Source organism: Pistacia vera, unplaced genomic scaffold (assembly GCF_008641045.1).
Source record: "Pistacia vera cultivar Batoury unplaced genomic scaffold, PisVer_v2 Contig710, whole genome shotgun sequence".
In the NCBI taxonomy this organism is placed as follows: Eukaryota; Viridiplantae; Streptophyta; class Magnoliopsida; order Sapindales; family Anacardiaceae; genus Pistacia; species Pistacia vera.
This window is the reverse complement of record NW_022196569.1, coordinates 240,768-384,946: the sequence shown is the minus strand read 5'-3', so window position 1 is coordinate 384,946 and position 144,179 is coordinate 240,768. Positions and strand designations below refer to the sequence as shown.

The 144,179-nt window shown below is 36.8% G+C and overlaps 4 protein-coding genes and 2 non-coding genes across 6 annotated transcripts; 3 read left to right on the top strand and 3 right to left on the bottom strand.

Moving 5' to 3' along the window:
- Positions 1-14,926: 14,926 nt before the first annotated feature.
- Positions 14,927-15,034, bottom strand: LOC116114498. The gene has a single exon (XR_004125560.1). It is a non-coding gene; the product is annotated as a small nucleolar RNA R71 (small nucleolar RNA).
- An 18,494-nt stretch (positions 15,035-33,528) lies between these two features.
- LOC116114492 (probable RNA-dependent RNA polymerase 5) lies at positions 33,529-44,326 on the top strand. The gene is made up of 14 exons (XM_031400637.1): positions 33,529-33,936; positions 34,033-34,204; positions 34,275-34,415; positions 34,641-34,710; positions 35,318-35,483; positions 35,616-35,814; positions 35,895-35,982; positions 36,119-36,259; positions 36,682-36,756; positions 36,875-36,946; positions 38,436-38,542; positions 42,886-43,034; positions 43,338-43,560; positions 44,068-44,326. Exons 1-14 carry the CDS (start codon positions 33,612-33,614, stop codon positions 44,324-44,326), a joined length of 2,187 nt encoding a protein of 728 aa, XP_031256497.1. The 5' UTR covers positions 33,529-33,611.
- Positions 44,327-74,069: 29,743 nt separating this feature from the next.
- On the bottom strand, positions 74,070-74,447 carry LOC116114491. Its single transcript, XM_031400636.1, has one exon. It carries the CDS (start codon positions 74,445-74,447, stop codon positions 74,070-74,072), a length of 378 nt encoding a protein of 125 aa, XP_031256496.1.
- A 15,419-nt stretch (positions 74,448-89,866) lies between these two features.
- On the bottom strand, positions 89,867-91,503 carry LOC116114490. The gene is made up of 4 exons (XM_031400635.1): positions 91,305-91,503; positions 90,680-90,876; positions 90,317-90,505; positions 89,867-90,235 (listed from the first exon to the last, which is right to left on the bottom strand). The coding sequence occupies exons 1-4, from the start codon at positions 91,501-91,503 to the stop codon at positions 89,867-89,869; spliced, it is 954 nt and encodes a 317-aa protein (XP_031256495.1).
- A 58-nt stretch (positions 91,504-91,561) lies between these two features.
- On the top strand, positions 91,562-91,668 carry LOC116114499. Its single transcript, XR_004125561.1, has one exon. It is a non-coding gene; the product is annotated as a small nucleolar RNA R71 (small nucleolar RNA).
- Positions 91,669-132,422: 40,754 nt separating this feature from the next.
- Positions 132,423-142,917, top strand: LOC116114497 (chloride channel protein CLC-c-like). The gene is given in 10 exon segments (XM_031400645.1): positions 132,423-132,541; positions 134,229-134,429; positions 134,540-134,717; positions 134,971-135,232; positions 135,411-135,681; positions 136,095-136,483; positions 136,486-136,795; positions 142,249-142,541; positions 142,544-142,668; positions 142,828-142,917. Coding segments are annotated over 10 exon segments (2,223 nt in total). The 5' UTR covers positions 132,423-132,437.
- Positions 142,918-144,179: the final 1,262 nt, after the last annotated feature.

Below are 144,179 nucleotides of genomic sequence, written 5' to 3'. Positions count from 1 at the left end.
CCAACGGTGAGCATTTGAAGGACTAGCACCATTGTCATGGTGAAAGCCATGGGGAAATAAACCAGTCCAAGCCTTTCTTGACGATGTTGACGATGTCTTAAGAACATTGTTATTTGAAGAATTGGCACCCTCGCTAAACCGTCTGCCAGTGGATGATATATTTAGATCGGGAAAGAAAAAGGAACAAGTAAGAAGAGTTAGAACCCAGTGGATTTAGAAGAAGAAAAGAAAAGTGAAGGATAAACAACCAAACCGAGAAAATGCTTGCATTTATAGGGGAAAGAATGTTACAATGTCGCTTCGATATCGTCAAAATGACTATAGCCCTTGACGCTTCGGGAAGTGGAATGGTAAATCAAGTCGTGTCTCATTAAATGCAATGCCAAAAAGTTGTCGAATACTTGAAAAACTGAAGGTAGACAAAAAGATTGCAAAAAAGGGACAAGACCTGATGAGACAACATCAATCGGATTAGACCGCACAAAACTTAGTTTCCAAGGTATGTAGTTTTCCAAGCTCGCATAGACCTTAGAAAACTAGGGGTAGATGTTGTGTGATAAAAATCCCCAACTCAGAATAAGACGAGAACCCTGGGGCACACGTTAGCATGAAGTGATAATCAAGCTTGGGAAGTAGAAAGTTCAGTAAAAAACACGAGCATCCAACCCAAGCATGAGCATAACGTGTGAAAGGATGGGACCCACCACAAAAAAATATCTCCCCCAAATAGACAGATCATCTCACCACATATACTCTGCATGCAATGACTAACAACCCGTGGTAGGACACAATCTACACGTGTTCTCCATGCACCTCAGCCAATAGGAGACCTACATAGATACATATTGGCATAGGGGACACCATAATGAATTATGGCATAGGAACATGTGAGCCTCTTATTGTCGCATGATACCAACATCATGGCTGATATACTAATCATCATAGCATTTGATGCGTGTTTCCTACAACATGCAATATGTAGCAAGTATACTAGTCGCACAAGTAATATAATGATGAGTGAGTATCGTTCCCACGAGGATTGTTGCTAAGCACTACGTTTTCTACCGTTCTCAAGTTGAAGTAATCGAATTATTTTTGGATTAAAGGGAGCAATTAAAACTATGATTAAAACAAAATTTTACTAAAATAAACTTAAACTATGAAAGCAAGATTTAAACAAGATAAAATCAATTCAAACAAAGGGGTAGGGTTTTGACTTCATTCGGACTTTATGGGTTAAACCTAAAGAATTAAGTTAAAATCATATTCACATGCATTGATTGTTAATCGAACTCTCTAAAGTGTCAAACATACCTTCTCAGTCTATGTTTTCCTACTCTTCCTTATTAACCTTCCGCACCCAACAAATTGAAAGTTAATAATTCTAAGCTCATTAAGCACAATAATCCTAAAATGATTTCATTGGTTCTTGAATCTATCTCTAGCACCCAATACTACAACGGTGACTACCCATGAAGCCTAACATGATTCATTTCTCAATCTCATCATGTTCATCACATAAAACCAGTAAATGCAAAGTAAACACACAATCAAAGCAAAATCATATGAAAAGAAAATAATCAATAACTTAACCTATAAAAATCCAAACTACAATTAAAACCCTAACCCAAAATGGGTTAGTTCATGGCTAAATCAACAACACAAATGAAAGAAACGAAAATACTAAAGTTCAACATAATGAAAATAAAAGAAAATATAAGAAATCTCCCCAAAATGACAAATCTCCTGGTTCGAAATCAAATCTTTACCCTTGTTCAATCTCAAAGATTTCTCAAAATGAAAGTAAGGAAATGTAAAAAGCTGCTCTAACCCTATTCGAAGACTCCTCTAAAAAGGCTAAGTGTTTTCCTTTATATCTCGCCCCAAATTCCTCAGAAAAAACATGCAAAAGTTAAATTGTGCGTTTTACAAAACTAGAAATTACAACCGTCGCCGCGGTGAAGAAGAAATCTCGCGGCGGCAAAGAAAGAAGCAGACTTGGTGGTGACTGGCGCACTTCGCTACGGCGAAGAACAACCTTCGCCGTGGCGAAGCTTCCTGACAATTTCTGAATTTACAGAATTGCTCCTTTGCTTGCATCTTCGCTTGATTCTTCGATCTTCAGTGCTTTCCCTTGGGAACAAGCTTCATAGTGCTTTACCCTGCTTCAGAACTCTCCCAACTTCTGACATCCGCTTACTTCCGAGTCCAGAATTTCCAATTCTGTCTTAATTAGCTCAAAATGTCCATTTTAACCTGAAACATGAAATGTAAAGAATTAAGCAACAATTCAGGTCAAAATGAACTAGAAAGTACCTGAAATCCGACTAAAAAGTCTAATAAAAACGGTATAATCCACGGATTATCATACGCCCCAACAAAGATATGCTCGTCCTCGGCATAAGGTACAAACTCACGAAACAAAAAAAACAAACAAACGACAAAAAAAAAAAAAAAAAAACACGAAACACAGACACAACAAAACTGAAAGGTGAAAGAACACAAACACGACCAAACTTAACTGTGAATTGCCTAGAAATTGTACAAGTCTCAAAAGTTGTTGAAAATTTATATCAGAAAATGTTCAACACTCCAAGAAGTTATAAGCTACATTGACTGTCTTCCTCTATCGGTCCACCAGTAGGTGATCCCCACTTCAATCCACATTCCAGCTTCCCGGATTATTTTATGCAGAAATGTAAAGTTATCAAATGGTGGACAGACTCCAAGCCTAAATATCAAACTACTTTCCACTAATGAGGACTAGACAAAGATAAATCAAAAGGTCTTTAAAAGCTTGTAACGTTAGGCTCGGTAGTGGGTTCCAAAAAGGATAGGAAAAATACAAAGTAAGAGAACTCGGTTTTCCTCATGCAAACACTCAAGTCAAATCGAACTCCACTTCTTTTCAACCACCAATCAACGTGTCCACTAATTTACACCCTCAAATGCATTGTCTTCTTATTCTGATACCATAAATGCGCGGGTCTAAGGTGTACATGGCGTTGTTAAACCAGAGGTCGCCAAGTACTGCTAGGCAGTTTTTAAGGCAGTTACTGGTTTCCACCGTAACCCTTAAACTTGCAAAAGAAATTAAATTTTTTTTTTCGATAGAATTTATACAATCGAGACACATCCATTGAACTGAGGTGAACTACCTCTTTTATTTTTATTGCCCTTCTTAAAACCCCAAACTATTCTTTTAGTCAATTCGTACAACTCTTCCCTTTCTTTGTGTTTGCATTAGGATCGAATTCTCCTAAGGGTACGCCAGAGTGTTTAGGGTACAAGATCTGACAATTTTTGGTTAGCCAAGAAAAATGAAGCAATATGATTCATACGGCTCAAACGGGTGACTAAGGACAATTTCATTCTGGTCGGCTAGAAAGGCTCAAACGTTCCAAAAAGAATGCCTAAATCATCTCCTCAACCATGTCTAATCCTAGAATTTCGCCTCAAGCACTTCTCAACTAGGTTCTAGAGTCCACCAACATTATCAAACTTTACCTAAGTACATAAAATGAATCTAAGCATGCCGAAAAAATGAACATGGTGGTTGAACTACTCAACAAACCTCAATCAAAATTCAGTCAATAAACCTACACTTGAAGCAATGCTTAACATTTCTCAACAATAAAAATGCAAAAATCCAATTCTCATCATTGATTTCTACAATTCATCATCGGCAAAAACAATCAAATTAAAGAAAAATAACGAAAGTTCAAAAATTTCAAAAATTCCTAATTTTCCTACCCCCAAACAAAAGATGATATTGTCCCCAATGTCCCATTATGCATCACTTAGGAATGGAAAATCAAAAATAACAAAGGTACGAGAAAGTTCCCTGGTTAATCCGTGAAGTGTCGCTCCACATTGCACACCCGGTCCTTGACTTTTTCATCATCCAAAATCTGTCAAAACAATTAAAGCTATGGTGTCCATTGTGTTAGCAAAAATTCACAAACTAAATTGAAAATATTACATCCTAATCTCGTCCTCACAACAACTACAAATTAAAAATGAAACAACTAAAACAACTACACAAATCCAAAACAAAAATTAGAACTGAGTTTAATGTTTGAAATGAAAAAACCAATTCAACTAAACAAATGAAAATAAAGAGAACAACATAGGTGTTCCGGTGCTCATTCTTTGCCTCCCTCGTCTTCCTCTTCTTCCTCTTCTTCTGCTTCTAATTCGGAGCCCATCCACTCATCTGAATCCCAGTCGGCCCATTGGAATCCTGAAGTGTCAACGTTGAGCTTGCTAAAGCTACTCTTCTGCATCTCATACATCATGTGGGTCTGCTCAACCAACCAATCCTGACAATTTGCCATTCGTTTCATCAAACCCATCATCTGCTGCATCATCTCCTTCTGTGTAGCTGTGGAGCTGGAGGATGTGACAAGGCCTTGTGTGGTTCTCTGCCGTTTTGTCCCTACTCTTGGTTGCTTAGCTGTTGGATGTTCAAGATGCTTTTGATAATAATCTGAGCTGAGAGTTGGGGCAGCATGTAAACGTTGCTCATCATCAGACACCGTGACCCCAGCTTGAATGCACAAAGCTGTAATGAGATGTGGGAAAGCGTAACTTGTTCGCCCTGGTTTTGAGGCATGCTGAATACTGTTCCATATAATATCTCCCACGTCAATACTCTTTCCTGTGGCAATAAAATAAAGCAATACTGCCTTTTCTTTAGTTACAGTGTTGTAGTGCGTTTCCGGCATGATCTTTGCACTAACAGAATACTGTCACAGTCGAGCTATCGGTGTCAAATCAGTTCCCTTGAGGGTTTTCTTTTGTTTCTTCGACACCGCCCAAGTTGCACCCCGTTTTGCAATGACCGGGAGGATGATATTATCCTCATAACTTGACGTCCTAAACCTTGCGTAATCATCCTGGAAAATCCTAGGCAGTTTATAAAACTCATTGATCTCCTTTTCCAAAAACGGCACATCAACCCCTCTCACAAATACTGTACCCTCTTTACAAACTGGGAGATTGGCATAAAACTCCCTCACTAGCGGCTCTACAGCCGGTTGTGCAGAAGTACTCATAAACACTTCCCACTTTCTCCCTCGACTCCAGTCCAAGGCCTGACTCGCGGTCAACCCATGCTCAGGATCAAAACGCTCAAGATCAAAACCCTTATCCTTTCTTTTGATAGCCTCTTCATATCTTTTCTGGGCCTCCTCACTCACGAAGCAGTCATCCACTTTTTTTCCTTTTCCCTTGCCCTTATATTGATGCTTGGCTTTGACCGGCATTTTCTCCACAATTTAAGTTCAACTCAACCAACAATTCAAACCTAAGTGTTCTACACAATCAATTCAATCTTGCAAAAAGAACAACATTTCCAAAAATTCGCACTTCAACCCCCAAACTACAATTTTTTCAAATTCAACCAAAACACTTCAAAACTCAAAACCCATACTCCTCAATATCACCACACGCACAAACAACCTTTCCTCAAACAAATTCGAACTCACAAGCACCACAAATTTCACAACTCAACACAACCAATTTTTTTTTCAAATCTACAAATTAAAACTCGAAATTGTACGATAAAAAGTTCAGGGAACTTGAGATCTTACCAATATGAAGGAATATTCGACACCAATTCGACCAGAATCAACCTAGATTGGAAAGCCCCAAATTTCTTGACCTAAAAATTTTGTGAAATTTTCGCGAAATTTGTTGTTGAAATGAGTTGTTTTGGTGTTTAGGAGGGTTAAGGAGTAAGAAAATTGGTTGGGAAAACACTGGGAATGCAATGGATTGAAGTTTGAAAATTTTTCTCTCAAGTGGATATGAAGAGTCGCGTGAAGAATGAAAAGAAAAAGTGGGTATTTATAGAAAAGACTCGTCGCCGCGGCGAAGAACAAGCTTCGGCCGCTTCAATCAAGAACCCTAAAAAAAAAAACCCAGGTTTCGCCGCGGCGAAGAGAAATTCTTCGCCGGGACGAAAACCTCTAGAGGCTACACGCTCTCTTTTCAGCTTACTTCGCTCCGGCGAAGAATAATCTTCGCCGCGGTGAAATACCTTAGCCAAATTTCGTCCCACCCGATTCGCCGCGGCAAAGACAATTCCTTTGCCGGGGTGAAAAACTCCAGGAGTTGCACACTTTTTTCCGGTTGCTTCACCGTGGCGAAGAAGTGGCAAAGTCTGGAGCATTTTCTGTCATTTTCTTTGCTGAAAACTTCACCTGAAACACCCAAAAACACAAACATTAAAAAGAATCAAAAACATTCAACACACTGAAATAAAAATAGAAGAACAAAAATTTAAAACACTTGGGTTGCCTCCCAAGAAGTGCTTGTTTATAGTCAGTAAGCTTGACTCTCTTAATTTTTCACGTCAGTCCGGACTATCCAAGTACATCACATCCCAGAACATTCCATTGTGCTCGAGCTTCTTTTGTAGATTATCTTTTTCACACAGTGGTCTTGTTGAGAGTTTCACCACCCATTTCCATCCCTTGGTCATTACTTTGGTGGTTCGACTCTTCTCATCGACTGTTTTTCGTTTTCTTGACTTTCCCTCACCCTCTTTGAGTTGAGAGATCCTTTCCTTGTAAAAACACAATCTCGACTGTGGCTTATCTCAGAATTTTGTGCCACCCCTTTTGTTATGGTCCTCACTCTCGAACTGATTCGATTTGACAATGTAGCTCTTAATTTCCACTCTAGGATTGTCCAGTAGGAAGGTTTCACTCTTTGCCTAGTCCATCATATCGATTTTCAAACACGACTCTTGTTTAGGTGGAGCTCTCACTGATTCAAGGACATTAAACGTTATTTCTTTATCTTGCATCCTCATGATCAACTTCCCTTCTTGAACGTCGATTAAAGCTCTTCCGGTCGCCAAAAATGGTCATCCCAGGATAAAAGGAATCTCTTTGTCTTCATCCATATCCAACACAAAGAAATCCGCAGGAAAAATAAACTTGTCCACCTTAACCAACACATCCTCCACAATGCCCCTAGGATGCTTTATTGATCGATCTGCAAGTTGCAACCTTATGGTTGTCGGCTTAACTTCACCAATTCCTAGTTTCCTGAAAACAGAAAAAGGCATAAGGTTAATGCTAGCACCTAGGTCATATAAAACTCGATCAAAGGTGATATTTCCTATAGTGCAAGGAATCGTAAAACTCCCTGGATCTTTGAGCTTCGGGGGTAACTTCTTTTAGAGAATGGCACTGCACTCCTCTGTAAGCATCACCGTTTCCTCATCTTCTAGCTTCCTTTTGTTCGATAGGATTTCCTTAAGGAACTTCACATAGCTCAGCATCTACTGCAATGCATCTGCAAAAGGAATGTTAATATGCAGTTTCTTAAAAACATCAAGGAATTTAATAAACTGCTTATCCTGATTTTCTTTTCTGAGTCTTTGAGGAAAAGGCACGGGTGGTGTGTGATGCACCAACTCTGGTGGTATCTCGGGGAAGGGCAATTTCTCTTTCTTTTTCTTTTTCCCTCTTCTTTCTTCTGTTCATCTTTCCTTGGGCTGGGTGGTTTCTCTTCAGCAATGATTTCTTCATCAGATTCTTCATTTTGCTTTGATGAAGTTTCCTCTTTCCTTGATTTTTTCACCTCTTCTAAAACTCCCCCACTTCTCAACAAAATTGCATTTACTTGCTCACGTGGGTTAGTGACTGTATTGCTTGGTAAGAAACCCTGTGGTCTCTTATTTAGCTTCTCGGCCAATTGGCCCATCTGTACCTCAAGATTTCGAATGGACGCCCCTTGATTTCTAAAATTCGTCCTCGTCTCATTCATAAATCTCGTGGTCTCTTGCATGAATTTCCCAAACATGTCCTCCAACTTTGTTACTCTTGGGTCTCCTGGTTGATTATTCACCCCTGGTTGGTTATTCGGCAAAGTCCTTTGGTTCCATTGATTATTTTGCTGTTTCTGATTGCCCCAAGCCAGATTTGGATGATTTCTCCACCCTGGATTGTATGTGTTGGAGTACGGGTTGTTTGGTTGTGTCTGATTTCCTGCCAAGTAGTTCACTTGCTTCGATGAGATGACAAAGCAAATGTGTTCCCCCCTTGACACTCGCTGCTCACATGGTTCCCTACACAAAAATCACAAGTTAGTTGAGGTGCTTGAATAGAGTTTACCTACATACTTCCCAACTGTTTCTGAAGTGTCGTGAGTTGTGCTGAGATGGCTGTGAAAGCATCAACTTCATGAAGACCTGGGGATTTTCTTGGTGTTACTCTCTCATTTGGTCTTTGATAGTTGTTGCTTGCCAATACCTCAAGCAACTCATAAGCTTCCTCTGGTGTCTTGTTCTGCAAGGCTCCTCCTGATGCTGCATCCACCATGGTTTGCACATTACCTATCAGTCCATTATAGAATGTTTGGACTTGAAGCCAAACTGGCAACCCGTGGTATGGACATTTCCTTATTAACTCCTTGTACCTCTCCCAATGACTCGGACTCATCTTGTAGAAATGATGTGATATCATTTCTGAGTTTTGCTGATTTAGCTAGAAGGAAGAACTTGGTAAGGAACTTCTGTGCTAGATCATTCCAAGTTGTGATAGTTCCCGGTGGTAGTGCCATTAACCACCCTTTTGCTTTATCCCCCAATGAGAATGGGAATAACCTCAGTCTAATGGCGTTATCTGATACTCCGTTCGATTTGAAGGTGTCACAAATTTCCAAGAAATTTGCAATATGCTGATTCGGATCTTCCTTCAAATCACCATTAAACCTTACCGACTGCTGGATCATCTGAATGATTGCTGGCTTTATCTCAAAGTTGTTGGCTTGCATCGTAGGCCTAGTAATACTCGACCCACTGCCATTAACCGTGGGAACTAAGAATTCCCTTAGTGTCCTGTTTTCTAGTTATGCCATTTCAACAACTATCTCTTCTGTTTCAACCACTAAATCCTCTCTTTCTCTTTCTCTTCTCTCTCTGTTAAGTCATCTGGCGGTTCTCTCAATCTCAAGATCAACAGGAACCACTGGCTGACGTCTCGCTCTTCGCATAAACTGCACAGAATCAACAAAGGAAAGTGAGATCACAAACCAACTGAAAATTTAAAACAAAAATTAAAACTTCAATCTAGCTAACTATAGAAAAACTCAATGTTAACTTAAAACTCAATCCCCGGCAACGGCGCCAAAAACTTGATGTGTGTTTCCTACAACATGCAATATGTAGCAAGTACACTAGTCACACAAGTAATATAATGATGAGTGAGTATCGTTCCCACGAGGATTGTTGCTAAGCACTACATTTTCTACAGTTCTCAAGTTGAAGCAATCGAATTCTTTTTGGATTAAAGGGAGCAATTAAAACTATGATTAAAACAAAATTTTACTAAAATAAACTTAAACTATGAAAGCAAGATTTAAACGGGATAAAATCAATTCAAACAAACGGGTAGGGTTTTGACTTCATTCGGACTTTATCGGTTAAACCTAAAGAATTAAGTTAAAATCATATTCACATGCATTGATTGTAAATCGAACTCTCTAAAGTGTCAAACATACCTTCTCAGACTATGTTTTCCTACTCTTCCCTATTAACCTTCCGCACCCAACAAATTGAAAGTTAATAATTCTAAGCTCATTAAGCACAATAATCCTAAAATGATTTCATTGGTTCTTGAATCTATCTCTAGCAACCAATACTACAATGGTGAATACCAAAGAAGCCTAACATGATTCATTTCTCAATCTCATCATGTTCATCACATAAAACCAGTAAATGCAAAGTAAACACACAATCAAAGCAAAATCATATGAAAAGAAAATAATCAATAACTTAACCCATAAAAATCCAAACTACAATCAAAACCCTAACCCAAAATGGGTTAGTTCATGGCTAAATCAACAACACAAATGAAAGAAATGAAAATACTAAAGTTCAACATAATGAAAATAAAAGAAAAGATAAGAAATCTCCCCAAAATGATGAATCTCTTGGTTCGAAATCAAATCTTTACCCTTGTTCAAACTCAAAGATTTCTCAAAATGAAACTAAGGAAATGAACACGCAAAAGTTAAACTGTGCGTTTTACAAAACTGGAAATTATAACAGTCGCCGCGGCGAAGAAGAAATCTATCGGCGGCGAAGAAAGAAGCAGACTTGGTGCGTGACTGGCGCACTTCGCTGCGGTGAAAAACAACCTTCGCCGCGGCAAAGCTTCCTGACAATTTCTGAATTTACAGAATTGCCCCTTTGCTTGCATCTTCGCTTGATTCTTCGATCTTCGGTGCTCTCCCTTGGGAACAAGCTTCATAGTGATTTACCTTGCTTCAGAACTCTCCCAACTTCTGACATCTGCTTACTTCCGAGTCCAGAATTTCCAATTCTATCTTAATTAGCTCAAAATGTCCATTTTAACCTGAAACATGAAATGTAAAGAATTAAGCAACAATTCAGGTTAAAATGAACTAGAAAGTACCTGAAATCCGAATAAAAAGTCTAATAAAAACTGTATAATCCAGGATTATCAACATTCACATTCCCTCTCTCTATATAAAAGCCATCACGACCAAGAGAGAGGGGGAGAGAAAGACTTATAGATACACACACATGGACACACACGAAAAAGAGAGAGGAATTCGAAAGCCTTTCTCTCTGATCCCAAGGTCTCCGATCGTCTAGTAGGTCGAGATATGTTTTTTGACCACCGAAAAACCCATCTTATTGTATCCCTAAACACAAATAGTTAAGTAACATAACAGTGGATGTAAGCCTTGTTATCTTTCCGACCGAACCACTTTAAAAACATCAGAACTTCTTTCCAACTCCCCTATCGTCAACTGGGAGGCATACCATCGCCTTTACCATTCATCGCTCACGAAACAGGTGCCATACTCTGGTTCCTAGGAACCACCACCCATCCTACTCGATTCTCCCAAGAGTTGATGAGTCGTGAAATGATATATATATTTCGTGATTTTATGGGTAGATTGTAAGGAATTCAAGATGTTAATGGATTGTTTTTACGCAAGTTTCTTTATATGATTCTATTTTCAAGAATCATGGGTATGTGTATGAGTTTCAGGTTTTTAGGTGGAAAAGTGATGATTATATGCTCACATGATGGTTGGAGGCTTTATACGTGGTAAAGAGAGAGACCGGATCATCAAGTAGAAGAGAGAAGGTGAAATTACCGGAGGATGCCGCAGCATGGATTTTCTGTGCCAAGGAGTGAAAAGCTGATTTGGGCAGAATTTTGTGCCATGACGAGACAAGGTTTTAAGGTTTGTGGGAGAAGTCGGCACCAGAAATCACACCACAACATGGATCGTGAGAAAAAGAAAAACTAACCTTCTCCAGCTCCGATTTGAACTTGTACTGTTCTAAAAACACCCCTAGCAAAGGAAAAGTATAAATAAGACATTGTAATTTATTTTATTATTATTCTCTTTGACCTAAATTGAGTGCCACTTGGTAGCAAGAAAAAGAAGGATACTCTTCCTAGGGTTTCGGATTATTCATTCTTTTGGGGGAATTGAGGTTGACTTTCTTTATGTCAATGTGTAGTTAAATTCTTCTCTAGGGTTCCAATGTAACCTAATTGGAAGGCTCTGTGTTAAACATATGTTATTGTTATCAATTTAATGGAAATCTTGATTCATTCATATTATTAATTTAATCTTTAATTTTCATTATTGTGTGATGACACTTAGTGTGAATTATTAGGTTGTATGAGTTGAGATTAGACATATATTATGTTTTAGTTTTGAAAAAATCATGTGAACGAATGATTAGTACTCCATGCATACGCCCTGATAGAGTATTAGTAGATTCGTGATTTCTTGAATAATTAGTGTATTGCATACGCCTTGACAGATGCGCCTTTGTTCTTGATTTCAAGTATTCTTGTGTTTAATGGGTTTTTAATCCATAGGCTAGACTATATGCCCTAGCTAGTCTTGTGTTAAAAATACTAGGTTAATCCTGAAAGCCTTACGGTAATACCTTGACTTAGTGAGTGCGAACCTTAGAGAGTGAATTGATAAACAATAGATAGATGATTGACATAGAGCTTGATAGTTATGGTGAAATTGGAGTCCTAGGGTTTGGTCAAGTGGGTTTTAGATAATTTTATAGTTGATTAATTTTAGTTCTAATCAGTTGTTGCTTTTCAAGTGATTTTCTTTAATTCTTTTATTATTAATTCTAGTTATTAGTTTCAATTGAAGCATAGTTATTAGGATTAGTAAATTGCTTACAAATCTCTGTGGGATCGACCCTTGCTTTTGCACACTAGACGACGATAGCGATTTGTGAACTTGTGAGGAATTATAATTTGTTCATCAAGTTTTTGGTGCCATTGCTGGGGATTTGTTTTAAGTTATTTAGCTTTCTTGATAACGTGTGCTTTAATTATTTTTATTTAATTTAATTTGTATGATTTTTATTTGGGTTATTTTTTTCTTTTGTTTTTGTTTTCGTTGGTGTATTTGTTTTTGAATGCAAGGTCATTGATCATTGGATAAAGAATTAGTTCCTTACGTGGATAGAATGGATTTGATCGGTAGAAACAGGAAGGAACCAGACTTCCTAAAAATTCATTGTAATAACTGCTTTCTACTAGTATACTTTAGAACATATACAATAAAAACATACATAATTAGTATATGAAAATAGTTGGGCCCAAATTTTTCTTTACTTACAAAACATAATTCTTTTCATATATAAAAATAACGAATACAAAAACTTAGTGACAGTGGACATTAATGCCAATCCTCCCCGCTTGTCGATGTCCTTCCGACTACTGCTCACCTATTTCCTGCAAAAATATAGAAAAACAATGGGGTGAGCATAAAAATGCTCAGTAAGTAAATCCCTTAACTCTTCTCCTTCTTAGGTTCTTTCTTTACTTAATTCCCTCTCTTTTCTTTCTCTGTTTCTAACTCTCACTGTTCTTTTCTTTCTACTACTCTCTGTTCTTTCTTTCTTATTATTTCTATTCTTCCTAACCATGATGAAATTCATGGCAATATGCATGAATAAAATGCATATGCAATAATGCATAAAATGCTTTTTCTTTCTTATTTCTATTTCTTTTCTTTTATTTTTCTTTCTATTCTTTTCTTTTCTTTCTTGTTTTTCTTTTCTTGGCTTGTTCAAGCCGTCTCATTCTTTCTTATTCTTATTCTTTCTTTTCTTATTCTTTGTCGATCGGACTCAGTTGATGTATGGATTTGGAACCTTGGCCGTGTGAGTGAGTACAGTCCTCATCTACATGCACTCTTACGGACCGTACAACTTCTTCTTTCTTCTTAGGCCACTCAATTAAGGTGGCGTGCATGTAGGAATTCTTCTTGTACAACCCTCATCCACATACACTCTTACGGGCCGTACAATTCTTCTTCTTCTTATGCCACTCAATTAAGGTGGCGTGTATGTGGGAATTTCTTCTTAACACTCATGGTTCCCCATCACAACAACCTATTCTTTTCTCTTCTTTAACACTCTTTAATTCTTTAATGCTTATTCTTCCTTTCTCTTTATTCTTAGAGTGTTTTATTCTTTCTTTCTTTATTCTTTATTCTTCATTCTTTTTTAAGTTTCTACACATACACAATTATATGCATATGGATGGCTCATGCTTAAAATTTCTTACTTACATTTACTTATGAAATATGCAATGTTGCATAAAATTAAGGTTTCTACCCAACTCATACTTCACTTAGGCATTTTATCAAACAATAATTGTGCATGAACAAACCCTAATTTACTTATCATTCTATTGGTTTCATAAACCACCCAAATTGAGAGAAAAACTCTCTTATAGCATCACCATACCTACACGGCACAAACACTCCCAAAAGATTTCTCCAATTCTTCCAATTTCAACCCATCATCAAACCATCACATACATTCCTCATATTCAAATATATCCAACAACAAACATAAATAATCATCAATCTCATCTCAATTTCTCAATAATCATAACATATACATATTTAAAGGAAATCTATACTCACTTGATTTTCTTAAACTTTAACTTGAGTTGGATTTTGAGTGGAATTTACTTACCTTAAGCTTGAATAGTCTCTCCTAAGCTCTCTACTCTTGTTGGATTCAAATCTTCTCTTAACCCTTTTGACGCCTAGAATCAAAACCCTATGAAAATCTACTCAAAAGCCCTCAAATTCCTTGGAGAAGTGAATGAAAATTTGAGAGAAAATGGAGGAGGAAAGTGGCAGTGGAATGAAGGAAATAAGGGTTACAAACCCTTATCATCTTAGTTTATAAACATGCTTTCCCATTTTGCCCTTACACTTTTTTAGAAATTCCATCCTTATACCTTAGTCAATTACCATAATGCCCTTATTTTTATTGTATTCTCTATGAAATTCTAGCTCTTTTCACTCCCCACAATTTTAACTAATTTTGAGTAAAAAGACTATTTTACCCTTAATACAAGTTTAAGGCATTTTCTTCATATTCTCTTAAAATAATTCTAACAAAAATTAACTAAGGGCTATAAAACATAATTTAAATCATGCACCTCCATGTTGGGTGTTACATTCATTAGATTCAAATTCATCAGATTCAAGGTCAGAACCAAAGATAATGGTTGAATTACCTCGTCCTATGAAGGAGTATGCACGTCCTACCATAGGAATGTCACCATCTTGCATAGTGTTGAATAATGCAGCAAGGAATTACAAGCTGAAGAACATTTACTTTTAGATGTTACCTTCATTCCTTAGCATAGCCACTAAGTGGGTTTATTTGTGATTTTTATTCTACTGTTCAAACTTTTCCTTTGCAGAGTTTAATAGAAACCAATTATGGATGTGTTGTTTTCCTTACACCTTGAAGGATGCGGCTAAAACATGGTTCATGTCATTAACTCCCGCTTCACTTACCACCTAAGATGCAGTTTATAACAAGTTCATTGGTAAATTCTATTCTCATGCCAAAACTACAGAATTTAGAGGTAAGATTGCTACTTTCTCACAAATGGAAGGTGAGTCATTCCATGAAGCTTGGGAACGTTTTAAATTGTTTTTAGTTTAGTGTCCACATCATAGATATCCTTTAGAGTTATTGAACCAATTTTTCTATGATGGACTAACACAGGCTTGTCAAGCCATGGTTGATAATGCTGCAGGTGGTGCTATGGGAGAAAAGGTTGCACAAGAGACAAATGAGTTATATGAGATGCTTGGAGCCAACTTGTAGCAGAAAAGTGTTAGAGGAAAATCAAGAGGGATGTATGAAGTAATGTACTAACATTGAGTTGGTGATGTAGGTTTCAGAGTTAGCAAAGCAGATGAAAACTATGTGCAATATGATGATGGGACAAGGACAAAGTATTTCCAAAGAGGTATGTGCTATTTGTGGTAATTTTGGTCATGCAACTAACTCTTGTCCTTCTAATGGCAATTTTTCAGAGTATTCAGAGCAAGCTAATATGATGAACTCTTACAACCCGAGGCCTAAGTATGATTCATTTTCAAATACTTACAACCCAGGTTAGAAGAGTCATCCTAATTTTTTACGGAATAACAATCATCAGCAGTCTGACTCAAATGATCAATCAAGGATATCTTCACTAGAAGAGACATTGAATAACTTCATCCAAGTGTCTCAATAGAGCCAAAAAAAATTTAGACAAAGGTTTCAGCAGCAAGAGGTGTCCATTAGAAGGCTAGAGGTTCATATAGGATAGATAGCAGAGGTAGTACAGGCCATGTTCCTAGGAAATTACCAAGCCAACCTGAGCAAACGAAAGCAGTCACAGTGCTCCAAAGTGGTAAGATAATTCACAAGGAAATTAATTTTGAATCTAATAATCGTTTAATTGATCATATAGGGGAAGATAAAGTGAATGAGAAGAAATCACATGTGTCCTTTCAGAATGAGGAGATCAGCCCCATCGTTGCTCTACAAAAGTCTTATATTCCACCTATTCCTTTTCCGAGCCGATTGAAGAAAAGCAAATGGGATAAGTCTTTTTATGATATTTTATCTAAAGTTAATGTGAATTTACCCTTGCTTGATGTGATAAGGAATATGCCAGCTTATGCAAAGTTCTTGAAGGATTTGATTACTCACAAGCGTAAGTTTGAACCTAATGAAAAAGTAATGGTTCCTGAAAAGGTAACTGTTGTGCTTCTAAGGAATTTGCCATCCAAATTGAAAGATCCAGGTAGCTTTATCATCAAATTTATCGTGGGTGATAAAAAGGAAGAACGAACAATGCTAGATTTGGGGGTAAGCATTAATCTCATGCCTTACTCCATTTATCTGCGATTAGGGTTAGGGAAATTAAAGCCAACAACAATGTCTCTACAATTGGCTGACAATTCAGTTAAATATCCAAGAGGTATTGTAGAGAATGTCTTAATTAAAGTTGATAAACTATAATTCCTATTGATTTTGTAGTCTTAGGTATGGAGAAGCCATCAACTCATGATAGAGATTTGCCTATTTTGCTCGGCCACCCATTTATGGCTACAACTATGGCAGTGATTGATGTTTAGAATGGCAAGCTCGCTATGATGGTTTTGGAGGAAACAGTGGAGTTTTTAGTTTTCAATTCCTTGGCGTTTCCCTTACATTCCAATGATTGAGCCTGATGAATCACACATTCCATCTAGCCTAGACGTTAAATAAAGTGCTTCTTGGGAGGCAACCCAATTTTTTTACTTTGAAATTTATGTTAATTTCATTTATGGTTTTATTTTCTTTAGTTTTTGATAAGAGCTTGAAAGTATATATTTTTTTAGTGATTTAATTGGATTATTTGTGGAAAAATGTGTCTAAATTGTGGAATTTGAATTAATTATTTCATAAATACCTTTTACGGGATCACATATGCATTTTGCGTATTTTCAGGTTCAAACTGATATTTGAAGGAAAAAGAATGATGTCGATGGAATTCGTGACAAGTGGAACAAATGGTGCAAGAATCGGAGTTGAAATGACAAAGTTGTGATGCGTCAAAGATACAACGTAAAATCTGGAAATCTTTTAAGATGATCATGCTTCGATGTTTCGATCATAACATGAGCTGTAGAAATCAGAATTTGACAATTCTTATGGGGTTGGAAAGCTTGTTCAGAGAACTACAAAGTTTATGTTGATGACTTTACCAAATTCTGGAGATCACAGACTCATGGGACAGAAAGAACGATCACCACAGCGATGGTTCATGGGCCTGTTTGGGTTATTGCATTCTCCTAGTCCGAATCTGAATGGGTTAAGCATTTGATTACTTCCTAAGTAACCTCCAAAACCCTAGCACTATAAATAAAGGTCTTTAAATAGTTTTAGGGGATTAGAGAAGGAGAAAGGACGGCTACTATTTTGGAGATCGAAATTCTTGTAGTTCTCGTTCGCCAATTAGAGAAGTTTTTATATTTTTCTTTCTTGAACTCATGTTATTGAATACAATGGTTGTTCTTATTACTGCAATTATGACTAAATCCCTTTCCTAGGGCTAAAGATGTAGCCCAATTTATGAATATGTGTTGACTTTATTGTTGTTAATTCTTATTGAGCATTAATTCTAAGTTTTATTATTGTGTGTAATGCTTTCAATTTTTAAGGATCCGAGGGTTGAATGATATCATGGGTTGGGTTGAGATTGTAACGCCCCACTTGAGGTATGTAGCTAATGTTTCTTATTTTGCTCTTATTTGAGTTGATTTATTATTAATATTGTTTGGTTGGCCCTTAGTTGAATGGAGGTATTGGTTTGGTTGAGTGTTTGCCCTGGAAATTATGAGGAATTGGCAAAATTTTTAGGTTACAAGCTTCGCTGGGGTGAAGAAGAAGCTTCGCCGCGGCAAAGAGGTGTTTTAAGCCCACTGTGAGCTGCTGGAGTGTTTCGCCGTGGCGACAGAATTGTCTTCGCCGCAGCGACGGGTCGGCTGAAAAATTTATGGAAGTTTTAGATATTTTCTTCCCTAAGGGAAATTTGACCATTCTACCCCTAATTAGTAGGAAAAGTGGGGAGTAAAATGTAAGAAAATTTCATGGAGAATATGTTGGTATGGGGGTGTGATTGTAATGAATCAAAGGATATAGATGGAATTTCCAAGGAAGAGGAAGGGCAAAATGGGAATGCTTGCCCATAAGTTGAGTTAAAAAGATTTAAGTCATTGCAAACCTTTCATTCTTCTTCTCCACCGCCATTCTCCTTTCCTACTTCCTCTCAATTCCTCTTTCATTAGTTCAAGGATTTTTAGAGGGCTTTTTGGAGTGATTGGGGTAGAAAATCAATCTAAGGCATCCTAAGGTAAAGATTCTTGCTTTGGATGTGAGGTTTTGTATATATTTGTATATTAAAGTTGTATGGTTTTATTGTTTAAAGGGTAGAGAAAAGTCAAGCAAGCAATAGGAAAAGAAAGTACTAGTGAGAGTTCTCCATTACAAGGTAAGTAAATCCCCACCCAAGTTGAGGTTTGAGAACTTTCTTGAGTAGAGATTTAATAGCAATTATGTATGCATGTTATGTGCATGTTATATGCTATGAAATTGAGATTATTTATCCATGTTGTGATTGAATACACTTCATTTAAGAGAAGTGTTGATATGTGATGAGAAGATGTAGTTGAGATGAAGTTTGGAAGGTTTTGAGTAAACCTTTTTAGAAGTGTTATTCCTTGCAGGAATTATAGCTATGTGAGGGAGTTTTCTCCCATTTGGGATGGTTAGAGAAAGAAATAGAGCTATTGTTATAGTAAAGTCTTTATATGCACTTGAGTTGTTTGATGAAATGCCTAAGAGAGGTTTGAGTATGAGTAATAAGCCTAAATTCTTGCAATATTGCATGTTGGCATCTCATAAGTGCATTAGTGGAGATGAACCATCCATATGCATTAATTGTGCATTGAGGAGTGACTTAAGAAAGAGTAGAAAACTTCGTGAATGAACTACTTTAAGAGTAGAGAGAATGAGAAGTGCTAGAGTAGAGTTAATGAGAAGAGCACTAAAAACGGGTAGGTGCTTTGTGATCTCTACCCGGTAGGTATGAGAATGGATAGGTGCTTTGTGATCTCCACCCGATAGGTATGAGAACGCGTTGGTGCTTTGTGATCACCACCTGATAGTAGAAACAGTAAGGGTTAGTGCTTTGTGATCTCCACCCGAAAATCACAAAGAGTGGGTTGGTGCTATGTGAACTCCACCCGGCCGTGCCTCCGGTAAGATGAGGCCGTGATATATAGCGGAAGTTAAGAAAGAAAGCTGTGTGAAAGAGAAACAGAAACAGAAATAGTGTAAGGAAAGAATTAAGAGAAATAGTTATGGGGATAGACAAGTAGAGGACTTACTTACTGAGCATTATTTTGTGCTCACCCCGTTATTTTCCTTTGTAGTTGTAGGATCTAGGTGATGTTGCAGTCGGTTGGGCGTCGGCTAGCGAGGAGCAATAGCCACACTGTCCCCTGTTTTGAATGGCATTTTGTAAATGATACTCTTTTGTACAAAGAATGTATATGCATAATACAAGAAAATTTTTGGGCCCATTTAATTTTATTATTATACATATATTTTATTAGTATACAGCAGTTATTACAGAGATCGAGAGATGAGACCTGATTTGTCTAAGGTAATAAAACAATAGATTGAGCAAACACTAGAGATAGGTTACTGCGATCTATGAGGCTCTGGTAAATTCCATAGAACTTAATGATCTCTTAGCTCCTAAATCCAACTTAGAGATATTTTGGGTTGTTGCTTAACGGTTAATTCGCTAATTGTTCGAGAGAAAGTTAGTGGAATATCAGGGAGTTTGGCCTTTAGCATAAGCTTAATTAGGTTAGCAATAATTGTCAATGCATAGGATTAAATTGGTGTGAAATCTATGCCCTAGGTTTAGTCATATTGATTTGTTTACCAAAGTATTAATAAAATTCTGCCTTCGTTTAGTTTTTAGTTTGTTTTCTTTTTCATCAAATTCATTCTTAAAATTCTGTTTCATCAAATAGCAACAAAATAGACTAGTTTGGTACTTGGTAGGTAGTTCTCTCGGGATTCGACACTCGTTTACTCGAGCTTTATTACTTGCGCGATTTCATACACTTGCGAATAGCCTGTCAGTTTTTCAAGTGTTTTCAGTGTTTTCATTGTTTTGTTTTAGGTTATTTTGTTGTATTTTATGGTTTGGTTGTTTTGTAGGAAAAAAGCTTCATGTCACGGCGCAACATATTTATGCCACGGCGGAGCAAGAAAAGACATAATGCAATTTGGGCAGCAACTTGATGCCGCATCATGATGCAAATGGCGCTACGGTGCCACACAGGTTTTGATGATGTCTCTAAAAGGCGGGTAACTTTCTCTTTCCTTTTCTGTTTTTCCATTCTAATTGTTACATTGAGGACAATGTAGGTTTTAAGTTGGGGTTCCTTTTTCCTGAATTTTCTTAATTGAAATTTTTTTTTAATTTTTTTTAAGATTTGGTGTGTTTTTATGTTATTTTTAATTGAGTGTGTTTCAACTTTTCTGAATTAATTTATATGTCAATGATAATAACATGATTGCTATGACATGGGCATTTAGAACAAGTCAAATTTTACTTTAGTTTAGGAATAATTCTGATTGTTGGTTTTGCCTAAGTTGAGACCCTCGAGAATGTGGTTTGTTTGGTTGGTTAGTTCTAGCTTTTAGGGATGTTTTGTGTGTGATTTTCCTATGACATTTTTGAGATCCCTAAATTCTAGAACCTATTTGATGACCATTTGAGGCGAAATCCTTGACGACACATGACTGAAGAAATGACTTAGGCCACCTTTGTACCATTTGTGCCTTTCAAGCCAACCCTACATTTTATTATCTCTTGTCACCCTTTTGTGCCGATATTGAATTTATCCCACAGTAACATACCTTTTTAACCCTTAAACACACTACTCTACCCATGATTTTTAAGAGGATTTAATCTAAATTTATGCAAAGTGAGAGTGTTTGTGTGTGGCTTTGAGTGTGTTCTCAAAATTTTGAAGGGTATTCAAAAGAATGGGTTGGGGGTTGTGGTGTATTGTGAATATCAAGGTAACAAGGGGAATGATTGTAATATCCATGCTTCCTAACTATAAATTCAAAAAAAAAAAAAAATTGAATGAATCAAGGAAGTATGGAAAGTGTGTAAATGCAAATGTTGTTGGGAAGAGAGACATAACAAAGGCTTGGGAATATTAGAGAGAATGTGATATGCTTTGAGCGATGTTGTTGCAAATAAGTAAGATAAATCCTCTTATTTCGTTTGATTCCTTTCCATTCTTTCATAACCCAATACCTTAGCCTAAACATTACAAGCTCAATAAAGTCCTAATGATCTAAAGTTGTGTGATGGTTCTACATTAGTGGAGAGTGGTTTGAAAAGCAGGCCTATGGAGTTTGTAGATACATAATTTTATTCATATTTCATAATTATTGGGATCAATTTTTTGTCTATGGATGTTGCATATGGAATTATTTCTGGTGTTAGGATTGACGGAATTGTGGATTGATGGATGTTAGAGAGTTGAGAAAGAATGTGAGATTGATGTTTGGGATGTTCCTAGATTTGAGATGATGTTTGATTATTCTCTATGTTGTGTGTGTATGCGATTTCTGAGACACTTATATGAATTAGTTTGGAAACTTTTGTTTTGTTTTAATTTTATGTGTGAATGTTTGTGTGTTAGTTAGGATTTGTAGGATGTTTGTGGGTAACATCGCTATAAACCCTCACGAGACTATAACTCATCCACTAGGGGGACCTAGGGGTTTAAAGGCTTATTGCATATGCTAAATGAAATCGTGTCAACCTACGAAAGTGGCTTAGTTTAAAGTCATCATAATAGGTTTGAGTTATTGTCGATCGCTTAGATTGCTAGAGACTAGCAAAACACTGGTTGGAGGTTGTGATGAATGGTGAAATGATATATATATTTTGTGATTTTATAGGTAGATTGTAAGGAATTCATGACGTTAATGAATTATTTTTACGCAAGTTTCTTTATATATTTATATTTTCAAGAATCATGGGAATGTGTATGAGTTTCGGGTTTTTAGGTGGAAAAGTGATGATTAGATGCTCACACAATGGTTGGAGGCTTTGCATGTGCTAAAGAGAGAGATCAAATCGTCAAGCAGAAGAGAGATGGTGAAATTACTGGATGGCGTCGCGATGCGAAAAGTTGATTTGGGCATAATGTTTGTGTCGCGGCGTGACAAGGTTTTAAGATTTGTGGGAGAAGTCGGCGCTGCGACATGGATCGTGAGAAAAAGAAAAATCTAACTTTCTCCAACTCTTATTTAAACTATACTATTCCAAAAACACCCCTAGGAAAGGAAAAGTATAAATAAGACATTGTAATTTATTTTTTTATTATTCTGTTTTACCTAAATTGACTTGGTAGCAAGAAAGAGGTGGAGACTCTTCCTAGGGTTTTGGATTATTCATCCTTTTGGGGGAATTGAGGTTTGCTTTCTTTATGTTAGTGTGTGGCTAAATTCTTCTCTAGGGATCCAATGTAGCCTAATTGGAAGGCTCTGTGTTAAACATATGTTATTGTTATCAATTTAATGGAAATCTTGATTCATTCATGTTATTAATTTAATCTTTAATTTTCATTATTGTGTGACGACAGTTAGTGTGAATTATTAGGTTGTATGTGTTAAGATTAGACATATATTATGTTTTAGTTTTGAAAAATTCATGTGAATGAATTATTAGTACTTTGTGCATACGCCCTGACAGAGTATTAGTAGGTTCATGATTTCTTGAATAATTAGTGTCTGTGCATACTCCCTGACAGATGCGCCTTTGTTCTTGATTTCTAGTATTCCTGTGTTTAGGTTTTTAATTCGTAGGCTACACTATACGCCCTAGCTAGTCTTGTATTAAAAATACTAGGTTAATCCTAAAAAGCCTTATGGTAATACCTTGACTTAGTGAGTACGAACCCTAGAGAGTGAATTGATAAACAATAGATAGATGGCAGAGTTATGGTGAAATTGGAGCCCCAGGTTTTGGTCAAGTGGGTTTTAGATAAATTTATAGTTGGATTAATTTTAGTTCTAATCAGTTGTTGCTTTTCAAGTGATTTTCTTTAATTCTTTAATTATTAATTCTAGTTATTATTTTTAATTGAAGCATAGTTATTAGGATTAGTAAATTACTTACAAATCTCTGTAGGATCGACCTTTGCTTTTCCACACTAGACTATGATAGCGATTCGTGCACTTGCGAGGAATTAGAATTTGTTCATCAGGAGTCAATCGAGTATCTTAGGTTGGTGAGTTTCTTCGTCCTAACGCTCTAGCCGGTGCGGAAAATCGCATCAACACAAACCTCAGTCGATATGCATAATTTAAATCAATTCATTGTCCATATAATATACCTTGTAAAAAAAATATAGTATTTAAAATAATAGTATTTTTTTAAAGAAACCTTGGTGGGGTGAGAGAAATTTATTATTATGAGAACAAAGATAAATTATGTTTTAAGTAAGTTTATATAGATAACTAATTATGGTATGGTTTTCTGTAGAAAATATTGTTGTCAAAACAAAGAAGCATTTATGATTCTTTAAGTTATGTGATTCCCTCAAATTCTATAAAACTACTAAAATTTAATTAAAATGGTTAAAAAAGAAATAATTTTTTTCCTATAATAAGCAATTTCCCTAAATAATTAATGCTATAATAAATTTTAGCTATATTTCCAACAAAGTATTTTAGATATTTACTATGTCAACTAGTATTTAAGTAAAACAATTGAGGACTTTGTGTGAGAGAGAAGCACTATTTAAATTCTTAGAAATAAAAAGATAGAGATAAAAAAATATTTTTAGAGGTTAAAAAATTGAGGCATAATGATCTTCAAAATGGCAACACTATTGATATTTCTATGTGTTTCTTTAAGTCTTTCAAAAGAGATGAAAGCTCTTAACAATCCTCCTGTTAAAACCATTCAGGTAAGTACAGTGATTAATTCTTAGAATAAATATGCAAAATAATTGAATTTATTTATGTTCAATTATAAAGCATTTATTTAGAGAAATATTAATTGTGGATTTCCATTTTTTTTAATTTTCTTAAAAGCAATTTTGAGTAGATTTTTTTTTCTATTAAATATTTTTTAAGTAGTACTTTTGTGGAAAAAGAATGACAACATTTCTGATCATATTATTTTAAATTACTTTGAGTAAATATATTTTTATAATATATTTTAACAGTTTCAAGGGAAATACTTTTCTGTACTAGAAATTTATTACTAAAAATTTCATTCATTTTTTTGTTTTGAATTAATCAATTTTCAAAGCTCGAGGGAGGTGACATTGTGGATTCCATATTTGCGTAGACTTTTATAAACAGCCTGCATTCGACCATCCTTTGCTCAAAGATCACACGATCCAGGTAATATTATATTACATTTCTCTTGCAATATTACTCATTATTCATTCTTCTTCTTTTTTGTGATGTAAATGTAAATATAATGTCACATGAATATTAATCTTATTATTTATTCCTCAAGAATATTGATTAAAATTGAGAAAGATGCTTTAGTATCAAGAGTTTTATACCCACTCATAGAATAACCTTTAATCTATAGCATCCACATATGGAATAACATTTAATATACAATACCTAAACATGGTACAAATTATTATAAAAAGGTGAACCTCCACCATTTACCTAGTGGTGGAGGTAACCTTGCGTCGGTTAAAGTGGGGGGTGTGTTGGTTATAAATATACCCCCATCCCTTTCATTCTTAAATCATCCAAGATTATAGAATGCACCTCTCACAACTCTCACTTCTCTCACTTTCATCTCTTTTATTTTATTTTCTCCACTTTATCCTTCTTGAATTATTATTGAATAGCACCACTAAATTATAAAACGTTATCAGAACGACCAACTTATCAAATGTAATGGTGCACGCCTACTGAAAGTACGCATTTTCAATCCTATAAATGTTATTTAATCTCTGTTTCCACCTTTATGGCTGGATTCATTCATTATCATTAAATTCCATGTATTTTCAATCCTATATGTGTTCCTTAATCTCTGTTTTTGCCTTTATGGTTGGATTTATTCATTATTATTAAATTCCGCCTCCATGGTTGGATTTACTTATTACTATTAAATTCCGCCTCTACAGTCGGATTTATTTACTACTGTTAAATTCCGCCTCTACGCTTGGATCTGCTTATTACTGTTAAATTTTGCCTCTATAGTTGGATTTATTTATTACTGTTAAATTCCGCCTCCATGGTCGGATTTATTTATTATTGTTAAATTCCGCCTCCATGGTCGGATTTACTTATTACTATTAAATTCCACCTCTATTGTTGGATTTACTTATTATTATTAAATTCTGCTTCCATGGTCAGATTTACTTATTACTGTTAAATTCCCCCTCCATGGTCAGATTTATTTAGTACTGTTAAATTCCGCCTCCATGTTGGGATTTACTTGTTACTGTTAAATTCCGCCTCCATGGTCGGATTTATTTATTACTGTTAAAATCCGCCTCTATGGTTGATCTATTTATTACTGTTAAACTCTGCCTTTATGGTCGGATTTATTTATTATTGCTAAATACCACCTTCATGGACAAATCTATTTATAATTGTCATTTTATTTATCGATTCTTTACAATTATCATTTTATATTTCATTTGTTAGTTTTGGATGCCTGGATGCATCCCATGACATGCATCCAGAAGATGCAAAACTAATTACATTACTCTTATTAATGAATAGTTCTAGAAAATGTCAAACCTTGAGAAGCTCCAGTATGAGGCCCTGAGACTAGATGGAAAAAAACTATGATGAATGGGCCCTAGACACTACTCTCCATCTGGAATCTATGAAACTAGGTGAAGTCATTAAGGAAGGAAACATGATGTCCCTATAGGACAAATCAAAGGCTACTATTTTCCTTCGGCATCATATCCAAGAAGGGCTGTGGGCTGAGTATAAGGATATAAAAGATCCACTCCAATTGTGAACTAATTTGAACGAGAGATTTGTGTAAGTAAATCGGTGGGTAAACGCAGCCGAAAAAAAAAAATTTCCCATCGATTACTCTGAATAACCCAAGATCAGGGTTTGATGTGTATATATTTTACGTGCTTAAATTGAAAAGAACAAATATAACAATAATCCAGATAAGGATTAGAAATCATACGCATGTTTGGAGGCTCCTTTAAATGTCTTTGAACGTGATTTCGCTACCGATCCAAGAGTAGAATCGAACTCACGTTGTCCACGCAAAGACAGTACAACAGAGACCAAAGATTGATTTTGCTAGAATCAATCCTTGGCTTTAAGGATTCAAGGTTTGGAAGAAACATCAAAGAAAATGAAGAGAGAAAATTTTTCTCTCTCAAATCTAAGTCCCACGGCCAAGAATGAAAAATTCTTATAAAACCTAACTTTTGCTTTCTTTATATAATAAAGCAAAATATCAATTCCACCCCCAAAGTTTAGCAACCCGTAAACTTAGGTGGAATCGCATATAGGTCCCTGTTTAATTATTTAGTTAAATATTAATATTAACTTTAATAATTAAACTTGTAATTTTGCTAAATTATTCTAATAATAAAATTGGACACAGGCTACAACCTCAATAAATTTAATTACACAGCAAAATTACCAATATGCCCTTTTATCCAAAAGACGAATATACCCTTCCATAGTTAACCATCCTTAAACTGTCTTCTCAGTGCGTGACCCATAGGCTCCTCATCATACCGGCAATGAGTAGTATCACGATTGACACCAATCAATCGTCTCACTACACACAGACCAAAATTGACCCCTAGCAAGGCATCATGGCCACTTGATGTATTCTGATTCAGCGAAATAGCTACATGTCAATGATATGGTTACCATGCAATCAAATCATTTCATCATATGTTATCCCATCGAGACTGAGGTATAGAAATAATGTCAACCTCAGTTATCCTCGATATATTTGTATTTAGTTACTAGACCAATGATCATAATAAATTAGATTGAGCAACAACTCAATCCCACTGTGATCACAGATTCACTGTCATTGTCATTAATTGAATTGAGCTGTGAGATAACTTCTCTTATACTCGGGAGTGATGAATCCTCTATCGATCCACAATAGTTTTGATATACTCTTCGATGCAGCCAATCACTATTGTATTGATAGCTTTAAATAGAACTACGTTAGGCTAGTGTCAAACTACACCAATCGGTGCACAAGGCGCTCCGGTGATCTCAAGTCTAAGGATCACATGCACCACCATTTGTTAGAGGATTTGTTCTATAGACATTAGGGTTACCATCCATATGGAATCCTCTTGTGGGTCAGTCTAGTGAACTTGCCTACAGAGGCACCGATGTGTTGCACCAGATTGTTGGCAAACAACCTTGACAAGTGAGATCAGTCACTACCTTTCGACAGGGTTGTTCAACACTATGATAGCCTTACCGTATCATCTGTGTCCTTGGTCAAAATAATAATAGGGCTATGGACATTTCTAGAATGGCCACCATATGTGATCATAGGGTTCTCACTATCAAGATTTGAAACATTTGATACCCTAGTCATGGTTCTACCATCCTAATGACATATATCAATACATACAACTATGATTTATATGATATAGTAGATAATGCCTTCTATTAATTAATAAACATTATTACAAAGAGTTAATTCCACAATAATTGATTGGCTCTAGGGCACCTACTCCAACAATTTGAACATAACAAATCTGTAATACTCCCAATGGCTCAGTATGATTAGACTCATTTACATCTACAAGACTATAAATCTGTCAGTGAATATAATTCTACTTTATTTTGGATTGTCTATAAATTAAGAACATGTGGAGAGAAAATAACTAAAGAAAATATGTTCGAAAAAACATTCTCCATTTTCAACCCCTCCAATATGCTCCTATAGCAACAATATAGGGAGCGTAACTTTAAGAAATATTATGAATTAATTTCTTGTTTACGTGTGGTTGAGCAAAAAATTGAACTATTTCTAAGAAACCATCAAACTCGCCCCACTGGTTCCCAACCGTTCCCCAAAGTGAACGCAATGACTATCTGTAGTAATCGCAGGAATGGGCGAGGTCCAGGTCAAGCTCAAGGTCATGGGCGAAATAACTATCAACTTAGAGGTGGTCATAACAAGAAATTTCAATCAGAGCACCTGAAGTGGAAAATGAAAGAAGCCACCCACAAAACAAGAATAATGAAAACAAGGGCTATAGATGTGGAGGAAAGGGCCATTGGTCACGTACCTGTCGTAAGCCCAAGCACTTAGTGGAATTGTATCAAACATCGATTAAGAAAAAAAGATAGAGACAAATCTAACTAATGCTCCTGAGTCAAACCATATTGATAACTCTGATCCAACTGGCCTTAATGTCTCCGATTTCTTTGGAGATGCCGATATGGAAGATTAGAGTAGTTATGAAAATGCCTATGATTTATAGGATTTCTGTAACTTTTGTCATGTTTTTGAACTATGTATTTTTGATGAATATTTTTGTCATGTTTATGCCTCCTTAAGTTATGTAAACATCCTCACTAATGTAAAATTTTTTTTTCTTTAAAGGATGAACTTCAAAAATGAAACATCGATATCCAATAATAATAGAGACATTTGTATAGTAGATAATGCAACGACACACACCATCATTTGGGATAGAAAATATTTTTCAGATTTGACATTTACTGAAGCTAAGGTAAATACCATATCAAGGTCGGTAAACATAATTGAGGGCTATGGAAGAGCAACACTTTTGTTACCAAGTGGAACTAAATTAAATATCCATGATGCTTTATATTCTAGCAAATCTAGAAGAGATTTGCTTAGTTTCATAGATATACGACTCAATGGATACCACATTAAAACTTTAAGTGAAAAGGATGGAGAGTTTCTATGCATCACTACTAGTCTTTCATGCCAGAAGCATGTATTGAAGAAACTCTCCACTTTCTCATCAGGATTATATTACACATTCTTGAAGAATGTTGAAGTCTATGCAGTTATGAATTAGAAGTTCACTGATCCTTAAATTTTTAAGATTTGGCACGATCGTCTTGGTCACCCAGGATCCACTATGATGCGTAGAATCATAGAAAACTCACATGGTCACCCATTAAAGAACTTGAAGATTCTATCACCTAATGGGAGTGCTTGTATTGCTTGCTCACAAGGCAAATTGGCACTCAAGCCATCCATCACTAAAGTTGGTCTAGAAGCCCCATCATTTTTACAAAGAATTCATGGGGACATATGTGGACCTATTCATCCACCAAGTGGACCTTTCCACTGCTTTATGGTACTGATTGACGCATCGACATGATGGTCACATGTTTGTCTACTATCAACCTATAATGTTGCCTTTGCTAGATTGTTGGCACAAATTATCAGATTACGAGCACACTTTCTGGATTACCCAATTGAAGCAATATGTTTGGACAATGCTGGTGAGTTTACCTTAAAGACATTAATTTGGTGACTATTGTATAGGAATGGGAATTGATGTTGAGCACCCAATACCACATGTACATACCTAGAATGGTATGGCAAAGTCATTTGTAAAACGTATCCAATTAATTGCAAGAACTTTGCTATTACATACGCAATTACCGACTTCTACCTAGGCTCATGTTGTTTTACATGTTGCGGCATTAATTCGCCTAGCTAAGACCCACTGCATATCATCAATACTATCCAATACAGCTTGTATTTGGACACCAGCTTAATATATCCAATTTAAGAACTTTTGGCCGTGCTGTGCAAGTTTTAATTGCACCCCCTCAATGCACCAAAATGGGACCCCAACGTTGTTTGGGAATATGACTCACCATCCATCATCAGATATCTTGAGTCTTTGACGGGTGATCTATTTGCTGCACGTTTTGCAGATTGCCATTTTGATGAGACAATATTTCCTCCTTTAGGGGGAAAGGTAAAGCCTCCAAAAGTAAGGCCTGAAATTTCTTGGAGAGTAAATTCTATGTCTCATTTAGATCCTCGCACATCTCAATCTGAAATTGAAGTGCAACGAATAACTCTTTTACAAAATATTGCCAACCAAATGCTTGATGCATTTACAGATACAGTAAAGACAGATTGATGTTACCAATGAACAATCCATACGGGCATCGATCGATTCATCATTTATACACCAAAGCATTGTAGGCCGGTTAGAGCCAAGGATATTATTCCTAGGAAACGAAAGGCATAAAATCAAATAGGTGCCAATATTGACAATACTGGAACAATTGACAATTCCACACCTTTTAAACCAACTCTAGAAAAGTTAACAGTCCCTGAATGGACATAAACCCCTGAAGAGGAACAAATCCCTGAAGGAATGCAAGAACATAGAATGAAGAAATTTCTATAAACTATGCTCGTAGTAAAGAAATGTGGAATTGTGAAACAACTATTATCGATAACATATGCTCATACGCAACAGCTACTGAAATTATGAATGATGAGTTTGAGCCATGTTCTGTTGATGAATGTTGACAAAGACATGATTGGACAAAATGGGAAGAGGCAATTCAAGCAGAATTAACATTCCTAGCAAAACGTAATGTTTTTGGACCTCTAGTCAAAACGCCTAAAAATGTGAAACCTGTAGGATACAAGTGGGTATTCATAGGGAAACGATATGAGAAAAATGAGATTGGTAGGTATAAGGCCAGACTAGTGGCTCAAGGTTTCCTACAAAGACCCGGAATTTGATGAGACATATTCACCAGTGATGGATGCTATCACATTTTGATAATTGATTAGTTTATCAGTCTTAGACGGACTCGAGATGTGTCTCATGGATGTTGTCACTGTGTATTTGTATGGTACATTGGATACTGATATCTATATGAAAATCCCTGAAGGATTCAAGGTACTAGAAGCAAATAAAAGGAACATGGATTCAATAAAATTGCAAAGGTCGTTATATGGGTTGAAACAATCAGGACGAATTTGGTATAATCGTCTCAATGAATATCTGATTAAGGAAGGATACATCAATGATCCTGTATGCCCGTGTGTCTTTATGAAAAGGTTAAAATTAAGATTTGCAATTGTGGCAGTATATGTCGATGACATGAACTTAATAGAGATTCCTGAAGAGGCCATAAAAGCTGCTGAGTACTTAAAAAGAGAATTTGAAATGAAGGATCTAGGGAAAACAAAGTATTGTCTCGACCTGCAGATCGAGCATTGTTCAGATGGAATTTTGCTCCATCAATCAAATTATACTACAAAGATCCTTAAGCGATTTAATATGGATAAATCTCACCCCTTAAGTACCCCAATGGTAGTTCGGTCTCTTGATCCTAAAAAGGATCCATTTTATCCTAAAGAAGACGACAAAAAGATACTTGGTCCTAAAGTACCATATCTAAACGCAATAGGTGCATTATTTATTTGGCACAATGTACGAGACTAGACATAGCATTTGCAGTGAATGTGTTGGCAAGATTTAGCTTTGTACCAACTCGCCGACATTGGAATGAGATCAAACATGTTTTTCGTTACCTTAGTGGAACAAAAGACTGGGGATTATTTTATCCAAGGAAGTCTGATAATGATCTTAAATTAGTTGGCTATATAGATGTCGAGTACCTTTCTGATCCCCGCTTGTAGACGAGATATGTTTTCACTTATAATGATACTGCAATATCATGGTGCTCAACAAAACAAGCATTGGTTGCCACTTCCTCCAACCACTATGAGATTCTTACACTTCACGAAGCCAGCCGAGAATGCATATGGTTAAGATCTGTCATCCATCATATTAAAAGTACATGCAAATTGCCATGTATCTCAAATACTCCCACAATTATAAATGAAGACAATGCAGCATGTATTGTTCAAGTCAGGGGAGGATATATCAAAGGAGACAAAACCAAACATATTTCACCAAAGTTCATTTACACATATGAACTCTAGAAAAATCAAGAGATTGATGTCAAACAAATACGCTCCAATGATAATCTTGTAGATTTATTCACTAAAGCCTTACCGACATCAACCTTTGAAAAGCTAGTCTATAACATCGGTATGCGAAGGCTCAATAAGTTACTAAATTAATTCTACCATTATGAGGGGGAGCATTAATCAAGAGGAGCATTGATTAGGGGGAGTTTTTAAAAAAAGTTTATTGAACTGTTTATTGTACTGGATATATGTGCACTGTACTCTTTTTTCCTTGATCAGGTTTTGTCCCACTGGGTTTTCCTAACAAGGTTTTTAATGAGGCAGTATGAAGCATGTCCAACTTCATTGTAGAGTTGTATTTCTTTACTTAGGTTTTTTTTTATTTCCCCACTGGGTTTTTCTTGAGTAAGGTTAAATACAATTATTTGTGATGTCCAAAGGGGAGTATTATAAAAAGGTGAACCTCCACCATTTTGGAGGTAACCTTGAGTCGGTTAAAGAGGGGGGGGGGGGGGGGGGGGGGGGGGGGGGGGGGGGGGGGGGGGGGGGGGGGGGGGGTGGGGTGGAGGTGTTGTTTATAAATACCCCCATCCCTTTCATCCTTAAATCATCCAAGTTATAGAAAGCACCTCTCACTTCTCTCACTTTCATCCCTTTTATCTTATTTTCTCCACTTTATCCTTCCTGAATTATTACTGAATAGCACCACTAAATTATAACACAAACTTTAATATATACATATATATGGTACTCTAAATAAATATCTTTTGTTACCATAGATACTCAATGTATATAGTAAACCCCCGAACAAATTTATACAGAAATTTATAACTCAACATCTTTTATTACCATAGATACTCAATGTATAAATTCAGTTTTTAACTTTGGCCACCCCAAGTTCTGAGCTTAACAACCTTGTAAATGTAACTTGTTACTTTTATGGGATCCCTCTATTCATTGAAGATTACTTTTTTGCCTCCCAGAATAAATTTTCTAGCTCCGCCCCTACATATACTTCTTCCATTAGATGTCATCACAATTGTAGACTCGTAGTGACCCAATATGTGAGCAGGGTTAAAGTTAATCCCGAGGCTTCTTGTATAACTCTAAGAGATTCAACCAATTATTGAACTAATTAATAACTACACGTAGAATAATTAACCTTTAATTTAATATATAATATTATATCTATGTATATACAAAAATTTTCTTGTTAGGACTGTCCTAATATAATTATATCATGATTGTGCTTGAATACCATTGGATCTATCTCATTAGACTGAAATGATATGTTACAAATAAAGATACAATGGCATATATATATATATATATAATTAATTAATTAACTAATTAATTTAATATCATTTATTTGTGTGGATGCCACCACAATCTTATGTAACAAGAAGGATAAAAGAGCTAGAAAGCGCAAGGTCTTCAGTCCAAGCTTGCCCAATTGGAACAGTTCCTANCTTTACTCTATAGGATGCATTTTATGAGACCCAGTTTTATAATTAACCATACGGATTCGGCTTTTAAATACCATTTTTAAAACAATTACACGTGTCAAACTAGAGTGCGCCAACGGAGTCTTCCTCTTGAGCTTCCTTCATCACTCACCAGTCACCACTCACCACAGTTTTAAATAGCGGGAAACCATATTCAGTTGCATTGCAAATTTGAAAAAACTTTGGAGTGACATTCTAGTGTTCTACTTTGAAAATGAGCGATTCGAATGCACAAGTTCCTGTTCCGCATTCTGTAGAGCAGTTGATACACGAAATCTGTACGAACCAGAAAAAACAGCCACCTGATGCCGAAGCAAGACACGCACTCGCTTCTCTCGGCGAAGAAGAAGCTCTCAATGTTCTCCGTACAATCGCCGGCCAGACAATTCGTTATTCGTTTAGTGGCTTCATAAAGTACTTGATCAACCAACGCCACAACAACACAAACGGTTCCCCCCAGAAACGCCTCTGTCTTTCTCCCTCACACTCTCAAAATCGGAGCCCCGTCAGTGTCGTCCGTTTCATGAATCGTTCTCAAGGTTCTCAGCTACTTTCCTTTTTATTTTTTTATTTTTGTCCAATTTGTTATTTTAAGTAGTTGGATTTTGATTTTGAGTGTTTAATAATTTTTTTAGGCCCAAATGATGGTGTGAGTCACCCTCCAGTTCCGGAGCCCCCAAGAGGCTCCCCTTTGAGTTCGAGTACGAGTTCACGCATCGAAGGTAACCGAGCATTGATTCCTCAGTACGTTGCGTTGGGAGAATTGGAGTTCAGGAAGGCTTTTCTTATTTTAAGTTACATCGGGAAGTAAGTTACTGCTCTTGGTTTTCAAATCTTTACCTGCTTTCTTTTTTTCATTATTGTTTTATTTTAACAGGAAAAAATTGGAAGACGCAATGACTGCTGATAAAATTCTGGAGCTGAAAGATTTATCAATGGTCAGATTTGAGTTGGAGCTTTGGAAAGCTTTCGGAAATGATATGGACCAGAAAGACCGACTGCCCATATCATATTCTTGGTAATGCCTTACCTTCTCTCTCTCTCTCTCTCTCTCTCTTATATAATTATTATCTACAGAATGTTAATAAAATCTGCTTTGTTCTTCGAATTGCGGGATAGGAAATTGAGTTGTTTGATTTGTTGAGATATAAATGGCTTTCCATCAATTTTTGTTTCTTGGATATGGGTGCTCCCTTCTTTGCATCAAATGCATGGCTGATTAGCTTGTTGTATTCTTATGCAGTGTCTGGGATTCTGGAAAAACACACATCTATCATTGTCATGTATCCCCTGATGGCAGTTATACTTTCAAGGTTCGTTTGTCCTATTGATCATATCCATGCATATTTGTCGTTATGACACTAACTGTGACTACTTCTATGAGAATGGAAGTGTTTTTGAATATAAAAACAGAGAACTTGAATTTCTGGTCTACTGGTTTGCTAAGTCTACTTAGGTTACTGCTCAATATTGAGGCACACAATATTAAGCTGAATCTAGATCACGGGTTGTGATATCTGTGCTATGTTTATGAGACATAATTCTAGAATTCTAAAAGACCGTTTATATGTGCTATATCAATATAATTGGAATTTTTTGAATTGCAAGTCTCATACTGCAGTTCAGCTTCCTTGATTTCAGTTCATTCTGGGGCTTATTGCTGGCCTAGTTTTTATTTATGTACTTATTCTTATCTTGCAGAAGATGGACCTGTATTAATTCTCTGAACTCCACACATCGCCTCAGTGACTAATATTAATAATCATCTCTCATATAATTTTCGTTAGATCCTCAGATTTACTGCTCATATTATTATTTATCAACAGAATCCTATTTAACATCTTTCAATTCTTTTTTAAAGAAAACTGAAGATTAGATATATCATTTTTTTTTTTTTTTAAATAAAAATAATAATTTCAGGGCCCTTATCTAAATCAAACAAAAACTCACTTACAAAGAGAACTGGGAGATGACAACGTTCTCATGGTCAAGTTCGAAGAAGACAGTTCTACTAGCCATTATGATGTATACAGAAAGATTGGAAGAGAAGGGATCCTTGTTGGTCTGCGTCGCTACCGGTTTTTTGGTGAGTCTTGTCATTGCGCTAATGTTTGTGCTGTTATTTTCACTTTTACTATAAATAATTGTGAAATTGTTTAGTGAGTGGTAAAAATCATTGAATAATTTTTTTTTCTATGTCAATATGGTTACTGATCAGTGTTTAAAGATGGAGGAAAAGAAGAAAAGAAGAAGGACCCAACATCATCAACTGTCAAGTGTTATTTTGTGCGCTTGGAATCTGATGCAACCATTGACAATGGTCAACGTTATATTTTATCTGGAAAAACAGTCTGTGAAGCTAGAGCCTTATTTATGCACGTTCACACTGTTTCAAATATGGCAAACTATATGTCACGGTAATACGTAAGCCTTTTAGGACCCAATATAAGTGTGTTCTCTAGATAATAGAATTTAATTTTCTCTGTTGAGATTTCAGGCTTTCTCTAATTTTGTCCAAGACTATGAAGTTGGAGTTGGATTTTTCGAAAGTAAATGTTGAGACAATTGAAGATATACCTTGCTATGTATGATCTGTAGTTTAATTCTCTATTCATATATATTGCCTGCCTTCAATAAACTTGGAAGACAATAGACTAAGTATAGGTCTATTTGTTTGCTCACACAACTTTTTCTTTTTCTTTTTCTTAAACCCATTTGCAGGATCAAGATGACAATCCTGTCTATAAAGATGGGAAGCTTCTTATACATACAGATGGAACTGGTTTTATATCAGAGGACTTGGCTCTGAAATGCCCAAATAATATCTTTAAAGGGAAGTGCAAAAATGATGACAGCATTGAGGTTTGTAATTTGGAGCTTGATCTGCAATGAATTAGGTACCTGATTACTCATAGAAGATTTTGCAATGAATGTAAAATATCAACCCGAATATAAGTTTTACGAGCATTTATGTTTGAAATGCTTTTGTTATATTTAGAATTATCAGCCATTTTTCTGCTAATTTATATATCTATATAATTTTGTCGATAAACTTGTAAGTCAGGCCTTGATGTTGATTTCTTTGTGTACTGATGCAATTTCTGCTGATTGAGAAATTAGAACTAATACTTTAGATAGCCGGTGCAATAGCCCAGCAAGTATATATTGCCACAATGACCATGTGCCAACTGAATTTAACTTATAGGTGGCACTTTTATATGTTTCTGTTAATCTTATGCATGCAAGACTTGTCTATTGATTTGCAGTATTTTCAATGTCATTAGAGATTTGCTAATGGGAAAGAATTTGAAGGGAAGTTTTGTGAGGGGGATCAGCAAGAATCTCACAGTGGGGTACCAGTACGTGTATCACTTATTTTATTTTTTTAAAAAAAAAAAAGACTAGTTATATAATTTATTTCCAATGTTCACTGTAGAACTTAGAATATGTTATTTTTTCTCTTTTCCTTGTTTCTAGCCTTTGCTAATGCAGGTCCGTCTCTTCCACAAAGGTCGTGCTGTCAAAGGAACTCTGCTGGTGAACAAGAAGGTATAAATGTGCCATTTTGCTTTTCTAGAAGAAGAATATTAGTGCTTTAATTCCATTTTTTGTATTGATAATTGTTTGAGGGATTGAGTTTAGTTCCTATATAATTTTCTAATACATACATGCTCTTCGGGTTTAGCTCAAGTAGTAAGAATATATGGGAATGGACTAGGTCTTGATCTTATGTGTTACTAAGTGAAGAATAAGTAAATAATTAACAAAATCTTACACTTATTGTATAAACTAACAAGCAATATATTAGAATCAGTTTTTTGGCCCTGTTAGTGATGTAGATTAAGTTAGTTGAAAGCTGGTAATGGAAAAGCTCATATGAACTTCTCATTGAAACTCTTATATCTTTGTTTATTTTTATTGTTCTTTGATAGAGCCCCTTCCAATATTCAACCAAACAATGAAACAGTAACAACTCCACAACCAAGAAACAAGAAAAGATGATGGAATTCTCTATTGATATTCAGCAACACAGATAACAATGGCAACAAAAGTAACCCAAAAGGAACGACACAACAATCAAAAGAACAACAAGACTCAAAACAAGAAAAATATTGCTAGACTTCGAGGGCTAGCTCCTCCCCCTTTTTTTTCCTATTTTCTTCTCTGTGTAAAACCAGTCTTGCTCTCTCTCTCTCTTTTTATCCTCCAGCTCTCTCTCCATAACTAAATTCCTTTGCTGTCCCAACCAACAATTGCTGCCTGTCCCAACCTAAAACCATCCTTAACATACTACTAATATTGGAAACTTCCTGCCAGCTTCCTTTCTATCCACTACTTGCTATCCTACACCCGCATCATCCTGGTCTCATCATTCTTCCTTAAAGATAAATGTTCAAAGTTATAATTGAGCTAAACTCAATTAAAACAAACTTGCTTTTGAGGGCGCCTTTGATGAAAACAGTCCGAAGTGATGAAATTAGACTTAAATCCATCGATCTACAGGCCTGTACAATTTGTGGACCTTAGCATTTGTATCTTTTTTAGCAAAAATGTCTTTCCTGAAATGGATTGTACATCTAGGGTATTTCTACTGGATTTAAATGTTTTAATTTGGGTTAAGAATTAAAACCGAAAGTAAAACATGACCCTTGTGTAGTTAAAATGTCAATTCATGATTAAGAAAGGTATGAATCACAGGTTTATGATGTTAATTATCATATTGAAGTTTTTTGATAGACTGATCACTATCTACAATGTATTTGGTCATCCAAAATCATATGTGGATTGTATTTTCATTTTGTGATTGGGGATCTTCAAATATTTGGTGTTTTTGAAGGGTTCATATGACCTTTAATAAACTATTCTCATTACTTCCAGATAAAAGTTTGTAACATTTGTTTTGATAAGCAAGATTTTGCTTTTATTGAATATCCTATCATCAGCTATGAATGATTGAGCTCTTAGTTATGACTAGAGTTTTTTTCATTGTTGTACTACTTTGACGAAATTATGCTGTTATCATTTCTGAATTTTGCAGCTTCCTTCTCAAACTATTCAGATCAGACCTTCAATGATTAAAGTTGAGGCAGATCCAAATCTGTCTGGTACTCAGACAAGCAATTCATTGGAAATAGTCAATACAAGGTACTCTTCATTCTACTTTTATTTCATATTATTTTCATTTTGTATGTATCACTACTGCCATGTGAAGAGAATTATGGAATTCTTAATTCTTATTAAACATGACTAAATACAAAGAATTTATACAGTAATGAATTGTTATTCAAGGAAGTTAATCCCCATACATCATGAAACAATTAACAACTAATTAACAACTAATTGATTATAATTAATCCCTATGATTACTGCTATCCCTATAATTATTTCTAAATACAAGAATCCTGGGATTTCAATTAAATCTGAATTTCCAACACTCCCCCTCAAGCTGGGAAGTAGATATTTTCCATCCCTAGCTTGCTTATAATCCTTTGAAATGCGGAACTTGTCAATTCTTTAGTTAAAACGTCTGCTAATTGACCCTCTGTAGAAATGTAGGGAGTGCAAATTAATCCACTTTCAAGCTTTTCCTTTATGAAATGTCTGTCAACTTCCACATATTTAGTTTTGTCATGCTAAACTGGGTTATGAGCTATGTTTATTGCAGACTTATTGTCACAATAAAGCTTTATTGGGTTCTTCCATTTAATCAAGTCCTCTAGGATAATCTTGAGCCATAACAACTCACAAATACCTTTTGCCATCGAACGAAATTCTGCCTCAGCACTAGATCTTGCTACCACCGGTTGTTTCTGACTCCTCCAGGTTACCAAATTTCCACCAAGAAAGGTACACAACCCAGATGTTTGATCTTCTGTCAATAACAAAGCCAACATAATCAGCATTTGTGTAGGCTTCTAGTTCCATATTTGTGCTTTTTCTGAAGAGAATCCCTTTTCCTAGATTGCTTTTCAAATATTGCAATATTCGGTATACTGCATGGAGATGGACATCTATAGGGTTTTGCATGAACTGACTTACCACACTCACCGCATATGCAATGTCAGGCCGTGTGTGTGACAAGTAGATTAACCTCCCAACAAGTCGTTGGTACATGCCTTTGTCAGCTGGTTTTCCTTCCATAGACTCTACTAGTCTATGATTTGGCTCAATAGGCGTGTCTGATGGTCTACAACCGAGTTTACCTGTTTCTTCTAGCAAATCAAGAACTTATTTCTACTATGAAATAAAGATTCCTTCCTTGGACCAAGCTACTTCTATTCCTAAGAAATAATTTAACTTCCCAAGGTCCTTGATTTCAAATTCTTTTGCTAAATATTTCTGAAGAGCTTCCTTTTCATTTGGATCATTTCTAGTCACTATAATATCATCCACATAAACTATCAACGCAATGACTCTCCCTGAAGCAGAATGCTTGATAAACAATGTATGATCACCCTGACTCTGTTTGTACTTCATATTTAACATTGCTTTAGTGAATCTTCCGAACCATGCCCGAGGAGATTTTTTGAGCCCATACAATGCCTTTTTCAATCTACACACTCTGTTTTTGCCTAGATTTATGTCAAAGCCAAGCAGAACTTCCATATAAATTTTCTCCTCAAGATCTCCATGTAAAAAGGCATTTTTCACATCGAACTGCAGTAAAGTCCAATCATAATTTGCTGCAAGAGATAACAACACCCTTATTGTATTCATCTTCGCCACTGGTGCAAATGTCTCCTGATAATCCACTCCATAGGTTTGTGTATACCCCTTGGCTACTAGTCTCGCTTTATACCTCTCAATGGATCCATCCGACTTATATTTCACTGTGAAGACCCATTTGCATCCTACTGGTCTCTTACTAGTTGTTAATTCCACTAGTTCGCATGTTTTGTTCTTCTCCAAGGCCTCCATTTCTACTCTCATTGCATGCTTCCATTCCTTTTTACCAAGTGCCTCAGATAAGGTTTGTGGGGTGGCTATAGTGTTTAGATGAGTAAGGAAGTTTTTATGTGGGGCTGATAACTTTTTAAAGGACACAGTTTGGGATAAAGGGTGCTCTGTGCACTTTCTAACACCTTTTCTTGTGGCTATGGGTAGATCCAAATCAAGAACAGTAGGTGATACTCTAGTAGAAGGACTTACCTCATTCCCAAGTGACAATTTGGTTTCTTGAACTTGCACAGGATTGATCACGGGCTTTATTCTTCTTGAGTAAACCTATACTGGCTGTGTGAGTGTAGGGTTTGATGGTTCTATAGAAGGATTAGGAAATGATTCAATAGACGACTCAATAGGCTCGACTTTAGAAATGGGTGCAGATATGTGTTCAGTTTCAGTTTCAGGATTGTGTTCAATTAGCATGGGAGATGTTTTGACTAACATGGATGGTTCTCTCAAAAACAAATCCTTATCTTCCATAGATGATGTCTCCCCCTGAATATAAGGATTAGAAAAATAACTTTCTGGTTCAGCAAATGTGACATCAGCAGACACATAAGTTTTTCTAGTGGTAGGATTGAAGCATTTGTATCCTTTCTGAGTAGAGGAATATCCTTTAAAGACACACTTGATAGATATAGGATCAACCTTGTTCCGACCATGAGAGTGAACATGAACAAAGCACACATTCGAAAACTTTAAGGGCTAACTTAGTGGACATATTGAAATTTGGAAAATACTGAGATAACACTTCCATTGGACTTTTAAAGTCAAGGACCTAGGACGGGATACAATTTATTAGATGGGGCAGTGGGTAGCTTCTCCCCAAAAAGTTTTTGGAACATTCTTTTGAAACAAAAGAGCACGGACAGAGGCTAAAAGATGACCATTTTTTCTTTCGGCAACTCCATTTTGTTGGGGTGTGTCCACACACGAAAATTCATGAATAATTCCCTCTTTTTGAAGATATGGAGATAAAGTTTGATTGAAATAGTCTCTAGCATTATTTGTTCTCAACCTCTTAATTCCAACATTGAATTGAGTTTTGACCACTTTATGAAAAATAGGAAAGATGGTGCTCACATCAGATTTTTGTTTTAGCAAGTAAACCCATGAAACTCGAGTGCAATCATCAATGAACGAGACAAACCAACGAGCCTCGGAGATGTTGGGAACTCAATATGGACCTCAAATATCACTGTAGATTAAAGAAAAAGGAACCGTAGTTCTTTTATTACTCAAAGGAAAGGAGACACGTTGATGTTTAGCAAATTCACAAACATCACTGTAAAACTCGTTTACATTAACATTCTTAAACAAGGATGGAAACATAACACAAAGAATACTAAAGGAAGAGTGTCTAAGTCTAAGATGATGAAGCTAGATTTGGTCATTATTGGAATGAGGGTTGTTGGACAAGAAAGGGAAAGGTGGTCTATTCCCATCGTTCGCTTGGCTGTTAGGTAACTCTAGATAATAAAGACCTTGTCTCACCTTAGCATGTCCAATCATCCTCTTCGTAACTTGGTCCTAAAATGTATCAGAAATAAGAGAAAACACCACACTGCAGTTTAAATCTTTTGTAAGTTGATGAATAGACACAAAATTTGTAGATAACTTAGGTACATGTAGTACATTTTTAAGAGTCATGGATGGACTCAGAATAATGTCTCCTTGGCCAGCAACAGTGGCCAGAGATCCATCAGCGATAGATACTTTTTAGTTGCTAGGACAGGGATGGTATGTGAGAAATTTTTGTAAGCAGATTGAATAGTAGGTAGCTCTCTTGTTGTTTGATTAAGAGTCACTGCTTCAGACTGGGAGGTAATGGTTTTCTCGGTTGTGGAAGACATATTTTAGCAATGAAGGCTAAACAGAAAAAGAATAAGAAAAATATAGGATACAAGCAGGGCACAAAGGATCTTGGCAATGAATGCCTGTAGGATGAGATTTCTAATCCCAGAAAAGAGCCTAAAGCTTTGATACTATGAAGAGAACTATGAAATTCTTAATTTTTATTAAACATGACTAAATACAAAGAATTTATACAGTAATGAATTGTTATTCTAGGAAGTTAATCCCCTGAAATCATGAAACAATTAACTACTAATATTGATTATAATTACTCCCTATGATTATTGTTATCCCTATAATTATTGCTAAATACAAGAATCTTGGGATTTCAATTAAATCTGAATTTTCAACACCATGATATATATGTTTTTCAGAAAAGCATACAATCGTTGAGCCTGTTTTCCAATGAAAATCATAAAATTCAATTGCCATAATTGGTTTTAAAGCAAAGTTTCAATTGTTGGTTTGAATTGATAACTTAGACAGAAGTAGTCTGAATCTGGTTCATTTAAATGTGAAGTATAAACATTGGATAAAGTTTGCCTACACTGGTGTTACTAATTTGGGTTTTCAAGCATGATTATGAAAGGCTTAATGCAGCCTAATGTACATATTGTGAGGAAGTCAGATGTCCTGCTGGTTTTCCTATGTTTTTGGTTAAGATTTGTAACTTACCTTTCATATTCCAGCAAGCAACCAGGAAAGCCGTCTCTATCTAGGCATTTAATTGCATTGCTTAACTATGGAGGGGTCCCAGAAAGCTTTTTTGTGGATATAGTGAGAAATGCTTTGGAAGATGCGCACAGTGTCTTCTCCAATAAACGGAATGCCTTAAAAGGTAGTTTTCCCATAAGCAATGCCACTGTTTGTTTGCAATAACTCTTTTTGCCCTGGCAGTTTCTTTCTTTTAGATCATATATGTAATTATTGACCATATTTTTTTTTTCTTATTTTGGCATCTTCTTAAGGGTTGTTTAGCATTCTGTTATAAAAAAAATTTCCCTGCCACAATCTTTCTAGACATTGAGGCACATGTCGATTCTTTTTGTCCCATTAACTCCTTTCTGCTGTGTCCTTAGCTTTTCCTAATTCCTTTCACTCCTTCAAGTGGACTTTTTAAGCTGTTTTTCTACGAATGCAGTTTCCCTAAACTATGGAGGGATGGATGAATTCATTGTGGCGAGAATGATTTTATCTGGGATTTGTCTTGATGAACCATATTTGAAGTATCGTCTGTCTATACTTCTGAAGGAGGAAAAAAAGGGTCTTCAAGGTGGAAAGCTTCCTGTAACTGAAAGTTATTACTTAATGGGGACAGTCGACCCTACTGGAATCCTGAAGAGTGATGAAGTTTGCATCATACTGTACGTATGTTCATGGCACACTTCTGTTTGACTCAAAGCCTGCCATTTCGTTATATGGACTGCTTAGGGCATTCTTTGATGCAATTATAATTGTTACTGTCTAAACTAGAGTTCCTTAGACCTTATATTGGATCTTTACTATATTTGTTATGTTTTATCTGCTATTTTTAGTTGTTTTAGGCTGTCTTTGGGAGTCAGAAGTTACTTGCAGTCCCTTGTTTCAATTGATTTGTCTTAAAAGGATGGAAGGGAAGAGGAGGGGCTGTTCTGTAAATGCCCCTCACACTTTTTTGTGCACATATCAGAATAATTGGTGTCCGCATACAGACAGTTCCAATAGTTGATAGATTTTATGTGTTTCCTTATAGTTCACATCTTTTTTTTTTTTTCTCTTCCCCAAGATTTATCCATGTTTTATCTTGACCTAGGCAAGTAAAGAAAGTTTGTGATGTTTTGATTAGATTGCATCAAGTCGCAAGTGCTCATTTAAGTTTGTCTGTAATATAGGAATGATGGCCAAGTTTCTTGGGAGAAGGTTTTAGTTTATCGCAATCCTGGTTTACATTTTGGAGATATCCATGTCTTGAAGGCTAAACACGTGAAAGAATTGGATGACATTGTTGGAAATGCTAAGTATGCTATATTCTTTCCTTGCAAAGGTCCACGGTCTGTGGCAGATGAGATAGCAGGGGGGGATTTTGATGGTGATATGTTTTTCGTTTCAAGGAATCCTGAGGTGAGCCTTATTTCACTTTGTTCTTTATGATATGCATATTTTATTATTGAATTATTATGTGCATATTTTATTTTAGTTAAGTTCTTTATCTGTTGAATTTCTTTTGTTTACATGATGCTGCCCCTCCATTTTAAAATTGCTGCTCTTGTATCCAAGGATAAACCTCATCAGTGCCTTCATAATGTTCTGAGGTGTCGAGTACTCGGGGAAATATTACTTAAACATTAAACCACCTTTCAGCTCTACTTGAAGTAGTAGATTTTCCTTCGTAAATCTCTACTTAATTAATTTGGAGATTTCTACCATGCTCATTGATCCTCATTGCACTATCAAACATTCTAGAGTGATTTTAGACCTATGTTAAGATCCCATATTGAAAGAAAAAATAGTGGGCATGCGGTTTATAAGGAGTCGGACACCCTCCCTTGGCAAGTTGGTTTTCCAAGGAGAGTTGTACCCAAAGCCTACAAAAGGACCATTGCCCAGCTCAATTCCTATCAAAGGTCCACTGCTTAGCTCAATTCCTATCAACCTCTTACTTCCTGCGTTTGTTTTATTCACTTCTTCCATATCATTTGTTCATGCTAGTTAGGGGTGAGCAGTTCTGGGTATTCATTGAAATTGCTAGGAACCGGAACCAGAAATACAGGTTCAGGTTCCTTTCCCGGGTACCCTATAAAATTAAATGACCCTCTATCAATTTAAAAAAATGAAAAATACACCCCTAGAATTTCACAGAATTAACACATACACCCTCAGTTCCTAAATTGGTTCGCAGTAGGGTACCCGAATGTAGGTTTTGGTTCTGGTCCCCGGTTCTAGCACTTCAGGAACTAGAACCAGACTTGGGAATTCTCAATTCCAATTTTCTAGAACTGAAGCCTACTTTGTGAGGGTCGGTTCCGATTCCTACCTGGAACCGGTGGTTTGGGTACCTGCCGAATCCAGGTCTAAGTTTTACCCATGCTCACCCATTGCTGGTTTTGTGTAGCACCAATTATCACATTGTCTAAATGTCAAGGGCAGTTTAGGAAATTGAAATTTTACATGATCTTCAAACAGGTGAAATTTAATAGCTTTACATTGAACATCATTGTTAGCCATAGACATCGTGGATTAGTGCCTTATGATATCCTTTTCTTCTTCTCCCCTTACAATTGCAGTTTAATTAGCATTAACATGTCCAATAGTCTAACTGTCATCATGTCAGGGAGTGTTGATCCAATGGCTAAAAATAGTATTGGGNGGTACTTTAGCCATATATGTATCATATTCTTTGTTCTTCTGAGCACTTTCAGAAACTTCTTGACGGGTGGGGCATTTAGTTCACTATCGTTGAAAGTTTTCTTTCCAAAACTAATGAGCATGTTATTTTCATTTTAGTTTTATAATTATGCCATGAAGTTTTGGCCTATGACACTAGTGTATATTTTGAGTGGTCGTCAAAATGATGATTCTCTCTCTCTCTTAAAGAAATGGTATTTTTAATTGTCTTTAAGTCTTGAATGAAAAGTTTTAATTTAATGGTTTGAAGCTTGGATTTGCATTGCATCATGTTTCACTTTTGAGTAGTATAAACAGCTGTTTGCTGCTGTAAACACAGTAGTCTGTATGATTATCAGACAAATTAGGTGATTGTCTTCGTCTCTATTACTCAAAAGGCTGCTCCTCTATTTTTTACTTTTTTGATGCAGTCATATGGGGTTAATTGATGGGATTTATTCGATTGAAATCCGTAGGGATGTGACACTGTTTTTATTACACCAACAGCTCGGACAATAGATATTGCTCACGCTTGGTTCATGGTAATCTCTTTCATCATGTTTCTCCGATAAAGCTTTCTGAAGAGAATTATGGAATTCTTAATTCTTATTAAACATGACTAAATACAAAGAATTTATACAGTAATGAATTGTTATTCTAGGAAGTTAATCCCCAGAAATCATGAAACAATTAACTACTAATTTACAGCTAATTGATTATAATTACTCCCTATATTACTGCTATCCCTATAATTATTGCTAAATACAAGAATCCTGGGATTTCAATTAAATTTGAATTTCCAACACTCCCCCTCAAAGTGGGGAGTAGATATTTTCCATCCCTAGCTTGCTTATAATCCTTTGAAATGCGGAACTTGTCAATCCTTTAGTTAAAACGTCTGCTAATTGACCCTCTGTAGAAATGTAGGAAGTGCAAATTAATCCGCTCTCAAGCTTTTCCTTTATGAAATGTTTGTCAACTTCCACATGTTTAGTTCTGTCATGCTGAACTGGGTTATGAGCTATGTTTATTGCAGACTTATTGTCACAATAAAGCTTTATTGGGTTCTTCCATTTAATCTTCAAGTCCTCTAGGATAATCTTGAGCCATAACAACTCAAAAATACCTTGTGCCATCGAACGAAATTCTGCCTCTGCACTAGATCTTGCTACCACCAGTTGTTTCTCACTCCTCTAGGTTACCAAATTTCCACCAAGAAAGGTACAAAACCCAAATGTTGATCGTCAGTAACAGAGCCAGCATAATCAGCATCTGTGTAGGCTTCTAGTTCCATATTTGTGCTTTTTCTAAAGAGAATCCCTTTTCCTGGACTACTTTTCAAATATTGCAATATTCGGTATACTGCATGGAGATGGACATCCATAGGGTTTTGCATAAACTGACTTACAACACTCACGGCATATGCAATGTCAGGCCGTGTGTGTGACAGGTAGATTAACCTCCCAACAAGTCGTTGGTACACGCCTTTGTCAGCTGGTTTTCCTTCCATAGACTCTCCTAGTCTATGATTTGGCTCAATAGGCGTGTCTGATGGTCTACAACCGAGTTTACCTGTTTCTTCTAGCAAATCAAGAACATATTTTTGCTGTGAAATAAAGATTCCTTCCTTGGACCGAGCAACTTTTATTCCTAAGAAGTACTTTAACTTCCCAAGGTCCTTAATTTCGAATTCTTTTGCTAAATATTTCTGAAGAGCTTCCTTTTCATTTGGATCATTTCCAGTCACTATAATATCATCCACATAAACCATCAACGCAGTGACTCCCCCTGAAGCAGAATGCTTGATAAACAATGTATGATCACCCTGACTCTGTTTGTACTTCATATTTAACATTGCTTTAGTGAACCTTCCGAACCATGCCTGAGGAGATTGTTTGAGCCCATACAATGCCTTTTTCAATCTACACACTCTATTTATGCCAAAGCCAGGCGGAACTTCCATATTGTATATTTCCTCCTCAAGATCTCCATGTAAAAAGGCATTTTTCACATCGAACTGTTGTAAAGTCCAATCATAATTTGCTGCAAGAGATAATAACACCCTTATTGTTTTCATTTTCGCCATTGGTGCAAATGTCTCCTGATAATCCACTTCATAGGTTTGTGTATACCCCTTGGCTACTAGTCTCGCTTTATACCTCTCATTGGATCCAACCGACTTATATTTCACTGTGAAGACCCATTTGCATCCTACCGGTCTCTTACCAGTTGGTAATTCCACTAGTTCCCATGTTTTGTTCTTCTCCAAGGCCTCCATTTCTACTCTCATTGCATGCTTCCATTCCTCTTTGCCAAGTGCCTCAGATAAGGTTTGTGGGCTGGCTATAGTGTTTAGATGAGTAAGGAAGCTTTTATGTGGGGCTGATAATTTTTTAAAGGACACAAACTGTGATAAAGGGTGTTCTGTGCACTTTCTAACATCCTTTCTTGTGGCTATGGGCAGATCCAAATCAAGAACAGTAGGTGATGCTCTAGTAGAAGGACTTACCTCATTCCCAAGTGACGATTCGGTTTCTTGAACTTGCACAGGATTGATCACAGGCTTTATTCTTCTTGAGTAAACCTGTACTGGCTGTGTGAGTGTAGGATTTGATGGTTCTTTAGAAGGATTAGGAGATGATTCGATAGATGACTCAATAGGCTCGACTTCAGAAATGGTTGCAGATATGTGTTCAATTTCAGTTTCAGGATTGGGTTCAATTTGCATGGGAAATGTTTTGACTAACATGGATGGTCCCTCAAAAACAAATCCTTATCTTCCATAGATGATGTCTCCCCGTGAAGATAAGGATTAGAAAAATAATTTTCTGGTTCAGCAAATGTGATATCAGTAGACACATAAGTTTTTCTAGTGGTAGGATTGAAGCATTTGTATCCTTTCTGAGTAGGGGAATATCCTATAAAGACACACTTGACAGCTCTAGGATCAAGCTTGTTTTGACCATGAGAGTGAACATGAACAAAACAAACACATCCGGAAACTTTAGGGGCTAACTTAGTTGACATATTGAAATCTGGAAAATACTGAGATAACACTTCCATTGGACTTTTAAAGTCAAGGACCCAAGATGGGATACGATTTATTAGATGAGCTGCATTGAGGGCAGCTTCTCCCCAAAAAGTTTTTGGAACATTCTTTCGAAACAAAAGAGCACGAACAGAGGCTAAAAGATGACCATTTTTTCTTTCGGCAACCCCATTTTGTTGGGGTGTGTCCACATATAAAGATTCGTGAATAATTCCCTCTTTTTGAAGATATGGAGATAAAGTTTGATTAAAATAGTCTCTAGCATTATCTGTTCTCAACCTCTTAATTCCAACATTGAATTGAGTTTTGACCATTTTATGAAAAATAGGAAAGATGGTGCTCACATCAGATTTTTGTTTTAGCAAATAAACCCATGAACCCGAGTGCAATCATCAATGAACGAGACAAACCAACGAGCCCGGGAGATGTTGGGAACTCGAGATGGATCCCAAATATCACTGTGGATTAAGGAAAAAGGAACCGTAGTTCTTTTATTACTCAAAGGAAAGGAGACACGTCGATGTTTAGCAAATTCACAAACATCACAGTAAAACTCATTTACATTAACATTCTTAAACAAGGATGGAAACATAACACGAAGAATACTAAAGGAAGGGTGTCCAAGTCTAAGATGATGAAGCCAAATTTGGTCATTATTGGAATGAGGGTTGCTGGACAAGAAAGAGAAAGGTGGTCCATTCCTATCGTTCACTTGGCTATTGGGTAACTCAAGATAATAAAGACCTTGTTTCACCTTAGCATGTCCAATCATCCTCTTTGTAACTTGGTCCTGAAATGTACAAGAGATAAGAGAAAACACCACATTGCAGTTTAAATCTGTTATAAGTTGGTGAATAGACACAAGATTTGTAGATAACTTAGGTACATGTAGTACATTATTAAGAGTTATGGATGGACTTAGAATAATGTCTCCCTGGCCAGCAACAGTGGCCAGAGATCCATCAGCGATAGATACTTTTCGGTTGCTAGGACAGGGATGGTATGTGAGAAATATGTGTGAAAAATGGGTCATATGGTCGGTTGCCACGGAGTCAATAACCAAGGATTTTGAAAAATCTGAACTAGAGGCACTTAAAGCATATAAGGAATAAAGTTTACCTGAATTTGCTAGGGAACAGTTACCTGTAGACTTTTCTAATGAATCAAGGAGTGACCTCAGCCTTCCAATGTCTTCTTTGTTAAATTCATGCTGCTCTTCACCACTGGAATCATGTGACCTGTCCTCTCTAGATTGAGTCATATTCGCTTGGCTTCGCTGTGTTCCTCCTCTAGGACCTTTATTCTACTGAGAACTTTGTGGTTTTCCATGAAGTTTCCAACATTGCTCTTTGGTATAGCGAGGCTTTTTGCAGTAGTTACACCATAGGTTATCCTTGTTTGAGGACCGAGACTCTATTCTGTGAATTTCTGAATTTGCAATATTGTAGGCAGATGTCTTTTCAGTATTAAACTTCAGGTTCTGATCGTTGGATTTTCCCAACATTGGTGATCCTTCAACTGGTTGAGAGTAAAGCATAACTCCCCTTCGACTTTCTTCAACATTGATGATAGAGATGGTCTCATTCAATGAAGGTAAATCTTCTTTTCCTAATCCCTGAACTCTCACCTGATCAAACTCAACATTTAAACCAGCGAGGAAATTATAAATTCGATCCTTTTCAATGAAATTCTTTAACGCAGCTGCATCGTCGCTGCACCTCATCTCAATGCACCGATAATGATCCATCTCTTGCCGTAGATTCTTCAAGAGATTGGCATACTCCGTGACTGAGCGATCTCCCTGTTTGATGCTAGAAATTTTAGTTTTAATCTCATAAGATGAATGTCCTTGCCAGAGACGATTATGCAATCTCAAATAAACCTGCAGAAGGGTTGAATTCCATAATTATGGTAAAATTGCTTAATTTTCCAAGTATAAAGAGTCTAATTGTCTAAGAGCATATTTTTTCATTTTGCTAGCAAATGATATGCTTAGGAGACTTAACCATAGTCCCATACAGATTTACCCATATTCCAGCTTGCCTTTAAACTGTAGAGCATCTGTATGGGACCGTTGCATACTAATTTTTGAAGGGCCTCGCATATGTGGATTTTGCCGATGATGCACACCTTGCTACAGCTGTAGGAAAGAACAAAAAAATGTTTCTTGGGAAGAAGATAAGCATTGTAAGATCAAATCTGAAGCAAAAGAGAAAGGATTCTGCTGGTCATGGGGCCTCTGGAGAACATGGTAGGCTAAGTGGAATTATCTTTTATCTTTGTTATTACTTGTGTGTGTTTGTTTGTGTGCAATGCAGTCTATAGACGTTTGCATGTTTGTGTTTTCCACTTCTACCTTTTATTTTCTTACTCCTTTAGGTTAAATGGCAGCACAAAGTAGTAGTCAGACTTTCAGGGGGTCTAGAGTGCCACACTCTACTGCTAATAAACATAGTGATAGCATTCAGCTGAAGGGGAGGAACACTTTTGCAATGCCAAGGAATGTCAGGCCACTTGGTGTCCCCTCGACAAATCCAAAAGCTGGGGAAGTGGAAGATGAGAAGCCGAAGTCCAATAATGAGTTCAGAGAAATGATCTTTAAGAAGTGAGGTTTGTTCCTGGGGTTACATGTTACATGTTAACTAGAATAGCACAGTGATTGACAAACTTCTCTCTTATAAAAAACGTAAGGTTTTGCCTTAATATGTTTCTATAAACACAGTTATGAAAAAAGATACCTGTTTGAGGACGAAAAATATATGTGCTATTGAGATCAATCTATATTAGTACCCTTCTTGTAAATTTTCCTCCAGATATGTCAAAGTTTATACCTATTTTATTCAAAAGGGTAAAGTTCTAATATGTTTCCTATGGAACATATATTTCATCCAATTTGTGATGAGGATAGCCTCAATACCTTACCCCAAGATTCAGAGAAATTTTAGCCAATTAGATGGGAATCAAGTTCCTTTTTATGTGACAAATGACCAATGGTGTCGGATCCAACAAGATGATGAAAACTATTATGGGTTCGTGGTCTATTCTTGGTCTAAAATAACATTGAATACTCACAGTGCAACTGTTAGGTTCTTTACTTTTCTGTACCTATTGATTCTATTCTAGCGGAGAGTCCATTTTACTATTTGTCATAGATGAAAATCCTAATGTAGAAAGATGGACCACTAGAGCACTATTGAGTTTGTGTACTGAAACAGCAATGGCCTTGCATCTCATGCTTGTGGAAAATGTGAAAAAATGTCTTTGGTCTCGAAAATGTCTGAGGAAGAATATGAAAAATATCATTTGTATGCTCACCCGATTAAATTTTCCGCACACATATTTTCATTTTTATTGTCTGTTTTGAATGAGTATCCATATCTCATATGATTATGTTTGTTTCACTTAGACTCTTCATGATTCTATTGGTTGATTTCATAAAATTTCTCGTAGAATCGAGAATGAGGTTTTCGCTTTGTAGATGTTAGATCATGAATTAGTACCAATCTTCGAAAAAGATCTAATTGTTTCACTTTCTATTTTCAAAATGGAATATTTACATAATCCCCATGAATAGGATTAAACGTTGTCCCATGGTATTTGTATAATATTCCTTCTTAATTTTAAACGAGTACTTGAGAGGGTTTAAGTGATCTATGAATTATGTTTCATTTTTTGTTTCTTTTATGTACTAAGTGCGAGATTCCCCCTGACGACCATTATTAACTTGTTCCCCCATGGGCTCTTTGCCATGTCGCCTCCTAGAATTAGCTTGTCTTCTAACTTCACGCCCATGAGTCTCATATTTGGAATTTGCTAACCCCTTTCTCATATTTGGAAGGGGTATTTATAAAAGTTTACACCAAAGGAAGTAGAGAGAAATCCAGGATTGCCATCAGACTTAGTAAGCGATTTTGTGATTTTAGTGATTGCGCGCTGGGTCGCGCAGATATTGATTCGTTCTTATCTCTCCCAAGATGTTCGAGATAAGGCTTATCGCTTAGTCTATTGAACATCTATATTGAACGGTCGTGACGAGGTTATGTTGAGTCAAACTTCAAGATTCCATGACCTTGAGATCATGTCGATCTACTGATTTTCGGGCTACCGATTTCGAGCTTACGACAAAAATTACACACAATAGATATTTAAGTAGAGGTCATGATTTGAATCTCTCATGTATTACATCCTGCTATATTTGGGTTGGTCTTTCTGTCTGAATTTGGGCTTGGTTTATTTAACACGTGAAGATGCCTCTTACAGAGCTTAATACATTTTTCAGCTTAAGCTTTTAGGTCAAGTTGTTTATCAACAAAATTATTGTTGAAATTTCGTTATAATTTCAATTTCTTGTGGTCTTTCTTGCTTTTAATATAAGTAATAGTTTATGCATGCTTAAAGTTAAATGTTTTGCATTTAAATAATATTTTTATAAAGGAGATTAAATTAATAGTAATCATTTTGATTAATCATTATTGAAGTTACAAAAGTAGTTGTGTTCTCGATTGATGTAAGAAAATTTTAATCAATAAGCAAACACTGATTATAAATGTTTAACATTAAAATTCATGGATTCCTTTGAAATTAACTTGGCTTTTATGAGCATCGTGATTAAACATTACTAAAATTATCTTATAAAATTTGTGGTTCATAGGATTAAGATGGAAAATTTAATCAATAAACAATAAACGAATGTTAAATAAATACATAATGATCCATCCACTATCATTGAATAAGAGAAATTAATTGAAAGAATTAGCATGTCAAAAAATTGAGAGAAAAGTTCAAGATTCTGTCTCATATTTCATTAATTCTCTCGCAGAATATGATGCGTTCAAAAATTAGAATAGAAAAGTCTTATAGCTATAAAAATTTTCTCTCTTCTAATTGATTCCATCTATTATTGGAAATATAGTCTCTAATGAACTTCAAATCCGACTTTGTTGTCTCGTGACGCACCTCTAATAATAGTCTCTAATAAACAACATAAAAACTAATCTTATAAATGAAGAAGTTTTAACTAGAAAGGGATATGGACCTAATGTTGTTTGCTACAATACTTTAATCAGACGGTATTGCAAGAATAAAGAAGTCAACGAAGTTCTTAGTCTTTATCAAGAGAAAATTTTAGAAGGAATTAGGCCTAATGTGATTATAAATAACAATTTGTTAACTTGCCTTTTTCTTAAAGCTAATGTAAAAGATGCATAGAAATTGGTTGGTGAGATGCAACTTAATGGTTTTACCTTATTCTTGGACACATAGCATTTTCATTGATGGACTTTGCAAGAATGATGTGTTTCGGAAGAAGTGGAAATGTTTCATACTTTAGTAAATATTAAGTTTGCAGTTGACCTTGAAAGCTTGAATTCCCTCTTTGATGGATTATGTAAAACAGGGATATCCGAAAGTGCTCGGTAGCTATTTTAGAAATTTCTCTCATTGAAAGCCTAGTGCCTCAGAAATTTTGTAACTGTTTTTAGAATTTAGTTTTGATGGATTCCATTGTTTCCAAATTTTACAAGCAATTGGGGTCATAATATAGATTACAATGTTATAAGAAGCACATTTATAACAGAAGCTCTTTACTGAGATATGTGTATGTGCGACTGTCTAATCACTTGATATGTGTTGATCATATATGTTAATGTATAGTGCACGTTGTGGATAAGGTAATGTAGAACATTACAATAGTATCATTAAGTGTTAAGGACATCAAGTCAACTCCTTTGTGCTTCACTATAGTTATGGAAATTCAATTAAGACTTTTCAAATAAAAAAATTTCCCTCGTTATTAATAAACTATTAGTCCGCTAGAAAATATATTTATAAAATTAATAAATATTTATTAAATTGCCTTGATTCTATTATTTTAACCCTTATAATTTAACAGTAGAGATTTTTACTATTTTATGAATTTGATTATTTTTATTATATTAAACCTCAAGACTGTCAATATAATTCTATTGTATAATACAAAACTAGTAATTATATTAAACTATACGTACTATTATTTCAGTAATATAGATATTTCAGCAATATAATTAACGTAATAATCTTATTAACATGATAATAAAACATTATTCATGTAACTTCTAAAAAGTAAAAAACAATATCCCTTGAATTTTTATTATATCACATTCGATTATGTGAAATATTGATTTTGGCATATTTAAAAGTTTGAAGAACAAATAGAAAAAAAAAATTTATATATCATTATAAATTAAATGCAAAGTTCAATAACATGATTTATTTAAATCTTATAATTTTATTAAAAAAGGTAAAATTGAATACTTATATAAATTGGTTTGTTTGATCAACTAGATAATTTTGGATTTAGTAGAAAACCACTTCAAATCGAAAAACACCTAAATGTGGATTTACATTTTTAACCTTGAAGTGAAAAATTTTTGAAATCATAAAGGTGGTTTGAATAGGAAAGATCGATACTTGACATAAGTTTACAATTTTGAAAACCTTAAAGGTTGTTTGTGAAATTTGTCAAAACATTTCTCTTTAATACATTTGCCTTTTGCAATGACCTTACTTCGGAAAAAACGACCCACAAAAACACTCTTCATACATGGCTTTAAGATTCAGATCCCCATTTCGTTCGTACTCAATCTCTCAAAACCCATCTTCGAAAGTTAATGTTTTATTTTTGTTAGCTCACTTACACAACCTCACATCTTCAAGCTCCAAAAATGAAGTTTCGTATTCTTTTAAAAAACCCCTTGAACGATCCTCGCTTGCTAAATTCCTCGAAGAAAATTGTCGATCAGGTAGCCTTACTCTGAATGAAGNATTATAAAGAGAAGGATAAGGCTTTTCAGTTTTCAGTAACTAAAAGAAGAAACTATAGCCCAAGTGATTATGTGTTCAAGTGTGAGTGAAAGTCTGAAAGAGAGAGAGAGAAAAGAAAGACATATACTTTACCAGTATAAAGAAAAGTTAAATGGTACAAAACAATGGAAAGGTGAAACAGAGAAAAACTGATGGGGTTTAAAATGATTGAAGTGTCACAAAACACAAAATCTCCATGGCAGAGAAAAAAGCAAGCTTGTGGTTGTGGTTGTGGTTGCTATAGTTAGAGTTAAAAAGAGAGAAGAAATAAACCAAAAACAAAAACACAAAGCATTGAAGATCAGAGATGAGATGAGAGTGAGAGATCAGAGATGTGAGAGATCAGAGATGAGATGAGATTGAGAGAGTGAGAAGCGTGAGTGCGTGATTGCTGTGTGAAAAAATTAGGGATTCAAAAAAATTCATTATTGCAAATACGGGTGCCCACGGGTTCACCCATATAAACCCTGTGTTTTTGGGTCGGGTACGGGTACAGGTCTAAAAAACGAGTTTAATAAATTAGACCCGTACCCTATATTTTTTACCCGGGTACGGTCCAACCCGCGGGTCCGGACCTGTTTTGCCAGGTCTAATACTTAGACATAAGTTTACAATTTTGAAAACCTTAAAGGTTGTTTGTGAAATTTGTCAAAACATTTCTCTTTAATACATTTGCCTTTTGCAATGAACTTCAGAAAAAACGACCCACAAAAACACTCTTCATACATAGCTTTGAGATTCAGATCCCCATTTCGTTCGTCTTCAATCTCTCAAAACCCATCTACGAAAGTTAATGTTTTATTTTTGTTAGCTCACTTACACAACCTCACATCTTCAAGCTCCAAAAATGAAGTTTCGTATTCTTTTAAAAAACCCCTTGAACGATCCTCGCTTGCTAAATTCCTCAAAGAAAATTGTCGATCAGGTAGCTTTACTCTGAATGAAGCATTGTACTTTTTTTATTACATGATTAATTCGAAACCCCTTTCGCCAATTTCATCATTCACTACTTTGTTTAGTGCACTAGCTAAGAAGAAGCATTATTATGAAGTGATTTCGCTATATAAGCTGTTGAATTCAACTGGGTTGTCTCCAGATTTTATATCTTTGAATATTTTGATCAATTGCTTCTGTAATATTGAAAGGGTTTCTGATGGTTATGCGGTTTTTGGGGCGATTTTGAAGTTGGGTTTTAGCCCAAATACCGGGACATTTAATTGTTTGATTAAAGGTCTGTGTTCCTATGGGCCGGTTGCCGTCGAGTCAATAACCCAGGATTTTTTGAAAAATCTAACTAGAGGCACTTAAAGCAATAAGGAATAAAGTTTACCTAATTGTAGGGAACAGTTACTTAGACTTTCTAATGAATCAAGGAGTGACCTCCCTTCCAATGTCTTTTTGTTAAATTCATGCTGCTCTTCACCACTGGAATCATGTGACTGTCCTCTCTAGATTGAGTCATATTCGCTTGGCTTCGTTGTTCCTCCTCTAGGACCTTTATTCTACTGAGAACTTTGTGGTTTCCATGAAGTTTCCAACATTGCTCTTTGGTATGCGAGGCTTTTTGCAGTAGTTACACATAGGTTATCCTTGTTGAGGACCAGACTCTTTCTGTGAATTTCTGAATTTGCATATTGTAGGCAGATGTCTTTAGTATTAAACTTAGGTTCTGATCTTGGATTTTCCCAACTTGGTGATCCTTAACTGGTTGAGAGTAAAGCATAACTCCCCTTCCTTTCTTCACATTGTGATAGAGATGGTCTCATTCAATAGGAAATCTTCTTTTCCTAACCCTAACTCTCACCTGATCAAACTCAACATTTAAACCGGAGAATTATCATTCTTTTTCAATGAAATTCTTTAACGCAGCGCATCGTCGCTGCACCTATCTCAATGCACCGATAATGATCCATCTCTTGCGTATATTCTTCAAGAGATTGGCATACTCCGTGACTGAGCGATCTCCCTGTTTGATGCTAGAAATTTTAGTTTTAATCTCTAAGATGAATGTCCTTGCCAGAGACGATTATGCAATCTCAAATAAACCTGCAGAAGGGTTGAATTCCATAATTATGGTAAAATTGCTTAATTTCCAAGTATAAAGAGTCTAATGTCTAGAGCATATTTTTTCATTTTGCTAGCAAATGATATGCTTAGGAGACTTAACCATAGTCCCATACAGATTACCCATATTCCAGCTTGCCTTTAAACTGTAGAGCATCTGTATGGGACCGTTGCATACTAATTTTGAAGGGCCTCGCATATGTGGATTTTGCCGATGATGCACACCTTCTACAGCTGTAGGAAAGACAAAAAATGTTTCTTGGAAGAAGAAGAACATTGTAAGATCAAATCTGAAGCAAAAGAGAAGGATTCTGCTGGTCATGGGCCTCTGGAGAACATGGTAGGCTAAGTGGAATTATCTTTTATCTTTGTTATTACTTGTGTGGTTTGTTTGTGTGCAATGCAGTCTATAGACGTTTGCATGTTTGTGTTTTCCACTTCTACCTTTTATTTTCTTACTCCTTTAGGTTAAATGGCAGCACAAAGTAGTAGTCAGACTTTCAGGGGTCTAGAGTGCCACACTCTACTCTAATAAACATAGTGATAGCATTCAGCTGAAGGGGGGAACACTTTTGCAATGCCAAGGAATGTCAGCCACTTGGTGTCCCCTCGACAAATCCAAAGCTGGGGAAGTGGAAGATGAGAAGCCGAAGTCCAATAATGAGTTCAGAGAAATGATCTTTAAGAAGTGAGGTTTTTCCTGGGGTTACATGTTACATGTTAACTAGAATAGCACATGATTGACAACTTCTCTCTTAAAAAAACGTAAGGTTTTGCCTTAATATGTTTCTATAAACACAGTTTGAAAAAAGATACCTGTTTGAGGACGAAAAATATATGTGCTATGAGATCAATCTATATAGTACCCTTCTTGTAAATTTCCTCCAGATATGTCAAAGTTTATACCTATTTTATTCAAAAGGGTAAAGTTCTATATGTTTCCTATGGAACATATTTCATCCAATTTGTGATGAGGATAGCCTCAATACCTTACCCCAAGATTCAGAGAAATTTTAGCCAATTAGATGGAATCGTTCCTTTTTATGTGACAAATGACCAATGGTGTCGGATCCAACAAGATGATGAAAACTATTATGGGTTCGTGGTCTATTCTTGGTCTAAAATAACATTGAATACTCACAGTGCAACGTTAGGTTCTTTACTTTTCTGTACCTATTGATTCTATTCTAGCGGAGAGTCCATTTTACTATTTGTCATAGATGAAATCCTAATGTAGAAAGATGGACCACTAGAGCACTATTGAGTTTGTGTACTGACAGCAATGGCCTTGCATCTATGCTTGTGGAAAATGTGAAAAAATGTCTTGGTCTCGAAAATGTCTGAGGAAGAATATGAAAATATCATTTGTATGCTCACCCGATTAAATTTTCCGCACACATATTTTCATTTTATTGTCTGTTTTGAATGAGTATCCATATCTCATATGATTTTTGTTTCACTTAGACTCTTCATGATCTATGGTTGATTTCATAAAATTTCTCGTAGAATCGAGAATGAGGTTTTCGCTTTGTAGAGTTAGATCAATTAGTACCAATCTTCGAAAAGATCTAATTGTTTCACTTTCTTTCAAATGGAATTTTACATAATCCCCATGAATAGGATTAAACGTTGTCCCATGTATTTGTATAATATTCCTTCTAATTTTAAACGAGTACTTGGAGGGTTTAAGTGATCTATGAATTATGTTTCATTTTTGTTTCTTTTATGTACTAAGTGCGAGATTCCCCTGACGACCATTATTACTTGTTCCCCATGGGCTCTTTGCCATGTCGCCTCCTAGAATTAGCTTGTCTTCTAACTTCACGCCCATGAGTTCTCATATTTGGAATTTGCTAACCCTTTCCATATTTGGAAGGGGTATTTATAAAAGTTTACACCAAAGGAAGTAGAGAAAATCCAGGATTGCCATCAGACTTAGTACGATTTTGTGATTTTGTGATTGCGCGCTGGGTCGCGCAGATATTGATTCGTTTTATCTCTCCCAAGTGTTCGAGATAAGGCTTATCGCTTAGTCTATTGAACACTATATTGACGGATCGTGACGAGGTTATGTTGAGTCAAACTTCAAGATTCCATACCTTGAGATCATGTCGATCTACTGATTTTCGGGCTACCATTTCGAGCTTACGACAAAAATTACACACAATATATTTAAGTAGAGGTCATGATTTGAATCTCTCATGTATTACATCCTGCTATATTTGGGTTGGTCTTTCTGTCTGAATTTGGGCTTGGTTTATTTAACACGTGAAGATGCCCTTACAGAGCTTAATACATTTTTCAGCTTAAGCTTTTAGGTCAAGTTGTTTATCAACAAAATTATTGTTGAAATTTCGTTATAATTTCAATTTCTTGTGGTCTTTCTTGCTTTTAATATAGTAATAGTTTATGCATGCTTAAAGTTAAATGTTTTGCATTTAATAATTTTTATAAGGAGATTAAATTAATAGTAATCATTTTGATTAATCATTATTGAAGTTACAAAAGTAGTTGTGTTCTCGATTGATGTAAGAAAATTTTAATCAATAAGCAAACACTGATTATAAATGTTTAACATTAAATTCATGGATTCCTTTGAAATTAACTTGGCTTTATGAGCATCGTGATTAAACATTATAAAATTATCTTATAAAATTTGTGGTTCATAGGATTAAGATGAAATTTATCAATAACAATAAACTGTTAAATAATACATAATGATCCATCCACTATCATTGAATAGAGAAATTAAGAGAATTAGATGTCAAAAATTGAGAGAAAAGTTCAAGATTCTGTCTCATATTCATTAATTCTCCTGCAGAATATGATGCGTTCAAATTAGAATAGAAAGTCTTATAGCTATAAAAATTTTTCTCTTCTAATTGATTCCATCTATTATTGGAAATATAGTCTCTAATGAACTTCAAATCCGACTTTGTTGTCTCGTGACGCACCTCTAATAATAGTCTCTAATAAACAACATAAAAACTAATCTTATAAATGAAGAAGTTTTAACTAGAAAGGGATATGGACCTAATGTTGTTTGCTACAATACTTTAATCAGACGGTATTGCAAGAATAAAGAAGTCAACGAAGTTCTTAGTCTTTTCAAGAGAAAATTTTAGAAGGAATTAGGCCTAATGTGATTATAAATAACATTTGTTAACTTGCCTTTTTTTAAGCTAATGTAAAAATGCATAGAAATTGGTTGTGAGATGCAACTTAATGGTTTTACTTATTCTTGGACACATAGCATTTTCATTGATGGACTTTGCAAGAATGATGTGTTTCGGAAGAAGTGGAAATGTTTCATACTTAGTAAATATTAAGTTTGCAGTTGACCTTGAAAGCTTGAATTCCTCTTTGATGGATTATGTAAAACAGGGATATCCGAAAGTGCTCGGTAGCTATTTTAGAAATTTCTCTCATTGAAAGCCAGTGCCTCAGAAATTTTGTAACTGTTTTTAGATTTAGTTTTGATGGATTCCATTGTTTCCAAATTTTACAAGCAATTGGGGTCATAATAAGATTACAATGTTATAAGAAGCACTTATAACAGAAGCTCTTACTGAGTATGTGTAGGTGCGCTGTCTACTCACTATCACTATAATATCATCCACATAAACTATCAATGCAATGACTTCCCCTGAAGCAGAATGCTTGATAAACAATGTATGATCACCCTGACTCTGTTTGTACTTCATATTTAACATTGCTTTAGTGAATCTTCCAAACCATGCCCGAGGAGATTGTTTGAGCCCATACAATGCCTTTTTTTCAATCTACACACTGTTTTTTCCTAGATTTATGCCAAAGCCAAGCGAAACTTCCATATAAATTTCCTCCTCAAGATCTCCATGTAAAAAGGCATTTTTCACATCGAACTGTTGTAAAGTCCAATCATAATTTGCTGCAAGAGATAACAACACCCTTATTGTATTCATCTTCGCCACTCGTGCAAATGTCTCTTGATAATCCACTCCATAGGTTTGTGTATACCCCTTGGCTACTCGTCTCACTTTATACCTCTCAATGGATCCATCCGACTTATATTTCACTGTGAAGACCCATTTGTATCCTACCGATCTCTTACCAGTTGGTAATTCCACTAGTTCCCATGTTTTATTCTTTTCCAAGTTCTCTATTTCTACTCTCATTGCATGCTTCCATTCCTCTTTACCAAGTGCCTCAGATAAGGATTGTGGGTGGCTATAGTGTTTATATGAGTAAGGAAGCTTTTATGTGGGGCTGATAATTTTTTAAAGGACACAAACTGGAATAAAGGGTATTATGTGCACTTTCTAACACCCTTTCTTGTGGCTATGGGCAGATCCAAATCAAGAACAGTAGGTGATACTCTAGTAGAAGGACTTACCTCATTCCTAAGTGATGATTCGGTTTCTTGAACTTGCACAGGATTGATCACGGGCTTTATTCTTCTTGAGTAAACCTGTACTGGTTGTGTGACTGTAGGGTTTGATGGTTCTGTAGAAGGATTAGGAGATGATTCAATAGATGACTCAATAAGATCAACTTCAGAAATGGGTGCAAATATGTGTTCAGTTATAGTTTCAGGATTGGGTTCAATTTGTATGGGAGATGTTTCAAGATTAGGTTTAATTTGCATGGGAGATGTTTTGACTAACATGGATGGTTCTCTAAAAAACAAATCCTTATCTTCCATAGATGAGGTCTCCCCTTGAAGATAAGGATTAGAAAAATAACTTTCTGGTTTAGCAGATGTGACATTAGCAGACACATAAGTTTTTCTAGTGGTAGGACTGAAGCATTTGTATCCTTTCTAAGTAGGGGAATATTCTATAAAGACACACTTGACAACTCTAGGATCAAGCTTGTTCCAACCATGAGAGTGAACATGAACAAAACAGACACATCCGAAAACTTCCGAAACTTAGTTGACATATTGAAATCTGGAAAATACTGAGATAACACTTCCATTGGACTTTTAAAGTCAAGGACTCGGGATGGGATACGATTTATTAGATGAGCTGCAGTAAAGGCAGCTTCTCCCTAAAAAGTTTTTGCAACATTCTTTTGAAACAAAAGAGAATGAACAGAGGCTAAAAGATGACCATTTTTTCTTTTGGCAACCCCATTTTGTTGGGGTGTGTCCACAGATGAAGATTCATGAATAATTCCCTTTTTTTGAAGATATGGAGATAAAGTTTGATTGAAATAGTCTCTAGCATTATCTGTTCTCAACCACTTAATTCCAACATTGAATTGAGTTTTGACCATTTTATGAAAAATAGGAAAGATTGTGCTCACATCATATTTTTGTTTTAGCAAATAAACCCATGAAACTCGAGTGCAATCATCAATAAACATGACAAACCAACGAGCCTGGGAGATGTTGGGAACTCGAGATGGACCCCAAATATCACTGTGGATTAAGGAAAAAGGAATCGTAGTTCTTTTATTACTCGAAGGAAAGGAGACATGTCGATGTTTAGCAAATTCACAAACATAACAGTAAAACTCGTTTACATTAACATTCTTAAACAAGGATGGAAACATAACACGAAGAATACTAAAGGAAGGGTGTCCAAGTCTAAGATGATGAAGCTAGATTTGGTCATTATTGGAATGAGGGTTGTTGGATAAGAAAGAGAAAGGTGGTTTATTCCCATCGTTCACTTGGCTGTTGGGTAACTTAAGATAATAAAGACCTTCTCTCTCCTTAGCATGTCCAATCACCCTCTTCGTAACTTGGTCCTGAAATGTACAAGAAATAAGAGAAAACACCACACTGTAGTGTAAATCTTTTATAAGTTGATGAATAGACACAGGATTTGTAGATAACTTAGGTACATGTAGTACATTTTTAAGAGTTATGTATGGACTTATAATAATGTCTCCCTGGCCAGGAAACAGTGGCCAGAGATCCATTAGCAATAGATACTTTTCGGTTGCTAGGATAGGGATGGTATGTGAGAAATTTGTGTGAAGAATGGGTCATATGGTCGGTTGCTCCGGAGTCAATAACCAAGGAATTTGAAAAATCTAAACTAGAGGCACTTAAAGCATACAAGGAATAAAGTTTACCTAAATTTGTTAGTGAACAGGTACTTGTAGACTTTTCTAATGAATCAAGTAGTGACCTCAGCCTTACAATGTCTTATTTGTTAAATTCATGCTGCTCTTCACCACTAGAATCATGTGACTTGTCCTCTCTAGATTGAGTCATATTCTCCTGGCTTCATTGTGTTCCTCCTCTAGGACCTTTATTCCATTGAGAACTTTATGGGTTTCCATAAAGTTTCCAACATTGCTCTTTGGTATGGCGAGGCTTTTTGCAGTAGTTACACTAGAGGTTATCCCTGTTTGAGGACCGAGACTCTGTTCTGCCAATTTCTGAATTTGCAGTATTGTAGGCAGATGTCTTTTTAGTATTAAACTTTAGGTTCTGATCATTGGATTTTCCCACCATTGCTGATCCTTTAACTGGTTGAGAGTAAAGCATAACTCCCCTTCAACTTTTTTCAGCATTGATGATAGAGATGGTCTCATTCAATGAAGGCAAATCTTCTTTTCCTAATACCTAAACTCTCACCTGATCAAACTCAACATTTAAACCAGTGAGGAAATCATAAATTCGATTCTTTTCAATGAAATTCTTTAATGCAGCAGCATCGTCGCTGCACCTTATCTCAATGCACCGATAATGATCCATCTCTTGCTATAGATTCTTCAAGAGATTTCAAGAGATTGGCATACTCCGTGACTGAGCGATCTCCCTGTTTGATGCCAGAAATTTTAGTTTTAATCTCATAGATTTGAGCACAATCTCTTACCTTAGAATAAGTTTCTTTTGCCATTTCCCATATTTCTTTAGACGTTAGCAGATACATAAACGTATAACTGATTTTTGGCAGCATGGAATTCCATAGCCAAGACATGACCATGGAGTCCTCTTCATCCCAAGCGTCAAATTTAGGATCTGCCTTCTTGGGTCTAGTACCAAGGAGATGACTCAATTTTCTCTTCCCTTTTAGAAAGGTCCTCACCACTTGAGACCACTTCCTATGATTTTTTCCATTCAATTTGTAAGCAGATTGAATAGTAGGTAGCTCTCCTATTGTTTGATTAAGAGTCACTGCTTCAGACTGGGAGGTAGTGGTTTTCTCGGATGTGGAAGACATATTAATGAAGGCTAAACAGAAAAAGAATAAGAAAAATACAAGATACAAGCAGGGCACAAAGGATCTTGGCAATGAAGGCCTGTAGGATGAGATTTCTAATCCCAAAAAAGAGCCTAAAGCTTTGATACCATGAAGAGAATAATGGAATTCTTAATCCTTATTAAACATGACTAAATACAAAGAATTTATACAGTAATGAATTGTTATTCTAGGAAGTTAATCCTTAGAAATCATGAAACAATTAACTACTAATTTACAGCTAATTGATTATAATTACTCCCTATGATTACTGCTATCCCTATAATTATTGCTAAATATAAGAATCCTGGGATTTCAATTAAACCTGAATTTCCAACATTAATAGTTCAAAGTCTATTAAGCTAAATGGAATCCTATAAAGATTTCAAAGATCGCTAAAACTATCTCCAACGTTTGCTTAATCTACGGTGTTTACTCTAAGAAGCTAACACATGAATCACTTCTTAGTCTCATCATGCTCAACATTCAATTGAATAAAAAAAAAAAAAAACAACATCCAATTGCTATAAGTACAAGAATAAACACATAATCCAAACAATGGAACTCAAAAACAACACAAATTTATAGTCTAAACCATTGTAATCCAAGTTACATCAAAACCCTAACCCAAAAGTGAGTTAGTTCATGCTCAAAATAAAGAAAAACATCACATAAATTTAAAATGTCGAGTTCAACATATTAGAAATTGAAAGAGAATGAATTCTTCCCTAATTTGGCGACCCAAATTCTTCAAATCTCCTTCTCCTCTTCCCCTTACCTAAAAATGTCGACCCCCCCTTCAAAAATGAACTAAGTCTCTCTTAAATAGTCAGCCAAAACCCTTGGAACTAATACAATACAAGTAAAACACAACGTTTTACAAAAACAGATTTTTGCAGTTTTTGCCGCGGCGAAGAAAATTCTCGCCATGACATCAATTTGAATTTTGCTGAAGAGAGAACCTTGGCGCGGCGAACTCTTGCTGATCTTTGCTGAAATTACGGAACTACCCTCTGCTTGCTTCTTTGCTTGAGTCTTCGATCTTCGTGATCTCCAATAGGAACAAACTTCACAGTGCTTCCAATCAGCATCAGAATTCCCCCGATCCCTGAATTTCGCTTGATTCCAGGTCTAGAAACTCATTTTTGCTCGATTTTCCTCAAACTATACGTTTTGGCCTAAAACGTAAAATATACAAATTTAAGTAGTAATTCAGGCGCAAAACATAATAAGAAGTATCTAAAATCCTACAAAAAGCATAAAGAAAATAGTATAATCTTAGGATTATCAAATACCCCCAAACTTAAGGTATGCTCGTCCTCAAGCATCAGGCACAAAATGAGACTAAAGAAGAACAACAGAGAAAAATATTGAAAAAGCAAAGGAAAATTAAAATCAAACACAAAAGAAATGCCTAGAATTGATTGCAAATGCAAGTCTAAAAAATTGTTGATACATTATTACAAGAAAATGCTTTTGATTGACTATATTTCTCTATCGGTCCCCTAAGTAGGTAATCCCCACTTCAATCCACCTTCCAACATCTCGGATTATTTTATGCAGAAATGTGAAGTTTATCAAAGGGTGGTAGACTCCATAAGCCTAAGTATCGAACTACTCTCCACTAATGAGGACTAGACATCACTAAGGATCAAAAGGTCTTTGTTGGCTTGTAACGTTAGGCTTGGGTGAGTGGCTCGAAAGAAGGGATTGGAAAAACAAAGCAAGAGAACTCGGCTTTCCTCATGTAAACACAAAGAGCAACATCGACAAAACCCATTCTTTCTCATTTTCCAACCAACTTCTACAATCTTTTTCACAACCCCCAAACTTATGCATTTCTTATTTTTGTGCTATAAATGCATAAGGAAATCTAAGAACTTTAAATACCACTATATACAGAGTTAAGGGTTTTTTTTTTTTTTTTTCAAAAACAATTGGGGTTGTTTGCCCCCTTTTTATTGCCCTTTCTTACAACCCCTAAACTTGAACTTTTTAATCCATCACTTCTTCACATGCCTCTCAACTCTTTTATGTTATACACGAGGTCTAAAGTTCCCCTAAAGGGGATGGTAAAGTGTTTAGGGTGAAAGGTTTAAACATTTTTGGTTGTATGTAATAACTGCTTTATACTACTGTATTCACAAAACACATACAATAAACTAAAGGTACATTAATAAAAATAGTTGGGCCCAAAAGTTTTCTTTCATTTAATATACATAGTCTTTACATAAATTTAGTATCATGTACAAAAGTTCTCAAAAGTGTGGTGGACAGTGTAACTACTCTCCCTCGGCCGCTGACATCCAAACAAAAGCATACTCACCTGGAACCTACAAAAACATAGAAACAACGGGGTGAGCACAACTAATGCTCAGTAAGTAAATCCTCTACTTGTCTATCCCCATAACACTTTCTCTTAATTCTTTCCTTACACTATTATTTCCTCATCTCTGTTCTCTTTCTCTTTCTGTTTCTCATATTCTTTGCTATACACCCTCTAGTGTATGTCACGACCTCATCTTACCGTAGGCACGGCCGGGAACTCAACCCACTTTTTGTGACTTTACTCTTTTTCTCTTTCTGTTTTTTCTATACCTTTGTTTCTCATTCTTACTCATTGGAATGTCACGGCCTCATCTAACCGGAGGCACAGCTGGGTGCTACCACTCTACGTAACTTCTGCTCCTTTTTCTACCGATCGGATTTAGTCATGCATGGATTTGGAACCCTTGGCCATGTGAGTGTACATTCTTTCTCTATATCTCTTAAATGTCATGGCCCTTTCTTACCGAGGACACGGCTGGAATCTCATGTTCCACTGTACGTGATGATACGACCCCATCTGACTGGAGGTATGATTGGGGATCACAAAGCACCCACTCTCGTGACTCTACTCACCACTCACGGGTTCCCCATCGCACAACTTAATCTATTCTCTTCTTTAGCTCTTAGAGTAGCTTGTGCACAAGATCTCTACTCTTTCTCTAGCTACTCATCATAATGTATCTTAACTCTTAGAGTAATTCTCTACTCATTCTCAATTCTTTCTCAAGTTCTTCTCAATACACAATTAATGCATAGGGATGGTTCATGCTCATTAATGCACTTAGGAAATGCCAATATGAAATGTTGCAATAATTAAGGTTCATAACTCATCCTCATGCTTCTCTTAGGCATTTCATCAAACTACTCATGTGCATATCAAACTCTTCTCTACTTACAACTCTATTTCTCTTTTTAACCATCCAAAATTGGAAGTAAACTCCCTTCCATGGGCATAATCCCGTCCATAGAAAAACACTCCCAAAATATATACTCAATCTCATCTAACTTCATCTCAACTCATCACACATCCACACTTCTTATAAAGGAAAAGTATCCAACAAACTCAACATGAATACTTCTCTCAATTTAATTTCTCAACAAGTAGACATATATCTCTACTCAATTTCTCACTAACATATATATAACATGCATACCTCATTTCTACTAACTCTCTACTCAAGAGAATTCTCAAATCTCAACTAGGGTTGGGATTTACTTACCTTGTGATGAAGAACTCTCACTAGTATTTTCTTTTCCTTTGCTTCCTTGACTTTTCTGTACCCTTTAAACAATAAAACCATACAACTTTAATATACAAATATACACAAAACCTCACATCCAAAGCAAGAATCCTTACCTTAGGATGACTTAGCTTGATTTTCTACTCCAATCACTCCAAAAAGCCTTTTAAAAATCCTTGAACTAATGAAAAAGGAATTGAGAGGAAGTAGGAAAGGAGAATGTTGGAGAAGAAGATGAATGAATGGGTTTCTAAAGTTAAACCCTTATCATCTCATATTTTCTCCATTCTTTCCCATTTTACCCTTACTCTTTCTTAAGAATTTCACTTTTGCCCTTTTAATTCTTTACAAATGCACCCCCATTTAAACTATTCTCCATGCAATTTCCTTGCATTTCACTCCATACTTTTCCTGCTAATTAGGGGTAGAATGGTCATTGTGCCCCAAAGGAAGAATTCTCTAGAAACTTTATACAACTTTTTGTTAGGCTCGTCGCCACGGAGAAGACTATTTCTTCGCCCCGGCGAAACTTCACAGAACCTACACCGTGGGTTGCAGGACCTCATCGCTGCGGCAACGATTCTTCTTCGCCCTAGCGAAGATTGTAACCCCAAAATTTCACCAAGTCTCTACAATTTCAGGGCAACCACTCAACCAAACCAAAGCATCCATTCAATCAAGGGCCAACCAAACCATATTAACAATATTCCAAGTCAAACAAGAGTAAAGTAAGAGACATTAGCAACGTACCTCGAGTAGGGCGTTAAATTGTACAAGAAGAATAAGGCAATTAAATCAATAGGCTCAAACAGGTGACTAGGTTGGCTACCAACGTTATAAGACTTCACCTAACCACATAAAATGAATCTAAGCATGCCAAAAGAATGAAAATGGTGGTTGAACCATTCAACAAACCTCAAGCTAAATCAAGTCAACAAACCTAACTTGAAGCAATGCTTCGCATTTTCTGTAAATAATATCCCGACAATCAACATCTCATCACGAACTTATGCAAATCGTCTAGTTAAAACGCAAATAAAAACTACAAACAAAAACTTAAGACAAAAACACACAAAAGCTAAAATAAACTCACACAAAAACTCAAACAAAACAAAAATTTCAAATTTTTCTCTACCCCCAAACAAAAATTGATATTGTCCTCAATGTCAACCAATAATGAACATGAGAGTAGAAAAACCAGCTTAAGGTGTGAGATACTCCCTTGATTGTTCCATGAAGATCGAAGTGAGCGCAATTCTGGACATCCCTTCATCATTTTTCTTCATCAACGAGATCTGTCAAAACACATAAACTCAAGGGTCCAAAATATGTTAGAAAATCTCACAGCTTATGGAAAAATTACATTTCAATCTCAAACCTTAGCAAACTAAACCTAAAACCTACAAATGCACAAACAAAAATAAACGAAAAAACAAGAAAATATTGAGTTCCATTTTACAAAAGAAAATAAAACAAAATAAAACAAGGTAAAATGTGTGTCAAGCTTCACTCATCATCTTCTTCTCCCTCGTCGTCGTCGTCATCATCTTCATTGTAATAACTGCTTTATACTACTGTATTCACAAAAACACATACAATAAAATAAAGGTACATTAATAAAAATAATTGGGCCCAAAAGTTTTCTTTCATTTAATATACATAATCTTTACATAAACTTAGCATTATATACAAAAGTTCTCAAAAATGTGGTGGACAATATAACTACTCTCCCTCGCCCGCTGACGTCCATCCGACTGCGTACTCATCTGGAACCTGCAAACAACATAGAAACAACGGGGTGAGCACAACTAAAGCTCAGTAAGTAAATCCTCTACTTGTCTATCCTCGTAACACTTTCTTTTAATTCTTTCCTTACACTATTCTTTTCTCATTTCTGTTTTCTTTCTGTTTCTGTTTCTGTTTCTCGTATTCTTTACTATACACCCTCTGGTGTATGTCACGGCCTCATCTTACCAGAGGCACGGCCAGGGACTCAACCCGCTTTTCGTGACCTTACTATTTTCTCTTTCTGTTCTTTTTATTTCTGTTCTTTCTCATTCTTACTCATTAAAATGTCATGGCCTCATCTGACCAGAGGCAGGGCTGGGCGCTACCACTCTACGTGACTTCTGCTCATTTCTCTATCGATCGGATTTAGTCATGCATAGATTCGGAACCGTTGGCCATGTGAGTGTACATACTTTCTCTCTATCTCTCAAATGTCATGACCCCTTCTTACTGGAGGCACGGCTGGAACCTCATGTTGCACTCTGCGTGACAGTCATGGCCTCATCTGACCGGAGGCACGGCTGGGGATCACAAAGCACCCACTCCCATGACTTCATCACTCACAAGTTCCCCATCGCACAACTTACTCTATTCTCTTCTTTAACTCTTGTGCACAAGATCTATACTCTTTCTCTAGCTACTCATCATAATGTAACTTAACTCTTAGAGTAATTCTCTACTCTTTCTCAACTTTTTCTCAAGTTCTTTCTCAATGCACCCTTAATGAATATGGATGGTTTATGCTCATTAATGCACTTAAGAAATGCCAATATGCAATGTTGCAATAATTAAGGTTCATGACTCACTCTCATGCTTCTCTTAGGCATTTCATCAAACAACTCATGTGCATATCAGACTTGTACTCTAATTATAACTCTATTTCTCTCTTTAACCATCCAAAATTGGAAGTAAACGCCCTTCCATGGGCATAATCCCTTCTATAGAAGAACACTCCCAAAATATACTAATTCTCATCTAACTTCATATTAACTCATCACACATCCACACTTCTTATAAAGGGAAAGTATTCAACAAACTCAACATGAATACTTCTCTCAATTTAATTTCTCAACAAGTAGACATATATCTCTACTTAATTTCTTAAATACATACATAAAACATGCATACATCATTTCTACTAAATCTCTACTCAAAAGAATCTCAACTTGGGTTGGGATTTACTTACCTTGTGATAAAGACTCTCACTAGTATTTCCTTTCCTTTGTTTGCTTGACTTTTCTCTACCCTTTAAACAATAAAACCATCCAACTTTAATATACAAAAAATACACAAAACCTTACATCCAAAGCAAGAATCCTTACCTTAGGATAACTTAGCTTGAGTTTCTACTCCAATCACTCCAAAAAAAAACTCTTTCAAAAACCTTGAACTAATGAAAGAGGAATTGAGAGGAAGTAGGAAAGGAGAATGGTGCTGGAGAAGAAGATGAATGAATGGGTTTCTAAAGTTAAACCCTTATTATCTCATAATTGCAACCCCCAATCAAACTATTCTCTATGTAATTTCTTTGCATTTCACTCCCCACTTTTCTTGCTAACTAGGGGTAGAATGGTAATTGTGCTCCAAAGGCAGAATTCTAGAAACTTCATTAAACTTTTTGTTCGGCTCGTCGCTGCGGCGAAGACTATTTCTTCGCCCCAGCGAAACTTCACAGAACCTACACCGTGGTTGCAGGGTCTCATCGTCGCGGCGACAATTCTTCTTCGCCCTGGCGAAGACAGTGACCCCAAAATTCCACCAAGTCTTTACAATTTCAGGGCAACCAAACCATATTAACAATATTCTAAGTCAAACAAGGGAAAAGTAAGGGACATTAGCTACGTACCTCGAGTGGGGCATTACATTCATCCATGGCATCATCAGGAATTTCATCTTCCTTTTCTTACCAATCTTGCCATTGGAAGTTGGATACATCAATGCCCAGACTGGTGCAGCACTGGTACTACATCTTGTACATCATTCGGGTTTGATCTGCCATCCAATCTTGGCATCTTTCCGTTATGTTCATCTTTTTTAGGATTTGTTACAACATCTCATTTATTATGGGTGATGGAGCAGGTGATGGAGCAGTGGTTGTGGGTCTTGGTCTTTTCGAGCTTGAACTGGCTCCTCCAATGGTAGGTCTATCTTTGAGCCTTTGGTAATAGGCTTGGTCGAGGATTAGGACAGGATGATGAAGTGGTTCATCGTTTGCCTTTTGAACTCAAACTCTCATACAAATCTCCATGACGAGATGCGGGAAGGCATAGCTAGCTCTTACTGGTTTGGTCGTTTGCCTTATATTCTCCATTATAATTTTGCCCACATCCATCTTCTTTCCAGTCGCAATGGCATAAAGTAAAATGGCTCTCTCTGCGTCCATTGAACTATAGTTGTCTCTGGAATCAACCTCGCACAAATGAAGTATTGCCAAATTCTAGCCATGGCCATCAAGTTAGTCCCTTTTAACTTTCTCCTTCCCTTCTTAGAGATCTCCCAAGAGGTACCTAGCTTTGCTATTACCCTAATTATCTCCTCAAAATCAATGTCCTTAGCCTTGAACTCCAGGCAATCATCATGGTTGATTGGACTAATCTCATAAAATTCATTGATGATCTTGGCACTAAATGGAACCTTGACACCCCTCACATACATGTGCCTGGGATCACACTCAGGGAAGTTTGCGTAAAACTCTCGTACAATGGGCTCTACGGCTTAATGTTTAGGTTCTTGTAGAAAGGGTATCCAATCTATTCCTTTGATCCAATCATCTGCAAAGGCACTAGTCATCCCTCTCTCGGCAATAAAACCCTTGTCCTTTCTCTGAATGGCTACTTCATAACGTTGTTCAGCCTTAGCGTTTACAAACCTATTACCTACTTGCTTGCTCTTACACTTTGGAGCAGATTTGAGTGGCATTTTCTCTCAATATAATTTGCTACAATCTACCACTAGAATTCAACTCCCAAATCCAACACTAATGCACACTTCTCACAACCTAGTAATCAAGTCTTCAACTCACCCTTAACCATTCGAAATTCACACTCAAACCCCAAAATCACCAAACTTCTAAATGCATTCAAACAACTTCAATATTACAAACCCAACTTCCTCAACACAAATCAATTCAAAATCAACAATTCTCAAATCAAAACCACTCCACAATTCGCAACAAAATCCACAACTCAAGCAATTCAATCAATTTCTCAAACCTAAAGCATTAAAAATCGAAATTGATCTAATTCAAGGCTAGATAACAAGAAATCTTACCTCGCCCACCAGAGATTCACCTTAAATTTCATCAATTTCTGCCCAAATTGCAAGATCCCCAAATTTTGGAAAACCTAGGGTTTCCAAAATTTCTTCAATATTTTGCAAAATCCTTGAAAAAGTAAGGTGATTGGGTGTTTATGGGAGCGATGGAGTGGAGTAGTGTGAGAAATTTAACTAGAAAATATTAGGATTTGAAGATGGAAACTTTTGGTTCTTGGAGGTTTTTTGAATTCTTGTGAAAAATGGGAGAGATAAGTCGAGTTTATATAGAAAACGTTTTTCGCCGCAACGAAATTCTGGCATTCCCTCTTTGGCAAAATTCTTCTCTTGCTGCAGCAAAGTCTAGAAATTTTTTTCATAAGGATCACAAAGCGTACAATGCTGCAGCAAAAATCATTCCTTGCCATGGCGAAATTCTGGATAATTTTTCATAAGGATCACAAAACGTACAATGCCACGGTGAAAATCATTCCTTGCAGCAGCGAAATTTGAAATTTCAATATCACGCATTTGGTAGTGTGGTTATTGCCGCAGCGAAATTTCCTCGTTGTGGCAAATTCTGGAAAATTTTTGCTTCATGCCAAATTTCAATCTTTCACCTGAAACACAAAAAGAAAAATAAATTTAGCTATTCCCTAAGTCAAATATTACATAAACAAATGTAAAACAACTAAAAATGAAAACGCTTGGGTTGCCTCCCTAGAAGCGCTTGTTTATAGTTAGAAACTCGACTTTCTCTTGGGATCTCATTCTGGGATGTCGAGTTTGATGGGCAATGACTTGCAACTCAGTGCTCCATCAATGTATGACTTCAATCGTTGCCCATTCACCTTAAATGTACCCTTTTCCTCATGAGAGATCTCAACAGCTCCATATGGGTAGACTTCTGTAACCATGAAGGGTCTGGACCATCTAGACTTAAGTTTTCTGGGAAAAAGCCTAAGACTAGAATTGTACAATAGTACTTTTTGACCCACTTCAAATTTTTTCTTCGTTATGTTCTTGTCGTGCCACATCTTGGTTTTTTCTTTGTATATCTGAGCATTTTCATAAGCATCATGATGAAACTCATCAAGTTCATTCAATTGAAGCATTCTTTCTTCCCCAGCAGATTGTAAATCCATGTTTAGCTACTTGACTACCTAATATGCCCTATGCTCTAGCTCTATCGGCAAGTGACATGCCTTGCCATACACCAGACGGAACTAAGACATGCCAATTGGAGTCTTAAATGCAGTTCGGTATGCCTATAATGCATCATCTAACTTTCGTGACCAATCCTTCCTGGATGCATTAACCGTCTTTTCTATAATCTTTTTCAGTTCCCTGTTTGAAAGTTCCACTTGCCCGCTAGTCTAAGGATGGTATGGTGTAGCAACCCTATGTGTCACTCCATATTTTCCCAAGAGAGCTTCAAATTGCCTGTTGCAAAATGGGTTCCTCCATCACTAATGATTGCCCATGGTACTCCAAATCTTGAGAAAATATTTTTCCTCACAAAGTTCACCACCACTTTGGCATTTTTGGAGGGTAATGCAACTGCTTCCACCCATTTCAAAACATAGTCAACAGCCATCAAGATATACAAATTCCCATATGAATTCGGGAAAGGGTCCATGAAGTCAATCCCCCACACGTCGAAAAGTTCAATAACCAAGAAGTTTCTCAATGGCATCTCATCTGTAATACCCAAGATGTCAAAGGTATGTTCCTAACTCAAAATAGTCCTTTAAATGTTTATTTTATGTTAAAAAGCATAAAATCTAACTAAGGGCACAATAGTCAATTCATTTGGAACGGTGTGAATCAATTATCCATAAAGAGGCTTAGGGGCAAAATGGTTATTTTGCCTATGGATAAGCATTGAAAAAGTCAAGGACGAGTAGGCTTTATTGCATTTAATGGCATTAATTAAGTAATAATTATGTCTAGTGTGAAATGACCAAAATGCCCTTATATGAAGAATTAAGGACTTATGAGTTATACAATTAAAATAATTGGGCCAATTGCATAATTTTGGAAAATAAATGAAATATTTTCCTATAAATGAGATGAAATTCGTTCAAGCCAAAGGAGAGAGCCTTTCTTCAACATTTCTTCCATTTTCTCTCAAATCTTCCATGAAACAAGCTTTCTTTCTCTAGGTTTTCAAGGAGTTTTGCATAATTTTTCAAGGAGAACAAGATAGGAGCCTTGGATCTTCAATTTGAAGGGTTTAAGGTAAGGATTAAAAACTTTAGTTTTGATGTAATTTGAAGATTTGAGGTAGATGTTGAGGTATAATGTTATATATGTAGGATTAAGGTGTAAAAGAAGTCAAAGGCAAAGGATTTGTTGGAGGAAGTCTTTAAAAAGGTAAGGAAGAACCTCCCATGACTTTAGGGTTTATGCTAGGGTTTGTAGATTTTTATGAAACCTTAAATTAAGGCTTTAAGGCATAGAATTAGTTGATGGCAAGTGTAGTTGAACTCATTTATTCTACTTATTGCCTTGAATTCATTATACATGAAGTTATTGCTCTTTATGTTTTATGAGTTGTTATGTTTGATTGAAGAAAATGAAGTGTGGATACTGATTGTGGCAAAAATTGTAGTATTGGAGGCCACATGGTGTTGAATGGTTGCTATTAGAAGTGTTGATGTGTTGTTTGCATTAGCTTACAATGTTATAGCAATAATGGATGATTATGGAAATGAGATTTTACACTTCCTTTAAGATGTTAAAGACTATTAAGGGGAGGTTTATTTGATCCACAAGTTAACCTATTGGTTAATGTCAATAGGAATTGATGTGGCATAGTTAATATGAAAATTCGGATTTAATGGGCTTAGGGGTTTTGGTAACCCTGCTTCTGTATTTCGACCATAACTTGAGTTATAAAAATCGAAATGAGATGATTCTTGAAGCATTAGAAAGCTAAGACACAGACCTATAACTTTTATGTTTATGCCAAGAGCCAATTCGTTTGAGAAAAGGATGGAAAATGGCCTGAAGCATAAACTGGTTATTAAAGTTTAAGATTTAACATAATCAATTCTTATGATTATGAATTGATTATTAATGTATTATTGTAAGTATGCCATGTACTAATGTTTACCCATTAGTTAGATGATCTTTGAAAGATATACATGGTCATGATGTCAATGCATGATTAATGTTATGAAATGGCATGAAGATGCAATGTAATACATGTTTTAAGATGATGTATGTGAGCAAGAGGTAATGTAAATGGGTTGATAATCCATAGATGAATTAAAAGTATTAAGCTCACCAAAATATGTATTTACATGCCATAAGATGTTAGAGATGCAAATAGACATGATAGAGATGCATATAGACACGATGGAAAACGCGTAAGCATATCCTCGTATACCGGTTGAGGAAAGATGAATATATGCTTTAGATGCTAAATAACGCGTAAGCACGCCTCCCGATGATATGAGCTCTAGATGAAATTTGAGGCTAGATGATATGAAGTGCTTAAGATGCTAAGAAAGGTCCGATCGGCTAGACGTTAAATGTTTCATATGCATTTAGTTGCATTACATGAGTTATGATGTTATTTACATCATGAGATGATTTATACTCATGTTAGATGATTTTAGATGTTATGTCATGATATGTGATGTGTGTGTACACATTGATGTTTATATAGCCATGGGATAAAATGATGAAAAGCATATGAATTAGTAATAAAAGGGGAAGTATCCCTAGATGTAAAAGATAAGTGATGTGTTAACAGATAAGTTTAAATAAAGATCAAATAGTACATTTAGAATGAAACGGATCATTCCTTACTGAGCGATTAGCGCTCACCCTTTCATTGTTGATTGCTTTGCAGGTAGACTAGAAGCGAGGGATGCTAGAGACAGCGGGACTACACGTGAGGGGAGATGATTTATTATCATCTCGATGTTTTTATCTTGATGTAAATATGTAAATGATAAATATTTGTGAAATACATTTGGAAGCTTCCACCCTATAAATATGTTTTGATTGTGTAATTTCTTAAAGTTTGTAAATTATAAGTTTAGATCCTGCGTGATATTTTATATGCATGTTTTGGATATTATTATTATTATCCTTATACAGATTTTTTCTAAATACAACTCGTTCTCCAGACATGTATCCTTGGGATTCTCATTGAGGGATATTCAGAGGATACCTGACTAAAGCGGGGTTTTACATCATCCCTCCTTGAAATATTTCCACTTCGTTGACATTAGTCACATTCCTGAATTAACCAAAAAGCGTCGTTGAACAGAGTTGGCCAATAAAATCCAGATTGAAGGACTTTAGTTGTTGTTCTAGTTCCTCCAAAGTGACCACCGACTTCATTATCATGGCAATGCCTTAAAATACTCTCCATTTCTTTTTTTTGGGACACACCTCCATATCATCTTATCTACACACATGTTTATACAAAAACGGTTCTTCCCAAAAGTAGAATTTCAAGTCAGAGAAAAATTTCTTCTTTTGCTGGAAAGTCATGCCATTTGGAAGCACTCTTGATGATAAGTAATTTGTAATATCCACATACCAAGGTGTTTCTTCAACTCTTATCAATTTTTCATCTGGGAATGTCTCCTTGATTTGAGTTTTCTCTTCACTTCCCTATGTTGGTTGTTCAATCCTTGATAGATGATCTACTACAACATTTTCTAACCTTTTTTTGTCTCGGATTTCCAAATCAAACTCTTGGAGTTGTAGGATCCATCTTAGGTTTTGCTTCTTGCTTTGCCAATTGATGCTTAAACGCTGAATGGTCAATGTAGACAATCACCTTAGCACCTAGCAAATAAGACCAAAATTTGTCAAATGCATAAATAACGGCTAAAAGCTCTTTTTCAGTAGTGGTGTAATTCAACTGTGCATCAGTTAGTGTCTTGCTAGCATACTGAATTACATGCAAAACCTTGTTCTTTCTTTGTCCTAAAACCACTTCTAATGCAAAATCACTAGCATCACACATCAATTCAAATGGGAGTTCCCAATTGGGAACTACAATAATGGGTGCAGACACTAATAATTTCTTAAGAGTTTGAAAAGCATGCATGCATTCATCATCGAAATCAAAAGATGCATCTTTAATCAACAAATTGCAAAGGGGTTTAGAGATTTTGGAGAAATCATTTATGAATCTTCTATAGAACCCTGCATATCCTAGGAAACTCTGGACCACCTTGACATTTGTAAGTGGTGGCAGCTTCTCAATCATTTCTGTTTTGGCTCGATCCACTTCAATGCCTTTCCTTGAAATTTAGTGACTGAGCACTATGCCTTCTTGAACCATGAAGTGACACTTCTCCCAGTTGAGCACCAGATTTGTATCTTGACATCACTGCAAAACAAGCGAAAGGTTAGAAAGGCAATTATCAAAAGAAGAACCGAAAATAGATAAGTCATCCATGAAGACTTCTATGAACCGCTCCACCATGCCATTAAATATCGACATCGTGCATCGCTAAAATGTGGCTAGTGCATTACACAACCCAAAAGGCATCCTTCTATAAGCCAAGGTACCAGAAGGACAGGTGAATGTTGTCTTCTCTTGATCTTCATGAGCAATAGGGATCTGATTATATCTTGAATAACCATCCAAGAAACAATAATAAAAATGCCCCGCTAGCCTTTCCAACATTTGATCAACGAATGGAAGTGAAAAATGATTCTTTCTTGTTGCTTCATTCAACTTCCTATAGTCGATGCACACCCTCCAACCCGTGACTATCCTAGTCGGTATCAATTCATTGCTTTCATTCTTCATTACCATGATACCTCTTTTCTTTGGAACCGCTAGCATCGGGCTCACCCAAGGGCTATTTGAAATAGGGTAGATGATGCATGTATCTAAGAGTTTCACCACTTCCTTTCTCACCACTTCCTTCATAGAAGGATTTAATCTCTGTTGTGGTTGCACTTGATAAGTGCTTGAAAATACACTTATACTTAGTGGTTTATAGATATCGTTTATAGGAAATTAGGATTAATTTGCATGAATTAACATAATTGTTTCATAAATGCACTTTTTAGGATCATGGGTATTTTTATTTTGTTTTTAGGGAATAAAGCTTAAAAATAATATTCAGATGAGAGATGATGTTGGTGAGAGAATTTGTGATGACTGGAAACAAACGGATCGAGAATCGGAGTTGAATTGAAGAAGTTATGGCGATTTCAAGTTGAAGTGAAAATCCTGGAAAACGCTCTAGTTTTGAACATGCCTCGATGTTTCAATAATAACTTGAGCTGTAGATATTTTATTGAGATGATTCTTGAACCGTTGGAAATCTGATTTAAAGGACTAAATTCATATGTTTAACACTTTTCCAGATTGCATCATTATTATGCTAACAAATCACCATCTCTGGAGTGATGAATAATGATGCAAGGTCAGGAGAGGAATTGGAGACTATGCCGCAGCACAACAAGACCAAAACCAACCATGCCGCAGCATTGTGCCACGGCACACTTAGTCTAGAATCAACCATGCCATAGCATAGTGCCACGGCACAGTAACGACAGCTGGAAATTTTTCTTCCGTTTTTTACTAGGAAAATAGGGTTTAAGAGTCCTAAACTAAATAGAATTAAGGAAAACAAAACCAAACCCTGTGGGATATACATAGAAGTATTTTAGCATTATTTTAGGGGATTCTTGAGAGATAATAAGGAGAGAACAAAGATATTCAAGAACTAAAGAAAAAGCGAGATTAAAGAAGGCTTGGAGAGGAAGAATTGGAGGAGATCATCATCAACTCCATTAATCCAACCAAGTTTCACTGAGTTTTTCTTCTTCTTTGTTATTATTATTTGCTATGAATAAGACAATGACATTCTCATATTTATTCATGAAGAACTAATTCTTTTGTAATTGAGGGTAATTTCAAAACCCTAGACATGTCCTGTGATTAATAAAATCTGTATCTTTTTATTTTTTGATCCCTCTTGGTTATGTGATTATTTCTTTGAAAAAAGGGTTTAACTAGATTGTTCTAATTGTTTAAGTGGCTAGTTAAATCATTAGGATTAATCTATTAATGTCAATTTAGGTTGTTTAGTATAGAATCGCTTTATTAACCTAAATAACTAGTGGTAAAGTGTATGCCTGCATACATGGGGGGTAATCACTCAAGATAACTAAACCGACCATATGAGTTTAGCCTTGATTCAGTAGGTCTCTGCAACTTAATGCTTTTATTACTTTGAATCTAGATATCGTATCCTATGTTATTTAATAAATAGTGAATTGGGTTATGACCGTGTCTAGTCCAACGACTCAGTAAGGAGAGATGGGACTTATCAATGATTGGTATTTTCTGAGTTGATGTGATCAAAAGGGTAGAAAGTTAAAGAGTGCTTTTATTATATGTAATCCATGTCTAGTGGTAGCGAATAAACCTTCAATCTCGTTTCTCTCATTGATTTCTCTTTCGTTATTAGTTGCTTGATTTACATTGTTTGCTTTCAGTTTTTTAGTTTTTGTTGAGTTTTTATAATTCGTGACAAACCCCATTAGAAGTAGATAATTAATTAAGTTGACAAATCCTCTGTGGGAAAGACCCTTACTTGCTCTTTGTAAGTAATTGATCTACCATACGTAGCGGAAAACAAAAAATTCAATCGGTAAATCAATTACCTTTCTTTGCCTAGATTCGAGTATAGATTATACCATTTAAATGTTTATTAAAAAAATCTATATAAAGTAAATCCATTCAAGGATTAGAATACTTACGTACGTTTGGAGGCTCCTTTGAATATCTCTGATTTCGGACAAGAACACTGTTCATGATTACTGTTCACGTGATTTTTCACCAATCGATCCAAATTAGGATCGCATTCATGGAAGTCCACACGAAGATAATCCGAAGAACCCTTGATTATTTTACTAGAACAATCAAGGGCTTCAAGAATCAAGAAAGAAGAACAAGAAAAGTTGTCTTCTTGAAAGAGAGAGAGAGAAATAAGGTGGCTAGGATTTTAATTGAATGAATAATTCCTTTTTTTTTTTTTTTTTATTGAATGTTTTAATTTTAAGTTGCACTTATATAGTGCAACAATTAAAACCTTATTCCACTTAGGAATAGTCATGGGCTCCAACCTTAGTTCACCCTTGCAACCAAACACACCCTTTATGATATTTTAATTAATTAATTATTATTATAATTAAAATCAATTAATATATAATAATATACATTAACATTCAATTAATAATAATATTTCATTTAAATATATACATAGATATATTTAAATATAATCTTACTAATTTAATTTTAATATTAAAATTAAATACAAGCAACAACCTCAACAAATTTAATTGCACTGTAAGATTACCAAAATATCATTTCGTCCTAAAAGACGAAAATACCCTTCTCACAAATTGATTCTTAAATTATCTTCTAAGTGTGTGATCCGTAGGCTCCTTCTCATATCGGTAGTGACTAGTATCACGATTAACACCAATTAATCGTCTCAGTACAGACAGATCAAGATTGACCCCTAGTAAGGCATCATGGCCACCCGATAGATTCGAATTCAGCGAAACCGCAGCCTGTCAACGGTACGGTTACTGTGCAATCAAATCCTTTCATCAACTATTATCTCATCGAGACTGAGGTACAGCAATAGTGTCAACGTCAGATATCCTCGACATGTTTGTATTCAGTTACTAGACCAATGACAGGAATATTAAATTGGATTAAGCATCAACTCAATCCCACTATGGCCACAGATTTAATGTCATTTGCCATTTACTGAATTACCCAGTGAGATAACTTCTCTCGTACCTAGGAGTGATGAATCCTTTGTCGATCCACCATAGTCTCGATACACTTCTCAATGTAGCCAATCACTACCGTATTGATAGCTCTGAATAGAACTACGTTAGGCTAGTGCCAAACTACACCAATTGGTGCACAAGGCACTCCGGTGATCTCAAGTCTAAGGATCACATGCACCACCATCCGTTAGAGGATTTATTCCATAGACATTGGGGTTACCATCCATATGGAATCCTCTAGTGGGTCTGTCTAGTGAACTTGCCTCTAGCAAGCACCCATGCATAGCACCAGGTTGTCGGAAAAAAACCTTGACAAGTGAGATTAGTCACTGCCTTTCGACAGGGTCATTCAACATTATAATAGCCTTACCGTATGATTTGTGTCCTTGGTCAAAATAATATTGGGGCTACGGACGTTTCTATAATGGCCACCATATATGATCATAGGGTTCTCACTATCAAGATTTGAAATACTTGATACCCTCGTCATGGTTCTACCACCCTAAGGACATATATCATTACATATACGATATATAAGAATATGCCTTTTATTGATAAATAAACATTTATTATAGAGTCAATTTTACAATAATTGATTGGGTCTAGGGCACCTACTCTAACACTCTTTGCTACTACACGACTTTGCATTAGAATTTATTGAGGTAAAATTAAGTGTTGCATTTGCACGCATCAATTTTTGGCACCGTTGCAGGGGATTTTGATTAACTTAATTATTTATTTACTTTTTGTTATTTTATTTTTTTCAGTTTTAATTGTTTTCTTTGTTTTTTTTTTTTTTTTTATTCTGATCACGAGGAGATGGCTACTAATATTGAGCAGCAATTGAGCACCTTGACTGCAATTGTGCAACAACTGGCATTTCGACAAGTTAAAACATGCAACATTTGCTCTAACATTGGTCATCCTACCAACATGTGCCCTACTTTTCAAGATTTTGTTGTGGGAGGATTTCAAGGTCAACAAGGGTAGAGATATGATCCATTCTGCAACACCTACAATTAACTGGGATAGAGGGATCACCTCGACCTTAGCTATTTAGGAAACCACCAAGATGTTGCCCCTACCTATCCACTTGGTTTTCCATACCCAGGAGTCCCACAACCATATCAAGCAAGGCCACCAAATGCTCCCCAATCTCAATGCATGTCTTTGGAGGACTTAGTAAATTATGTAGCTATTAGCACTCTCCAATTCCAACAAGACACAAAGGCATCAAAATTGGAGGACTTGGTAAATTCCTTAGCCACTAGTACTCTTCAATTCCAACAAGAGAATCTCAAGTTCCAACAAGAAACAAAGGCAACGATCCAAGATACGAAAATGTCAATCAAGAATTTTCAAGAATTTAGAGAGCCAAGTTAGTCAATTGGCTACTACCATTGGAAGACTAGAGGCGCAAGAACCCGTGATCAACCTTAGGGAGAACGTTAGTGCTATAATAGTGAAAAATGGGAAGCAACTTGAAGAAGCTCATATGAAACCAATCAACACTGACGAAACTAAAGATGAGTTGATTCAAGATGGAACAAAACCGTCTAATAATGAGAGAGACAGGGCGATTGACTCCAAATAAGCTAAACATTCACTTAAGCAAATGTTTGAGGAAAAGAGTAAAGATTCATTGGATGTTGCAATATGGGATGGTTGGGTGGTCGAGGAACCTAGAAGGACTAAAGAAGACATTGACATGGGAAACGAAATATAAGAGATTGTCTCATTGCTTAATTTTCTTCCAAAGAAAAATCCAAGGTATGCTCTTTCTTATATTTCTCTTCCCATATCTAATGAGAAGCTTCTACCTTTCATTATGCAGGAACCTACTTTGAAGCTTGGACCTCCTCCAGAACACTTTAAATACAAGGGAGAATATGGTTGAGAAAGTGACGATGTCGGGCTAAGGACATTAAACCAAGCGCTATGTGGGAGGAAACCCATTGATTTTTTATTTTCTTTTTATTTTCTTTTCCCTTTTCATTTTTCTTTTTAGATGTTGTTTAGTTGTTGTTTTGTTACTGTAATTCATATATTTAACTAGTGATGTGTGTTGCCAATGAGGTACACCATGAGTTTCTTTGTTTTGATAGAATTTGATATAGTTGATCGAATGAAACAAGAGTGGTGATCGAATTTTAACATGTCTTCACACTTTGATATTAAAAAGGGGAGTAACTTTTCTTTTCCTTCTTTTTTTCCTTTTGCTACATTGGGGACAATGTAGATATTAGGTTGGGGGTGAAGGAAGGTTCCTATTTATTTTTGTTAAATTTATGAATTTGGGTGAATTTTTTTCTCGTTTTGGCATGTTTTTAGGATTAAATTGTTCAGTATTTCAGATTAATGTCAATGATATGACTATAATTGGGATGACATGTAATGTATAGAAGACGTTAAATGTTGCTTAGGTTTAAGGGTAATTTTGAAAAATTAGTTTCATCTAGTTTGAGACTCTCATGCTATGTGGTATGATTTGGTTGGTTAGTCTTAAGGCTTAGTGATGTTTGTTATGTATGAATTTTCAGAGACATTTTTGCGATCTCAACAAATTTTAGAACTTACTTGATAACTACTTGAGGCAAAATCCTAGAATGCACATTACTTAGGATATGATTTAGGCTATCTTTGGATTGTTTAAGCCTTTCAAGCCAACCCTTTATTTAAATTAGTGCTAGTTACCCCTTTGAGCCATTGTTAAACACATTTAGCCTTGAATTTCTTTCATGTAACCTACATTAACCCACCATTATTTCGAGCCAAAAACATATTCCTACCCTTTTATTTTTAAGAGACTTAATCTAAGTACAAGATTGGTGAGAGAAATTAAAGAAGTGAGGGTGAAAGTTTGTAGAAATTGTCAGTTTATTCCAAATGAGCTCAAAAGAATAGGTTGGGCATTGTGGAGTGCTTTTTAAGCAAAGGGTAGGGTAGCATTTTTAGCTTTCTTTCTTTCTTCCAAAAAAAAAAAAAAAAAAAAAAAAAAAAAAAAAAAAAAAAAAAAAAAAAAAATTTGAGAAGAAGAAAAGAAACAAAGAAAAAGTATTGTGAAACATCGCAAGGTGTAAATGACGCAATGAAATTATTTTTGATGAAGGGTGGAAAAAGTTGGGTGTAAAGAAGAATGGTGATGCTTGAATGAAAGTGTTTGAAAGAAATAGGATTGAGTCTCTTATTTTTGCTTATCCTTTCCGTTCTTTCATAACCTCATAACCTAGCCTAACATTGCAAGCTTAATAAAGACCTATTGATCTGAGGTAGTGTGATCATTCTACATTAGTGGAGAGTAGTTTAAAAATGACCTGTGGAATTTGATTCTATACATTATATTATATTTTTCAAATTTTGAGATCAATTCTTTGTTTGTGAAGTTTGTGCATGCGATCATCCGGGTTTTGAGATTAACGGGTTTGTGATGTGTGAGAGTTGATAATGAAAACGAAATTGATTTTTGAGTTACCTTTGGGCTTGGTTGATGTTTAACTATTCTTTATGTTATGTGTTGTATGCAATTTTTTAGACGAATGTATATCCGAAGACTAATGTTTTGTTTGTTTGTTTTTAATTTTTGAGTCTAGGTTAGGTTTACTATGGATGTTTGTGGGTATCATCGCTGGAAACCCTCACGAGACTACAACTCGTCCAACTAGGGCCACCTAGGGGTTTAAAGGCTTGTTGCATATGCTAAATGCAACCACGACAATCTATGGAAGTGATTTGGGGTAGATTAGATTTAGGTTTATTTTATTTTAATTTTCAAGCTAGAAGACAAATTTTATCACTTAGCTTGCTAAGGACTAGCAAGAAGCTGGTTGAGGGTTGTGATAAGTGCTTGAAAATAAACTTATACTAAGTGGTTTATAGGTATCGTTTGTGGGAAATTAGGATTAATTTGCATGAATTAACATAATTGTTTCATAAATGCACTTTTCGGGATCATGGGTATTTTTGTTATGTTTTCAGGGAATAAAGCTTAAAAATAATATTCGGATGAGAGATGATGTTGGCAAGAGAATTTGTGATGACTAGAAATGAAAGGATCAAGAATCAGAGTTGAATTAAAGAAGTTATGGCAATTTGAAGTTGAAGTGAAAATCCTGGAAAACACTCCAGTTTTGCACATGCCTCGGTGTTTCAATAATAACTTGAGTTGTAGATATTTTATCGAGATGATTCTTGAACCATTGGAAAGCTAATTTAAATGGGTAAATTTCATATATTAACACTTTTCTAGATTTTTTCGTTATCATGCTCAAAAATCACCATCTTTGTAGTGATGAAGAATGATGCAAGGTCAGGAGTGGAATTGGACACTATGCCGTAGCACTGTGCTGCAGCACAACAAGACCAAAACCAACCATGCTGTAGCACACTTAGTCCAAAATCAACCATGCCATAGCATAGTGCCAGGGCACAGTCACGACAGCTGGAAATTTTTCTTCCATTTTGACTAGGAAGATAGGGTTTAAGAGTCCTAAACTAAATATAATTAAGGAAAACAAAACCCTAAACCTTGCGGGATATAAATAGAAGTATTTTAGCATTATCTTAGGGGATTCTTAAGAGATACTAAAGAGAGAACAAAGTGTTAGGAATGGTCCCATATACGTAGCGGAAACAAAACAAATATAATATAGAGATCGTTTATATGAGCCAAGATCAAGGGTATAATTTTACAATTCATATTAAAATAATATCTGCAGGAAAAATAAATCTGAGTTTAAAGAAAACAAACGCACGTTGGAGGCTCCTCCAAATTTGTCAATGAATGTTTTGCTACTGATCCAAGTGTAGGATCGAACCCACGTAGTCCACACAAAGACAATCTAGAAAGAACCAAAGAGGGATTTGCTAGATCCTCTTTGGCTTCAAGATTAAGAAGAAAGCAAATCAATTGAATTGATTTTTAGGCCAAAAGGTGTTGCTGCCGTGGGAGAGAAAGAGAAGGGTTGTGTGTGTTTTAATTTCAAAGGAAATCAATTAACTGAATAATCACACACTTTTCTTTTTATAGTAAAATAATCAAGTTGCCCTATTCCCATATGGAATAGGCTTGGGCTCCAACCCAAGCACCCCATGTTGCCAAACACTCCCAATTTGATATTTTATTTTCCATCATTATCTCAATTAAAATCAATTAATATATATTAACATTTAACAATAATGATAATATATTTAAATATGTGCGAACACATATTTAAACGTAATTTCACTTATTTAATTTTTCTAACAAATTAAATAAAGGCTACGACCTCAGCAAATTTAATTGCACTGTGAAATTACCAAAATACCCTTTCGCCTTAAAAGACGAAAACGCCCTTCTTTCTTCTTGCATCTTAAATTGTCTTCTATGTGTGTGACCCTTAGGCTCCTCATCATATCGGCAGTGTATAGTATTGCGATTAACACCAATTAATCGTCTCACTAATACACAGACCAAGATTGGCCCCTAGCAAGGCATCATGGCCACCCGATAGATTCGGATTCAGCAAAGTAGCTACCTGTCAACGATATGGTTACCGTGCAATTCGATCCTTTCATCATACGTTATCTCGACGAGACGAAGGCATAGAAATAGTGTCAACCTTCGGTTACTCTCGATATTATTTATTCAGTTTCTGGACCAATGACCCGTATTATAAACTGGATAGAGCAACAACTCAATCCCACTGTGGCCACAGTTTTAGTGTCATTGCCATATACTGAATTGCGCCGTGAGATAACTTTCTCCCGTACCCGGGAGTGATGAATCCTCTGTCAATCCACCATAGTCTTGATACACTCCTTGATGCAGCCAATCACCACCGTATTGACAGCTCTGAAAAGAACTGCGTTAGGCTAGTGTCAAACTACACCAATCGGTGCACAAGGCGCTCCGGTGATCTCAAGTCTAAGGATCACATGCACCACCATTCGTTAGAGGATTTGTTCCATAGACACTGGGGTTACCATCCATATGGAATCCTCTGGTGGGTCAGTCCAGTGAACTTGCTGTGGTGTAATCGCCTACAACAAGCACCCATGTGTTGCACCAGGTTGTCACCAAACAACCTTGACAAGTGAGATCAGTCACTGCCTTTCGACAGGGTCGTTCAACACTATGATAGCCTTACCGTATTATCTGTGCCCTTACTTCAGAATAATACTAGGGCTACGGACGTTTCTAGAATGGCCACCATATATGCTCATAGGGTTCTCACTATCAAGATTTGAAACACTTGATACCCTCGTCACGGTTCTACCATTCTAAGGACATATATCAATACATATTGCAATAATAATGATTTATGCGATATAGAATAAGATGCCTTTTATTATTGATTAATGAACATTATTACAAAGAGTCAATTCTACAATAATTAATTGGCTCTAGAGCACCTATCCAACACAAAGATATTCAAGAACTGAAGAAAAAAAGAGATTAAAGAAGGCTTGGAGAGGAAGAATTGGAGGAGATCATCATCAACTCCATTAATCCAACCAAGTTTTACTAAGTTTTTCTTCTTCTTTGTTATTATTATTTGTTATGAATAAGACAATGACATTCTCATAATTATTCATGAAGAGCTAATTCTTTTGTAATTAAGGGTGATTTCAAAACCCTAGACATGTTCTGTGATTAATAAAACTGCATCTTTTTATTTTTTGATCCCTCTTAGTTATGTGATTATTTCTCTGAAAAAAGGATTTAACTAGATTGTTCTAATTGTTTAAGTGGCTAATTAAATCATTAGGATTAATCTACTAATGCCAATTTAGGTTGTTTAGTACAGAATCGCTTTATTAACCTAAATAACTAGTGGTAAAGTGTATGCCTGCATACACCGGGGGTAATCACTCAAGATAACTAAATCGGCCATATGAGTTTAGCCTTGATTCAATAGGTCTGTCACAACTTAATGCTTTTATCACTTTGAATCTAGGGATCGTATCCTATGTTATTTAATAAATAAGGAATTGGGTTATGACCGTGTCTAGTTCAACGACTCAGTAAGGAGAGATGTGACTTATCAACGTTTGGTATTTTTTGAGCTGATATGATCAAGAGGGTAGAAAGTTAAAGAGTGCTTTTATTATATGTAATCCATGTCTAGTGGTGGCAAATAAACCTTCAATCTCGTTTCTCTCATTGATTTCTCTTTCGTTACTAGTTGCTTGATTTACATTGTTTGCTTTTAGTTTGTTAGTTTTTGTTGAGTTTTAATAATTCGTGACAAACCCTGTTAGAAATAGATAATTAATTAAGTTCACAAATCCTTTACGGGAAAGACCCTTACTTGCTCTTTGCTACTACACAACTTTGCATTAGAATTTAATGAGGTAAAATTAGGTGTTGCATTTGCATGCATCAGCACTCTAGGCTTGACATCATCTTCTATGAGTATCTCGTGCATACAAAGAGATGGAGAATTGTCTTTAATGTTAGAAATGGTCCATCCAATGGCTGATTTATGCTCTCTTAACACTTGAATCAATCTCTCTTCCTCCACTTTACTCAACTTTGCATTGATGATTACCGGAAAGGATTCTAATTCATCAAGATACACATATTTAAGGTGAGATGGTAAAGGCTTCAGTTCAAGCTTTGGAGGTTCTTCCATTCTTGCCTTTTCCTTCTCTTTTTCTATGTCAAAATCTTCAAATTCTGGATCTTGGCTTGTGTTTATCAGTTGGAGTGCTTCCAAATACCTAGCACACTTATTCTTCTTTGGCTCGTCTACCTCGGTTGTTTTGGATTGGGCAATGCAAACTTCTAGAGGTAATTGAGGGTGATCTCTTCGATGGTATCCGTTACAAGTTTATCCACCAAATCCACACTAAAACATGAATCTAACTCTGATGGAAATTTCATAGCCTCGAAGACATTAAAAGTCACCGTTTCATCTTGGACCCTTAGGATCAACTTTCCTTGTTGAACATTAATCAAAATCCTCCCTGTAGCAAGGAATGGTCTTCCCAGAATGAGTGGTATTTCCATATCCAACACAACAAAGTCCACAGGGAAGATAAACTTATCCACTTTAACTAGCACATCTTCAATAATGCCCCGTGGATGCTTGATGGATCGATCTGCTAGCTGCAAGGATACGATTGTGGGCTTCACCTCACCAATCCCTAGTTTCTTGAAAACAAAAAAAGGCATTAGGTTAATGCTAGCACCCAAATCACATAAAACTCTATCAAATGTAATATCTCCTATAACACAAGGGATAGTGAAACCCCCTAGATCCTTGAGTTTTGGTGGTAACTTCTTTTGCAAAATGGCACTGCACTCTTTTTTAAGCATCATTGTTTCATCCTCTTCTAGCTTCCTTTTGTTTGAAAGGATCTCTTTCAGGAATTTAGCATAACTCGGCATTTGCTGCAAGGCATCTACAAAAGGTACATTAATCTGCAATTTTTTAAATACATCTAGGAAGTCCTGATTTTGCTTTCTGAGCCTCTAAAGAAAAGGAACAAAGGGGGTATGATGTGCCAACTCCGGCGGTATCTTTGGAAAAGGTAACTTCTCTTTTCTTCTCTTTTGCATGCTTTCTTGATGAAGTTCATTTTCTTGGCTCTGTACTTTCTCTTTCACAATGATTTCTTCATCAACTTTTTCCTCAGATTTTCCCTTCTTCTTTGAAGGGTTCTTATCCTTCTTCCTTGATTCAACTTCTTCTATGACTTTCCCACTTCGTAAGGTGATGGCATTTGCTTGTTCACATGGGTTAGTCACCATATTGCTTGGCAAAGAACCTTGAACTCTCTCATTCAACTTTTCTGAAACTGTCCCAACTATACTTCAAAATTTCTAATGGATGCTTCTTGGTTTCTAACATTGGATTGTGTCTCATTCATGAATTTTGTGGTCTCTTGCATGAATTTCCTGAACATATTTTCCAACTTTGATACCTTCTACTCTATTGGTTGAAGATTCACTGCTTGTTGATGATTTGGTATTGTCCTTTGGTTCAATTGATTGCCTTGATTGCTCCAGGAAAAATTTGGGTGATTTCTGCATCCAGGATTATAGGTATTGGAAAAAGGATTATTTTGGGATCGCTGATTTTTGGCTAAATAATTGACTTGCTCTAAAGATGAGGATGATGAGGCAAAGGTGTTCCCCACTTTGCAGTCAATGCTTTCATGGTTACCTACACACAAGTCACAAGTTAATTGAGGTGCTTGAATAGAATTAACCTGCATACCTCCTAATTGTTTATGAAGTGCTACTAGTTGGGCTGAAATGGCCGTGTAAGCGTCAACTTCATGAATACCTATAGACTTCTTCAAATGTATTCTCTCATTGGATCTCTGATAGTTGTTACTTGTCAGGACTTCAAGTAACTCATAGGTTGCTTTCGGTGTCTTGTTTTGCAATGCTCCTCTAGATGCTGCATCCACCATTGTTTGTACATTTGGAAGCAACCCATTATAAAAGGTTTGGACTTGCATCCAAATAGGTAAACCATGGTGTGGACACTTCTTCATTAGTTCTTTATACCTTTCCCATGCTTCATATAGTGACTCATTCTCATCCTACAGAAATGATGTGATGTCATTTCTCATCTTTGCTAATTTCGCTGGTGGGAAATATTTAGTTCGGAACCTTTGTCCCAATTCATTCCAGATGGTGATTGTTCCTGCTGGTAGTGCCAATAACCATCCCTTTGTTTTATCTCTTAGTGAAAATGGAAATAATCCTAACCTGATGGCATCATCTGACACTCCGTTTGCTTTAAATGTGTCGCATATCTCCAAGAAGTTAGGAATATGTGAGTTTGGATCTTCATTTGCATTTCCCCCAAATTGTACCGACTGTTGGATCATTTGGATGATTGCTGGCTTTATCTCAAAAGTGTTGGCCTGTACCAGTGGCCTAGTGATACTTGGACCACTACCATCAATCGTGGGCACTGAGAATTCCCTCAAAGTTCTATCGTTCGCCATTTCTATGCGTAGTGTCTCTTCTCTCTCTCTTCATTCCTTAACAAATCTTCTAGCTATTCTCTCGATATCTAGATCAATGGGAACTATAGGGAGACTTCTTACTCTTCACATAAACTACAAAAGGAAGAAAAAGGAAGATCGTGAGATTACACAAACTAAATAGAATGAAAGTAAAACTAAAGGCAAAACTAAAATTTAGAACTTCAACTTAGCGAAAATTAGAAGAATTCAATATCAGCACAAAATCAGTCCCCGGCAACAGCGCCAAAAACTTGATGCATGATTCGTCAAACATGCATATGTAGCAAGTGCACTAGTCACAAAAAGTAATACAATGATGAAGTAAAGTATCATTCCCATGAGGATTGTGTGCTAATTACAAAGTTTCCTAATTCTATTACTAATTGAAGAATACAAAAATGTTGGAATTGTGGGTAAAGTAAAGCTAGAATTAAAACACAAAATCAAACAACTAAGATTAAAACTAAACTAATCAACACAATTTCAAATCAAGGCAAAAGAGGTTAGGGTTCAACTTCACTAGGATACTCTAGTTTAACCTATAATTTCTATTGCTTCCAAATTCACATGCAAGGATTATAAATCAAATTCCTTAAGTTGAAGAATGTACCTTCTCAGGCTATATTCTCCTACCTATCCCTATTAAGCTTCTGCACCCAACAAAATGAAGATTAATAGTTCAAAGTCTATTAAGCTAAATGGAATCCTATAAAGATTTCATAGATCGCTAAACCTACCTCTAGCTTTTGCTTAATCTATAGTGTTTACTGTAAGAAGCTAACACATGAATCACTTCTCAGTCTCATCATGCTCAACATTCAATTGAATTAAAAAAACCAACATCCAATTGCATTAAGTACAAGAATAAACACATAATCCAAACAATGGAACTCAAAAACGACACAAATTTATAGACTAAACCATTGTAATCCAAGTTACATCAAAACCCTAACCCAAAAGTGAGTTAGTTCATGCTCAAAATAAAGAAAAACATCACATAAATTGAAAATGTGGAGTTTAACATATTAGAAATTGAAAGAGAAATGAATTCTTCCCTAATTTGGAGACCCAAATTCTTCAAATCTCTTTCTCCTCTTCCCCTTACCTAAAAATGCCGACCCCCCTTAAAAAATGAACTAAGTCTCTCTTAAATAGTCGGCCAAAACCTTAGGAACTAATACAATACAAGTGAAACGCAACGTTTTACAGAAATAGATTTTTACAGTTTTCACTGCAGTGAAAAAAATTCTCGCTGCGGCATCGATTTTAATTTCGCTGAACCATCAGTCCAAAGGCTAGCTTGCCGCGGTGAAGAGAGAACCTTGCCACGATGAACTCTTGCTAATCTTTGCTGAAATTATGGAACTACCCTTTGCTTGCTTCTTCGCTTGAGTCTTTGATCTTCGTAATCCCCAATAGGAACAAACTTCACAGTGCTTCCAATCAGCATTAGAATTCCCCCAATCCCTAAATTTCGCTTGATTCTAGGTCCAAAGACTCGTTTTTGCTCTATTTTGCTCCAACTGCATGTTTTGGCCTGAAACATAAAATATACAAATTTAAGTAGTAATTCAGGCACAAAACTTAATAAGAAGTATCCGAAATCCTACAAAAAGCATAAAGAAAACAGTATAATCCTAGGACAGTATAATCCTAGGATTTTCAAGGGTCTTTTCTCACGAGACGTTGAGTTAGGGTCAGTTGCATGTCTCGAGTCTGAGTTGTTGAGTTGTTTTTTACTTTCTCATTGACGTGCTTTTCTCAGTTGTTTTATGAGTTACTTTCTCATTAGGTTAGGGAATCCACCCTTTTTGAGCTTGAATTATGGTGTGGCTATGCAATGAAGTCACCTTTTCGAGCTCCAAACTTCGAGTCTCTTCGACAGTAACCATTTTCATTGTAATCTTAACAAACATTTAAAGTACAAAATGAATGCTGAATAATACTTGTTATTTATTGAAAACATATTAACCATAAACGGCCTTACACTTTATGATTAAAATCATAAACTTAAGACTAAAGAACTAGATCCGAGCCATTTATTAGTAATACCTTCGTAGATACTCAACGTTCCATGCTCGCAAGATGACTACGTCGTTTAAATATACCAGTTGAAAGGTTCCTGGTACGAGCTTCTCTAAGATCCTGAAAGGACCTTCCCATTTGGGCCCAAGTGCCCCCAAGTTCGCATCTTTTGTTCCGAAAACAATTTTTCTTAGGACTAGATCTCCTACCTCAAAATATATGTTTCTTACTTTCGAGTTTCACCCGTTATTGATACAAGGCTATTCTCAACTAGGATTTAGTTCGATGTTCCTCAATTAGATCTAACTTTAAACGTAGGAACTCTTCATTGCTACCTTTGTCAAAGATTTCTCTCCGCAACGAACTAACTCCAACTTCAACCAAGGCCATATAAGCAAGCAAAAATGGGGTTTCTCCTATTGAGCTTTTGGTCGTGGTTTTATACGACCATAAAACTTTGGGTAGCTCATCTGCCCATGTCTCTTTAAGGGAGTCAAGCTTTTTCTTCATAGTGTGCTTGATCCCTTTATTCACCGCTACAACTTGTCCATTGGCTTGAGGTTGATAAACGACTGAGAAACTTTTCTTTATGCTGAGCCTCTCACAAAATGACTAGAAATCCTCACAATCGAACTGCTTTCCATTATGTGTAGGATTCTAAATCTACAAATGATACTTTTGTCAACAAAGTCCTTCAGTTTGTTCGACGTTATTATCACCAAAGGCTTGGCTTCTGCCCACTTAGTGAAATAGTCGACTACAACCACTGCAAATTTCACTCTCCCATTTCCCTAAGGTAATAGGTGTTAGGAATGGTCCATAGATGCAGCAGAAAATAAAATCATAATAACAAGGATCGTTCCCATTGAGCCAAGATCAAAGGTACAATTTTACAGTTTATGTTAAAATAGAAATCTGCATAAATTAATCATGAGTTTAGAAAAACATACGCATTTTTGGAGGCTCCACAAAATTTGTCAATGAACATTTTGCTACCGACCCAAGTGTAGGATCGAACCCACGTAATCCGCATGAAGACAATCACAAAGAACTAAGAAGGGATTTGCTAGATCCTCCTTAGCTTTAAGATCAAGAAGAAAAATCAATAAAATTGATTTTAGGCAAAAATAAATTCTGCCATGGGAGAGTGTTTAAGGGGCAACTGTGTTTGTGCCTTTCAAAGAAAAAAAAAATGAAAAATCTCTTACATTTTACAAAGAAACATTTTCTTTTATAGTGTTGTTTTAATGCCCTATTCCCATATGGAATAGGCTTGGGCTCCAACCCAAACACCCCATGTTACCAAACACTCCCAATTAGATATTTATTTTTATTTCATCATTATCTCAATTAAAATCAATTAATATATATTTAATCTATATATTAACATTTAACAATAATGATGATTTAATTAAATATATGCGACCACATATTCAAATGTAATTTCACTTATTTAATTTTTCTAATAAATTAAATAAAGGCTACGACCTTAGCAAATTTAATTGCACTGTGAAATTACCAAAATATCATTTCGCCTAAAAGACAAAAACACCATTCTTTCTTCCTGAGTCTTAAATTATCTTCTATGTGTGTGACCCATAGGCTCCTCATCATACCGGTAGTGTATAGTATCGCGATTAACACCAATTAATCGTCTCACTAATACACAGACTAAGATTAGCCCCTAACAAGGCATCATGGCCACCCAATAGATTCAGATTCAGATTCAGATTCAGCAAAGTAGCTACCTATCAATGATATGGTTACCGTACAATTTGATCATTTCATCATACGTTATCTCTACGAGATGAAGACATAGAAATAGTGTCAACCTTCGGTTACTATCGATATTATGTATGTAGTTTATGGACCAATGACATGTATTATAATCTAGATAGAGCAACGACTGAATCCCATTGTGGCCACAGTTTTAGTGTCATTGCCATTTACTGAATTTCGCCGTACGATAACTTCTCCCATACCCGAGAGTGATGAATCCTCTGTCAATCCACCATAGTCTTGATACACTCCTTGATGTAGCCAATCACCACCGTATTGATAGATCTAAATATAACTGTGTTAGGCTAGTGTCAAACTACACCAATCGGTGCACAAGGCGCTCCGATGATCCCAAGTCTAAGGATCACATGCACCACCATTTGTTAGAGGATGTGTTTCATAGACACTGGGGTTTCCATCTATATGGAATCCTCTGGTGGGTTAGTCCAGTGAACTTACTGCAGTATATCCGCCTACAGCAAGCACCCATGTGTTGCACCAAGTTGTCACCAAACAACCTTGACAAGTGAGATCAGTCACTGCCTTTCAACAAGGTCATTCAACACTATGATAGCCTTACCATATTATATGTGCCCTTACTTCAGAATAATACTGGGCCTACGAACGTTTCTAGAATGGCCACCATATGTGCTCATAGGGTTCACGCTATCAGGATTTGAAACCCTTGATACTTTCGTCACGGTTCTACCATTCTAAGGACATATATCAATACATATTGCAATAATAATGATTTACACAATATAGAATAAATTGCCTTTTATTGATTAATGAACATTATTACAAAGAGTCAATACTACAATAATTGATTGGCTCTAGGGCATCTACTCTAACAATCTCTCACTTGCACTATAGCCAATCATTCATGTATTTAATACCAAATGATCCCAAGTGCCTTTCATGCTTCTGCTGCGACAGAGGCTTTGTTAGTGGATCTGCGAGATTGTTGTCAGTATGCACTTTACTAATCTGCATGTCTTTCCTCTCAACTATATCTCTGATGAGATGGAATCGTCTGAGTATATGTTTGGACTTCTGATGAGACCGTGGTTCCCTGGCTTGAGCAATTGCTCTATTGTTGTCACAATAGATGTCTATAGGATCAACAATCGTAGGAACCACACCAAGTTTAGTAATGAACTTCTTAATCCAGACTGCCTCCTTGGTCGTATCTAAAAATGAAATATCCTCAGCATCCATTGTAGAGTCCACTACAGTGATTTTCTTGGAGCTCTTCCAGCTTACTACACCGCCATTGAGACAAAATACAAACCCAGATTGTGATTGATAATCATCTTTGTCTGTTTGGAAACTAGCATGACTATATCCTCTTACAGTGAGCTCATCTTCCCCTCCATAAACCAAGAACGTATCCTTAGTCCTCTTCAAGTACTTAAGAATATTCTTGACAGCCATCTAGTGACGCTCACCTGGATTCGATTGATATCTACTACAAGTGCTTAAAGCACATGAGACATCAATCCGAGTACATAGCATGGCATACATGATGGATCTAATTGCTGATGCATATGGGATCCTCTTCATCCTATCTCTCTTATCTTGTGTTCTAGGACACAATTCCTTAGATAGATAAACACCATGTGACATCAGAAGAAATCACTTCTTGGATTCTTCCATACTGAATCTTTTTAGTACCTTGTCAATATATACACTCTAACTTAGGCCAAGCAACCTACGCGATCTATCATGATAGATCTTTATACCAAGGATGTAGGCTGCTTCCCTTAAATCCTTCATGGAGAAGCACTTGGGTAACCAAGTCTTTACTGACTGCAAGTTCTGTATATCATTCCCGATCAGAAGTATGTCATCGACATATAACACTAGGAATACTACTGTGCTCCCACTCACTTTCTTGTGAACACAAGGCTCATCTTCGTTCTTGATAAAGCCAAATTCTTTTACGGCCTCATCAAAATGAATGTTCCAGCTCCTTGAAGCTTGCTTGAGTCCATAAATGGATCTCTGCAACTTGCATACCTTATTAGCTTGACTATCAAGAACGAAACCATCAGGTTATGTCATATACACATCCTCCTCAAGGTTTTCATTCAGGAAAGCAGTTTTGACATCCATTTGTCAAATCTCATAGTCATGATATGCAGCAATTGCAAGCATAATTCGGATGGATTTAATCATGACAACCGGCAAAAAGGTTTCTTCATAGTCAACGCCATGAATTTGTTTGAAACCTTTGGCAACCGGTCTTGCTTTATAAGTATGCACGTTGCCATCCATGTCAGTCTTCTTCTTGAAAACCCATTTACACCCTATGGGTTTTACCCTTTCAGGTGGTTCCACCAAAGACCACACTTGGTTCTGGTACATGGAGTCCATCTCAGATTTCATGGCTTTAAGCCATGTAACGAAATCTGGATCCGATATAGTGTCTTCGTAGGTTCTAGGTTCATCGTCTTGGTAGACTAGTGCATCACCATGTTGAGTCACGAGATAACCGTATCTCTCGGGCTCATGGCATACTCTCCCAGATCTACATAGCTTCTGTGCTACCTGAGGTGGTTCACTTTGATCCACAAGTTGTGGAGTAACTTCCTTATGATGCTTAACCACTTCCTGTGGCACATCATCCCATCCTTCGTCTAGTATATCTTGTGGTTCTAGAACTTCAACGAGTTCTACTTTTCTCCCACTAGTACTTCTTAATATTCCTTTTCTAGGAAGACACCAGATCGAGCAACAAAAATTTTGAGCTCTTTTGGGTGGTAGGAGTAGTATCATTTGGTCTCCTTTGGTCTCCTTTGGATACTCCACCAATATAAATTTACAGGATTTTGGGCCCAACTTGTTTCGAAGTCAATTTCTTAACATAAGCTTCGCAACCCTAAATCCTTAGATAAGACAAGTTGGGTTTTTGCCCACTCCATAGTTCATATGGAGTCTTATCTATAGACTTTAATGGCACATGATTCAAAACTTGAGTCGAAGTCTCTAGCGCATAACCCTAGAATGATGCAGGTAAATCACTAAAACTCATCATGGACCTAACCATGTCAAGTAAGGTCCTATTCCTCATTTCTGACACTCCATTGTGTTGAGGTGTATAAGAAGGGGTGAGTTGTGATACTATCCCACATTCCTTCAGGTACTCTGAAAACCTTGAGCTTAAGTATTCACCTCCTCGATCCGACCGAAGAGCTTTAATACTTTTGCCCAAAATATTTTGTACTTCATTCTTGAATTCCTTGAATTTATCAAAGGCTTCAGATTTATGTCTCATAAGGTAGACATAACCATATCTACTGAAATCACCAGTAAATGTGATGAAGTATGAATATCCACCTCTGGCCTCAACTGTTAGTGGACCACATACATCACTATGGATGATGCCTAACAGCTCAGTAGCCCTTTCTCCTTGTCCTGTGAAAGGAGACTTGGTCATCTTGCCTAACAGGCATGACTCACATACCTCAAATGACTGAAAGTCAAAAGGGGCCAAAACTTCATCCCTTTGAAGTTTTACAATGCGGGTCTTATTAACATGACACAATCTACAGTGCCAGTGATATATCTAGTTTTGATTGCTATGTTTAGCTTTCTTGGTTTCAATATTGAGAACATCTTTATTGTTTAAATCAAGAACATATAATCCATTATATAACCTTGCAATTCCAAATAGAATACCATTCAAACTAAAGGACAACAATCCATTAGATATCTCAAAATGATACCCCATATTATCCAAAACGGATACTGAAATAATATTTCTAGAAATAGAAGGTACGTGATAACAGTTATGTAGTTCCAACAATAAGCCCGTAGGCAAAGATAAACAATAAGTCCCTACAGCTAATGCAGCCACATGTGCTCCATTTCCAACTCGTAGGTCCACCTCTCCCTTGGCGAGCACTCTACTCTGCCTTAGTCCCTGCACATCAGTACAAATGTGAGTACCACATCCTGTGTCCATGACCCAAGATGTTGAGGGAGAGAAGTTAATCTCAATCATGAAAGTACCTGAAGTCGTAGCCTCTGACTTCTTCTTACTTGCGAGGAAAGCCTTGCAGTGTTTCCTCCAGTGGCCAGGCTTGCCACAAAAGAAGCAGACTACCTTGCCCTTTCCTATGCCACTCTCAGGCCCAAGAGCAACCTGTCCTTTGGGCTTAGGCTTGGGTTTGGCCTTGGCCTTACCCTTGCCGTTACCCTTTGCTTTACTGGCAGCAACCAGTAAAACAGGCTTGGACTTTTTCAAGTCCTGCTCTGCAGTCCTCAGCATGTTCAGAAGTTCTGACAGGGTTTTCTCCATCGTGTTCATATTGAAATTCATTATGAACGGAGCATATGAGTCAGGCAAGGATTGCAGAATTAAATCCATTTGTAATTCTGCATCCAAGCCACATCCCAAAGTCTCAAGCCTCTCAATGTGCTCGATCATCTTGAGCACATGAGGACCAACTTGGGCACCCTCAGTCAGACGACTCCCAAACAGTGCTTTCGACACCTTGTACCTCTCATGTCGAGCATTTGTTTCATAAAGCTCCTTGAGGTGTAGAATTATGGAAGAAGCATCCATATTCTCATGCTGCTTTTGCAGCATAGGTGTCATCGATGCTAACATCAAGCATTGTACGCTATCAGCATCATCAAGGAACTTTTGATAAGTATCCTTAACTTCCTGAGTGGCATCAGGATCAGGCTCAGCCATGTATGGCTTTTCAAGGATATACAATTTCTTTTCTGACTTAAGTATAATCCGAAGATTACGATACCAGTCTGAGAAATTGGATCCATCCAACCTGTTTTCTTTTTCGATTATCGGTCGCAGGTTCATAATACTCATTTTCGGTGAATCTACAATTGCAGAAAAGATAAAGTTATTATAAAGTTCATTATTATTTAATATGGTCTTTTATTAAACGATGCTCCCACTATTTTACTCAAGCCAATAGCCCTCACTATTAACTCGGGAAAGCCCGTTGGCTTTCCTAGTGGACCGAGATCCCATCCTGCCCATTTCAAACCTTCGCTTTGGCGAACAAGCCAAAATGGGTTGATTAGGTAGGCCAACAAACTTAATCCACACCAATTGATAGCTCCCACTATCAACCTCAAATGTGAAAAAGCCAACAAGCCAATCACACAATCCAATGGCTCCAACCATTGTCCTCAAGTGTGATTCTCAATATCAGTACAGTGGACATTACATGTCACCACATACACATAATATATGTACTGCTATCCTATGCCTATGACGCGTTTATCAACCTTCGCTTTGGCGAATAAGCTAAACTGTCATTTTAAGTCGACCCATCACCATAAAGGAAAACTCCAATGCATTTTACCTCCCACTGGTAGAAGTATACCCTTCGCTTTGGTGAACAAGGTTACGAACAGTGGTTTGATTAAAACCATGATGATGGAAGGCTTACGTGACTTAATATACTTTAATTGAGGGTTTCTTATTTAATGTCTCATCCGATTATTATCTTTGTTAAAATGACATTGTTTGGCATGTTATTGAACATTCAACTTTAGCATGCATTCTAAACATAATATAATATGTGTCAGTATATGGCCCAACTAAAATTGATTTCCTTGATCCTAGAGGAATCGGTGGGTCACCTAGGGGTCCTGTAATAAATATCTTGAGTCTTCAAGTATGGTTGCCTCGTCCTTTGCTCCGTCTTTAAGTACATAACAAAAACATCATTCTAAATTTACAATAAAAATAATTATACAAAATTCTTTACATCAATAAATTTAGAAACCTCGATTTACATTCAAGGGGAATGAGATGAGAAGAGAATGTACATTGAAAAAAGGAGAAAGACAAGACACGCAGGCCCTATTTAATAAATTTACAACCATATATACCCAAAAATAATTTAAAACATTCACCCTTAGGTCTAAGGCTCATGTATCGGGCACCATGCAATATACAAACAATTACAAAGCATACATTTCAAAAACAATCAATTTTTGAAATTTATGGGTTAATTATCATTTACCCCCTGATAATTTACAAATATTATTTGGTCCAAAAGTTTTAAAACTTTACATTCTGGCCCCCTTCACACTCGAAAGTGCGCTCACTGCAGCAATGAGTTAGATCACTGCAGCGTGCGTTGATTACTTGATGTTCACGCTCAACGTACGTTTGCCGTGGCAATAACTGCAGTGATTTCATACAGCGTTCGTCCAAAGGATGATCGCCGTGGCGATGGGTTATATCGCTGCGGCGAGTGCTATTTTCGTACAGCGCTCGTCTAGAGGATGATCGCCATAGCGATACTTTATATCACCGCGGCGAGCGCTGGTTTCGTCACCAGCATCAGCGTGAACAATGCTCGCCCCATTGTCGCGGCAAGCGTACACAGACCTGTAGCTCCAAATCTGTTTATACAGTAACCATATACACTCCAAATAGATTTTCAATCAATCATACCCACTGATTTCAACCAAAAATCCATCACCAATATACCAAACTTGCAGATCATCAACAAATTAAATTAATCGATTAATAAATTTCTTAAAACGTGATTTTAAGGCATATTTTATAAGGCAACATAATATCATCAAATACATGTTATCAACCATCCACATAAAAACTGTAAAATTTGGCACCCTAAGCTCTGATACCACTGTTAGGAAATGGTCCATATGCGCAATGAAAAATAAAATCATAATAACAAGGACCGTTCCCATTGAGCCAAGATCAAAGGTACAATTTTACAGTTTATGTTGAAATAGAAATCTGCAGAAATTAATCATGAGTTTAGAAAAACATACGCACGTTTGGAGGCTTCCAAGTGTGTGATGAAGTATGAATATCCACCTCTGGCCTCAACTGTTAGTGGACCACATACATCACTATGGATGATGCCTAACAGCTCAGTAGCCCTTTCTCCTTGTCCTGTGAAAGGAGACTTGGTCATCTTGCCTAACAGGCATGACTCACATACCTCAAATGACTGAAAGTCAAAAGGGGCCAAAACTTCATCCCTTTGAAGTTTTACAATGCGGGTCTTATTAACATGACACAATCTACAGTGCCAGTGATATATCTAGTTTTGATTGCTATGTTTAGCTTTCTTGGTTTCAATATTGAGAACATCTTTATTGTTTAAATCAAGAACATATAATCCATTATATAACCTTGCAATTCCAAATAGAATACCATTCAAACTAAAGGACAACAATCCATTAGATATCTCAAAATGATACCTTATATTATCCAAAGTGGATACTGAAATAATATTTCTAGAAATAGAAGGTACGTGATAACAGTTATGTAGTTCCAATAATAAGCCCGTAGGCAAAGATAAACAATAAGTCCCTACAGCCAATGCAACCACATGTGCTCCATTTCCAACTTGTAGGTCCACCTCTCCTTTGGCGAGTACTCTACTCTGCCTTAGTCCCTGCACATCAGTACAAATGTGAATACTACATCCTGTGTCAATGACCCAAGATGTTGAGGGAGAGATGTTAATCTCAATTGTAAAAATACCTAAAGTCATAGTCTCTGACTTCTTCTTGCTTGTGAGGAAAGCCTTGCAGTGTTTCCTCCAGTGGCCAGGCTTGCCACAAAAGAAGCAGACTACCTTGCCCTTCCCTATGCCACTCTCAGGCCTAAGAGCTACCTATCCTCTGGGCTTGGGCTTGGGCTTGGGTTTGGCCTTGGCCTTACCCTTGCCGTTACCCTTTGCTTTACTGGCAGTAACTAGTAAAACAGGCTTGGACTTTTTCAAGTCCTGCTCTATAGTCCTCAGCATGTTCAGAAGTTCTGACAGGGTTTTCTCCATCTTGTTCATATTGAAATTCATTATGAATAGAGCATAAGAGTCAGGCAAGGATTGTAGAATTAAATCCATTTGTAATTCTGCATCCAAGCCACATCCCAAAGTCTTAAGCCTCTCTATGTGCTCGATCATCTTGAGCACATGAGGACCAACTTGGGCTCCCTCAGTCAGACGACTCCCAGACAGTGCTTTCGACACCTTGTACCTCTCATGTCGAGCATTTGTTACGTAAAGTTCCTTGAGGTGTAGAATAATGGAAGAATCATCCATATTCTCATGCTGCTTTTGCAGCATAGGTGTCATCGATGCTAAGATCAAGTATTGTACACTATCAGCATCATCAAGGAACTTTTGATAAGTATCCTTTACTTCCTGAGTGGCATCAGGATCAGGCTTAGCCATGTATGTCTTTTCAAAGATATGCAATTTCTTTTTTAACTTGAGTATAATCCGAAGATTATGATACCAGTCTGAGAAATTGGATCCATCCAACTTGTTTTCTTTCTCGATTGTCGTTCGCAGTTCATAATGCTCATTTTGGTGAATCTACAATTGCAGAAAAGATAAAGTTATTATAAAGTTCATTATAATTTAATATGGTCTTTTATTAAATGATGCTCCCACTATTTTACTCAAGCCAATAGCCCTCACTATTAACTCGGGAAAGCCCGTTGACTTTCCTAGTGGACCGAGATCCCATCCTGCCCATTTCAAACCTTCACTTTGGCGAACAAGCCAAAATGAGCTGATTAGGTAGGCCAACAAACTTAATCCACACCAGTTGATAGCTCCTACTATCAACCTCAAATGTGAAAAAGCCAACAAGCCAATCAGCAACATCCATGGCTCCCCATTGTCCTCAAGTGTGATTCTCAATATCAGTACAGTGGACATTACATGTCACCACATACACATAATATGTACTGCTATCCTATGCCTATGACGCGTTTATCAACCTTCGCTTTGGCGATAAAGCTAAACTGTCATTTTAAGTCGACCCATCACCATAAAGGAAACTCCAATGCATTTACCTCCCACTGGTAGAGTATACCCTTCGCTTTGGTGAACAGGTTACGAACGTGGTTTGATAAAACCATGATGATGGAAGGCTTACTGACTTAATATACTTTAATTGAGGGTTTCTTATTTAATGTCTCATCCGATTATTATCTTTGTTAAATGACATTGTTTGGGCATGTTATTGAACATTCAACTTTAGCATGCTTCTAAACATAATATAATATGTGTCGAGTATAGGCCCAACTAAAATTGATTTCCTTGATCCTAGAGAGAATCGGTGGGTCCCCTAGGGTCCTGTAATAAATATCTTGAGTCTTCAAGTATGGTTGCCTCGTCCTTGTTTCCATCTCCAAGTACATAACAAAAACATCATTCTAAATTTACAATAAAATAATTATACAAAATTCTTTACATCAATAAATTTAGAAACCTCGATTTACATTCAAGGGGAATGAGATGAGAAGAGAATGTACATTGAAAAAGAGAGAAAGACAAGACACGCAGCCCTATTAATAAATTTACAACCATATATACCCAAAATAATTTAAAACATTCACCCTTAGGTCTAGGCTCATGTATCGGCACCATGCAATAACAAACAATTACAAAGCATACATTTCAAAAACAATCAATTTTTGAAATTTATGGTTATTTATCATTTACCCCCTGATAATTTACAAATATTATTTGGCCCAAAGTTTTAAAACTTTACATTCTGGCCCCCTTCACACTCGAAAGTGCGCTCACTGCAGCAATGAGTTAGATCACTGCAGCGTGCGTTGATTACTTGATGTTCACGCTCAACGTACGTTTGCCGTGGCATAACTGCAGTGATTTCATACGCGTTCGTCCAAAGGATGATCGCCGTGGCGATGGGTTATATCGCTGCGGCGATTGCTATTTTCGTACACGCGCGTCTAGAGGATGATCGCCAAGCGATACTTTATATCACCGCGCGAGCGCTGGTTTCGTCACCAGCATCAGCGTGAACAATGCTCGCCCCATTGTCGCGGCAAGCGTACACAGACCTGTAGCTCCAAATCTGTTATACAGTAACCATATACACTCCAAATAGATTTTCAATCAATCATACCCACTGATTTCAACCAAAAATCCATCACCAATATACCAAACTTTGCAGATCACACAATTAAATTAATCGATTATAAATTTCTTAAAACGTGATTTTAAGGCATATTTATAAGGCAACATAATAATCCAATACATGTTATCAACCATCCACATAAAAACTGTAAAATTTGGCACCCTAAGCTCTGATACCACTGTTAGGAAATGGTCCATATGCGCAATGAAAATAAATCATAATAACAAGGACCGTTCCATTGAGCCAAGATCAAAGGTACAATTTTACAGTTTATGTTGAAATAGAAATCTGCAAAATTAATCATGAGTTTAGAAAACATACGCTTTTGGAGGCTCCTCCAATTTGTCAATGAACGTTTTTGCTACCGCCCCAAGTAGGATCGAACCCACGTGGTCCACACGAAGACAATCACAAGAACTAAGAGGGATTTGCTAGATCCTCCTTCTTTAAGATCAAGAAGAAAAATCAATGAAATTGTTTTAGGCAAAAAATTCGCCATGGGAGGTGTTTAAGGGGCTGCTGTGTTTTGTGCCTTTTCAAAGAAAAAAAAATTGAAAAATCTCTTACATTTTACAAAGAAACTTTCTTTTATAGTGTTGTTTTAATGCCCATTCCCATATGGAATAGGCTTGGGCTAACCCAAACCCCCATGTTACCAAACACTCCAATTAGTATTTATTTTTATTTCATCATTATCTCAATTAATCAATTAATATATATTTAATCTATATGTTACCATTTAACAATAATGATGATTTAATTAAATATATGTGAACACATATTTAAATGTAATTTCACTTATTTGATTGTTCTAATAAATTAATAAAGGCTACGACGTCAGCAAATTTAATTGCACTGTGAAATTACCAAAATATCCTTTCACCTAAAAGAAGCCATTTTCTTCCTAAGTCTTAAATTATCTTCTATATTGTGACCCATAGGCTCCTCATCATACGGCAGTGTATATTTCGCGATTAACACTAATTAATCATCTCACTAATAACAGACCAAGATTGGCCCCTAGCAAGGCATCATGCCGCCCGATAGATTCGGATTCAGCAAAGTAGCTACCTGTCAATGATATGGTTACCGTCACATTCGACCTTTCATCATACGTTATCTCTACGAGACAAAGGCATAGAAATAGTGTCAACCTTCAGTTACTCTCGATATATGTATTCAGTTTATGGCACATGCCTGTATTATAATTCGAATAGAGCAACGACTCAATCCCACTGTGGCCACAGTTTTAGTGTCTTTGCCTGATGAGAATCCTAACCCATCATGCCAATCACAATTGCTAGGAGTTTCATTGAAGACTCAAGGGCAACATGAAGATCAACATTCGGCCCAAGCATCCCAAGCACTCAAGGAATTTCACAAAATTGTCCAAGGTCTTAAGGTTCCAAGGCACGGCTCAAGCCCATTTTTATGACCTAAAACGTGTACAAGAAGTGGGAGCAATTTCCATTGGCCCAGCCCAAGTTTTGGGTGTCATTTGATTCAAATTTTGGAGGCAAACCCTAAAATTGTTGTTAAGGACAAGGGTCCTTAAATGGGGAAAGTTGCCCACTTGTTCATTAAATGGTTAGGGCTTAATTTGAACATGTGTGGTGGACTTTTGTTTAGTATTTGAATGTAAATTTTAATGTTTTCATTGTGTAATATTTGCTAGGGTAAATCCCTAATTTTTGTAAAGCCTATATAAGGCCACTTGATCATTTTGTAAAAGGACTTTGGAATATTAATGAATAGTGACTTGTCTTGAGAAAGATTTTTCTCTTGTTTCCTTTACCCAATTTCGGCCCAAACTTGGTGGTGGAGTATCTTTCAAGCTGGTGGAGTTTCCTTTAGGCTTGATTGAGTCCTTGGTCATCTCTTATGTAAGTTGTTTTCCTTTAGTTTCAAGTAGACTCATTTTCCGGAATTTGTTTTGCATGGTGTGTATGATTCCATTGTGTGCATTTGAACATAAATGATTTGGTGATTGACTGGAGCTTGTTGAAAGGAGTTGTTTTTAATCATTTGATGGTTTGTGAAAGTGCATGAAGGGTGATCCGATGGTCATAGGACTTGAATGAAAACTTAGCCTAGGTTGAGTTAAAAGTGGTTGTTTTAGGGTAGTATATGAATTGAGTTTGTAGAAATTCATATCAATTGGTATCAAGCTAAGGTTGAGGATTGAATTTGTGAAGATTGAGGTATTGATTGATAAGAAAACATTTGGAGAAGTGTTGAGTGTGTGTGTAGTTCGGCCAAACCAAACCATTGTGCATTTTTCCTCTTTTTCTCTTTCATTGAACACTATTCCAACACCAACACTAACCACCCACTTGACATCCCATCCAAACCAACCAATCCCTTCCAAATTCATCTAAAACCCTAAACCCTAACCATAATTTTTTTTTACACCATTTCCTAGCCTAATCCCACATAACTATTCACAGGTTACTATTCCCAGTTTACTATTCACAGGTTCCTATTCACAGAATACTTACACTTAACCAAAATCACCAAAACTCATACCTTAACTACCTTTCCCTCCCCTTTTCCATTTTCTTTAACGTGCAAAAAGTTACTGTTCATCCAAAGTTACTGTTCACAGTAGCCAAATTCCCCCCCCTCCCATGGCAAACAAAGCACTTCCTCCCCAACTTCACCCCACACCCCCATGGGAGAGTGCCAACCTGAAAATTCAGAAGAACTGATGATGTTAAGAAGAATATGTCAAGTATTATGGAGTTGATGGTTAGCATGTCTAAGGACATTGCTAATCTATCCCAACCAAAACCCACCTTTGAGGAATCCCTACAACCGCCCAAACGGAGGTCCCCCCGCATTACCGTCAAAGAACCATAATTCAGACCCCACTGTATATGGAGATTTAGAGAATAGTAGTGCATCCTCTAGTGGATCCGAGGCTCCTAGGAGGAGAAGAATTGATGCGATAGGAATCAATAGACTTCCCCGAGTTTGAGGGTAGCCTAGACCCTATGCTTTCCTAGATTGGCTGAGTGATATGAGAGAGTATTTGAGTTTAAGGGGTATACGGATGAAAAGAAATGTAGGTGGCTATTCTGAAGTTTAAAGATATGCTTCCTTGTGGTGAAAACACTAAAAAGAAGGAGAGAGAGAAAGGGAAGACTAGAGTGAGGTCATGGGAAAATTGAAAAATGTTGAGAAGAGGTTCTTGCCCGAATTACAAACAAGCAAGATCTCTACATGAGTTTGTATAATCTTAAGCAAGGAGATAAGAAGGTAGAGGAGTATATAAGGGAGTTTGAGGGCCTTAGGATAGAGTGATGTTCCGGAGGAAAAGGAGCAAACCATCACTCGTTTTTGGGATATACAAAGGGAAATAGCTCACAAAGTGGAATTGCAGCCTTATCATTCTTTGGGGGTTGTATGCAAGCTAGCCACAAAGTTGAGAACAACTCCAAGTCTGAAACTTTCAGCACCGAAACCATATTTCAAGGGCAGCAACTCCTACAAAGGATCCCCATCTTTTCCAAACCTTATGTCAACTACAACAAGACAAGGGCAAGGAAAAGTGAATGAAGCACCTAAGGAGAAACCAAAATTTGTGACTCAAGGAGGCACCCGGGGTTTTGAAAGACAAGAAGTGTTTAATTGTCATGGCATGGACATTTCCAAGCCATTGTCCCAACAAGAGGTAATGTCCCTCAAGAGAATACAAAGATCGAAGAGGCGTTCCAAGAAGAAGAAAGTGAAGAGAAGAATCCGAGAGTGGTGATGGATTGTGAGAAGCTGATGTTGGTGATGCATTGATTTTGAAAAGGGTTTTGCATGCACAAGTTGACTCCACCGAAGAACAGGGGAAATTTGTTCCAAACCCGTTGCACCATCAAAGGGAAGGTATGTTCGGTTATTGTTGATAGTGGGAGTTGTACCAATGTAGCTTCCACCACCCTTGTTGAAAAATTGAAGCTTCCTACCCAAAACCGTAGCCACCCTTACAAATTACAATGGTTGAGCAATGGAAGCACCCTTATGTTACCAAACAAGTAGTGGTCCCTTTTTCCATAGTAAGAGATATGTGGATGAAGTGTTGTGTGATGTAATACCAATGGATGCTTGTAATTTGCTGTTGGTAGCCTTGGCATTTGATAGGGAAGTTGTCCATGACGGGAGGAAGAACACTTACACTTTTAGGTTCAACAAGAAAACCATTACCTTGAGCCCTTTACCACCCCATCAAACACTTTCCCCACCATCCCAACCAAGACCGAAAATCACAAAAGAACCTTTTCCTCAATGGCAATCAAATAGAAAGGCCATCACCAACACAAACCCCTCAACTTTGCTTATTGCCGAGAGGAGAGAAGTTGATGCTAGCACACCCCATTCCCTAGTCCAACCTTTGTTGCATGAGTATGAAGATGTTTTCCCTAATGTTACCACCCGGGCTGCCACCTTTGAGGGGAATAGAACATCATATTGATTTGCTACCCGGGCACCTTTACCAAACAAACCAGCCTATAGATGCAATCCGGGAGAGTCCAAAGAGTTGCAACGACAAGTGGATGAGCTAATTAGTCAGGGTATGTGAGGAGAGCATGATTCCTTGTTCGGTTCCCCCTCTTGGTACCAAAAAGATGGAAGTTTTCGGATGTGTGTGGATAGTAAGCTATCAATAACATTACCATCAAGTATAGGTTTCCCATACCGAGGCTTGATGACATGCTTGATGAGTTACATGGCTCTTGCATTCCTCCAAGATAGACTTACGAGTGGGTACCATCAAATCCGAATAGAGAAGGGGATGAGTGGAAAACAGCCTTCAAAACCAAGGGAGGGCTTTTTGAATGGATGGTCATGCCTTTCGGCATCTCCAATGCACCAACCACCTTCATGCGATTGATGAATGAGGTACTAAACCTTTTTGGGCAGATTTGTTGTTGTTTATTTTGATGACATATTAGTGTATGTCTGGTGAGGATGATCAAAAAACCATCTTAGACAAGTGTTTGAAGTGTTGAGAAACAAAAATTATATGCTAAGATGGAGAAATTGATTTTTTTATGGAGAGGGTAGTCTTCTTAGGCTATGTGGTTTCGGGAGAGGGAATTATGTTATCAATCCAAGGTAGCAATTAAAAGCTGGCCCGAACCTAAGTCTATTAGTGAAGTAAGAAGCTTTCATGGTTTAGCCTCATTTTTAGAGGAGATTTTGTGCCCAACTTTAGTACCCTAATGTCACCAATCACCGAGCGCTTGAAAAAGGAATTTTGAGTGACAAGGGAGCAAAAGATGCATTTGAAGTGATTAAAAGGAAGCTTTGTGAAGCACCAATTCTAGCTTTACCCGATTTTTCTAAAGTGTTGAAGTGGAGTGTGATGCTAGTGGAGTAGGGATAGGTGCGGTCCTTACTCAAGATAAAAGGCCATTGGCATATTTTAGTGAGAACTCAATGATTCTAGGAAGAGATATAGCACTTATGATAAAGAGTTTTATGCCATTATTAGAGCTTTAGATCATTGGAGTCTTATTTGAGGCCTAGACATTTGTGTTGCATTCGGATCACCAGCTCTCAAGTTTATCAATGGGCAACCTAAGTTGAATTCAAGGCATGCCGAATGGTTGAGTTCCTCAATCCTTTTCATTTGTATCCAAGTACAAGCAAGGGAGTACTAATGTAGTTGCGGATGCATTGTCAAGGAGGTACTCCATCCTTTCCATTTTGGATGCAAGAGTACTTGGGTTTAGCATGAGGAGGGAGCATTACAAAGAAGATGAACAAATGGCCGAAATTATGGCTAAGTGTTCAAAGGGGACTTTGAGGATTATGTGGTTCAAGAGGGTTTTTGTTTAAGGGAAACAGGTTATGTGTACCACAAGGAGTTTTAGAGAATTGCTTGTAAGAGAAGTGCATGGTGGAGGGCTTGCGGGTCATTTTGGGGTTACCAAAACAGTGGAGATTCTTAAGGATCATTCATTTGGCCTAAGATGATTAGAGATGTCCAAACCATAGTGGCAAGGTGTGGGTTTGTCATAGCCAAGAGTCTTTCAAGCGGGGATGTACACTCCATTGCCCATTCCTAACCAACCATGGGAAGACTTGAGCATGGATTTCTTGTGGCATTGCCGAGAACCCAAAGAGGTAAGGATTCCATAATGGTTGTTGTTGATAGGTTCTCTAAAATGGCACATTTCATTGCATGCAATAAAACCAATGATGCATCACATGTGGCTGAATTATTTTTCAAAGAAATTGTGAGATTGCATGGTGTACCAAGGAGCATAGTGTCGGATAGGGATTCAAAATTTCTTAGCCATTTTTGGAGATCTTTGTGGAGTAAATTGGGTACCAAACTTTTGTTTAGCACTTCCCATCACCCCAAACGATGGTCAAACCGAAGTCACCAATAGAACCCTAGGACCATCCTTAGAACCTTGGTGAGCAAGAGTTTGAGAGATTGGGACAACAAGTTAGCCCATGCCGAATTTGCCTATAATAGGTCCCCTAGTGCTACCACTAACACTCTCCTTTTGAAGCTCTTTATGGCCTTAACCTTATCACTCCCATAGAACTTAGTATCCTACCCCTTGATATCCAATTGAGTCTTGATGCTAAAGAAAAGGCCAAGTCCATGAAAAGGCTACATGAAACAATTAGGACTCAAATAGCAAAATCTAATGAAGCCTATAGGAAGAAAGCCAACAAACATAGGAAACCCACCATTTTCCAACCGGGTGATCTTGTATGGGTTCATTTAGAAAAGAGAGATTTCCTTCCAGAGGAAAAGCAGTTGGCACCTAGGCCGATGTCCCTTTGAGGTCCTTAGGAGAGTTGGGGATAATGCATATAAGTTGATTTACCCTCTGAATTTGGCAATGTTTCGGCTACTTTCAACATTGGGGACTTGTCTCCATACTTAGAAGATGGCATACTTTCGGATTTGAGACAAATCCTCCTCAACCCGAGGAGGATGATGAGAATCCTAACCCATCTGCCAATCACAATTGCTAGGGATTTCATTGAAGACTCAAGGGCAACATGAAGATCAACATTCGGCCCAAGCATCCCAAGCACTCAAGGAAGTTCACAAAATTGTCCAAGAGGTCTTAAGGTTCCAAGGCCGGCTCAAGCCCATTTTTATGACCTAAAACGTGTACAAGAAGTGGGAGCAAGTTCCATTGGCCCAAGCCCAAGTTTTGGGTGTCATTTGATTCAAATTTTGGAGGCAAAACCCTAAAAATTGTTGTTAAGACAAGGGTCCTTAAATTAGGGGAAAGTTCCCACTTGGTCATTAAATGGTTATGGCTTAATTTGAACATGTGTGGTGGACTTTTGTTTAAGTATTTGAATGTAATATTTTAATGTTTTCATTGTGTAATATTTGCTAGGGTAAATCCCTAATTTTTGTAAAGCCTATATAAAGGCCACTTGATCATTTTGTAAAAGACTTTGGATTAATGAATAGTGACTTGTCTTGAGAAAGAGTTTTCTTTGTTTCCTTTACCCAGTTCGGCCAAACTTGGTGGTGGAGTATCTTTCAAGCTGGTGGAGTTTCCTTTAGGCTTGATTGAGTCCTTGGTCATCTCTTATGTAAGTTGTTTTCCTTAGTTTTCAAGTGACTCTTCCGGAATTTGTTTTGCTGGTGTGTATGATTCCATTTGTGTGCATTGAACATAATGATTTGGTGATTGACTGGGCTTGTTGAAGGATTGTTTTTAATCATTTGATGGTTGTGAAAGTGCATGAAGGGTGTACCGAATGGTCATAAGGACTTGAATGAAAACTTAGCCTAGGTTGAGTTAAAAGTGGTTGTTTTAGGGTAGTATATGAATTGAGTTTGTAGAAATTCATATCATTGGCCATATACTGAATTGCGCCGTGAGATAACTTCTCCCGTACCCGGGAGTGATGAATCCTCTATCAATCCACCATAGCCTTGATACACTCCTTGATGTAGCCAATCACCACCGTATTGACAGCTTTGAATAGAACTGCGTTAGGCTAGTGTCAAACTGCACCAATCGGTGCACAAGGCGCTCTAGTGATCTCAAGTCTAAGGATCACATGCACCACCATTCGTTAGAGGATTTGTTCCATAGACAATAGGATTACCATTCATATGGAATCCTCTGGTGGGTCAGTCTAGTGAACTTGCTGCGGTATATCCACCTACAACAAGCACCCATGTGTTGCACCAGGTTGTCACCAAACAACCTTGACAAGTGAGATCAGTCACTGCCTTTTGATAGGGTCATTCAACACTATGATAGCCTTACCGTATATCTGTGCCCTTACTTCAGAATAATATTGGGGATACGAACATTTCTAGAATGGCCACCATATGTGCTCATAGGGTTCACACTATCAAGATTTGAAACACTTGATACCCTCGTCACGGTTCTACCATTCCAAGGACATATATCAATACATCTTGCCATAATAATGATTTACGCGATATAGAATAAATTTCCTTTTATTGATTAATGAACATTATTACAAAGAGTCAATTCTACAATAATTGATTGGCTCTAAAGCATCTACTCTAATAGCAGGCCTATCAGATCAATTCTCCATATTACAAATGGCCATGGGCTTGTCAAAGTTGTCAGCTCTTGGGGTGGAGCTCGTAGAATGTCAGCAAACCTCTGACATTTATCACATTTATGAACAAAATCAGCTGCGTCCTCATCAACTGTTGGCCAATGGTATCCTTTTTGGATTTGTATGCCAAAGATCAACCCCCGGCGTGATTTCCACAAATCCCCTCATGGATTTTTCTCAGGATGTAATTTGCCTCATCGTAGTCAACATACTGCAGTAATGAAGTGTTGAAACATCGCTTGTATAGTTTTTCATTAATAAGGGTGAAGTGAGCTAACTTTGCCTGAAGGGTTCTAGCTTCATTTCTCTTTTTGGGATTGTTCCATCCTTCAAATAAGCCTCTACCCTGTTGTCATTACTACTTCTTCTGATGCGAGGATGCTAGGACTTGGTAGAAACTTAATTGGAATGGAGTTTATAGCTTCTTTACTCATTACCGAGGCCAGGCGATATAGAGCATCGACCACTAAATTTCGTTCTCTTGGAATCTGTTGCACTGTATAACTCTTGAAAGGCTTAATCTTGAATTTTACCTTCTAGAGATAGGATGTCATTCTCTCTTCCTTGGCTTGGTACTCCCTGAAGATCTGATGTACGACAAGCTAAGAATCAATGTAAACCTTGATTGATTCTACCCCATTCCCTTGGCCAAGCGAATTCCTATGAGCAAAGCCTCATACTCTACTTTATTATTCAAGGTGGCAAAACTGAATCTGACCATAGCCCGAATTGGATCCCCCTCGAGACCTTTGAGTAGAAGCCCTACCCACTCTCTTTTTTCATCAGAGGACCCATCCACATAGAGAGTCCATTGCCATAAATCGTCGAGATGTTCTTCCACTAAACTACTTCTATCAAAAGTGCTTGCTTTTAAATCCCCTTTAGGTTGGTAGGAGAAATTTGAGATGAAGTTAGCCAATGCTTGGCCTTTGATTGCAGTTCTCGAGAAATACTTGATGTCGTACTAGCTCAGCTCCATTGTCCATTGAATCAATCTTCCTGATGCCTTGGGCTTCTACATCACTTTTTTTAGTGGGAAATTAGTCAGCACGTGTACAGTATATGCTTGGAAATATGGCCACAACTTCTTGGTTGCCATGAGGAGTGCTAAAGCGAGCTTCTCCTATTTGGGTACCTTGTTTCAACATCGAGCAACCGCTTGCTCACATAGTAGATGGGCCACTAAACTCCCCCTCCTCGTGTGCCAAAGTTGCACTGACCATGAACTATGAGACTAATAAGTATTGCAAGAGGGGCTTGCCTAGGACGAGCTTTGATAATAGTACAAGATGCCCTAGGTACCTTTTCAATTCTTGGAATGCTTTCTCGCATTCTTCTATCCACTTGAAACCCTTATTGCCTTTCAAGGTTTCAAAAAAAGATAGGCATCTATTAGTTGCTCAGGAAACAAACCAGTTGAGTACAACCACTCACCCTATTAGACTCTGTACTTGCTTTATTTTTTTTAGGCTTTGCATGTTTAATAAGGCTTGAATTTTGTCCGGGTTGGCCTTAACGTCTTGCTAGTTTACCAGGGACCCTAAGAAATTTCACGGGCTCACTCTGAAAGCACACTTCAGAGGATTCAGTCGCATTTGGTATTTTCTAAAGATACTAAACATCTCACCTAGGTGATCGATGTGGCTTTCTATGACTTTTGATTTGATGAGTATATCGTCGATGTACAGCTTCATGGTTTTGCCAATCTACTTAGCAAACATTTAATTCACTAAACGTTGGTAGGTCGCCCCAACGTTCTTCAGTCCGAATGGCATAACCCTATAACAATAAATACCCCGGTCAATAATAAAAGAGGTGTGTCCCTCATCGGGCTAGTATATCGGGATTTGGTTGTATCTCGAGTACGCATCCATGAAACTTAATAGTATGTTCCCTGTTGTCGCATCTACTAGCTAGTCGATCTGGGTAGCAAAAAGCTATCTTTAGGACATGCTTTACTGAGATCCGTGAAATCGATGCAAGTTCGCCACTTGCCATTAAATTTCTTCACTAATACCAGGTTGGTGAGCCAATTCGGATACTTTACTTCCTTGATGAAGTTGATATTCAGGAGTTTATCATCTTCATCCTTGAGCGCTTGAGATCTCTTGGACTCTATCGACCTTCTCTTCTACCTGATTGGTTGGGCTTCTAGGTTGACATTCAAACTATGGCACATCACCTTGGGGCTACTCCCCACCATGTCTGTATGAACCCAAGCAAACACGTCGAGATTCTTTTTTAAAAACAACACCAACCTATCTGCCAACTCATTGCCTAGGTCATTTCTGATTTTCAGAATGTGAGTTGGGTCTTCCTTATTGATTGAAACCTCGCGTAGCTCTTCTGTCGACCCAGATGCTAGTTCCTCTTTATGGATGCGAGGATCAATTGTATCTTCCAAGGGCCCAAGATTAGGCTCAGTATCTATAATGACCATGGTCTTTGGAAGCAACCACTTTCGAGCTACAGTCAATGCTTTGTTATAACATTCCCTAGAATTTTTTCGATAGCTCTTGACCACTCCAATTCCATCCGAAGTGGGGAACAAAAGAGACTGCATTCATGTCATCCAGAAGCAGTCTTCCTAGTATGACATTATAGGTGGTCGGGCAGTCGACCACTAGGAACTCTGCCATTATTCTCATTATCTATGGTTCTTCCCTAAGAGTCACGGGCAGGTCTATTGTTCCTTTGGGAACCAAGATGTCTCTAGTGAACCCATATAGTGGTGACAGGCATTGTTTCAAATCTCGCTCGGTGAATCTCATTTCTCAGAAAGCTCCTAAGAAGATGATGTTGACCACACTATCGTCGTCAACCATTATCTAGAAGACTCTGTTGTTACTAATTCTCATCGCAATTGCAATCGTATCATGATTAGGGTAGGGTGCCAGGTCACTCTTCTTTTTTGTGGAGCCTATTACTTCACTTTCTATCTTGGACTGCTTTGGTGGTCTTACTTCACAATTTAGAGCTCAAGGAACCAAATATGTCTTGGCTTCTTATGCATATTGCTCACAAGCATGCCTAGAGTTGCCTATGAGCTCTCAACTCGCTGATGATTGGCCGCTATTTGGTGGAATTTGGCTAAACTTACATGGTTTTTGCTTTGGAGTTCTTTCCACTACTTCATTTGCAGCCTTATTCCAACGATCAATAAGGTCTGGATTGACTCTTCTGGAGCATCCAAAACTTTGGATTGCTCATTTTGGAACCTTGTTAAATACAAGGTCAGAGATTCGTCTTAATATTGCTCAGGTAACTAAGCGGCATGGCAAACTATCTCCTCACCTGGAATTGCTAGAGTTAGAGCAAGGAGAACTGTTGCCATGACTAGACCTTTTTTGTACCTCTTGGTCTCTCCTACAAAAGTTACCGCAAAATAGAGGCATTTCGCTAAGTCAGAGACCTAATGTAATTCCATTAGGTTGTTGAAGGTATCCAGGTGCTTTCTAGGATCTCCTTTCCCATTGAACTTATTTTCTAATGCCCTCAATCCCTACGGGAGTAGTGCTTGATGAACTTCCTCCGAAAAGGGAGAATTCACTATTCCTTCTGCCAAATTATCCTGGCAGGCTTTTAGATCATCGAGCATTCTCTACAGTTGGTCCAACTCTGCATTATGAGAAGGATTCTGCTCGTGAGCTCTATTCAGTCTTACCTCGAGCAAATGAGCTCTGGGATCGGTTGCTTGCAAGCATAATCTGTCTTGCGTGCTTGCGCACGAAGCCGAATCATGATGGTTGGGGTAGTAGGTGTTGTTATGGCCCTTAACTTGTTGCTCACGACGTTGGTTAAAACCAAAACGTCGGTTATTGCCAAACTGGCATGCATGGCTGACCTCGCATGCTTGCGAGGTTTGCACTTGCCTTTGGCATAAGCTAAAACTGGCACATTGGCGTTGGGCATTTCATCGCTTAGGATGAGGATCCCCCTAGTGACCATTGTTTTCATTCTCCCCCATGCACCGCTTGCCTGGTTGCCTCCCGTTATTAGTTGGTTCTCAAGCCTCACACTCGTGAGTAGAATTTGCCCTTTTTCATCGGGGGTGACGGTCGCTTCTTGCTACTAACAAGCCAGATTGGTCACCAGTTGAGTTATTCTGCCTGCTAGGAGTAGGCTGCAATACCCAAGATGTCAAAGGTATGTTCCTAACTCGAAATAGTCCTTTAGATGTAAATTTTAAGTTAAAAAGCATAAAATCTAACTAAGGGCAACATAGTCGATTCATTTGGAACGGTATGAATCAATTATCCATAGAAAGGCATTAGGGGTGAAATGGTCATTTTGCCTATGGATAAGCATTGAAAAAGTCAAGGATGAGTAGGCTTCATTGCATTTAATGGCATTAATTAAGTAATAATTATGTCTAGTGTGAAATGACCAAAATGCCCTTATATGAAGAATTAAGGACTTATGAGTTATACAATTAAAATAATTGGGCCAATTGCATAATTTTGGAAAATAAATGAAATATTTTCCTATAAATGAGATGAAATTCGTTCAAGCCAAAGGAGAGAGCCTTTCTTCAACATTTCTTCCATTTTCTCTCAAATCTTCCATGAAACAAGCTTTCTTTCTCTAGGTTTTCAAGGAGTTTTGCATAATTTTTCAAGGAGAACAAGATAGGAGCCTTGGATCTTCAATTAGAAGGGTTTAAGGTAAGGATTAAAAACTTTAGTTTTGATGTGATTTGAAGATTTGAAGTAGATGTTGAGGTATAATGTTATATATGTAGGATTAAGGTGTAAAAGAAGTCAAAGGCAAAGGATTTGTTGGAGGAAGTCTTTAAAAAGGTAAGGAAGAACCTCCCATGACTTTAGGGTTTATGCTAGGGTTTGTAGATTTTTATGAAACCTTAAATTAAAGCTTTAAGGCATAGAATTAGTTGATGGCAAGTGTAGTTGAACTCATTTATTCTACTTATTGCCTTGAATTCATTATACATGAAGTTATTGCTATTTATGTTTTATGAGTTGTGATGTTTGATTGAAGAAAATGAAGTGTGGATACTGATTGTGGCAAAAATTGTAGTATTGGAGGCCACATGGTGTTGAATGGTTGCTATTAGAAGTGTTGATGTGTTGTTTGCATTAGCTTACAATGTTATAGCAATAATGGATGATTATGGGAATGAGATTTTACACTTCCTTTAAGATGTTAAAGACTATTAAGGGGAGGTTTATTTGATCCATAAGTTAACCTATTGGTTAATGTCAATAGGAATTGATGTGGCATAGTTAATATGAAAATTCGGATTTAGTGAGCTTAGGGGTTTTGTTAACCCTGCTTCAGTATTTCGACCATAACTTGAGTTATAAAAATCGAAATGAGATGATTCTTGAAGCATTAGAAAGCTAAGACACAGACCTATAACTTTTATGTTTATGCCAAGAGCCAATTCATTTGATAAATGGATGGAATATGGCCTGAAGTATAAACTGGTTATTAAAGTTTAAGATTGAACATGATCAATTCTTATGATTATGAATTGATTATTAATGTATTATTGTAATTATGCCATGTACTAATGTTTACCCATTAGTTAGATGATCTTTGAAAGATATACATGGTCATGATGTCAATGCATGATTAATGTTATGAAATGGCATGAAGATGTAATGTAATACATGTTTCAAGATGATTTATGTGAGCAAGAGATAATGTAAATCGATTGATAATCCATAGATGAATTAAAAGTATTAAGCTCACCAAAATATGTATTTACATGCCATAAGATGTTGGAGATTCATATAGACATGATGGGAAACGCGTAAGTATATCCTCGTATACTGGTTGAGGAAAGATGAATATATGCTTTAGATGCTAAATGATGCGTAAGCATGCCTCCCGATGATATGAGCTGTAGATGAATTTGAGGCTAGATGATATGAAGTGCTTAAGATGCTAAGAAAAGTCCGATCGGCTAGACATTAAATGGTTCATATGCGTTTAGTAGCATTACATGAGTTATGATGTTATTTACATTATGTGATGATTTATGCTCATGTTAGATAATTTTAGATGTTATGTTATGACATGTGATGTGCGTGTACTATGTTACATACTTATTTGTATGTGTACACATTGATGTTATATAGCCATGGGATAAAATGATGAAAGACATATGAAATAGAAAAAAAAAAAAAATATATATATATATATATATATAAAATAAAAGGGAAAGTATCCCTAGATGTAAAAGATAAGTGATGTGTTAACAAATATGTTTAAATAAAGATCAAATAGCACATTTAGAATGAAACGAATCATTCCTTACTGAGCAATTAGCGCTCACCCTTTTATTGTTGATTTCTTTGCAAGTAGATTAGAAGCGAGGGATGCTAGAGACAGCGGGGCTACACGTGAGGGGAGATGATTTATTGTCATCTTGATGTTTTTATCTTGATGTAAATAATGTAAATGATAAATAATTGTGAAACACCTTTTGGAATAGTCCACCTTATAAATATGTTTCGAATGTGTATTTTATGGATAAATTCTTAAAGTTTTGACATTATATGTTTGGATCTTGCATGACATTTTATATGCATGTATTGGATATTACTATTATTATCCTTACACAGATATTTTTTCTAAATACAACTCGTTTTCCAGACATGTATCCTCGAGATTCTCATTGAGGGATATTCAGAGGATACTTGACTGTAGGGGGGTTTTACATAGGCTTAGTGAAGTATGGCTAGTCGAGGTTCTAGTTGGCATGTTGCCTCTTCCTCAACTCTACAACATTCTATTGCACCACCTGCACAACTAGCGACCTTATCATGTCGATCATTCGACTGTTTTATGGGTTAGAGGTCTTTGCCCCCATCTGATAGGAACCTGCTGCGTCGGTGGTACTAATGGTGGATAGCCATAAGTAGTGGTTTGACTCACCTTCTGGTGGGTGGTGTCCACATTGTCGTTGTTCCAATGGTCGCATTGGATCTCGTATGAGCCATTGGTGGATTTCAAGTGATTGATTGTTCACTGAAATTGTCTGTCTTTGTCAAGAATACAAGAGCTAATCGAGCGCCCTCTTTCTAGCGCCAAAATGTTGATACAAAAACTCATACCAACCAAGAGATCTGATTGACCTTGACGGAATCGGAATCGATGTTTGCTTGATTTAATGAAAATCAGCAATGCAATATGAAACTACTGTAAAATAAAGAACACAAACGAATTTTTAAGTGGTTCGGCAAGTTAGAACTTAAGCCTACATCCACTATTCTCTTATTACTTCAGAGAGCTTACAAGAGAAATATATAAGATGCCTAGAACAAATTACTAACCCTTCTCTCATAGTTTGAGGGGGTATTTATACATGTTTTAGTAAAAGGAAAGAGAGATAAGTTCGGGATTGCAATCATATTTGGTATGCAATCCTGTGATCTTTGTGATTGAGTGTTGAGATTACGCTGCTAGCAGTGTTGATCTTATCTCTTCCAAAATTTCTGAGATGAAGCTTATCCTTTATCTGTCAAATAGCTGTTAGGATTGGTCACTGCGACGAGCGTCAACTGGATCGAGCTTACTCTAGATCGTATTGATTAAAGGGCTAGCTTGTTCTAGGTCGAGCTTGCTTTGAGTCGAGTTGATTCTAGGTCGAACTACAGCTCTGCGAGCTTCTGAGATTTGTGAGCTTTCTGGAAAAATCACACACAACAAATGTCATAGATGAAAGATATCGAAGCGGAATATATTCTTTTCGTAAATGAAAATAGAAAAAAAAATGCATTGAGAATGAATATATTGATATAAAAGTAAAAAAAAAAAAAAAAAAAAAAGGAATAATAATTGTAAAACCTTATATGGCAAAATAATCCTAGAGGAGGTTGAATAAGATATTATAAAAATAATTGCAAAATAAAAACTTTCACCAACCCAAATAAGTTATGAACTCAAAACACCAATAAAGATAGACAATATATGAGGATAAGCAATGTTAAACAATAAATGAGAGAGAGTTATGAATATGAACAATGAATGAGTGCAAATGATAATGATGCTTCAAGTAAATATGCAACAAATGATAAATGAGTTGAGAGAGAAGAAATGCTTAGAGATTTACAGTGGTTCGAAGCTCTATCCTCAAGCCTCCTACATCCACTTCTTCAAGACAACCTCCTTGAAGCTCCACTAGAATCAGATTTCGCCCTTTACAATAGATTAACAGGATTTCGCCTCTTACAATAGTTTGATAGGATTTTGCCTCTAGATTTACAAGATTTCGCCCACAAAGTGTTTGAATAAAAGTGTGAGAAAGATTGCATCTTAACCTAGACTTGAACGCACAATAAGAACAATACTCTCAAATGTTTTCAAATGAGTACAAGAGAGTGATTATTTGATTTGGATTTTTACCTCAAAGGATTATGTGAGAATGTTTTTTATAAGACTTTGTTTCTCTGATATTCTCTTTGTCTTTCTAAGCAATGAAGGATTATGTGAGAATGTTTTTTATAAGACTTTGTTTCTCTGATATTCTCTTTGTCTTTCTAAGCAATAAAACATTCTATTTATTGCTTGTTTTCTCCCTTTGAAGTAAAGAGTCCTTCTGCTTTTAATGCAGTTCTGAAAAGTTGTAGAACTCAGAGGAACGTGCGTGCCACCATTATGAACGATCGTTCTTGACACCAACGGTCATATCGTACAACTTTAAGGTTTCTAGTATGATCGCTCCACCATAATGAACAGTCATTCCACCATGAGGAATGATCAGTCCATTGGCTTTTAAAAATCCTAAAAAATTCCAGAAGCGGGAATGACTTCTTGGAATGTTGACGTTTAGCTAAGAACGACCTTTGAGTGTGAGCGGTCTGTAACGCCCCACTTGAGGCACGTAGTTTAATTGTGTTGTATTACTTGAATGCTTATTGTTTTGTCCTCATTTGAGTTGGTTTGTTGTTGTTATAGTTTGGTTGGTCCTTAGTTGGATTGATGAGTTGATTTGGTTAAGTGTTTGCCCTGATTTTGGTTGAGACTTGGTGAATTTTTGAAATTCAGTCTTCGCTGCGGCGAAGTTGGCTTGAGAGTTGTGAGTCGTTTCTGTAACTTTTCGCCGGCGCAACGGGAAGTTCTTCGCCGCGGCGACGGGTCAATTGAAAATTTTAATAAGTTTCTAGAGAATTCTTCCTTTGGGGCACAATGACCATTCTACCCCTAATTAGCAGGAAAAGTGGGGAGTGAAATGCAAGGAAATTGCATAGAGAATAGTTTAAATGGGGGTGCATTTGCAACGAATTAAAAGGGCAAAGGTGGAATTCCTAAGAAAGAGTAAGGGTAAAATGGGAAAGAAGGTGTAAAATATGAGTAAATAAGGGTTAAGTCTTAGAAACCCTTTCATTCTTCTTCTTCCACCGCCATACTCATTCACCATTTTCTCTCTACTTTCCATCCAATCCTTCAAGGATTTTAAAGGGCTTTTGAGTAGTTTGTGGGTAGAGAGGTGATTTAAGGCATCCTAAGGTAAGGACCTTTATTCTAGATGTGAAATTTAGCTATAAAGGTGTGAAGGTCTTATTGTGTTATTGTTTACAAAGATAGAGAAAAGACATCTACCAAAGGAAAAGAGAAGTGCTAGTGGAATCACACCATCACAAGGTAAGTAAATCCAACTTAAGCTAAAGTTTAAGAAATCCTTGAGTAGAGATTTCTTTATGCATGTATAAATGATGCTTGTTGAGAAATTGAGTAGAGATATATGTTTGTTTGTTGAGGAATTGAGTTGAGATGAGTATTTATGTTGTGGTGTTAGATATGCTCTCTTTATGGGAAGTGTTAATGCGTGATGAGTTGGGATGAATTTGGAGGAGATTGAGTAAATATTTGGGAGTGTTCTGCTATGATAGGAGTTATGTCCATAGAAGGGAATTTCTTCCCATTTTGGATGGTTACAAAGAGAAAGAGAATTGTAGTTAGAGAAGAGTTTTTGTATGCACATGAGTTGTTTGATGAAATGCCTAAGAGAAGTATGAGAATGAGTTATGAACCTTAATTCTTGCAACATTGCATAGTGGCATTTCCTAAGTGCATTAATGAGTATGAACCATCCATATGTATTAATTGTGCATTAAGAAGTAGCTTGAGAAAGAGTAGAGAATTTCTACACTATGAGTATTAGCTTGAGAAAGAGTAGAGACCTTTGTGCTTCAACTACTCTAAGAGCTAGAGAAGAGAATAGAGTAGGTTGTGCGATGGGGAACCCGTGAGAGATGAGTAAAGTCACGAGAGTGGGTGCTTTGTGATCCCCAGCCGTGCCTCCGGTCAGATGAGGCTGTGACAGTCATGAATAGTGGAACATGAGGTTCCAGCCATGCCTCCGGTAAGAAGGGGACGTGACATTCGAGAGATAGAGAGAAAGAATGTACACTCACATGGCCAAAGGTTCCGAATCCATGCATAACCAAATCCGATCGGTACAAAAATGAGTAGAAGTCACATAGAGCGGAAGAGTTCCCAGCCGTGCCTCCAGTAAGATGAGGCCATGACATTCCCATGAGTAGAATGGGAAAACTAAGAAATAGAAAGAACAAAAAGAGAAAATGAGTAGAGTCACGAAGGGTGGGTTGAGTCCCCAGCCGTGCCTCCAGTAAGATGAGGCGTGACATACACCAGAGAGTATATAGAAAAGAGTATGAGAACTAGAAAACAGAAAGAGAACAAAAATGGGAAGAGAAGAGAGTAAGGAAAGAATTAAGAGAAAGAGTTACGGGGATAGTTGAGTAGAAGATTTACTTACTGAGCATTATTTTGCTCACCCCGTTGTTTCTCTATGTTTTTGCAAGTTCTAGATAAGGACGCAGTCGGATGGATGTCGGCGGGCGAGGAGGAGTAGTTACACTATCCACCACACTTTTGTGAACTTTTGTAAAGGATACGAACTTTTGTAAAAGAATATGTATATTAAATAAAAGAAAAATTTGGGCCCAACTATTTTTATTAATGTACTCATATTTTATTATACGTATTTTTATGAGTATAGTAGTATCAAGCAGTTATTACACAGTCGTTTTGCCACGAAGAATGGTTGTTCCACTTTCGATATAAGAACTTTAACTTGATCTTCAAGGCTTGTCTTCCAAAATTTGTCAAAGGCGCGAAATGTTGGAATTCTGAGTACTTTGACTTTTGACTTGGATGGAACAAGTGTGCTACTTGGTCATGCTGGTGTGAGTGACTTGACTCCATTTTGGGTAGAAACATGCACGATCATGTGGAATGTTGTCATGATGAGAGGAACGTGCATTTGGGCAACTTTGTGATACAAGGAATGGTCGTTGCTTTGTCCTGCACAATCATTTCTTTGTCTTGCACGGTCGTACCAACTAGAAAGATGCATTTTGTTTTTGGTTATGACTTCTTGTCATGCCTTAGCATGTTTGTTATAGAACCAATCAATTCTTTGGTTAATTTTGGCACATCAAAACATATGAGGGCTCAACAATAATCTAGAAAATATGTTATAGATGTTTTGCCTCTTCTGTGATATTTTCTTACACATAGATCAAGCATTTTTGCCGTTTTGAAATTTCAAAAACAAAAATGATAAATGAACAAATAATACGAACAATTTTTAAATGAAAAAAATTTTAATTTTTGGATTTTATTGACAAAATCTATCATATATAAACATAATTGCATTTTTATTCTCCTTAAATTTTATTTTATATCGTTTATTTATTTATTTTTCATTTTGGGACGATATGACTTTACCAATAGATCAAATCCATGTAAAAATTAACATGATTTATGTTTAAAATTGAACTAAGTTAGAGTTACACAAATCGATTCATTTTGCATATCAATTAAAATTTTAAAAATTTATTAAAAAAATATTGAGTAAATAATTAAAGTATGCTTCATTTGTGAGAAGAATATAGTCTTCTACTTCTTTCTTATTCTTCTTCTTTTGCTTTCAAATTTTATGTTGTTTTTTTAGTTATGGTAATTGTCCACCCCTTGGTACAACTCGAACTCAAGACTGGGGACACTTTCAACCATGCACCTTTCTAACCATCCGGCAACGAGAGGGTGATTAAATTTTATGTGAGTAAACGACTTTTTCCCACCCCAAAAGTCTTGAAATACCACTTTCCCACACAAAGTTAATATTCCGTTACTACCCACAACCGATTTCAACAGCGAAAATTATCTCCATCACCACCATTTGAACCTCCGGTCTCCTCTCTACAACACCCTTCTCACTCCGGCACTTGATTTCTCACCGATTGCTAGCCACCGCAAAGCTAGGATTTCCTGTTCTTAGCTGATTTTTAGTTTGATTCCGACAATGAATATTCAATCGGTCATCACCATTTGATTCACTAGCCTCTACTCTACAAAACCCCTCTTATCCTAGCTCATGATAACTCGCTAAACGCCGGCTGAGAAAGTGAAGTGTATTTTGGGTATTAACGAAATATAAACTTTGGGTACAAAAATGGTATTTTGAAACTTTTTGGATGGGAAAATGTCATTAAGGCAAACCTTGGGTGGGAAAAAGTCAATTACTCATTTTATGTTGTTTTAATTTGGGTATTTTCCAAACTTTTTTTCTAATCTCTACCAAACGTTAAAACTTTTATAGATTCTAGAAATTTTATATTGCTTTTAAGATTTTGTTTTCTGCAAGCTTGTTTCTTAAAATAACTCATTAAACTTCATCTTTTTTAGATTCCTCAAATTTTATGTTGATTTTAGGATTGTTTCCTAAAGCTTTAATTCTATAATCATGTGCAACTTTTACTTTTTAGGCTACATTATTTGGAGAATATATATGGATATTATGGACAATTTGATATTGTTGTATTAAATTATTTTAGTAAAACAAATTCAAACAATGAAGGTTAAAATAAAAAAAAAAAAAAATACATATGTTAAAACCCACAAGCATGATTGATTTTTTTTCAATTTTTTTATAACATTTACATCGAAATAAAAATATTGTACGCACCGTTTTTCTGAGCCTTTCTAGAAATTAACTGCAAAAATCTCTCCTACTTGTAACTATTTTAGTTTGGATCAGATTATGCATACCAGTTAATAGTTCTTACTTTGTTGGTTGGTTATAAATTTGTACTATCCAAAACCTATTAATAGTTAAATACCGTTCTATCCAAAACTTATTAATAGTTAAATATCCTTAAATGGTGGATAAAATTGGATAAAATTTTCATTTTTATTACTATCTAATGGATAGAATTTTCTCTCTCTCTCTCTTATACATTACAAGTAAAAAACCAATCAATCACGAGATGTTAAACTAGTGGTGGTGGCATTTGTACTCATTCATTATTAATTGGTTGTATTTGTACCAAAATTTCCTTGATCAGATGATATTATCCATTTTTTCCCCTTAAAAATAGATTTTGCTTTGGCCAAATTTAAAAATTAATTTTGACACGTTTTAATTACTATGATCCGTTTGACACACTCAATTGTAAAAACAAGACGTTAAACTAGTTCAAGGTCTCAACCACAATCTTATAAATTGTATTCTTTGAAGACACTGACCAAACATAGCCTAGAGAAGACCCAAACTGAAACCAAAAAGGGGGGAGTTTTTCATCCCTGTGGTCTCAGATTATTATTATGGAGGACATTTATTTTAAATACATTTATTTTAGTCCTTTGATTTAATAGACTGTTAACTAACTGTTAATTGGTTTGAAAATTATATTAAAATGACATAATACTCTTCTAGAAAATAATGAAAAATATATTTATACAATCAATATTAACGTGTAAATGTTTATTTAACAATGTTAAGGGAAAGAGTTCCAATTAAATTAGTGTTGTTTGGAGTAGTACTAGATTCCCCATGTGAAATTCTAAAATTTTATTTTTTAAAAGATGTATCGTCTTATGTAACAACGACATATCATCTATCAGATCAACTCTTCATTTATACATCAAAGTCATATAAGATGATACTGTTAAAAAATGATCCATTGACGTAGCGGAAAACAAAAATCAATAACAACACGGATCGTTCCATAGAACCAAGATCAGGGCACAAATTTATAGTTTATATCAAAACAAGACTCTGCAGAAAATTAGTTTAGAGTTTAAGAAATCATACACACGTTTGGAGGCTCCTCCAACTTTGTCTCTGAACGTATTTTGCTACCGACCCAAGCGTAGGATCGAACCAATGTAATCCATACGAAGATAATCGCAAGGAAATAAAGAGAGATTTGCTAGATCCTCTTTAGCCTTGAGAACAAAGAAGAAAATGAAGTGTATTTGATTTAAAACCAAAACCCAAATTTGGCATGAGAGAGTTTTCAAGGGGTTGTAGCTTTTTCTTTTTAATGAAATGAAATAATGAAAAATCCATCTTTCTCTCAATTAAACCTTTTCTTTTATAGTGCAAGTTTAATTGCCCTATTCCCTTATGGAATAGGCCTGGGCTCCAACCCAAACACCCCTTATTTCCAAACACTCCCATTTAGATATTTTAATTTTGTTTATCATTATCTCAATTAAAATCAATTAATATATATTTAATATATATTAACATTTAACAATAATAATAATTTATTTAAATATATGCGAACACATATTTAAACGCAATCTCACTTATTTAATTTTTCTAACAAATTAAATAAAGGCTACAACCTCAGCAAATTTAATTGCACTGTAAAATTACCAAAATACCCTTTCACCTAAAAAGACGAAAACACCCTTATTTCTTTCTAGCTCTTAAATTATCTTCTATGTGTGTGACTCATAGGCTCCTTATCTTACCGGTAGTGTGTAGTATCGCAATTAATACCAATTAATTGTCTCACTAAACACAGACCAAGATTGCCCCTAGCAAGGCATCATGGCCACCCGATAGATTCAGATTCAGCAAAGTAGCTGCCTGTCAATGATATGGTTACTGTACAATTCGATCATTTCATCATCCGTTATCTCAACGAGACCGAGACATAGAAATAGTGTCAACCTTCGATTACTCTCGATATTGTGTATTTAGTTACTGGACCAATGACATGTATTATAAACTGGATAGAGCAACAACTCAATCCATCTGTGGCCACAGTTTTAGTATCATTGCCATTTATTGAATTGCGCCATGAGATAACTTCTCCGTACCCGGGAGTGATGAATCCTCTGTCTATCCACCATAGTCTTGATACACTCCTTGATGCAGCCAATCACCACCGTATTGACAGCTTTGAATAGAACTACGTTAGGCTAATGTCAAACTACACCAATCGGTGTACAAGGCGCTCCGGTGATCTCAAGTCTAAGGATCACATGCACCACCATATATTAAAGGATTTGTTCCATAGACACTAGGGTTACCATCCATATGGAATCCTCTGGTGGGTCAGTCCAGTTAACTTGCCTACAACAAGCACCCATGTGTTGCACCATGTTGACATGGTCATTTAACACTATGATAGCCTTACCGTATTATCTATGCCCTTACTTCAGAATAATACTAGAGCTACAGATGTTTCTAGAATGGCCACTGTATGTGCTCATAGGGTTCTCACTATCAAGATTTGAAATACTTGATACCCTCATCACGGTTCTACCATTCTAAGGACATATATCAATACATACAATGATGATTTACGCGATATAGTATAAAATGCCTTTTATTGATCAATGAACATTATTATAAAGAGTCAATTCTACAATAATTGATTGGCTTTAGGGCATCTACTCTAACAGATACATCATTTGGGATAGGCATGGTAATGGGGCGAGGCATGGTAATGGGGCGAGGCAGGGCAGGGATCTCGTTCACCGTTCCAACATCCGCCCTCAAAATCACTCCCCACCCCCGCCCCATCCCCGTTGCGAGGATGACAAGAATTCCCCATCCCCACTCCATGGTAATGTTGAAAGTCTGTCCTCGCCCCGTTAATTTTACCTTTGGTTGAAGTTTGGCTGGATCGGAGAGATCAAATTAGCGTCGGTGAACGACAATATGAAGTCGGCTAAGGGCAAATGGCAATGGCGACAAGTTTAAGACTTAAGGGTTAGGGTTTGTTCTTGTTCAACTATTTAGGTTGAGGGAAATAGGGAAAATATGGATTTATATAAGTAGAATAGTTGTGTAATTAGGAGAAATATATAAAGGTATTAGTGAAAGTATATATATAGGCGGGGCAGGGCGGGGCAGTGGAAGGGCAATTCCTTCCCCCTCCCCATCCCCATGGACAGGGATTAAAAATCCTCCCATCCCCACCCCTATCCGCGAAAAAACCAGGAAATCCCCGCCCCATTGGGGATGGGTCAAGACTAGGCCCCGAAATTTCAGGGCCCATTGCCATGCTTAATTTGGGATGAGATATCACTTTGGAAGTATAAATAATTCTATTATATTGTTTTTATTATTTTTCATCATTTTTAGAAGGGTATTTTTGTCATTTCAGTATAACTTTAAAGTCAATTAACATATAACTAACATCGAACAAATTTCTATTAAAGGAAAAGGACTAAAAAGATCATGTTTGAAATAAGTGTCCTTTAGTGAAAAAAAATGAAATTCTCCAGACAAAAAGTACATAAAACGGATAAACCAACAGAAGTACTTTTGATCTACTTGGTTTATAAAGAGAGACCTTAAACGCCTTGTCATTTTTCCCATAAAATAAAAATAATTTTTTACATTTATTATACTACTGATTAGGGGTGTTCGGTTCCGGGTACCTTACACTTTTTGAAGGAATCGGAACCGGAACCGGAACCAGAACGACGGTTCCTTGAAATTTGGAACCAGAACAGGAACCTATGGTTCTGGTTCCTAGGTACCATTGTTACAGGTTCTGGTTCTGGGTACCCAGAACCAGAACCTGTAACAATGGTTCCGGTTCAGGTTCCGGGTACCCTGTAAAAATAGACCCAGAACCAGAACCTGTAACAATGGTTCCGGTTCAGGTTCCGGGTACCCTGTAAAAATAGATGACCCCCCAAAAGTTTTTAAAATGACAAAAAAACCCTTAAAACTTACAAATACCCCCCCACCTGGCACTTGTTAACAAAAATAAAATTACAAGTTATAAATTCAAACTGACAAACTCTATTACTTTGTAAAGGTAGATTCTCAAATGTCAAACCAACTTATTTTAAATGTTACGAAATATAAATATAAATATATTCACATTACTTTTTCTACAAAAGTTTTTATTAACCCCCCTAATATTTAATTTTATTTTATATTAGTCTCGGTTCTTGGTTCCTGGTTCCGGTTCTGGTTCCTAACTATAGGAACCGAAACCGAAACCGTACAGTAACGGTTCCAAAAATTTGGAACCGGAACCTACCCATTGACGATTGGTTCTGGGTAGGAACCGGAACCAAACCCAGGGCACCCGCCGGTTCCGATTCCAACCGATTCTTTTGAACACCCCTACTGAGTACTGATATGCCGTTTCCAGACACCTTAGGCTAGAAACAATTACTCTTTTTGTTTTTAGTAAATTTATAATTTTAATTTTCACGGCTACTATTGAAACTCTCCCCTCAAAAGAAAAAAAGCAAACTTGGATTCACATTTCTGGTTTGGTATCGATTAATGTTTTGATGTACCGAGCTCAAATGGGTTGTTTTTGCTTCTGGAAACTGTTTTTCATTTAAAGTGCTTTTGGAAACAAGATTCACGTAGAAGAAAGTGTTTTAGAAAGACGTAGAACAGAAGCTTTTGTTTTTTATTGTTGAGTATGGGGTTGTTTTTGTTTTTGTAAAATGTTTTGAAAGGGATTTTGGAAGCAAGGAAGAGATATAGAAGGGAAAGTTTTGTTTTTGATTGATAAGAATTGATAAAGATTTGTTTTTGTTTTTGGGAAATATTTTGAATTTAAGGTGGTTTTGGAAGCAACCATTATGCAGAAGAAATTGTTTTGAAGATTTATAAAAGATTTTTATTTGATTGGTTGAAGAAGAAGAAGATGGAGTATAATAGTAATAGTGTTGTGAGAGATAAGACTAATAATGATATAGAGATTGAAGGAGGAGGGTTGAATAATGATCAGAGTAAGAAATATGAAAGGTTTGGGTCAGAAACATCGGACCATGGAAAAGAATTTGGTATGATGGTGAGAGAGCCATTGTTGCTTAAGAGCAGAATCAATACTACTTCTAAGATTGCGATTGTTGGTGCCAATGTTTGCCCCATTGAGTCTCTTGATTATGAGTATGTTGTTCGCTTTCTGATTTGATCTTGGTTTCTGTTAATTTAATTCTGAGTTGTGTTTGGTATCTGGGAATATGAAGGAAAAAGAATTGAAAGATTACATATGAGTATGGTGTATACTTTCTGATTTTATTCATTTTGGTTTTGTTTCATTTATTTTAAATTCTGAGGTGTGTTTGGTATGTGGAAATGTGGAGGAAAAAGAATGGGAAAATTTGTTTTTGTTTGGCAAAGTTGACATAATGGAATTTGTCTCTCTTGATTATGAACATGTTTTAAACCTTCTGATCTGATTAATATTGGTTTTTTTTTTTTTTTTTTTTTTTTTTTGGTGGTAACTTTAAGTTGTATTTGGCATGAGGGAATATGAAGGAAAAAGAATTGAAAGAAGGGAAATTTTGTTTCTGTTTGGCAAAGTTGACATCATGGAATTTGTCTCTTGCTTATGAGTATTTTGTAAACTTTCTGATTTTATTAGTTTTTGGTTTTCTATGCTTTATTTTATTTTATTTTATTTAATTTTTTCTGAGTTCTGTTTGGTATGTGGGAAGTCGGAATTTGGACATCTGTCTTTTTTTTTTTGTTTTTTTGTTTTGTTTTGTTTTGTTTTGTTTTTTTTTTTCTTTTTTTTTTTTGGACTCAGAAAATGTAAATTACAGAGAGTTAAAAGAGAAATTCTAGAGAGTTTTCGAATATTGAAGACTTCTTATTATTTTGTGGTGCTAATTGAAAAATGAAGTACAATCAGTTCATATACAAGTCTTATGAACTTTCCGAAAGCTTAACCTCTCCAGGAACCTAAATTTTCAGCTAGGCTAGAACACGGGTAGAGGTCTTTCCTCTGAATCACCTTTGTTTTGCCACATCACTAGGCTACCAGATGAGCAGTCTGTTTGTATTTCTTGATTATGAGTATGTTGTACACTTTCCAGTTTAATTTTGGCTTTAGATTTCTGATTTTTTTTTTTTTTTTTTAATTTACAATTCTAGGTTGTGTGTGTTAAGTGGGGATTTGCAGAGGAAAGAGAATTGGAAGATGAGAAATTTTTGTTTTGTTTATGTTGTTTTTGTTTAGGAAAGTTCGCATTGTGTAATTTGTGTTTCAGATGATTCTTTGTTTGGTTGGTGAGAACAATTAGGGAAAGGAAACGAAAGAGTGCTGGATCTTTCGCTAGATTTTGCTTTTGATTGTTTACCTCTTTTTTTTTTTTTTTTTTTAGGTTTTTTTTCCCTTATGTTTTTAATTCTGTGTGCATGCTTTTTAGGCTTCGATTGAGTTGCAGGAAAAATGGAAGTAAAGAAAATAAGAGTTCAAATGGGATGTTTTGTTGCCAGAAAAAGAAGAATGATGTCAAAAAGAGTCTCTGATCTCACGTTAGAATCTAATTTTAATTTATTTGCCTCTTGTTGTCTCGTTTTCTGTATACCATTATTAAGGCTTTGTTTAATCAGCTGGAAAAAGGAGGAAATTGGAATCTCGATTTTGAGTAATATGTTTTATGTGCTACCAACCATGAGGCTTTTAATCATTTTTTAATATTTTTTATAGAAATTTTTTGTTTGGCTAATGCTAGTGGTTTATGTGATGTCTTGAATTGATGAGTGCAATACTTTAGTGCCTGACAAAAAAAATCTAAGGACTAGATATAAGTGTTCCTCCTCGCTTGTTTCTGTGCATCTTTGGCAGGATTGTCGAGAATGAGCTTTTTAAGCAAGACTGGAGGTCAAGAACAAAGGTTGAGATATTTCAGTATGTTGTTCTCAAGAGGGCACTTGCACTCCTGATTGGGCTGGCTACAGGGATTGTTGGCTTTCTCAATAATCTTGCTGTTGAGAATCTACCTGGGGTCAAACTTCTTCTGACCAACAATCTCATGCTTAGTGAAAAGTAAGCTAATACGACCTTGTGCATAGTGTCCGAGTTTTTTAGAGTAGACCAAATCTTTGAGGCTTGTATAACTTTTGATTAACTATTAAATGATCCTTACTCCAGTACAGGTATTTTCAGGCATTCGCAACATATGCAAGTTGCAACATGGTTTTGGCTATTATCGCTTCGGCTCTCTATGCTTTTATTGCCCTTGCCGCAGCAGGATCTGGTATTCCTGAGGTAAAAGCATACCTCAATGGCATAGATGCTCATTCTATATTGGCTCCAAGCACCCTCTTTGTAAAGGTGAGTTTGAAACTCTCTCTTGACACATGTATAAGAAATTAGCTACAATTGACTGCATAGTAGGACCTAGAATCTTATCTGAATGTTTATCAGTTCCCAACGCATAGCCTGTTTCTCGGAGGTTTATAGAGCTTCCATCTCATGCTTATACTTTTGTAGCCTTTGAATCGACTGGGTTTGTTTGATGCATGTTTCTGTCATGAGCTCCATTCGAAAACAAACTTGCTATAACTAGCAGATCTAAATTTGGCAGATTTTCGGTTCCATTTTTGGAGTTGCTGCTGGACTTCTTGTCGGTAAGGAAGGACCTATGGTACATATTGGTGCTTGTATAGCCAATTTACTTGGACAAGGTGGTTCAAGAAACTAGCGTTTGACCTGGAAATGGCTCAGATACTTCAAAAATGATCGAGACCGCAGCGATTTAATTACATGTGGTGCAGCTGCTAGTGTAGCAGCTGCCTTTCGTGCCCCCGCTGGTGGGGTTCTCTTTGCCCTTGAAGAAGCAACTTCATGTTATGTTCCTCCTCCGCCCTGTTTTTCAACAAATGCTGTTTAACAGCTAGCAGCTAGATTTACACTGTCAATTTTTAAAGAATGCAATACCTCAGATTTACTCAAGTCGGCTTGTTAGAAAAAATTGGAGAAAACTATGTTTTGGATTCATTTTTATTTTATTCGTGAAATTGTTCAGGTGGCGGAGTGCTCTTCTTTGGAGGACATTTTTTACAACAGCTGTAGTGGCTGTGGTTTTGAGAGGTTTGATAGAATTCTGTCGAAGTGGAAAATGTGGACACTTTAGGAAAGGTGGTCTGATCATGTTCGATGTCTTTTCTTCAAGGAGCAGTTACAGCACTGCTGATTTGCTTGTAGTTATTTTCCTTGGAATTATTGGAGGAATTTTTGGAAGCCTTTACAATTACCTTGTGGACAAAGTTCTTCATACATATAGCATCATCAATAAGTAAGCCCTGAACTTCTCCTTTACATGATGCTTATTAAGGCACATTTGCACACACGCACACACATGGTAGTAAAGATATTTATGAATACGTTGATAGCTATACTTAATTACCAGATTTTGTTTCAGTGACTATATCTTATATTCCATATTTTATAAACGACACTTATGTGTAATTTTCTTGGTAGTTAATGTCAGAGTTTATGATAGCCGTGAAACCTTTGTTAAAGCTCTAAATTCAGGATGACAGAAACATACTTTTCTTCACATTAGGCTAGATGTTTAACTCGTGCATGATAGCTCTTGATTTTTAGATACATTATTATAAAGTTAGGTTGCATGAGTATTATTATTGCTTCCACGAAAGATAACTTTACATATACAATTTTGCTGTGTCTTCCATGTTGCTGATTGAGAGTGAATTGCAAGAGAGGTCCTTCATTCAAACTCCTGCTTGTCATCGTTATTTCACTTTTGTCCTCTTGTTGCTCGTATGGCCTGCCATGGCTTTCACAGTGCATTCCTTGCCCTTCTTACCTATAAGAGGAACAATGCCCAACTGTAGGTCGTTCTGGAAACTATAAGAATTTTCAATGTCCACCAGGCTGTTACAATGACCTTGCTTCTCTCTTTTTCAACATCAATGATGATGCGATCCGCAACCTGTTTAGCTCTGGCACTGCACAGGCATTTCACCTCTCTATGCTTCTAGTTTTCTTTGCTGCTATATACTGCCCTGGCATTATCACTTATGGGATTGTTGTTCCCTCTGGGCTCTTCATTCCAGTCATACTTGCTGGTGCCTTGGTGGGACACTCCTTGGTTCTCTATCTGATCTTGATGCTGGTCTCTTTGCCCTTCTCGAAGCTGCTTCCTTCCTGGGTGGCACAATGAGAATGACTGTGTCTCTCCATGTTATACTTCTTGAACTTACTAATGACTTATTGATGCTCCCATTGGTGATGCTTGTTCTTCTTATTTCAAAAACCATGGCCGATTGTTTCAACAAGGGTGTCTATGACCAAATTGTCAAGATAAAGGGGTTGCCTTATCTAGAAACCCATGCTGAACCATACATGAAGAACTTGGTCACAAGTGACGTTGTTTCTGGTCCGTTAATTTCTAATAAGCCGGCAGTGCATAAGGTCTACACCCTTAAAGGGTGTAAAAAGCATTAGGAAGGTTGTTAAGGGAGTGGGTCCACAAAGTACAGGTGTCATTGGGGTGGATTCTATTTTGAGAATACAAATTGTGTGAGTAAGGGTAATTGTGGAAAAAGGGAATTAGTATATATTCAGGGAGAGATGTAGTAGGGAACAACTTTTGATTTTGGGTTGATAAAACAGTGGAGGCTCCTGGCTCCTCGAAACGCCAGGGATTTATATTCGGTTATTTCCATTTTTCATCTGTTCTATTTTCATCCAGTTATTCTGTTTAATACAAGTAGTGCAGGAATTGCATTTGTGTCTTGAGTTGTGGTTGACTGTGTGTTGGTTGATTTGTGTGAAAATTATTGCTGGCTGGGTGTGGTTTGATTTAATCTGCAGGTGGTTGTATCAAATTGGTATCAGAGCCAAGTTGGGGAATGGTAAAATCCAAAATGGAGACTAGGATGGATAGTGTGGAGAAGGAAATGAATACAGTGAAGGAAGACATAGGATCCTTGAAAATTGACATGGGTAGTGTGAAAGAATATTTGACAGAAATGAGGGAGTTAATGCGCATGAGAGAAGAGAAGGAAGGAAGAAGAGAACAAGAAAGAGAGAAGTCTTCTTCATTGGCAAAGAACCAGAATATCAGTAGAGATAAGGAATCAGAACGGGAAGACAGTGGGAAAGACGATAAAAAGAACAACCGAAAGCTGGAGTTACCCATCTTTAATGGTGAGGATCCGTTTAGATGGTCCTTCAGAGCAGATCGCTACTTCACCATCAATCGTTTCCAAGAGACAGAAATGGTGGAAGCAGCAGCAGTTTGCATGGAGGGAAGAGCTTTAAGCTGGTATCAATGGGTCGAATCCCGAGCACCTTTTCAGTCGTGGGAAACCTTCAAAACAGCTTTGATCGATCGTTTCTGACCATCATTTAAAGGATCAACATATGAGGCTTTAGTGGCCTTGAAACAAGATGGGACAGTTACTGAATATAGGGAATAGTTTGAATCTAGTGCGGCACCATTGAAGGACCTGGGTGATGATTTGCTTAAGGGAATTTTCGCGAATGGCTTAAAAGAAGATATAAAAGCTAAGCTTCGTTTGTCTCAGCCAAATACTTTGTTTGGGCTGATGGATCAAGCCCACAGGATTGAGGAGAGGAATTGGGTATTGGATAAACAAAGGCCCAAGCCATTTAGAAACCTAACGGGTCGTGGGGAGCCATATTCACGGGTCAGCCCAAACCCAGAACCCACGCGCACTAATTGGTGGAATTTCAGCACAAAACCACCAGATCCATCTTCGTTTACGTCAAACTTCAGCAAAGGCCCCAAACCAAGAGAGAAGGCGACTGAGTCTGTGGGGTCTGTCAACCGAACTGACAACTTTCGACAGCTTTTTGATGCTGAACTGCAGTACAAGCGAGAGCGTGGGCTCTGTTACCGCTGCAATGAGAAGTATGGACCAAACCACTGGTGTAAAAACAAGACTCTGCAAGTGTTGTTACTCCTGGATGACGATGACACAAACCCATCGAAAATTGGAACAGAAAATGACGAAGAAGCCAACGGTGAAAGTAAATCTGTAGCCCTTTCGATGAGCTCCATTGTGGGAATTTCATCGGGAAAAACCTTGAAATTACAAGGGGAGATTGGGAATGAAAGGGTGGTGGTTTTGGTGGATAGTGGGGCCTCCCACAACTTTGTGTCCCATGGGGTCGTACAAAAGCTAGGGTTGAAGGTGGATGAGGGAAAGCCTTTTGGAGAAATGGTTGGGGATGGATGTACCATTTGGGGAAAAGGGATTTGTAAGGCAGTGAGGTTAAAACTTCAGGGAATTGAGATACAGCAGGAATTTTTCCCTTTCAAATTAGGAAGTGCAGACGTGGTTTTGGGGGTTACGTGGCTGAGTAGTTTGGGGGATGTGAGCGCCAATTGGCAGAGATTAACTATGGAATTTGACTGGGAAGGGAAGAGGGTGAAACTGCGAGAGGATCCCCTACTAGTAAAGACAAAGGTATCACTGAAGACTATGGTTAGGACTTTACAGGCTGCGGGAAATGGGTATGTGGTGGAATTTGGATCCATAGGGTTGAAGGAAGAGCCAATACAGGAGGAAATTGACCCTGGAATATTAGAGTTGATATACAGGTACCCACAACTGTTTGACCAAAATCCTAAATTACCACCCCGTAGGACCCATGACCATGCCATAGAACTTCAACTAGGTTCCAAACCACCCAATATCTGACCCTACAAATACCTGTATTTTCAGAAGAATGAAATCTAGAGGCTGGTTAGGGAAATGTTGTCTGCAGGGATTATCCAGCCTAGGTTAGCCCATACGCCAGCCCTGTTCTATTGGTCAAAAAGAAGGATGGAAGTTGGCGGTTTTGTGTGGATTACAGGGCATTAAACAATATTACCATACCCGATAAATTCCCAATACCAACCATTGAAGAATTACTTGATGAATTAGCCGGGGCAGCAATTTTCACTAAACTGGACCTTAAGTCAGGGTATCATCAAATTAGGGTGCGAGAGGTTGATGTTCCCAAAATAGCCTTTCGCACACATGAGGGGCATTATGAGTTCCTTGTGATGCCTTTTGGTCTCACTAATGCGCCCTCCACATTTCAAGCCTTAATGAACTCAATATTTAGGCCAGTCCTCCGTAAATTTATCCTGGTCTTCTTTGATGATATCCTTGTGTATAGCTCCTGCCTAACCACACACATTCAGCACTTACAACTAACCTTTCAGATTTTGCAGGAATACAAACTGGTGGTTAACAAGAAAAAGTGCTCCTTTGGCCAATCTAAGCTGGAATATTTGGGTCACCTGGTTTCGGAACATGAAGTTGAGGCAGATCCGAAAAAGATTGAATCTATGGTATCCTGGCTACGACCTGTAAATGTGAAGGGATTGAGAGGTTTCCTTGGGCTGACAGGTTATTACCGGAGATTCGTAAAAGGTTATGGTTCGATTGCACAGCCCCTTACTCAGTTATTAAAGAAGGATTCCTTCACTTGGAATGATTCAGCTCAATCGGCTTTTGATAGACTCAAGGAAGCCATGATTACCGTCCCTGTTTTAGCAGTTCCAGATTTCGCACGGCCCTTTGAAATTCAGACAGACGCATCTGGAAGAGGTCTCGGGGCTGTTTTGGTACAGCAATCTCGACCAATAGCATTTCTCAGCAAGGCATTCTCCCCTACAGGTAAGCCGAAATTGGTTTACGAGCGTGAATTGATGGCCATTGTTTTTGTAGTTAGGAAATGGAGTCACTATCTGTTGGGCAGAAAATTCCTCATCAAAACTGATCAGCGCAGCCTCGAGTTTTTAACGGATCAACAATCAAATACTCCGGAACAACACAAATGGATCTCCAAGCCAATGGGTTTTACCTTTGACATTCAGTACTACCCAGGGGCTTCCAACCGAGTAGCAGATGCTCTTTCAAGAAGAAAAGATGGAACCGAAGTGGCACACCTTTCAGCCTTATCTACGGTACAGTTTTCTGAATTTGAGGAGATGGCCATGGAGGCACAAACAGATCCGAAACTCAGGGAAATCATTCAGGATCTTCTCCTGGACTCTTCTAGCCGACCCAACTATCATATCCGCAGGGGCTGCCTATTCTATAAGGAAAGGCTGGTTATTCCAAAAGGGTCCAGATTTGTTTCCAAATTACTGTCCGAATTCCATCAGAGTCCTAGTGGAGGCCACTCGGGTTTCTTCAGAACCTACAAGAGAGTATCTTCGGTAGTTTATTGGAAGGGTATTCGGGGAGATATACAAAGCTACATTAAAACTTGTACCACCTGTCAACTGAATAAGCAGTCATCGTTAAAACCTGCCGGACTCCTCTAGCCTCTGCCCATTCCAGAACAGGTCTTTGAGGATATCTCTATGGATTTTATCGGGGGACTACCATGTTCGAAGGGAGTTGATACCATCTTTGTTGTCGTTGACCGTCTAACCAAGTACATCCATTTTTTTAGTCTCGGTCACCCATACAATGCAAAGGATGTCGCCACCATATTCGTTAAGGAAGTGGTCCGGCTACACGGTTTTCCCAATTCCATTGTCTCTGACAGAGACAAACTCTTTATGAGTCAGTTTTGGCAAGAGTTGTTCAAGGCTGCCGATACTGTTATGAAATTTAGTTCGGCTTAACATCCGCAGACTGATGGACAAACAGAGGTAGTCAATAGGTGCCTCGAAGCGTATCTCCACTGTTTCTGCAGTTCTCAGCCCCGACAGTGGCCTAATTGGCTTACTTGGGCAGAATACTGGTACAATACAACCTACCACGGGTCCATCTGAATGACACCTTTCAAGGCCCTCTATGGATGAGATCCTCCCACCCATTTAAAATTCACAGACTGTCCATCCGCCGTGGAAGATATCAATGTCCAATTGACTGAACGTAATGCCATATTAAGAGAGTTTAAGGACAATTTAGTTGCGGCTCAAGCTCGCATGAAACACAATGCTGATCTTCATCGGCGAGATGATTGTTTCCAGCCTGGTGACTCAGTTTTCCTGAAGTTCAGCCGTACAGGTTTAAGTCCCTTGCCCGAAAAATGAATGAGAAGCTCAGTCCTTGTTTCTATGGTCCTTACCCTGTTTTGGAACGCATAGGACCAGTGGCTTATAAATTGGACCTGCCCTCCACAGCCCGTATTCATCCTGTCTTCCATATTTCTCAACTCAAGAGGAGCTTACATCAATCGGTACCCATCCAACCCCTTCCGGACTCACTCTCTGAAGGCATAGAATTAATGGTCCAACCAGATACTGTTCTTGCTGTGTGTACCCTGTCAGATGGGTCTAAAGAGGTTCTCATCAAATGGCAGCATTTACCTGATTTTGAAGCCACCTGGGAACCATATGAAGTGATTCAAATATAGTTCCCACAATTTCACCTTGAGGACAAGGTGAATCTTCAAGGCGGGGGGGGGGGGGGGGGGTGGGTATTGATAAGCTAGCAGTGCATAAAGTCTACACCCTTAACGGGCGTAAAAAGCATTAGGAAGGTTGTTAAGGGAGTGGGTCCACAAAGTACAGGTGTCATTGGGGGGGATTCTGTTTTGAGAATACAAATTGTGTGAGTAAGGGTAATTGTGGAAAAAGGGAATTAGTATATATTCAGGGAGAGATGTAGTAGGGAACAACTTTTGATTTTGGGTTGATAAAATAGTGGAGGCTCCTGGCTCCTCGAAACGCCAGGGATTTATATTCGGTTATTTCCATTTTTCATCTGTTCTATTTTCATCCAGTTATTCTGTTTAATACAAGCAGTGCAGGAATTGCATTTGTGTCTTGAGTTGTGGTTGACTGTGTGTTGGTTGATTTGTGTGAAAATTATTGCTGGTTGGGTGTGGTTTGATTTAATCTGCAGGTGGTTGTATCAATTTCATTTTCTGGTGTCGAGAAAGTGGGGAATATTGTACATGCACTAAAGATAACAAGGCATCATGGTTTCCCTATGATTGACGAACCACCTTTCTCGGATGCTCCGGAGTTGTGTGGACTAGTTTTGAGGTCTCATCTTCTTGTTTTGCTTAAAGGACAGAAATTTATGAAACAGTAAATTATGACAGGATCAAAAATTACGAGGAGGTTCAGGGCGCATGATTTTGCAAACGCAGGAGGAGTCAAGCTTGAAGATTTGGATATTTGCAAACGAGAAATGGAGATGTATGTTATCTCCATCCCATTACCAATATGTCCCCATACACAGTCATGGAAACCATGTCCCTAGCTAAAGCAGTTGTTCTCTTTCTGGAGCTTGGCCTCCGGCACTTGCTTCGGGTGCCAAAAACACCCATTGTAAGATTCTCTCTCCCTCTCTCTAACACACATGCAAAAACAAACATAGGTTGGAATCAACAAACGTTTTTCCAAGACTTAAATGTTTAGAAAGTTCTTGTTACAAATGATTTTCAGGCACCACTTTAACCATTGTTTTTTATGTTTTATATTTTGCAGAGGCCTCCAATTGTTGGAATCATTACTTGACATGACTTCATGTCGGAGCATGTATCTAGACTCTACCCACATATGAACCCTCACAAGTAGGCGAGTAAGCAACAGGTCATTTGAGACCTTTATTACTGGCTGCTATACTATTATGAAGTTGGTATCATCCTAAATCCATTTTCTTCTATACCTTGTTTCATTTTCTTTTAAGATTTTGCATTGAGGAATTTGCTCGAGGGGAACCGTTATTAGTCGAAAGGCATGCTACGATGCGTGCGTTTGTTAATATAAAAACTCAATGCATATGGTATGTATAAGTTAAATTAGTAAAATTTTAGACAAAATCTCCAAGTATGGTCAGTTTTATAAGAACTTTTAGCATAGAAGCTTGAATCAGTTTTCTTTTGTTCATTTTACATTTGAAATGTGCTGTTGTGTAATATCTTTGTTAGCTTTGATGCAAAACAAAATAGAAATTGGTTGATTTTGCTTGTTGCTCATGAAAAATGTCGATCGACAATTCTCCATTTCTTGTTTTCTCCCTGGTTCTCTTTCATTTTCGATTCATGGTTAATGCCTTCCTTCTATACATAAACTATGAGCCATTTGAGCCATTAGATCTTTGCTCTTTCGAGGATGAGATTAAATCTGATCTATGTAATGTTCCAATGTTCCATAGATGCATTAACTATATATGTTAGGTTTGATCTCAACTATTGGAAATGTATTGATCCAACGGCTCACAATTTGTGCAAGAAATTGTTAGGGAGAGGCATATTAACAAATACTATATCACCAAAATTTTCATTTTTTTTTTTTTTCACATTACTAGTAACTATTATCGCTTATGAGGGATTCATCCATAGCATTAGGGTAATGAAACAATTCAAACGAACCTTAACCTCGATATTATTCACACAAACCCTTGAATCACGATGTAGGGGTTCATAGACCATTAGATTCAATGACCAATATTAGTAATATCACCCTCGTTCAAGGTAATGGAACTTTTCACATAAATCCTTAGATCACGGTTCAAGGGTTGATAGACCATTAGATTAAGACGGGGTAACATCATCCCTTTTATATATGAGTAATGCTACAGACACCGAAATTTTAAATCGAATTTTTGTACTAAAGGACATGGCAACTAGTCAGACATGACCATGCTGGAGTCTTTCGTGAATGAACAACCGTCCAACATTTATGGATGCCACTATTTTAAAAACCGGACCGGACCGGTCGGTCGGGAATTGGTCATGTGTCCGGTTAGAGTCAACCCCAAAACCGTTATTATACATTGAGCCGCTTCAAACCGTTTGAAAATTGGATAATATCAGTGAATCATCAGTCCAATCAGA

Coding starts and splice junctions, on each gene's coding strand:
- LOC116114490 (XM_031400635.1), bottom strand. CDS start 91,503: ATGGTGGATGCAGCATCTAGAGGAGCATTGCAAAACAAGACACCGAAA. Junction 90,506..90,679: donor AAATCATTGTGAAAGAGAAA/GTACAGAGCCAA, acceptor AAAAAATTGCAG/ATTAATGTACCTTTTGTAGA. Junction 90,236..90,316: donor GGGGTTTCACTATCCCTTGT/GTTATAGGAGAT, acceptor TTTGTTTTCAAG/AAACTAGGGATTGGTGAGGT.
- LOC116114491 (XM_031400636.1), bottom strand. CDS start 74,447: ATGGATTTACAATCTGCTGGGGAAGAAAGAATGCTTCAATTGAATGAA.
- LOC116114492 (XM_031400637.1), top strand. CDS start 33,612: ATGAGCGATTCGAATGCACAAGTTCCTGTTCCGCATTCTGTAGAGCAG. Junction 33,937..34,032: donor TTTCATGAATCGTTCTCAAG/GTTCTCAGCTAC, acceptor TAATTTTTTTAG/GCCCAAATGATGGTGTGAGT. Junction 43,561..44,067: donor GATGAAGTTTGCATCATACT/GTACGTATGTTC, acceptor TCTGTAATATAG/GAATGATGGCCAAGTTTCTT.